A 141,967-nucleotide genomic window follows, 5' to 3' on the forward strand; every position below is an offset into this window, starting at 1 on the left:
ATAGTGAGAAGGCACATAATATTTGGCATGCTGTTAAAAATGGGGTCTAACTAACAATAAAAAGAAAGGAACATCAATAAACAGAGCGGTTTATTTTTTAAGGACCGAGAACCGTCAAATGATATACAACCAAAATTGTCTGAGGTGCGCTCGTGCCCCTGTAAGTCGTCAGAAAGAGTCAAGGGCTCCAGGGAGAGAGAACTGAGGCAAGAAAGTTATATGCATTATGGCTGCAGGAACTTTAAACGCTTCCTAGGAGGATAAACTGGATAAATTGGAAATAGGAGGGAAAGCCTAACCGGTAAGGCACAAAAAAGGAGCGAGGAGGCCAGGCTAACGCAACCATAGGCATGAAAATTGGTGAGATAAAAGGGCTGCTGTTTCCATGATTAAACGTATTTCTGAAATGATCAGGCGTACACAGACTTTCACCACGGTTATGGCTTTATTATTGGTGAGGAAAGACGTGCTGCAGGCTCCCTCCCCGAATAATCCCCGTGACCAAGCAGCCTGAGTGTAACTTTATTGGAACGGGGAGTAACGGCAGGCACCACCGCCTGCTTCCGAGTCACACTTTTTTTTTTTTTTTTTTAACGTGAAAACAGAGAAGGGCCAAAAGATGACGAAAAAGGACAAAAACAAGGCGTTAGGCGCCGCTTGAGGTGAGGCGAGACCGTGTGGGACGGAGCGCGTCGCCGCGGGGCTGCCCGGCGGCCATTTCCTCACGCCCCGCTGCCGGGCGGGGGGCGGCCCCTGAGGCGGAGCGGGAGGCGGGGGCGCGGCCGCGTGACGTCACTCGGCGGCCGGCCCGGCGGGTCACAATGGAGCCCGCGCGGGCCCAACCGGCGTGAAACGGCGGCGCGCGTGACACGCCCCCAACAACCCTCCCCCCAAAATAAAAAAATAAAAAAATAATAAATAAAAATCACAAAAAAAAAAAAAAAAAAAAAAAACACAAAATCGGTGTCTCTCCCTCGCGTGTGCGTGTGTAAAAGTGTGTGAGGAGCGTGTGTGAGGGCCGCCGCCACCGGGGCCGCCATCTTGTGCAGGGCCCCGCGAGACTGAGGAGCCGCCGCCGCCTCCCTCCCTCCCTCCTTCCCCCCCCTGCCCCCGTCCCTCCCTCCCCATCTCCTCCTCGGAGCCGTCAGCGCCCGGCGCTCCCCTCCGCCGCCGCCGCCGCCTTCCTTCCTGCCCGCCCCCGCCCAGCCCAGCCGAGCCCCGGGCCCCCGAGGCGAGCGGCGCGGCGCGGCTGCCGCCTCCTCCTCCTCCTCCTCCTCCTCCTAGTCCTCCTCCTCCATCCCCCCCCGTGGCCGCGGTGCCCGGACGGGGCGGAGCGGAGCGCGCAGGCCCCGGCCGAGCCCCGTCGGCAGCCGGAGCGCAGCGCAGGGCGGCCGGGCAGCAGCTGGTGACGCAGGAAAAACGCCCGAGCCCAGCCGAGCCGCGGGGACGGAGCGCAGCCGGGAGCCGCAGCGGCTTGGCCCCCTTCCTCCTCCTCCGCCTCCTCCTTCCTTCTCTTTCTCCTCGCCTTTCTCTCCCGGCGGAGCGGAGCCGCCCCCCTCGTCGCCCGAGCCGGCAGCGCGGGGCCTGCCATGAGCCCCGGCGGCCGCCGGGGATGAGGCAGGCGCCGGCCGCGCTCCGCCAGCAGCAGCAGCAGCAGCAGCAGCGGGCGGCGGGGCTCCGGGCTGTGGCAGCGGCAGCCGCGGGACGAGCAGGGGACGACGCCGTGCGGGGGTGAGTGGCGGCGGCCAGACCGGGGCCGGGACCGGGGCCGGGTGGGGCCGGGAGGGCGACGCGTGTGGGGAGCTCCCCGGGGACGGGGTGCAGCGAGGAGGAGGAGGAGGAAGGAGGGAGGAAGGAGGAGGAGGAGGAGGAGGAGGGGGCGATGCCGGGCGGCAGGCCCCGCGCCGCCGGTGTTTTGGAGGGCAAGGGAAAATGGCTGACGGCTGCTCAGCCTCGGCCTCAGCCTCCAACGGCGGCGCCCCCCGCCCCGTTCCTCCTCCTCCTCCTCCTCCTCCTCCTTTTTTCCCCCCCCTCCTCCCTCTCTCTCCTCCTCACCGGCCGAGCCCCCCAGAGGCAGCCGCTGGAGGGCCGGGGGCTGCCCGGCCGCCCCGCTGGGCAGCCCCCGGGTCTGGCTGGGCTCCGCAGCGAACGCCATTACTGAGGTGGAGTGATTGGAGCCGCCTAGGCCCGGGCGACGCCTGGAGAGCAGGCCCTGCCGAGCCGCCCGGGCTCTGCCCTCAATGAAAAACCCCACCAGCAGCACCAGCTCCTCGCTCACACCCGCTGTAAACATTATTAACGCGGAGGCCACTCCTCTAGCCTCGGCTTCCAGCTTAGCCCGGTGTCGATGCACGACAAAAAAAATACCCCCTCCGTGGCTGTCCAAAATAAAGCGGCTCCCTCGGGTTATTCTGGGGGACGCCAGCCTCTCCCCACCAAGTCCGAGGGGCCACAGCCGTTCGCTGTTATTGTCCTCGAGAAAAGCGAGGGTTTTGCCGGTAGGATGGATCGCCGGTGTCTGCCTGTGTTCGTAATCGCCCCGCTAACGTGTGCCGACCCGCTTGGTGCACCGTTGTTTGGCTGCCGAGGGAATACTCTCCCAAAATCGTTCGTTTCAGTCTGGTTTTCTTTGTAAAAGAGTCGAGGTGGACTTCAAGATGCCATATTTGATTTCCAGCTTGCTCCTTCAGAAGTTCGCTAGAGTGTTTTGGAGACGTGCGGTGATACGCAACGTGCACAACCGTGCAGGAGGAAAAAAAAATCTTTTGAAAAATAATTCTTCTAAATAAATATTCAAGGGACTCCCAGGCTCAGCTGCCCTCGTGTTGTCTGTACAACCTGCTTTACATTCACAGCTCTGCAGTTGTATTCGTATTGGACGTTTGTATCGGCCCAAAGACCTCTCTGAAGTCACAGGATCAAAGCTAGCACAAGGCCCACTTTTGCTGACCTAGTTACAGAACTGGGGCCTGTTTTTTTGTTGTTATTTTTTTGTTGTTTTTTTTTTTTGAAAAGCTTTTGAATTTAGATATTAAGATGGTTTCTTCAGTATACAAGTAGCAATACTTGTTATGACAGCTGGACCAGGTAATCTGCATTTTCCAGCAGGCTTCTCAAATGCCCAACAAATGGATGTTGAAGTCGTTATGTTTAGGAAGGGCCCAGTGATGGATTTTTGGACATTTGACCTGTATCAATTGTGGAATTCAAGTGACAGTAAGGAGTATTAGGGGTGACTGAAATCTGTAGCCAGCTAACTTTTTCTTGATCTTTTAAGGTTCTACTTTGAGAAATTGCCTGGACTTGCCAACATAAATGCTCCTGTTCAAGTAACACACTTATTTCAGCAAAATCTAAGTCGTGTATGAGTGGGGGTTCGTTTGTTTTTCTTTTTTTCAAAAAGAAAATCAAAATGCCTTTGATTCTGAGTCGAAGTAACGTTGTTTTCTGGAACCAACAGAGTACAATAGCTAATATCAAGAATTTTGGAGAAGCACGTCGAGTACATGCATTGATTGTTCTGTTGCAATACCCTGGACCACAGGGATGCCTAATGATAGATTTGAACAAAAACGTAAACATAATCATAAAGCTGCAGTGGAAGAAACTCACAGATCAGCATGATTGTTTTGGAGGGGGGAAATACAGCTAAAAATAAACATGTAAGATTGTAGCATAGTCACTTTCCTCTTTTCAGTATCTTCCGTACCTTTCTTCTTGCCCTTCGTGTAGATTATCTTCACGGTATTTCTTTTGGGTAGTCTCTGTTTGAATCTTTCCAGGCTGCTGTTTCATGTCTTGCAGAATTTGCCCTTGTGGTGATACTTCTGCCCATTGAATTGACAGGAAGACTACATCTGGAGGTGGTAATCAATGAGGATAGCGGTCCCAAAGCTGTTTACTGTTTCTATATCTGTAGAACACCATCACCCTTATGTAAACATTTTCTTTCCCACATTGTGGTGCATTTGTATTCAGAAGTAGGCCAGTGCAACTTCTCTCTGTTCAAATGCACACTTTAAGGTTTATCTGTTTTGTGTAGCGTGCTGGAATTCTTACGAGTGAGACTCGGGACAAATGAAAACATTGGATTGGTGCACAGACATTTAAGAAAGTAAAGGTACCTTTCTTCCAAGACATCTTTCAATTTAAAATTGAAATTGGGACTTTGCAGCATGAATACAACTTTGAATAAAAATAAGGAGTTCAGTTACTTGTTAGTTGGAACAATTTATTTTTAAATGGCTGTAAAGTTACATTTCTGTCAGGTATGTAATGGTATTTTTATTTTTTTAAGTTCCTTTGGGAAATATTTCTGGTCTTCCCTCTCCAGTTTAGAAGTAAGTTTTGAACTTGTTTCAGGTATTTGACTAGTGAGTGCTATTGTGTTTGGTAGGATGTTGTAGGTTTCGTTTTGTTTCAGAGACACTCTTTTATATATCCTAATAGATCTAAAGACTCTGGATATATTTTGAAAACATCCTGAGCAGGTTAGCCCTATCTGTAAGGTAATTGAATCAAAGTTGTCCCTTACTGTTTTTCGTTAAAGCAAGGTTAAAACAGCACAGAAACCCAAACCCCCACCCCCAGCACAAACTATTACATTTACCTTAATTCATTTCCTTGTCAGCACAAACATTGCTTAATCAAACCAGTAGTCTTGCTTACCCAGCACTTGCGGAGACCAGTGTTAGGTGGTCATCTGAAGATACAGGAAACCTCACCGGGCTTCTGATCACTTGGGAAGTTGTACGTGTGAAGGCTTTTGTGCCCTTTAGAAAATTATTTCCTGGACGTTAGTGTTTGTATTCATTTGAACATGTGGGCATGGTTTCTCTTGGTCAGGAATCCATATTTTTCTTACACTATTGGTGCATCTCTGCTTGAAGCTCTGTGTAGGTGCATCCGTTTTTATTATCCACATTATCTTCATTTAAAAATGGAGTTCAGCATCTTATTCAGAACACTTGAGGGTATGTTACGGAAACGTAACTTGATGATATCCCCTTTTTGCTGTAGTACCTTGCCTTTTGCAAAACTGGCAGTGCTGTGTGCATTGCTGTGGACTTCCCTTATTTCATACATAACATTTGTGGTATATACATACGCAACATCATCTCTTTTTTTTTTTTTCTTTCTAACTAAACTTTCTTATGCGTGCTTTCACCCTGACACAAACTAATGAGAAAAAAGATAAAAATTAAGCTACAGTGTTGTACCTGCCCTGTCCCGTCAGTGTAGAACATTCATCACGGTTGTTATTCTGCTCTCTTTTGAACACTTCAGTGGTTGCTTTTCTGCAATATCCAGTAGTGGCAAATGTCCATTGGTTAGCAGGCTGGTTGGGTAGTTAGTTATGTTTAGGAAGGGGAATTTGGTAAACCTTTGCATTGCAGAATGGTAGTTACAAGAAGTGCTTTTTTTCATAGAGCAGCAGGGGATGGGAAGAGGGTCTTTTCATAAACCTATGCTTGCATGCAACAAGACTCAAGTTTTTGTACAAATGACCTGGGAAGTTTGAGCTACTTTGAGTTATAAAAATGCAGTAACATCTTTCATATATTAAATCTCGTTTTTGTTCTCTTATTCCTGGAGGGCCATCTTGAAGTTCTTACGCTGTTATAAGGAATTACAGTTTGATAATGAGTCGAGCTGTCATTTTAAAACTCTTCTTTTATATTGGATGTCTCTTAAAGTTCTGCTGTGTTCAAGGCTGGAGCTTGACTTGGGAATAGGCTTAACAAAGATTCCCTCTGCACCTCCTGACAAGACTGTTTTGACTGAGGTCCTCTTGTTTAGAGTCGTGGAGAGATAGTGGCAGAAAGCCCTTCCATTGTGACTTTACTCCTGCAGAGTGTCAAATGTTGCGTTTCCTAGACATGCCAGTGTCCCTTGGGCCACACTCTGCGTGTCCAGCACTTTCTGTGCAGTAGGTCTTGTTTGGTATAAATCGTTAAAAACATAATTATCGGTGAGTTGACAGCAGAGCTGTTAGTAGCTTTCCCCACAACAGAAGAGGGGAGGAAGGTAAATAAGATGTTAAAGTAGACAGTTGTGACTTAGTGTAATTTTTTTTTGATAGAGAGAGAGCTTAACAGCACAGACAGTTCCTTTTGCATTTTCTGTTGTGAACTTTCTGGTATTTTCTCTTTATATGAGCCCATTAGTCTCGTTTTATTTGAGAGTTGAAGTCAGTCAGCTTGGTATCAAAGCTTTTTGGCTACCAGCTGTCTTCGATGTGTTTTCAAATAAAAATTGGAATGCTGGGAATTAAATATACGTGTGTGTGTTTGTGCCTTGCTCGCTGCAGGAAACATCACCGCGCCGTGGTTTGCTTTAAGGATAAGTTATTGTTAATTGTGAGACTGATTAATTGCTTTGTTTTACTTCTTCGTTATTACACCTCTAAAAGAGATCTGTGAGATATCTTTCATTTTAAAATCTAGTCATGTTTTCAATGCTAGTATTTCTAGCTTTTTTCATGCAGTTAAAATGTAAACTGCTTACCAGTAATGCATAGCTATCAGGAATGTTGCAGTGGAATACTTTTGTTTGTGGCATCCTTGGTCTGTTTACAAAACAGTCAGTAAGCCTGTTTTGTGATTTCGTTTTCCTAACACGTGTAACTGCCAAGAGAAAAATACGGGTTTCTTGCATGTAAAAAAAGAAAAAATAATAAATTAAATTTAACCTTACTTGACATCTTAGCAAATAATATTGTCTGGTAGCTAGCATTTAGCCATGAATTTACTCATAGGAGGGGAATTCCACATTACATCACTTCTTAAAGATGTACGTCTATGAATGGAGAGCTCTCAACTTTTTTTTTCTAAAATTTTTTTAAGCTGATACTCAAAAATATGTTGAAGGCAAGACACAAACATATGACTCCTTAATATTTGCTCGACTTCTCTTACTCTCTGCTGTATCCTCTAAAATACTTCCTGGATAAAAACTCTGCTATAAACTAACAAGTTTTTGTTGTTTGTTTTGTTTGTTTTTAAAGATGGACACTTCAAGATAATGAAAAGTCCATGGTGGCAATTTCATGGACAACTTTTCATTAGGCTTCGATGTAAATATCCCAAACTTAAATACTAGAAAATATTCCCTAGAAGAGGCTTTCTTTTACGGAAGTAACACTTTGTAACAGCTGAATGCCAACACGGAAAGGCGTGGAAATGTACATTATTAATTCTGTAGGCCTCAATCCTTAAGACACTTAGATGCTGCTCAATTTTTTGCCTAACTTCAATGGGATTAGACATGGGATGAGGTAAAGGTCTTATTTTGTGGAAGAGTGGTCTTAGCTATAGCACTCTGAAATGACAAAGGAGTGTTAATATGTGTTCCCTAAAGAGCAAAGTCGTGGTGTGTGCCAGGTAGGATCCCTCAGATCAGGAGGAGGGGTAGGATCCCAACCAGCCGGGCTTCTTTGGTTGGAGGGGAACACCTTTGCCAGCACTGTGGTGTAGGACAGTAGTGACAGATGCGTGTTGGTTGTGGGTGGAAGTTTGCTTTTTGCCCACTTTTGCTAGAAATGAACATTTATGGTGAAGGGGGGAAGTCTGTCATTTTTCTAACTCAATACGAGAGGGAACGCTATTGTCAAAATGTTCTGGCATCTCAGCAGATGAGCCTTTTGTCTTTTGGTGTTTAATTTTTCTGCTGTTGTAGCAATGAAATACTTCAATTTTTAATACATTTCAGCAGAACAAGACCGTGAATTTGAATCTTAAATAAGGAGCGTGGATCTGCTTGGCCTATTATTAGGTGACTAAAGCGATGAGAGACCACAATTCCAATCAGCTAAAAGAGCTTAAACTACAGTTTTATTTGCTAGAAGGCTTCGTATATTTCTAATTTAGAAATAGAATATTCATTGGTTGCTGATTGCTGACCTTTCTGTTTTGTGCATGTTCCTGAATCCCCTGACTGTGACGATCTCCACAATATTTCTGTTTATTTATTTTACAAATTATGACACAAACTCCCTGCAGCTTGAAGGTGAAAACTCCGGTGATTTATTCGATAGTTTCAGGCTCCACTTTTGCACAGCCCTCCATATGCCCGCACCCGTCTTCCAGACAGTGCTTTATTAATCACAGTGGGACCTTAAACTCCCAGGTGTTTTCCCTTGCTGCGTGTAGCTGTTTATACAGACGTACACACGTATACCATCAGATATTTCTGAGGTGATGCACAGGCTTCTTTCTCCAGGTAAGGTGGGAGCGTCAGATTTCTTCAGTGCTTTAGAGCTCTCTTTGAGTTTCTTCATGATAGTTCTGGTACTTAGAGAGGAAGATAACCTCCAGATTGTCTGAAAGCGCTCTCTGTTTTTATTCCTACTGCAGTTTAGCCAGATTGCTGTGGTTGACAGTTTGTAACGTGTCTAGTGAAGATGTAACTCGAAACATGGATTCCCCTTATGGCATTTGAGAAGCCGTTAATTCCTTTACCTTTCCTCCCTAGTCTTAGGATTGGGAAAACACCTAGATTTCATACAATTAAAAGGTCAGAAGTAAAAATGAAAAGCTTCGTTTTCCTCAGTGGCAGTAGATGCGGGAAGGCCAGCAAAGTGGGAAGGAAACCTTGCTGTGGTAAGGAAAGTTACTATGACTCGTGTTTTCAGCCATGGGGAAAAATGTGCTCGGTATCAGCCTCTGCTTAGCAGGTATGCCACTGAAGTTTTTTAGTTATCTGCCCATCCCAAGATTTTTGACTGGATGAAGTAGATTTGGTAATGCACCCTGTCATGATTTTTCCTTTTTCATCATATTTTCCCGATAATGCAACATTTAGAGAACTGGTAGCAGCTTCTGGATACAGTGCCTGGAGGCAGCTGAATAGCACTAGCGGATGGCCAACCTGTTAGTTTGGTTTTGTTGCTGGCAAGCAGTAGCCAAAATCAGTTTGATTTGCAGATTTGTTTGTACTTCTGAAAGTTGTCTTTGAAACTGTGCTGCTGTAGAAAATTCAGTGTAAATAAAGCTGATGTCTTCAGGTTTCTGAAGACTTTTTGCGGTAGTTGGGCACAAAGGAAGGAGATAGAAGATGAGGTAAAACATATCTAAAATTGAAATTGTATTCAGTACCTGTTGTGCTGTTTGTGTAAATGCTAGGTGTTTGCTTACGTGTGTGTATCACTGGGGAAGACTGAGATGTTGCAAAAGTTGTGTACATTATTGAGTCCAGCAGCAAGTAACTAACAGCTGGGAGCAGAGAAGCAAAGTCTCTGCTATGAGAGTTGCTTCAAACTTCTAAGTATGTTCTTACACTGTCCTACACGTAAAACAATTTGAGGGTTTTAATGTTGATAAGCCCGTGTGGTTCCTCATGAGTCTGAAAATACAATACAAAGTAGTCATTCACACAATGAAAACTGTCTCTTTACTTCTATTTTCTGTTGTTCTAAGTTTAATTTTTTGCTTTAAGTGTGACTATCATATATTTTTTAATTTCTAAATGACAGTTGTACAGTAGGATTCTTTATTGTCTCTTATCTACTTAAGCTTCTCTAGTGTATTTGCTACATGTAATTTTTCTTCTCAGAACTTCTGCACTTGAAGTAGGAAAGAAAGCCTTACCAACCACCTTAAACAGTTCAGTTGCAAGTTTTTCCATCCATCTGTAGGAATTATGAAGAACTTATTTTGGGGGCACATTTCTGTAGACTGGTACAGTAGATATAAAAAAGACTTAAGTGTTTGTTTCACAACCTCTGAAAATTTTTCTTTTAAGGTATCTTAAGCATCATGAAAAAGAGTTTTAATAAGAAATGGACTTTCTTAACTTTGTTTACATTTTTGGAGTTTGGTCTTATTCACCTGCATGGTCTAGTGTTGCTTAACTGCTCCGTGGTGAGATTTTATTTATCTTGTAAAACTCCTAGCTATGCCTTTACCTTTTTCTTCTCCTTCCTGAATATCTTCTGTTTAGCCCATTGTATGCTTCTCATGCCATTTTTTTCCTTGGCAATGTTACTTGTGAATTTGGAGTGCCTAACTATTTAAATGCCCATCTTCCTTTGGAGTTTTTTATCTTTCTCCCTGTCATGCCTGCATACTGCTAGGTAGCTAATACTTTATTTTCCTCAGATTGGTAGGGCTGGGTGCATACTTTGGGCAGACTTCGTTGCTTGGAAGTAAGTGTCTTATTTACAGACAACAACTTGTCACAGGTATATATAGTTGGTGGCTGCTTTGTCACTGCTAAGCTTGTAAGTATGAGGTACTGTATTTTTGGCCAGATACTTGATAAATGCAAGTGAAAAGTTTAATTTCTCCCACGGCCTACTCCCATATTAAGACTTAAATAGAATTCAGATAGGAGTATTACTCTTTTTTTGACCCATCTATTGTGTGTATTGTTTCATCAGGGCTTGTGGTTTGTAGTACTTCGGTAAAACCCAAAGCTTGATTTTTAAAATGCTTCCATCGTGCCTTTTCGGTTGAGTTATCAGGTGGCTCAGGGAAGTCTCTTGAAAATCGTGTGCTATGTAAAGCAAATGAAGCAGAGAGCCTTGCAAAAGTGCAAAGGTCATGAATGATGTAAGCATTTTATGATTTAAGGGTGAAATTTTGACTTAGCTGCAGGTGAACTAAGAAGATTTCTCTAAGTGAAGGTGGAAAATTCAGCAACCCAAGAATTACATTTTTCATTAACTGCTGTTTCCCCCGCTTAATTATGAACTCTTCTTCCCATTGAATCCCCGACTCCATCGGTTTGGAAGATTGATTGAATGGTATTGTCATTCAGTACTTTATCTTTTGACTTAATTCTGCAAATGCATGTCTTACATCGGTCTAACTCCCATACTGATTAGATTTATTAATCTATTAATAACCTTTAGAGGAGCTTTTCATTCTCAACCTTTAAATTTCCCAAACATTACTGTATTACTTCTCACCTCACCCTGTAAATTAAAAGGCTTGTGTTGTCTTCTGTTTTATTGATGAGGAATTATAACAGTGCTTCAAAAGTGCCTCCTATTGTAATGTTTCTGCAGATTTTTCTTAGACGTTCTTTCGTTACAGACACAGCTTATGTTGGCTTAAGTTGCTGTTCTGCTTCTTCACTCTTCGTCAGTTTTGCCCATGTGGCTCAATACCCAGAAAAATGGGAAGAAGATGAAGAGATTAATCTGAAAAAAGTAGTTCCTCCAGCAAGGTGTATGAACAAGACAGGCAGAATTCGGTTCTCAGGAGTTCTGCATAGCTGCCTTAAAACTTTGAGGCTTTTCTTTGGCTCTGAAGTTCTGTTTCTTTTCTTGTGAACACCATTTCTGCAAAAAAATAAGGTATGGGCAATTGTTCTTCCTTGTCCCTCAGTTGATAACCGTCTGTGCAGGGGACTTGCTGATGGAAGCAAACTCTATTTTGGTGAAAATTAAATTACGATGGAAACTAGTGCACTCTGAAAATCCCGAATTGTGGAGGAGAAAAATGGCACGTTGAGCCTTTGACCAGTTTAGAGAGCGTTTGTCTGTCTGTCTGTATCTCGCACACAGGGTTGTTAGATGGAAATTCCTTTCGCTGAAAGGTGCTGAGACTTTGACTGTCATGGTGGGTACAGCTGCTGTGCTCAGTTACTCACACTCTCAACTCCAATTCCAGTTTTTTTGACCTGTCTGCAGACAATAATTAGATTATGCAGTCTTGTTTACAGGTTTGCAACTGGCCATTTTCGTTGTCAACAGAAATAAAACTTTTGCCTGCTTCTGAGTGATACATCTTGTACCTTCCCTCCTGTTTTGTCACAGTTTTATGAGGTAGTGGTGAGGCTATTCAAAGTGTTGCTGCTAAATCAATTTTCCTGACTGCGTGTCGTTTGCTATTGTTCATTCCAGTGGTGTTTCCATAATGTTCAGGGCAAAGAGGATTTTTTGCCTTTACCTTCGTAATCTTCTCACCCTTTGCCCTATTTGCTCCGGCTAGTTAATGTGACTTTCATGACTGAACTTGTGCTATTTATGAATTGACATTCCTGGCATTTGTTGTGTACTAATCAGCTTTCTCTCTGCGCTTTTTCCTGTGTACTCATTATGCTTGAGAAGAGTATCGGTCTTCGTGATGCTTCTGCATTGTCAAGACCCAGCTCTTGCCCTGGTGTATGTGAGCTTTGGTCGCTATCATCACTAAATAGTTACCCATGTAGGGTTTCCTTTCTCCTCCTCTCTCAGATGTATTTCATGATGGATTTGCACCCATGCTAAAAGAATCGGTTCTATCTGTGGATATATATATATATTCTGCCTGCTTCTTGTGCCATTGTTAGTGTTCACATGGCGTGTGATCCAGACGAAATCTAAAATAATTTTCATTCCTTTCCCCCAGTTACCTTTCAGCCAGAAGGGTTTCTTGATGTGGCTGACTATGCGATGATGCAAGGGCTAATGCTAGCAGTGAGGAGGTGGCTGGGATGCAAGCAAACAACATGGCTCTCCTGCTCTTCTCCTGACAGTTGAGACTTACCTGATTTCAAGCAGACTGTGAGACCATACCTGCAGCTAAGGCTTGTCCACGTGCCGAAATACAGTGAAATTCCTGTTGGAAAATCTACCAGGGTATAACACTGTTATTGGGGAATAAGCTGGCCTTTTCTCACTGAGAGTCCAACAATACACGCTGAGGAGTTTCACTTATGCACTGTGACGGTACAGCTCTGTCACTGTCACGTTGTGCCACTGCAGGCACTGTGTGGGAAATGAACAGTTGGATGCTCTTGTTCTCTCCTGGCCCGTTCATGGATCCAGCTGAAAACTGGTGTCTTTATTAGTCTGGTTTGTGTGCTGGAGGGAGGTGGTCCTCGTTAGCAAAGGGGCTTATGTGACTTAGTGTTTGACCATTTTCTGTGCAGGGAGAGGAGTAGTCGTGTGGGTTTGTTTTGGTTTTGTGTGTTTGGGAGGGGGGTTGGTTTGTGTTTTGTTTGGGTTTTGGTGTGTTGTTTTTTTTAGTAGAATAAGTTTTTGGGTTTTAGTCTTAACTGCAATGGAATTTAAAAAAAAAAAAAAAAAAAAACAGCTCAGTCCTTGGGATATAGTAGTACTAGTAGATGGTTATCTTCTGCATTTCCCAAGAAGGGAGGTTATGGCATGCTTTCTGATAGGTTTTACAGCTACAGGAATATTAAGTTTCTGGGACAGAGGAGCCACTGGGCTGTGGGTATGAAAATAACTCTCCTGTTTTCAGCCCTATGCTATCTTCATATGCTTTCGGGGGGCTTCCTTACTTGTCTGTATCCAGCTTTCTCTGCTGCTACCTTTTGGCATTTAAATCCAACAACCACCTTCGTTGTACTGGCAGAAGGAGCACGAAGACAAAACTGTTGCTCCTGCTGCCACTTCTTATTTCCCTTCAGAGAGGCCAGGATTTTAAAGGGGATTTGTTATACAAGTCCTCTGGAGCAGATAGATCATTTTCAGTGTTTCTTGGAGCATTCAGCCTGCTTGGGCAGATGGCTTGTATGAGTTTAATTGGAATAGAGCATGTTTCAGGCAGGCAGGCTTCAAAAAAAATTCTCTCTGCAAAATCTCCAGGCTGAGGTAGGCAGTTGGCACGTTGAAAACTAGTTGGAAGTTTGGCTAAGCTTGTTGAGCAATTAGCAGCAAGCAGCATATAACCAAAAGATCAATTTTAATGCTGGTAACACTTTCATCTGAATCTGAGGTATTTTAATTTATTCTTGATGATGCTGATGGTAATGTCCGAGTGCCTGTGCTTAGTTTGTGCTTTCTAATTCAGTATTACGTGAAAAGCAGAGTTAGAAAATGCAGCGAAATGAAGGCTGGTACAATACTGGGAATACTCAAAGTATTTGAACACAGGGATTTTTAAATGTCTACGTATTTCATAAAGTTAAATTTGTCATGATTCAAGAGTATAAAATGCTTCCAGCTTAACATCTGGCTTAGGTGCTGTACCATGCTTTAACTCTTTGCATTAAACCAAGCAGTAGGTTTTCTGAATTCTGTTGTTTAAGGGAGAGCTTGTATAAGGTATTGATAATGGCACGGGACGTTATGAATATAGACTTTGAATAATTCTCTTTAATGCACTGTTTAAAGTAGTTTGGCGAAGCCCTTGAGTTCTGCATAGAACATGAAACACGAAGGGAGTCAGAAGGGTCTAGTCTGATTTGGCAGGCTAACTTCAAACTTCACTTTTCTAACAGAATCCTTACCGTGTAATTTATGCTGTGGAGTTGCTTGGGAGTCTTAAGTGCGCTATACTATAAATACTTTCATGTTCTAAAGCCGTAGTTGAAATGAACCTGAAAGATGCCATTAAGCTTCCCTTCCACTGCTTGAGGAAGAATGAAGGTCGGAGAGGCCGTGCAGCATCTACCCATAGCCTGGCAGGACACAGAAACCACAGCAGAAATAAGAGCAGCCATGATGTATTAATGTCCTTCTGGCAGAAACCAAGCACAGGGATGGCAGAGAGCATGGGGAATCGTAACGTGAACATTTGTACAGCTCTGCGTTGAGCAGGATCTCCCAAGGGTGGAATGCTGGAGTGCTGCTACCTTTTTCATTCTATCCCGCAGCAAGAAGTTGTGAAATGTATGAAACTGCTCTGGTATAGCAGATCAAAGGGAGTACTTTCGATTTAAACTCTTTTTTTTTTTTTTTTTTTTTCCATCAGCTTTTCTTCTATTTTTGTCTGCAGTTGCAGATGTGTGAATTACCTCTCTTTCCTTGGAGGAGGAGCTTCTTGGTTTCAGCTTCATTCCCCTTGCTTACAAAAAGCCGCTAAAAACCCTAGGATTTCTTTGTGGGCCCTGCAGCAAAGGAAGAACACAGTTTTCAAGGAAGTTCTGAAGGTCACTGGAGCTGGAGGGTAAAGGGCCTTAACAGTCATTAAGGGCTTGAGCCCAGTTCCATAATAATTTTATATTATTTTGTGGACACTTCTTGGAATTCACAAAACTCGTGCTGTTCTCTGGTTAACAGTAGGACCTGACTTAGAAGGAAACTACAGAACTTAATGCAACCTGAAATAACAAGAAAAGCTGCCTCCAGAAGTTGCAGAACTGAACTTATGGATAATGATATAATGTTCAAAGAAAACAAGATCAAGTTAGGCTTAAGCTACTCAAGTTAGGCTTAAGCTACTGAAAAATGTAGTGCTGACATTCATCTCTCAAAGGCAAAACAAAAGTGAGACTGGCAGTTCTTTTGCAAACAGAAATTTTGGCCGCCTGTTTCTTGAGCACTTGCTTTAATGCTTTAAGAATGGAAATTCCTCCACGCAGAAGAATGCAAAGGCAACAAACCGTTTTCTTTTTAGTTGAGTTGCTTAGGAGGTTACATGTTAACAAAAGCAATTTTTCTTTGTTTTAACATTACCTTGTAGTTTATTGCTGAGTACTTGCTTAAGAAAAAACACCACCTCCCCCAATAAAACCAACCAGCCATCTAGATTTTGGGGGTAAAATTTTAAAAAAATAAGGCTTTACCGCACCTTTTCTTGCGTGATTTGACTCCTTTTAAGAGCTTTGTTCTGAGGTGCTTTTTTGGTTTTGTTTTTCAACAATGAAGGCTTACCGATATTCTTTCCTGTTTATAGCTGGTAGTAATTTTTTTACACCCTGTTATTACTCATTTTGTTTCAAGCATACTAAGCCTGGCCATTCATCCCTGTTTAACTGGTATTTTGCTAAAATTTCCAATGTAAAATCATGAGTGTCACAGTACTTAGTTCCTCCTGTGTCAGAAGCTACAATTCCTAACCCCTTCCAGTGTGTTATCCCTGGGAGAGTGGCACTGGATGGAGTTACCCAGTGCTCTGGGCAGGCATTCAGTATCCTCCTTTCTCACCTGGTATGAAGAACAGCGTTACTGAATTTATTATTCTTCATCATTTACAGTTTCAGAGTTATGTTTAAAGATGGTTTCTGCATCTGGGCATTAGTTTTTAATTGAAAATGTATCTTAAAGCTGGGAGGGGTATCAGCTGGTCTTCTTAGCTTTGTGTACTTTTTCAAACATCCAAGAAATGTTTGAGTGCATAACTAGCCAAACTTTTGCAAAACACCCATTTCAGGTGTTGTTTCTGTTCTTGCAGTCTGCTGCTTGAAATCTCTTAGCATGAAATAATACCTGACTGTATTTGTAGCTTGGGGTTTCCACACTGTAAAGGACTTATGTTGTGTGGAAAGCTACGCCTCTCCTCCAAAGTTGTAGGGTGGCAGCAGGTCCTCTCTGTTCTTTATGACTTTGTTTACGTGCCTGATTGGCAATGAGTTTTTTCTTTGAAAAGAAAACGTCAGTAATAAATGCAGCTCATATAGGACTTGCCTGCTGAATTCTCAGTTCTTTTTCTCCTCTGATAGGTTCAAAAGTTGAGCGAGAGAGTAGAAATGACAGCCTGAAAAGGACATCTTTATTCCCTTACTGTAAGGGGGTGAGATAAACAGCGGTTCAAAACCCCAGAACAAGTAGGCTGTCTCAGAAGTGGCTGCTGTGTCCTGTGGCCAGTCTTGTAATCGCTTCAGATATTTAATTCAGCATGTGACGCTTTCTTCTCACTGGGCAACTAATTCATGTGGAGGGTATCTGTGTTGTTACTTGTTTTTTTTTCTAGATGTAAAAGGCTGCAATTCACAAGTTTCTTACCAGTTCTGCAACCAAAATGATACGCTTCTTTTAAAAAGATAACGATCCAGAGATTTATACTTGCTAAAAACATGCAATTGTGGTGTTCATATTTGGTTGCTTTTCTAGAATAAGTATTCTTCCAGTCATGTTTCCCAATGTACACAAAAATTTTTATATCCTTTCTTTTTTTTCCTAGTCAAATGACCTGTCACTTGGCTATGTTAGTGCACATTTTATTGTGCCAGGCTTATCAGATGATAATGAGAACTCATCACAGAGTAATCTGTGTATATCACCCTGTTAGTTTGTATACCATGTGTAGAATTTATGACAGATTTTATAGCTTTTTTTCCAAGTTATCAGTAATAATGAGTAATACAGGATTGAGAATTGATAACCTGTAAGGTTTGGCTACAAGCGTTGGTCCATGTTTGTTAAAGCCCTGTTAGTAGCTTCACATTTAATCACTGGATATAGGTTTTTCATTTTATTTAGGAAAACCTGTTTTGTTTACTGTAAACATATCCAAAAAAGCATATAAAAATGCAGGTAACTTTTAACACCTTTCACGTTCATGATAAAATATTAGCCTGATCTTTCTTACTAGACTGTAGGAAGTTGCATTAGTGGCAACTAACAGGTTTATGTCCAGAGATGGTAATTTGATTTCCTCTCTCTATTCCCCCCACTTCTCCCCCTCTTCCGTTCTGTGCTATTTTGGACGATATCCTGTTTTCAAAGATCTAGTAGAAGTCACATCTATAGATTTCTTAGGGTTCTTGATTATCTCATACTAAACGTATAAGTACTAAATACTCAGATCAGCTTCACACAAGAGTTTTTGTAAGATGTTTTAATGTATTACATGAAAAATATTGGAAACAGTTTTTTGTCTTGTGTTCAATCTCATAACAAAATGCAGCAGATTCAGAGCAGAAATATTACTTAATATGGCAGAAAAGCTTGAATTGTTTAATGATTTCTATAATGATTGCCAGAACATTTTAAATATATTTCTTAATTATGTATGATGATAATATGCTGGGAAATCCATAAGTGCGGATAAGGATTAAAAATTAAAATAAACTTGTGGACTGTACATTACATGAATTGGTTGGGGAGGGGGAGTGGTTTAGGAACACCTCATTCTATTTTGATAGTATTTTGTAATATATTTACCTAAAAACTAATTGTATTTAGAAGTGCAGCAAAAATGAGGTGTTATTTACTGCCTGCATTGGTATACAAAGCTTTGTATTCCACTGAAAGTTTTAAAGACTCAATATGCCAAAAAATTACCTCTGTTACCATTGCTGTCCAGGTATTGTTTCCTGATCCGCTGCTAGATGTTGTCCCAATGAAGAACAAGAACAAAACTTTCAGTGCCATTACAGACTTACATAGTTTGTGTTTGCTCTTAAAAAAGTGTATTAATTGGCAAGAATTGGAGGCTGTGTCGTGCGCATGCTCATGCAGGGAAGACACGAAGATGAGTACTGCTGTGTAAACATACGTGTCTGGTCTGCTGTCTCTTTCAGACTCCGTAATGCATCCCATTCCCCAGACCTTTCATTCTCCTTTTGTAGTGTGCTTGGGCAGCTCATAGGAGGTCACTGATACCTCAGTGTTAGGAATTTTTAAAATTTCCTCTGTTCCCTAGTGCATTGCTGTAGGAATTCATGCCTTGCTGAGAAAAGCTTTCATTTTTAAGTGGAATTAAGTCTTTATTTTTTGCTACCCATAATAATGAGAATGTATTTTGATGTTTCACGTTGACTATTGAGCATCCAGTAATAATGCTCTTTGTAGCAAAAAGGCAGAGCAGTCAAGTAGAATGTGAAATAACGTTAGAAGTTAATTACACCTTTTCAAAATCAAGCAAAATGAAATCTTTTCAAAAAGTCTAGTAGCGTAGCATCTTGTAATTATTAACATTTGGATTAATTTTTTAAGGAGCAAACGGGGTTCTTAAGGTATTAGGGACTATAAACTTCACTATATCACTTTGAGAGTTGTAACTACCACATCCATTTTAAAACTGGATAAACAAGGTGAAGTACTTAATATGGCCATGACTGAGCAACAAATATAATAAGGAACTGAGAGCATTTTATCCATCCTTGTTGCAAACATTAGACACATTCTTTACTTCCTTGCTCCAGCAGTAAGTAGACATAATATAGTGTCTCTGTAGATGGGAGAGTATCAATTGCAAATGTGTATATTCCTTTTAATAAATCCAGAGCACTGTCTAAATATAAACATGAAACCACGATTTGTCCTTGCTTACAGTGTTCCACTGCGGCCTGTAAGGGACTAAGATTGCAGTTGGATCCACGATATCAACTCGATCCTAATTGGCTCTATTGCCAGGAATACATTTTTGGAATGCAGAAGGGCAGCTTCCTAAGTAAATAAACTGTAGCATAATTGGAAAAAAAGAGTACAGCATTGTGTTGCTCAGCTGGGAAAGATTGAATCTGACTCTGAAGCAAACGTATGTAATAGAATTCTTAGAACTGGTTTTTAATTATTTTTTTAGTTTTGAGGTTGTTTCCTGTTGAAGCTTGTTCTTTTAATATAAAGGTGGAAGGAAATCTTACCCACTTCTTTTGCATATTCATTGTGAATTCAAGGTCTGTATAGTAAATGGAAGTCATAGCTCAAAACATTTAAACAGTTTTTAAAACAGATGGTAGCATTTTCCAGATAGAAATGACTCCGGGTTACTAAGTGTGGTATTCTTAGGCTGTAGTGCATGCATTTACTGGTGTTTTGTTTTATTTACTTGACTTCTTGATGTGCTTGCAAAGTCTGGTTTGTTTTTACTATTGTGACCAAAATCATCCTCTCCCAGCGTAAAACACACGTCATCTCACTACTTACCAGTGGCTTGAATGTAGTTTCTTGATCACCTGGAAGCATTTAAGTACTTAAGAAACAGAATTGCAGGGTCTGTAAATTGTACATCCCTCCTTCATCCGTCATTCAGCTGCAGTAAGTGTCGCTGAGGACACAGTCTGATAGCAGTTGAGCCAGGGGAGCTTGCACAGAGAGCTCCTGTGAACAAAGGAACAGTCTGCTCAGTGAGAGGCCGTCCCACTCCAGGCTCTGTCTAGGGCAGAGTCCTGACCATGTACATGCAGAAGAGCACAGCAAGGCCGTGGCTGAAGGGAGCCTGGTTAGTTGCCATAAAATTTGCTGGGTTTGTGTGTACGGCATTGACTGTGTTATTTCTTGATGCTGTGTCTTTGGCATTCTACTTGATCTACCATCACATGAGCAAAAGACTTTTTCTTCTTCAGAATGGGAACTAAAATTGACTTTTCTGTTCAGTAGCCAGAGGAATGATGTGCATGATCTGAACACTTGACCTCTTGCTGATACGCTCTCTGGGGAAAAAGCATCCTGTACCTTAAGTACCCACTGGTATACTGGGACTGAACCTCATTGATTCTTGCCTTTAAGTTAGACAATCCTTCTGATGTTCTAAAGGATATCCTTGTTTGTCTGTGCGTGTGGTGGTTTTTGTTGTTGTTTTTTCTTTCTTCAAGTCCTTTGGGAAGTTACTCCATGTGGAGACAAGATGTCAGTTTTACTGTCCTGATGTGCAGGGCCAAACTGAGTTCTCAGCCTTCACTTGAACACAGTTTGCTTTGATTAAAATTTCTTGGGCTTTAACCTTGGCATTTAAATGAGATCAAGACTCATGGGGCAAATTCAGCCATGGGAATGTGAGAAGAGGCTTTACTTCTGATCACCTGATGAGCCTGTCCATGTGAACCACAAGCTGAGGCTTCTTGTTGTAGCTGGAAGAGTGAAACGTAGCTGGATTCTGCTCTTCATCACTATGTCTCGAGTCCATTTACAGGGGAAACCCAAACAGCAAATGGGATGGAAAACTTCTCAAAAGGTGAAATAATCCACATTGTTTTTGCAGTAACAGAGCTATCAAAAATTTTTGCTCTTCGCATCATCAGTACTACTAGGCCCAGTTGTGTTTAAGTGACTGAAAAATCCTGATTTCTATATCCCTGTTCTTGAATTACACAACACAATCAATATCACAGTTTTCATAACACGTGAATTAGATGCTTTCATTTCTCTCACATTATTGAACTTCGTTTTCTCCAGATCTTGGTTCACATTAAGGCTTCAGTCTTTGAATGTCCCTAGAACTTTACATTTTCCACGAGACTCCTGCATGAAGTCCAGAATTACCTAAAGCACAGGTGGAAGACAGTAGGATCAAGCTGTCACATCTCTATTTGTGTAATGCAAATTGTATTTGTTGATCAAGCAGCATGACGCATCATTGCTTAAAACCAGCATTTTCTGCAGCATTCCTGTGCAGTCTCTTCAGCACAGAATGCTGCATAGCTGGTACTGGACAAGCTGAATGCATTGAGGCAACTCCTCCTCTGAGAATACGTTTAGGCAACTCCTTTTTTGAGACTATACTTAACGCGGTTGAGAGCTGTGGTCCCTTTGCTTTCCCCTTGACCTGGCAGCAGAAGGTGATGCTTTGTTACGGAAGCTCGTTCTCTGTGCTTTTACAGTTTGCTCGATTCATCTGAATGGTAGATGTAGGAGCTCATGGCAAGCGAAGCTGCATACCAAGAAGTAGATGTAGGTTAGTTTTCACCTGTCTCAACGGTATTTTATTATTATTTTGACATAATGTATTGTTACCTGCTATAGTTGTCTAAGTTCCATAATGCACTTCTTTACTGGGAGAATGAATGAATTGTCTTTGTAATATAAATTATTTAAAATAAATAACAGTTTCTCCGATCGCTGCTAATGGGGTATATTTTAAACACCATTGTGTGTTAGGCACCTCTTGCTCTACAGAATAGTAGCTTACTGATGACTTTGTATGAATCATGAATACGTTTCAATTTTAGTGCCTGTCAGTGTTAATGAGCAAGTTGCTGGGACCACCGGTTTTATTTGCCGATGATATAAATCATTTCCTCCTTCCTGAAAGATACGAGGCACGGAGAAGGAGGATAATGATAAGTCTGTGGGGGTGTGTATAGAATGTAACTGCTGAATTAGGTCAGTGTTACACTGCTGGGAACGTGTTTCTAGACGAGAAGGTGTTCTGATAGAAACGGAGGAATAGGGCAGAAGGTCAGGTTCCAAAGTCTAGAATTTTTAACCCAGAAGCACGTCACGACCCGTGTGATGAGTCAGTATTTATGAGGACTTGAAGAAGGCAGTTCCCAGAACCCTCTGTGAAGTGAGGCTGCGATACCTTTCAATCGAACATTTGTACTGCAGCAGTTACAGTTTTTGTACCTACGATTCAAAAGCTCGTCTTCTGTGAGATCCTGGTAAGACAGGAATATAGCTGTAAATGCTGGGAAAAACTCGTTGTATTCATTGTAAATTCTTAGCACGGTTGTATGATTTTTAGAAAGCTCTGGTCTTACCTGTCAGGTAGGTTAGTATCCTGGGGTACATTGTTACCACACATCCAATGGGTTTAGTACTGGGGCACATATCCTTGCTCATATATCTACTCAGATCCATTTAAATAAAAGGTAGGGCTTCGGTAACGCACACGAATGATGAGCTGTCTTTTGAGGTCTGCTGCTATCATCTGTCCCCGTGTACTTCCTTTTTTCTGGGATTTGAGAGTACATGTAGCTCACCTGGGAGGAAGGCTGTGTGTTTTGGGGTATTTTGGTGACATCTGAGGGAGTGAGCAGCTGAGGCATAGGTGTGCAACCACACTGAGCTATTTCTCGTTCCTCAGCACAGAGACCCTGACACGGGCAGAGCACTGCCTGCAATGGCCACGTGGGCAACATGTGGAGTCGAAGCTGCGGTCGTCTTTTCCCAGTGTGACTGATGTGGCAGGGCCCCAGCAGAAGCAGGACTTTACCTGGAATTTAATGGCAGATCAGCATGATGTAAAGAAATGGGAAGAAGCACGGCGAATCAGGATTTGCTCAGCTGTCAGCCAAAACTGAATGTCAGCGGGATTTATTTGTCTTCATAGCCTCGTGCATTGCTTGATTAACAATGGAATAGTTAGTGGGGCAGGTAATAGGGGTTTGTCTCCATCCTGCCACTGTATCAAGACATCCATTCAAAGCCTTTGGATGAGGATGGTAATTTCTTTAAACCACTGCTTGGTAGGTTGAATCCTAAATCAACTCTAGTAGAAATGCGACAAAAATTAGCGCAAAGTCTCCGCAGGGTTCAGCTGAATACAGGCAGTTAGAATTGTTTCTGTTGGGCTACCTGTGTGCTCAAAATGGGATGGCACTGCATCAGTTCCCGTGTGAATATGGACAGGTTAATTATAACTAGGTGGAAAGGTTAATCTCGGGCTGAGCCAAACTATATCACAGAATCACAGATTCACAGAATTTCTAGGTTGGAAGAGACCTCAAGATCATCGAGTCCAACCTCTGACCTAACGCTAACAGTCCCCACTAAACCATTTCCCTAAGCTCTACATCTAAACGTCTTTTGAAGACTTCCAGGGATGGTGACTCCACCACTTCCCTGGGCAGCCTGTTCCAGTGCCTCACAACCCTTTCAGAGAAGAAGTTCTTCCTAACATCTAACCTAAAACTCCCCTGGCTCAACTTAAGCCCATTCCCCCTCGTCCTGTCACCAGGCACGTGGGAGAACAGGCCAACCCCCACCTCGCTACAGCCTCCCTTGAGGTACCTATAGAGAGCGATAAGGTCGCCCCTGAGCCTCCTCTTCTCCAGGCTGAACAAGCCCAGCTCCCTCAGCCGCTCCTCGTAGGACTATGCGTTAGTGAGTTTTAATTCTTAACATTTGAAAGTGAATAATCTGAATTAAAGAAATGATGGGAATTCAGAATTTCATGGTTAATTGGTTCGACGGAATTATAATTAATAAAACATAATGCCGAGATGAAAGCAGTACTGTGTTCTGTGAGGGTGTGCAGTTCGATGCCTTCTCTATATCATAAATGGCTAAATTGGTGCCTGAAGTGGTAAATGACTCCCTTTTACATGTACTACTGCTTAAAATACCTAAATCGATAATGATTTGTGCTTACAAAAGCATGTTTTCTTTTGTAATTAGAAGGAAAAATTAAAATACGTGGATACTGTAAGAAGCAATCAGACTGCTTATTGGAGGTGCAGTGGTTTCAGTTAGCTGCCGCAGAGCTTGAAGTTACTTCTGTATCTCTGAGTATATCCCAAAGATATTGGGGAGAAGAGGAGAGGGAAGTGAACAGTCCTCGCAGTTGTCCTTATCTTAAGTATTCTGACATGGCCAAACCAGGTGAACTTCTCCCAAAATAAGCTTCTGTGGAGAATGGGAATATAATATGAGTAGTATACATAGACTGTCATGATTAGTGTCTTCAGCAAAAAGTCACTATGTAGAAGGAAGAAGACGCACCAGAAAGTCATTTCTGTAAATGTTCTGTATTTGCTGGTGTCTACAGAATTCTGGGTGTTTTTACTACACAGATCTTGTTTTAACCTGTGAATTTGCAAGATTGTGAATAAGTTGGTCAATGCAATTACTCGTTTTCTTCTGTCTCCTGGTTAAATTACATCACATGCCTTGGGCAGAAATGAATTTACACGAACGCTTTGCCCAGACTTTTCAACAAAGCACAGAGGCAAAATCTGAGTGTAAGTCCGTGCTAGTTGCAAGGTCAGTGTAACGGGAGAGCTGCAGTTTTGTCCTGGCTTAGCACTCGGATGAGCATTCTGTGGTTTTGCAGTGTTTCCAGTTCAGGTAATTACAGAAGCTGAAAAATAATCAGTGTTTGTTTTTTTTTCCCATACTCTGCAGTGGTTCACTTGAGGATGAGTTGAGCAAAAGAATTCGAATCAGAAGGAGATGAGACGGAAGCAGCTCGCATGGCACACAAGGCGTAGGGGAATCCCAGGTGTCAGAGGTCGCTTCCTTCTGCATTTTAGGGGCAGCCTAGACCAGGATTTCCACCCTTTCCTCCCGGCCTCTTCGCTGCCTCAGTCAATGTGCCAGCACAAGTTTTTGTGCGGCCAAATTGCAGACCAGACCTGTTGAGGAAGGAGAGAGGTGTTTATTGTGGTCATAGAGTTGGCTTAGGGCTGTTGAAAAACACAATGTAAGTTGGCAGAAGTTTGATTTCATTGGCTTATGCAGGCACTTAAAAGCCTCAGTCAGGTAATGCAGAGGAACTGAGTGCATTGAACTGTGGTACAGCCTGTATTCACATGGTCGGAAACTTAGTCATGCTGGTATTTTCTACCTAGCAAGCTTTCTGAACTTCATCGGAAGAAAAATACTCGGATGAGGGCACTTAAAAAAAAAAAAAAAAAAAAAAAAAAAAGAACACCAATTAAAACAAGTTAGTTTTTTAAAGTTGCGTTTTAAAAGTCAGATTCATTCTGAAGAAAACTTGAGTTGGTGATGCCTTTTGCTCTAGATTTAGCAGGCTTAGTAAACGCTACGAATGTAAGCCCTGAAGGGTGGGGATGGATTACAATTGACTGTATTCCAAGGACACAGTTTTGTTCAGATGCAAGCATTAGTTTAGTGGCAATATTAGAGTTCTCTAAATTTGTTGGTGATAATAAGATCAGGGGCCGGGTAGAGGAGGAGGAGTATATTTGGTCAAAATTTGCACTGTATTTGTAACCGGCCTTGCAAATTTGCACAATTTAGGAAAGGATTTTGAAGTGTCTTAGAGAAAGACAGTGACAGCATGGAAAGGGAACTGGCATGAGATGTTGTAATGAAACAATTAGTAATATGCGTAGTGTTTCAGCAGAAACTTTAACTTGTTAACCTGAGTAGAATAAAATAGTTGAGTTGGAAGAGGCCTTCTAAGATCTTCAAGTCCAACTGGCTGACTGCTTCAGGGCTGACCCAAAGTTAAAACGTACCATCAAGGGCCTTACCCAAATGCCTCAAATGTGGGCGGGCATGGGGCATCAACCGCCTCACCAGGCAGCCTGTTGCAACGTTTGATCACCCTAACAGGAAAGAAATCTTTACTGATGTCCACTCTGAACGTCCCCTGGGGTGGATTTGTGCTGTTCTTGCATGTCCTCTTGTTGGTTACCAGTGAGAAGAGACCGGTGCCTCTCTCTTCACTTTCCCTCCTCAGGAGGCTGCAGGGAGCAATGAGGTCTCTCTTGGCCTCCTCTTCTCCAGACTGGACAACCCAGGTGTTCTCAGCCTCTCCTCACAGGACGTGCCTTCCAGCCTTTAACAACTTTGTTGCCCTCCTTTGGATGCTATCAAGGACCTTAACATCCTTTTTGTCACAGTGGAGTCCAGAACTGCTCATGATATCCAAAGTGAGGCTGCACCAGCACTAGAGATGGAGAATCTCTATTCCTGGCCTCTTTTGACCAGCTGCCTATGCTGTGTTTAGTGCACCCCAAAACCTGGTTTGCCCTCTTGACTTGCCAGGGCACACTGCTGGCTCATGTTGAAGCTCTTTTCTGAATATCTGCAGCCAAGCTTCAATACCTGACAGAAGGGTGCAAAGAGGACGGAGCCAGGCCCTTTTCAGTGGTGCCCAGCGCCAGGACAAGAGGCAGCGGGCACAACGTGGAGCCCAGGAGGCTCCCCCTGAGCAGCAGGAAGCACTTCTGTGCTGTGCGGGTGAGGAGCCCTGGCACAGGCTGCCCAGAGAGCTGTGGGGGCTCCTCCTTGGGGATCTCCAAAGCCCACCTGGGCACGGCCCTGGGCAGCCTGCTCTGGGTGGCCCTGCTTGGGCAGGGCTTGGAGCAGGGGGCCTCCAGAGCTCCCTGCAAGCCTCAGCCATGCTGTGATGCTGTGAATCAGGAGCTTAGCAGCGCCAAATCACTCTTCCTGAAAGCTTAGAGAATTCTTTCTACCACCCTATATTTTTTTTATTTTTTTTTCCAAACGTTGAGTACTCTTGTTGGTTTATGTAGCACTTGGAAGTCTGAGTTGGTCTGGAACATAACATGGTTATGTAGTGCCCTGTGATAGAGTGCGTAATTGTTTGTGTAACTTAATACTGCTATTTTTGATAAATTACTATAGAGTAAAATAAATAAAAAATAAAACTTTTTTACTTAAATGATAAATAGTGAAGTTTAAATATGTAACAATTATTGAACTGTTGGTATATTGTTATTACAACATCAGTAACTAAATCTGATATCCCCACTTCCATCTAATCACCTAAAATACTTGGTGGGGGTGAGATGAGCTTTGTAGTGGGCTTGAGAAGTCGACAGATCCAGGTTTCCATAGGCACGTGCTGGAGCTGGAACAAGGGAATACAGGTCAGATGCCCAGAATGAATACTGGTGTGCTTACAGAAGGTTGGCTGCAGACTGTGTTAGTCTGAACTGAAGTAGAAACAACCTCCCTTAGCTCCCCTCGGACAGCTGCAGTTGGACACTGTCGGGAAGAGAATATTGGAAAAGCTAACAGATGTGCCGGTTTACGCTTAGTCAGGTCATGAGGTATGCTTCTTTGTGGGCCTAGATCAGCGCCTTGAATCCCATTTGAAAATCTACTGTAGCAGTTTAAGCACCATTGTGTCAGAGTAAACAGCTGCATGTGTTTGGCTGTGTGTCAGTTTCTCGGTGGTGTAACGGTAATTACCAGGATAATTTTTGCTTAGAGTGTTAAAATCATGTTAAATATTTCAACTGTTACCTTTTGATGTCAGTTGCACTCAGTAAAAAGAAATACTAAGTCTAAAATAAAAGATCCTTTATAGCAGTATATACTTTTTTTGCTGTGCTCTTTTCCAGGTGTAGATTACTTTTCTTTTATGTATGTGGCAATGTAGCATATTGTCTTTTCTTTTTTTCAGGTTATGCAATGGTCTCTGCAAGATGGCATGTTCTTGAGTTGGAGCTTTTTAAGGCAAGCATATGCTGGTACTTCAACTTTACTAAGTGGACTATAATTTCTTCTCTCACAACAACTACTTAAGCAGACAAAATTGCAAAGATCTGCCCTGTGTCGAGTATGACAGCCACGACTCGTGGCTCTCCGGTAGGAGGCAATGATAGCCAGGGCCAGGCTCCTGATGGACAGTCCCAGCCTCCCCTCCAGCAGAATCAGGTATGTTACTGACTATCAAGTTATCTAGCAATAAAGGAGTCGTTTCTTTACAGATGGCATTTATGACTTATTTGAACTGTGAGTTTGTATAGTCCTCGAGATGTCTAGTGAAGTTAGCTATTCTTTTTTTCTTTCTGGAAGTACAAAAGGAATTTCAGGGATGGAGGCAGTGCCATTGGCAAATTAGGTACTGTTAGGGAGCATGCAAAAAATGCTGCCTTTTCAGGCAGTGGCGTAGCTTTTTCAAGCATATTTATTTTGAAAAATAAGTGTTCTTGGAATTATATTGGAAGATTGCTCAGAACTGCATTGTTGTTGTGTCTGTCACAGACTGGTAAAGCTACTCTGTGACTTCAGTTCTGCAAAAGCACTTTTGGGGTAAAAGAGCTTATGGGCATAGCTATCTCTTTATTATCAGCTTCATCTAAGTCTGTGTTCATTGCTCTTGACTACCTGAACCCCATAGTGTGTTGTTTGTTTTTTTTTTAACGTGATATCCTGCTTTCAAAAGAAAATTAAAAACTTTCAGATACACTACATGATAATGTGATGATGCTTTTCTGTCAGGCAAAAAAAAAAAAAAAAGGAAAAGATGCATTTAAACATTGTGACCAAGCCTGGTTAAAAGAAAAGCCACACTTTTTCATTTAATGCAGTATGAAGGTGATGGTTTTTTAATATCGTAGGATTTAATGTTTGTTATTTCTTGAGAATGAATTGTTCCTTGGTATGTATGTGGTGGGCCGACAGGTAAGCTCCCACCCAGTTACTTGCTCTCTCCATCTATGTGGAATGGGAGAGAGGATTGGAAGGAGAAAGTGAAGAAATTTGCAGGTTGTGATGAAGACAGTTTTAATAAGTGAAGGGGCGGAGGAGTAGGAAGTGATGCAAAAGCCATCACACACCACCAGTCAATGGATGCCCAGCTAGTCCCCAGCCTGGTGCTCCCCTGGGGAAAAAACTGCCCTCAGTCTTATTGCCAAACATGACACTAGGGTATGGAATATCTCTTTGGTCAGCTGTCCCAGCTGTGTCCCCTCCCAGCCTCTTGTTCAGCCATAAGCTACCCACTGTGGGGACAGAGTGAGAAATGGAGAAGGCCTTGACACTCTAAGCAGTGTTCAGCAGCATCTAAAACATTGGCGTGTTATCAGTACTGTTGTGGTCACACATCCAAAACCCAGCACCATACGGTCTGCTGTGAAGAAAATTAACTCCATGCCAGCCAAATCCAGGATAATGTGTTTAAAAAAAAAAAAATCTTGAGGTTTTGGTCTTTTTGGTCCTCGTTTGTCTTGGTTTTGGTCTTTTTGGTCCTCGTTTGTCTTCTGATCTTGCTCTTCTGATCTGAACCTTTATTTTCAATTTCAAATTTCAAACAATCCATACTGTTTCTGTGCACAAATAAATGTGCATCTACAAAACACACTGTAGTTCGCACAGCCCATCAAAATGGGCTTAACTAATTGTGTGCTTGGAGGTTGGTTAGTAGTCAGCTGCAGTAGTATTCATTTTAAACGTTTTCAGAAAATATTTTCATGATCCTTCTGTGCTGTTGCTGAAGGTTTTCTACCTAAATTATTCATATTTTCTTCAGAAGATATGTAAAAACAGGGCATCCAGGTAGTTTGTTTTCATCTTCTCGATAGGTGACTGAAAGTGAGTCTCAAAAAAAATTCCTCTCTGGGAAAGTACATAAATTCTTAAACCGTTAAGATAAAACAATAAACATGCTGTATGCTTTCTATTATTTTTTGTTAATCGATCTAAAATTATTTTATTACACTGTGTGATAATAGGCATATAGTTCAAGTGATTCTTTGAAATATAATGTGAAGGAAGAAGGCAAAATAAGCGGCACAGGAGTACACGCAGTTCTTAAAAGTATTTTCTACATCAATTTTAGACATCTTCACCTGATTCTTCCAATGAGAACTCCCCAGCTACCCCGCCTGATGAGCAGGGACAAGGAGATGCTCCACCCCAGCTTGAAGATGAGGAGCCTGCATTTCCACACACAGACCTGGCAAAGTTGGATGACATGATCAACAGGTACTTTCACACTCCATGCTTTTTTTTTTTTTTTCCAGTGTGTGCAGATTACTTGTGCAACTGTCTTGACAGCAGAAGTAGGATTTGTGCACTTTTGTTTCACTGGATTTCTTGAATTTCCTTATTGTATTGGATTAGAGTTGTAAAGAGAGGCTCAAATTATTATCTTTTTGAAAAGTGGAGTCTTTATCAGGGCTTTTAAAAATGCTTATTTTTACTCTATATTAAAAGCTTTACAAAGGATTGAGGATTCCTGATTTTTAAGAAGAACAATTGAGTTATGTGGATTTGTTTTATTTTGCTTTTGAATATAGGCCTCGATGGGTTGTTCCTGTATTGCCGAAAGGGGAATTAGAAGTTCTTCTAGAAGCTGCTATTGACCTGAGTAAAAAAGGTAAGCTGAAAAAACAATGATTATTGGACCACTCCAAATCTTTGCTTGTATGAATTCATTTGAGTTCCTGGTGGAGGCTTGAAAGTTCTTAATTACCATTACAGCCCTGATGTGAGTGGTATGCAGAACCCTCATAAAGCAGAAACTTTAATATAAAAAAAAAAAAAAAAGACATCAATGTAGGTAGAAATTAGGTACTCTATGCAGTATGATTAGCGAGGTTGAAGAAGCTCACAGCAATAAAAATCTTGTCATTCCTGTCCTACCTGTTCTCTGTATTCAGTTAGATATCAGACCTACTGGGTTTGGTCTTCATAACAGATACTAACACTTATAGAATTTTTTTTTTTTTGTTTCCAAAACCAAGTTGCTCATCTAGCTTTCCAAATATCTTGCTATGCATTTTTGTTCAACTTCGGCATATAGATGCTTTTGAGACGATTAGAGGAAAAGTTAGAACATCAAACAGCATGACTTAGTGGTAGTTCTGCCATACTGCTTGCTGTAGCTAACTTACTTGGAACTAGGATGGTTCCCTATCAGGATTGAGTATATGTTTGCTAAATTGACAAATTTGACCCATGTTGTGGAAAGTTGTGTTTCTGGAAGGTTGTTTTGGACAGTATTTGTAGCTCCAGTATTTATGTAATACCTCAAGTCAGATAAAAATACTGTTCTCGGCTATCTATACTTAACCAGCCAGTCGTGTTTTATATATAGTGACATACAAAGTGCCTGTTCCTTACTGTGACATAGCTAGACCAGGATGACTTCATTTCTATGATGATAAAGGTTATTCTTAGGCAGTTTCAAGAATAAAAAGCCGGCTGTGGTCATTAAATTCTTGGTTATCCTAATGTATTTTCTATGTATTTTTTTGCTTTGGAGCTCTCTCTAGAGAAACAAAAGATAGGCTGCACCCAGGTGATCCAAAATAGGTTAATTATACGCTGTTGCTAACACTGATTTATCAGCTGGAGTTGCATTTGGAATTGGCTTTCATTGCATGTAGTGAGATCTGGCAGGAATTTTAAGGAGAGTGTAGATTTTTTTTTTTTTTTTTTTTTTTTTTTAGAGATCACACCTGTTCAGGAACAAAAGAAATGGCAACTTACAGAAAGAAAATGCAGCCTTTACCAGTGCCTTAATTTTTTTTCTGCTTGTTATTTATGAGCGATGTATGTACTGCCAGCTGTTAGGTCATGAAAACAAAACAACAACAAAACAAAAAAACATGTCAGCGCAATGCAATGAAGTAATATGAGCAGAATGAGATTCTTGGCTACTCTTAACATCATTGTACTTCACAAAAGCATCATACATGGCTGAAAGTTCCCAGTCATCTGTTTCTTTCCTCTTGAAGCTCTGAAAAACAGTGAAAGTCTAAGCATGTACTTGCTACAGTATGATTTTATTAAATCAGTGTCTAGTTCTGAAAAGTGCTGCTGCATTGCTATTTAATTAATGTTCCTCTTGCCCTCTAAATTCCTTTGTGTGGTCATTCCATGAAAGCTGTTAGAAATAGTTGCTCTTTAACTGTTATAGTGTTAGTTACATTATAGATTTAATTTTTTCCCCTGATACTTGAAGTTGTGCAGTGGCTAAGATGGCACTTCTTTCTTTTTAAAACAAGTTTCAGTTCTCAAGGCATATGGTAGGTTGCTCACTTGCTGTAACAGACCCTGCTTTTCTAATTCAGAACTTGGCTGACGCAGTCTGTTTCAAGAAGTAATAAAAACGATTATTATGTAAATTTCTTAACTGGAAAATGTGTTCTGCTACCTCAGTAAGATCAGGAACTGGACATCTTGCTACCTATCTATGGACGTGTTTTTTTTAACCTGAGATGTTGTATTTCAAGACAAGAACTGAAAGCAGAAATTGAAAATTAACCAACTGTTAAACTGCATACATTTTTATTATGATCTGTAACTCATTAGAGCCCATTGATTTTATTTTTTTAATCAAGCACCTTTTTGTAGTGGTTAGAGTTCCTAAGTAGCTTTTCTTCCTGATGTTGCCAGTGGCCATGGGCATTGGCTTTCTGGAGTGACTCTGGAGTAATTTCTTTCATTGTGACCCTGTCTTTATGGTGATGTTTGCATCCTCTTGAAATTGCTTCAGGAACTAAAATTGAAAGGAACTTATCAGAATTGAAAGTACTTATTAAGAACAAAATTGCATCATTGTTCTGTTCAAGTGCAAGGAGCAAATTTGACAGAGTAGTATGAATCCTGTCTAGACTGTGACTTGCATTATTCCTGGCAAATGCGTGCTTTTATGGAAGATTATCTCTTTATGTGTAGACATCAATGAATTATTCTTCATTAAGCAAGCCATAAGACTATCAAGTGATAGTCTGGAGTTTCTATTTGAAAAACAGCATTGAACAGCCATACTGATGTTTATTTTCACATAATTCTGGAATGCTTACAAAGTGTTTTGAATAATGGGCCTTGCTCCAGAAATAAATGTCATAATGATTTGGATGCTATAAATTTATAAGGGAAAAAATGGTTCTTGTTAGTTTTTTTTATAGGCTAGAATATTCTTCATTCTTTCTTTTAAAATCTCATCGGCTCTCTACTGCTGTCTTTGTTGTGGATTTTGTCATTTGTAATATTTACATTCTGTTTTAACATGCTGCCAAAACATCTCTGCACAACACACACAAGCAAGGTGCAATGCAATTTAACAATTTGTAGCTTATTGAAACTGAAACGAGATTTCACCACATAACTTAAGACTTCAATTTCTATCCCAAATCTTTGGCTTTGTTGAATTGCAAAGACTTACAGAGGGTGAAAAAGTAGAGGGGCAGGCCCTAGAACCTATGAAGGGGAAAAAAAAAAAAAAAAAGGCTTTTTCTAAAGATCATCTTTCTGGATGTCCACTTGCAATTCTGTTGGACCACCCTTGAGTGAACTTAACTAAATACTTAAATACTTCAGAACATAAATACTTGTGATAATTAAGAGTTCTTCAAGGTGCTAGAATCCGAGGGCCATGTGTAGCCACTGCCTCCATGGGCAAGTGCGTGTTCCTCAGGGCTTATCAGCTCCAGGTCATCTTCTGTTCTGCAGGGCCTGAGCCAGCCCTTGCCAAGCCACTGAAAAGATCCTTTGCTGTACTGCCCAAGGCTTCAGGTTTAGGGGGGACTTTGCAGGCCTAGTGCCATAACAAGGCATGGAGCCAGCTCAGGTTTTGGGGGTTTCCAGCTGTGAAGTTATGAAATCCGGAGTCCTAGAGAGGAGCTGTTTGATTCTGCTTGGGGCTTTGGTGCTCCACCTTTTCCTTTTCCAATCCCCCTAATTGCAGCTTGCATTTACTGTATGTTGCACATCGCCTTTTTAATTCATGTTTACTTTTTTTCTCATTGCACAACCCTTCTCTGAATACACAGCTCAGAGCTGCATGCATGCAATTCTGTCTTGTTTTCTTCCTCATCGTTCTCTGCCTTCAGAATTTGGAAAATGAGCGAGAAAGGGCTGCTTGTGGTCTTACCTAAGAGTTAATGATATTGAATCTGATTCAAGCAGTAGATACCAGGTGACTAATAGAACTGCTGCTTCTCTTCTCACTGCCCTTGGATTGCTGCTCCTTCCTCTCCCACCCTGCTGTCTTCCTGTACCTTGCTTTTGTTGATTCTCCTGTCCTTGTAGATACCCGGTCTTGGTTCCTTCCATGAGTAGCATATGTTATTTCAGCAGCACAGAGCATTGTAGAAGAAGGTAGAAGGTCATTTTATATCCAGGAGTTAGTTACGCAGGTACCTTTCAAGGTTCTCCAGCTTTCCTTTCTTCCCAAGTTCAGTGAAACATAGAAAGGACAATGCATTTTGAAACATAATCTGTTTTGGTGTTCCTAAACTTCATTTGAAAAGTCTTGCTGACTGAAGCTGTCCCACCATTGTGGGAGGAGGTGGTGCTGGAAGTACTTGAAAGTTTTAGAGATTTTAGTGCAATGTACTGGTATTCAGAGGAACATTAAAATCACTTGAGGGCATGCTTTAATTTATATTTGAGAACTAAGTTCATTGTTAAATTTGAAAGGAGCATTTCCTCTAGGTCAAGTTGAGTGGGTTTGGATGCCTTCTCTTGTCCTCTTCTTTGTATGTAGGCTGAAGTTGTCATCTTTACACTCTTGGGAAGTTAACTTAAAGTCCTTTGTTTACTACCAATGTAGAAGTTTGAGGCAGAGTCCATGTTATAATGTGCAGGTGTCAGACTGAGCTAGATGGGAAGCTAATGTGGAATTTTTGATAGTTGGCTACACAGTGTATATCGTGCACCTCTAGTAGTGGTAGAAGAGAGAATGCTGGTGTAGTTCTCAAGGTGTAACAGTGACTTTCCAAAGATTCTTGCGTTACTAGAGCTGCACCCACTGTAAACATATAGACTGCCAAGCCTTGTTGTGAGAGTTTGGAAAGTCTTTATGGCGTGTAATAATACCATGGAGGACAGATGTTATGTGATCACTTTTGAAAGGAACCTCTATTGTACTGTTGTTTGCGAGTATGAGGAACTTCAATTTGATAAAAATAAAGAAAATACTGTACTGATTTTTGCTACTATACCTTTAGTTTCACAAGCATGGCAAAAAACTATCATGTTTTTCAAAATAATTGAAAAATAAGCTAGAGGAGTGCAGTTGTTCAGGTGTCTTTACTAGAACATTAATTCACCATTTATTTTGTCCATTCAATCTTACCTAAGTTTGGCTTCATACAAAGTATCTCTTAAAAAATAACTCTGAAACATTGGACACCAAACCTTTGATGTCTAAGTCACTACTTTCAGTATTTAAAAGTTTGTGTAACAACTAATGAAATTACATATGTAATAGTTGTGGCTGGTTTTCTTTTTTTTTCTTTCTTTTAAAATAGGCCTTGATGTCAAAAGTGAAGCATGCCAGCGATTTTTTCGAGATGGGTTAACAATATCTTTCACAAAAATCCTTACTGATGAGGCAGTGAGCGGCTGGAAGTTTGAAATCCATGTAAGTGGTTTTGTTTGTTCTGTTTCTGAAAAACATAATAATTTAAGTGAGAATGGAGACTGCATTTGTGACTGAGGAGACTGAATGTCAGAAATCATCAGAACTGGGAAATGGAAATGTTCTCATATACGTGGCTCTTGGGAGGAAAAATCACCCTTGTTGCATCATTATTTCACCTTTATTGCCTCTGGTGTTTTTGGAAGGGAATAAAACACAAGATGATATGGACAGGAACTGAACTTTGAATGTTCAGTATGGCAGTTCTTGTTCACAAGACTGTCTTTGGTCAGATGTATAGAGAAGAGACCTGCTTATTTTTATGTGCATAGTATGAAAACTTCATTTTATTTTTTTTTTAGTAAAAGCTTTCATCAGTCTTTAAATTCTGAACGTTTGTAGCAGCTACTTGAATGTGAAAAGCTGCCTCTTGGACAGTTGGTCATGTGCCAAATGAGAAACTGTAAAGATCTTGATAAGCAAATTGAAATCTGTGAGAGGGATGGGTGAAAGAAGGAAAAGTCAGTAGTTCAGTGTTGATTTGTGAGTGTTTCAAATAACCAAAAATATTTGGGTCTTTTTCCCAAATTATCTTCTTAGCTGAAAACAGATATAAGTTTTTTTTTTTAAACCCTTTATTGGAGGAAGTACAAAGTTGTAAGTACAGCATTGTAAAACTCTTATGCAACTCTGCATGCTAGGTGCAAGTGGTTCAGAGTTTATAGTTCGTGTTGGAGTAGTCACCTGCCATATTGTTTGTTTTTTCTTAATAGAGATGTATTATTAACAACACCCATCGACTAGTTGAACTCTGTGTGGCCAAGCTGTCCCAGGATTGGTTTCCCCTTCTTGAACTTCTTGCCATGGCCTTAAATCCTCACTGCAAATTCCATCTATACAATGGTACACGTCCCTCTGAAACAGTTCCTGCAGGAGTACAGCTTGCTGAAGATGAACTTTATGCCCGTCCTCCTGACCCACGATCACCAAAGGTATCAGCTTTTTCAGCCCTGAATATTGAAATGCTTATTTTATTACCTACTGTTACCTAGCTACCCAGTAGCCATAGAGAAGTGTTTGGGAGTAGGGGGGTGTACTTGATTTTTGTATATCAGTAAAATGTTGTGCTGCTTTTCACTCTTCGATCAATCATGATTTAATACATGCTTGCTCTTCTGACTCTTTCAGTCTTTGGTCCACAATGAAACCGAGTTGTGTTTCTGTGGTAAACTGGCACAAGTCTATTGGAATGCTATTCCTACTGTGTTAATGTGATTGCTTGTATTTGCCAGGTGATGGATTTAACTTCTCATTCAATGAGATTTTGTTGGTGACACATCTTAAGGAGGGGATTATGTGATAACATAGGAATTTTCCCTCCCTTTTCTTAGAGTTCCAGAAGATGAGAGCTAGGGATTTTTTTTTTCAACTGGCAGTTCAGATCAGTAATTTATTTCAGTTCTCGGGTCTGAATTTTTCAGCATTGTTTGCCCACTGGTATTGGTATAAATTCAGGAGATGCATGAATTAAATTTTTGTTGCTTTCTTTTTTTTTTTTTTTTCTTTTTAGTAGAACTGGTAGCTATTGATATGTGAGAACAGAAGATAAAGAACTCTGTGTCCTTGGACTTCCTTGCATTGCTAGCCTTGTTTGTAAGAATGTTATTTTGTGTTCTTGCTGCATTTTTATGCAGCATTATCACATCCAGGACCAGAAAAGAGTATCAGAATCATCCTGTTTTCTGTAGAAATTTAGCAGCCAAGCCTGAAGTACAGGCATTTAAATTCTTATGTATTTGTTAAATTTCCTTGAATATATAACATACAGTATGTTTGCCATGATAATGGGAAAAATAGAGTTGTCTATTTCTAAGCAGTTCCATAAAACTGAATATTTAAACAATATAGGCGAATTCCCTGATAATTGTTACCTTCTAACAGTTTATTCTATAAATAGTTTTTTAAAGTAATTTTGTTACCGATAGGTACTTAAAAGTACTTCTAGATGGTTATTTGTAAAAGTCAGATAATAACTGATTATTATATTTCAGGGTTGGCTAGTAGATCTTATCAACAAGTTTGGCACATTAAATGGATTTCAGATCTTGCATGATCGCTTCATGAGTGGATCAGCATTGAATGTTCAGATAATTGCAGCTCTCATTAAGTAAGTTTTTAAAGAATATGTTACATAGTTCAAGTTTTCCAAATATGTTTAATAGAATATTGAATTAGTACGAAACTGAGTCTTTTGAAGCACTCCCATTGCCACACGTCTTAACTAGTTGCCTTTAACTTTGATGTTTCGCGTGCTTGTAAAGAGACTTAAGTTTCTAGAATAAATTGCTTCTTAGTGTTATAAATTTATAACAATAGTATCTTAATATTATACAACTATTGATTATGGCATTTGATCACTTTTTTCTTTGTTTTTAGGCCATTTGGACAATGTTATGAATTTCTAACATTACATACAGTGAAGAAATACTTCCTTCCAATTATAGAAATGGTTCCACAATTTTTAGAAAATTTAACAGATGATGAACTGAAAAAAGAAGCAAAGAATGAAGCCAAAAATGATGCTCTGTCAATGATAATCAAATCTCTAAAGAACTTAGCTTCAAGAGTTCCAGGACAAGAAGAAACTGTAAAAAACTTAGAAATATTTAGGTTAAAAATGATACTTAGGTAAGATGCTACTCCTAATATGATACGATCCCATTACTATTTATTTCACACTTCTTACATTTAATTTCTCTTACAGGTTGTTACAAATTTCTTCTTTCAATGGTAAAATGAACGCACTAAATGAAGTTAACAAAGTAATAACCAGTGTGTCATATTATACCCATCGGCATGGTAATCCTGAAGAGGAAGAATGGCTCACAGCTGAAAGAATGGCAGTAAGTTCTCCTCTTCATCATAATTCACTGAATAGGTTCTCTTCCTTCTTATCACTTAAACTGTAGAAGGATCCTTATACGATGGATCTTGTACAGTACTTGTTTTCATCTGTCATGTTGTAAACAGTAGGTATTGCATCATAGTAATAAGTCATTTTAATTGTTATCTTTCTGTGAAAAATGCTGTATTTGTTTCAAAGCTTCTGTTAAGAAATATTTTCAGTGCTGCTAAAAACGTGCTCTAAAAAGGGATCCTCGAATAGCATGTTTTTTATATAGGGTTTAAAAAGGAAAAAAAAATAGATGAAACAGGTGTTATTTATTTGAAACTTCAGTGACACTGTACCTAAAAATTGAACGTTCATTTAAATAAGAGTGTAGTCCACTTTTTATGCTTCAAATTATTTTCTTCTACTCAGAATTCTGAATGATTACACTCCTTTCCACCTTTCAGAAGCTGAAGTGTGTGGAAAAGTAAAATGTTCATCTGTATTCTTTTGTACAGAAAGTTCTAGACATGACATTTTGTGATTTTATTTAACATTCACAAACTTCGGATACTGTTCTATGCTTGAAAGCATATGTGACTAACAAATAACATGAGCATGTATAAAGTTAGAACAGTTTTGCTCTTTTCATCTTTGCAGAAGAACTTATTTTTGTTATTTTTGCACTATTCTGCCTCAGCATTGTAAATAGCTAATGGTTTATAATCTGCAGAAGGACTGCTGGCAGAATGGAATCATTGCTAAATTTGACCTTTTCAAGCAATAGGGAGAAATAGCTCTTTTCTTATGCACTCTTTATAGTTTGGCATCTCAGACAAGACCTCTGTTTTTAAATGAAAATGTCTAGGTTTATATATTTTGCAAGACTAGATCGAACATTTTAAATCTGTAATGAAGGACACTGCATTGGACAGTTTGCTATGTATGTTTTTCTTTTTTGATGCTCAAAGTGCACACAGCTTTGTTTCAGTTGGAACAAAAAAATAAGTGTATGAAGCTATTTTCAGTCAATGACACCACTGAAAAAAATTGTATCTACTCAAATAGTTTGAATATTTGCCTCTAATTCAATTAGAAGCATTAAAAAAATGCAAGTGGAAATACATAAATAATCTAAGCTTTTTACACATCAGTCTTCGATTATGCCCTTCTTGTGTGCTATACTATAGGGCATAGTAAAGCTAGAAGTGTCTTAAAATGGTTTTGATATTTAATGATTTTGAATCGGAAAAGTTTTGTTCCTTGAATAGAAGACATAACTGTTCTTCCCATTGGCTTTTTGAGTTTGTCTGAACTTTTGTTTATGCTTAGGGTTCATGATTTTAATATGCCAGGAAAAAATATCTTCCTTAAGGTATCACAGTGTTGGGCACGTTGGATTACTTAAAGCACTGATATTTTTAAAAGAGGAAATTAGAGATAAATACCTTCCTCTTGTTCTTAATCTTTCTAGTTTCTCACAATTAGAATATTGTGTATAAAAACAATCCTTAACAGTCTGATTTATTATTTTTTTTAATTTGCTTAAATATTGATAGCACTTCAGTAATTTGAGATGGCATTACTTTCTTTTTATATTCAGGAATGGATCCAGCAGAATAATATTTTATCAATTGTGTTGAGAGATAGTCTTCATCAACCTCAGTATGTAGAGAAGTTAGAGAAGATTCTTCGTTTTGTCATCAAAGAGAAAGCCCTCACTTTGCAGGATCTTGACAACATTTGGGCTGCACAGGTAAAGAATTAAGCTGCTAGTCTGCTTCTGAGCAAGAAGGAGCTTATTCTATGTCATGTACTGAGAAGAGGAAGACTTGTGCTTCTTATGATTGGTACCAGACAAAGCTGAAGAAAAATCTGAAATCAAGTGGTGGTCTTCTTCAGGATTCTGTATCTGAGAATTGTCTTCTCAAATGTGGTCAGTAAAAGAGATCAAGTATCTGTGTATGCAAAGTCTTAAAGAACAGCATCCCCTGGCAATCTGCTTTTAAGGGCTTAAGGGTCCACAAGAGCTGGTTACTTCTCAAGAACCACCTTATAAAATCACAGGAGCAAGCAATTCTGGTGTATCATAAGTCAAGTAAGCCGGGTGGGAGACCAGCTTGGCTGAGTAGGGAACTCCTTTTGGAACTCAAGCAGTGAAAGAAAGCATATGGTCTCTCTAAGGTCACACAGGAAGATTACAGAGCTGCAGTTTGCATTTACAGAAGAAAACACAAAGGCCAAAGCTCAACTAGAGTTAAAACTGTCCGGTGATGTTTCAGATAACACCAAAGCTTTTTAAAAGTATGTTAATAGCAGGAGGAGGTCTAAAGAAAATAGTGGAACATTACTGGATAATGCTGGTCACTCTCCAGGTGGGGCTGCACCTACACAGTGTTCTATGTAGTTCTGGGCTCAACAACTGTGTTGGGTCTGTCTGAGCTGGAGTCACCTTTTCCCTGCAGCAGCCCACACAGTGCTGTACTCTGCACTCGTAGCTGGAACAGCACTGATATCACTCCAGTGTTGTGTCTATCGCTGCATAGTGCTGGCACAGCATCAGGACTCCTTCCAAGCCCCCAAAAGCCAGCAGACTGGGGGTGGGCAAGTGATGGGGAGGGGACATTGCTGGGGCAGCTGACCTAAACCAACCAAAGGGATATTCCATAACACCTGATGTCACACTCAGCAATAAAAGGGGGGGGCTCTCGTGGGGGAGGGGGCTGTTCCTCCTGAACAACCACTACGCGTTTGGGGCCCTGCTTCCCAGGACGTGGCCGAACACCGCTCGCTGATGGGAAGTAGAGAATAATTTTTCCTCTCTCTGTGCTTCCGCGCGGACTGATTGCTTCTTTTGTCTCTGTTTGTTTTTTTTTCTCCCATTCCCTTTCCCTTTAATTAGACCTTTCTTATCTCAAACCTCGAGTTCTCTGTGTTGTATTTTCTCCCCCTTCCTCTTTGAGGAGAGGGGGAGTGAGAGAGCGGTTGTGGTGGAGCTCGGCTGCCCACCTGAGTAAAACCACCACAACAACTTAAAAACTTAAGTGTTAAGATACTTGACTGTGTCCAGGGGAGGACAACAAAACTGGTAAAAGGGCTGGAGGGCGTGTCCTGTGAGGAGAGGCTGAGGACACTGGGTTTGATAAGCTTGGAGAAGAGGAGGTTTTGGGGTAACCTCATTGCTCTCCACAACATTGTGATGAGAGGAAATGAAGAGGGAGGTGCTCATCTTTTCTCTTTGGTATCTAAGTGACAGTTTGCATGGGTATGGGGCAAAGGTACATCAGGGGAGGTTCAGACTAGACATTAGGAAAACCTTTCTTACAGTGAGAGTGGTCAAACATTGGAACCTGCTACCTAGTGAGGTGGTTGATGCCCCATGCCTGTCCGTGTTTGAGGCATTTGGATAAGGCCCTTAATGATATGTTTTAACTTTGGGTCAGCCCTGAAATACTCTGACAGTAGGACTCAGTCTTTGTAGGTCTGCTTCAGCTAAAACTAATTTATTCTATGATTCAACTTTATTCTGTGATCGTTATTGTTGGTAAGTCTTCAGGAAACACCAAAGTTGAGCAAAGTCTGAATTATGAAAAAAAAAAAAAATGTAATGTTTTAAAATACAGTAAAAATATAGATTGTTATTCTCTAAATTTGCTACAGTTGTTTCACGTGTTTGTTTTTGTTGTTGTTTTTTTTTTACTCACTTTTTTTTTTTTCCTGAGCAGGGAGCTATTAATGAGGCTTACAATAATGACTGTTCTGGAAATTGTTTAACAGCAAATGCTTTCATTTGTCATTTTTTGAATATTCACTTGATTACTTAAATGATCAGTGAAAATTGGCTTTCTAGTTTTGGGCTGCATGAGTTAGATCCCATAAAGGGCAGTTGAAGAGACATAATGATTATTAAATATTGAGTATACAGAAAATATACAGAAAATGAAGGGTAGTTTTAGGATAGAAATAAGCGTGAGAGCACATATCCTTGTTCATAAATAATTGGTAGTAAAATTGTTAACGTAATTGTACAAGCCCTTTAGTCAGGTCAAGTGTGGGAAGGCTAAATCCTGTTTTCAAGATAGAGGGCTAACACAGCAATTGGGTACTACTATACCCCCTGTTAATACGTGTTTACAGTCTTCTGAACTTTAACAGTTTGACTTAAACAGATTATAGGTGTCCATATTCAGGCACCCCCTGTCCAGGTTTGTTTAAAGCACTTGGGACTGCAGGCAGTGTAGTGGCAGCTTGACTTGACATCTCTGATGTTTCAACTTCATAATCTCTAGACTTCAGTTCCAGCACGATAGTAACTACATAGGATGAAACTTGAGACTTTTTTTTTTTCCTACTTATCCTCAAATATCATGTAAAAAAAAATACATCTTGTAACTCAAAGCAATCACGGATCACTTGAATTAAGGTGATCATATTGTTTGGTTTCCAGATTGTCTGTGTAAGAAATCTGGGCAGTGGGGAAAGATTTAGAGAAGTAATTATGCTACTTGTAGGCTTGTGTTAGCTATATTAGAGCCTCACCTTCTATAGGAAAAAGTAACCAAAATTTGGGCAGAGGGAATCTTAGTCAGTTAAGTATATTACTCAGAGGCCCTGAAAACAGGAACTTGTGGATAAGTTAAAGCCATACTTCTGCTGTTCCAGAAATGTATGAACAAGTGGTGCAACCCTTAAAAGACAGGGATAGCCCACCGCAACAGTTAGAAAATAAGTATAGGAATAAATCTTCCATGCTTTCAAATCTGCTTTACTCTGCTCACTTTTTTTCTTGCTTTCAGTTAGATTGTTGCCACGGTGCACTTGCAGGTTTGTTCTGTGTTTTTGCATTTCTTTTTTTTTCCATTGAAAATAGGATTCAGTAGGCCTTACTCGGGTAGATGTTTTCACTGCGCCTTTAGCCATGAAATTAAAACAGACTTAAAAAAAAAAAAAAAAAAAAAAAAAAAAGGGGGGGGGGGGAGGGTCGGGGTTAAGAATAGCCAAGTCTGCTAATATAGATTTTTTTTTTTTCCATGTTCACTACTTCGCATGTTTAGTTGTTTTTAGCATTTCTTATTAAATGATTGCCTCTAAGAGCAGCTGGAGCATGAAATTCGGTAGCGGGAGTTGATTTACTGTGTAGCTTTATATAACAGGCAGGCTATTTTAGCTCTGACTCAGTGCAGTACTGATGTGGTTTTGCTTTCAGACTGGAGCCATTATGTTTTTGCCTGGGTTTAGAGGGTGAGCATGCACAAATTTACGGTTAATGATACAGTAGTGCCCTGAGAATCTCAATATACAACTGGAATAAAAATAAGTAGTCCATGAGAAGTAATAAAAATATGCTACTTTTGGCCTTAGAAGGCAACATAAGCTTTAAGTTTTACCGATCTTATGAAGACAGTGTTTACAAAATACAAATATGTTTGATTCAAGGAATAATGTTGAAGTCTCTAAAGGCAAGAATTAAGTTGCAACCTGTTGAGTTACAGGAGTTCATCCAGATGGACAAGAAACAAAATCGCAAAGATTAGTGTTGAGATTTTATTACTTACATTCTAGAGCATTTAACTGGAACTCTAAATAGGCTTCCCTGTTTCCATACAGTAAGCTCACAGTTCACACACCAGGTTTTGTATCTCCTCTTGCTGTGTTGTGCAGCTCAGTACGTGCTTCTCCTTTCATATGTTACACTAGAGATGTTTTTTCTGTCCTGTACGCTCTCAGTTTTTCTTTCTATCCAGAAAATGGACTGCTAAGACAATAAAAATAGGAGATGTTTTGCAAAATTGAGTGGTATAATTGGTTTAGTAATTCTTTCTCTCATAATCTGACTGATAACATGAAAATGAATGTTGCTACTTGTTTTTTTGTTTTGTTTTGTTTTTTAGTAAATTTAGGGCCCACAAGAATTCTACAGTACATAAGCGGCTGTTTTTGTTGTTTTTAAGTGAACTACTGATGCGAGCTTTTAGAAGGAAATTATTTCCAAAACTGCTCAAGCATGTATTTTTAATACTGTAAAAGATTAATTACATCAGAGATTTTTTTTTCTGTCTTGCATATTTTATTCTGCACTTGGAGGAAATTTTTCTATGGTAGAGCAGCTACTGATACATATAGTCCAAAACTGTTGTTTTTCATGATTGTGGATTTAAGATGTGCTATCCTGCTGGGAATTATAGGAAGGAAATGTTCTTCTCACCCAGAGTCAAAATTCAGCTAGCTGTTTTTTCTGTATTGTCTTGCTTCTTAAATGTCAAAATTGTGATATAGGCCAACCTAATATAAAATATTATCTAGTATATAACTCGACTTTGCCATTAGTTGTTCGGTTGATAGATTTTATAAGGTTATAAGCTGCTGTTGGCTAACAAGTTGTTCATGAATCTGCTAGCACAAAAGAAATATTTTAGCCTAAGAAATCATGTGGAAATACTGAAAATGCAGCTTAAACGAAATTCAGTGAAATTTCATCGAAAGTAGATTTTGAGTCCTTTCCTTTTTTAAAAAAAAAAAAAAAAAAGGAGAAAATACCGATTTGTAAATTTAAATGCTGGTGTAGACTTCATTTTACCATCCCAGATTTAAAAAATAAATATTGTGACTGCAGTAGTCATAATTCTAAATAAATACTTGTGTACATGCACAATGCACACACTTCTTAAATAGTTACACATACAAGGCAAACTTTAATAATATGATTTCCTAGTGAAATAGATACCAGTTTGACGCTGCTCCCACAACATCAGCTATTATTGCTGAGCACTTCAGACAGCCTTCTTGTAAAACCAATAGAGGATGTCGTACTACTTGAGTTAATATTGATTGTTACAAACGTTGGTCAATTCTTTTTGTCTTCTTGACAGGCAGGAAAACATGAAGCCATTGTAAAGAATGTACATGACCTCCTGGCAAAATTAGCTTGGGATTTCTCTCCTGAACAGCTTGATCATCTGTTCGATTGTTTTAAGGTAATTATGCATGTTTTGACTATACTCAGGAAATGGATTGTGAAGTTGGCTGCAGATTTGTGACTCGTTCAACATGTTCTTTATGTGGGCAGTTTTCTTGTGTTAAAAGGCTTTTCTGTATATAGCAACAATTTGTAATGTCTACTGTTGAAACTGCTAGATTGTGTTACACTTTATTGAGCATCCACTGTGAGATTTTGTTTACTTCTTGTCTAAAGCAAAGGTTCATTATGCTGGTTTAATTGATGACCACTTCTGGATAATGCACATACATGCTGAGGACTGTAGGATTGCTAAATGTCACTTCAATGCTATGCATATTGACCTTTTCAAATAAATTACTTACATTTAATACCGTATTGTGTTCATTCTAAATTATTAATTGTTGGTGGTTTGATAAATAATGTTTTTATCTTAGTGTTAGAGTACCTTTCATGAAATTTATCAGTTATTGCTACTTACCGTCTTCAAGTAGAGGAGGAAGTGAGGGACTCCTTTCCCCACTTCATCTTTATCATGTAATAATTTTGCCCTGGTTAACATACACATGGGAGGAAACAGTCTCAGGAAGATAAAGTAAAATGTTTATAAACATAGAATGACTCGATTGTAGCCATTACACAAAACAACTTGTTTCTGAAAGATTGTGTTATTCACTGGCTTTTTGTGTATGCTAACATTTACATTTTTAGTTTCTAGTAGTAGTCATATGGACTGTTCTCCTGTTGCACTTTCAGGAGGTGAGAAAATGCAAGCGAGCTTTGTAGACTCAGTTTTCTGTTTTTAGATAAATGCCTGACAGTAACATTTTGGCTTTCATGCAATTTGTGCTCCAATTAATGGGTGACTTCTGATTTAGTAAATACGAGCGGAATGCTCCATAATTTAGATATTGACATAAATGCTCAGAAGTTTTATGGGTAAGCCATCATGTCTGACTCAGAGATGGATATGAAGCAATGTTATATTGATAACTCACTCAGAAAAAAGGTTAACTTGATAGAGAGAGCATTTGTTTCTGTCAGATTCAGAGGCACCAGTAATACTGCATTTTTACTCATTTAGTGATTGTAAGTTAATTAGGAGTGTTTTAAGTATAAGCACAGGAGATTTGAGAAAGCATTTGTAAGAAACAGCTGAGTCCAGTATGTTTTGACTACTTGTGAACTGGTCAGTGTTGTTGTTAACTTTTACAAGCATATCTGTGGTGTTTATATAAAGATTCTTAATTTCTAAGTCTCAAAGTTAAATACATTTTAACTGTAAATGCTAGAACTGTTCAGTTTTGACTTAGGTATTTCTGTAACGTGGTATTTTTAATGAAAAAATGTGAATACTATTTATATTTTTACATCATTTTTAATTGTTCATGTTACAGCATGTGAGATTAAAAAAGCGTAACTTTGATATTGAATAAAATCTTTCTTTAGGCAAGTTGGACAAATGCAAGCAAGAAGCAGCGTGAGAAGCTACTTGAGTTAATCCGTCGTCTTGCAGAGGATGACAAGGATGGTGTGATGGCGCACAAAGTGCTGAACCTTTTATGGAATTTGGCTCATAGTGACGATGTACCAGTTGATATCATGGACCAGGCTCTTAGTGCCCATATTAAAATCTTAGATTACAGCTGTTCACAGGTGTGTAATCCGGTATGATTCTGTTCTGAAATCAAGCACTAAAAGTCCTCCCCATTCCCCCTCCGTCCCTCTGTCCCCCACCCCCAAAAAAAAAAATGTAAGGGTGTTGGTAATACAGCAAAAGTCATCCAGAATATTTAATTCATCATGCTTAAAAATGAATCTATTATACAACTTTACAGCCATTGGCAGGTTTTGTTTTGTAGTTGAGAAACTGCTCCTCGTGGTTTCTTGATATTTTATAGCAGTTTAGTCTAACCAATTAGTAGAAGTATTTGAAAGGAGAAAAGGCAAATTAATTTAAGATGGATGATCCTATCTAACTGCAGTTTCTCTTGAATATGTACTGAATTCTTGAGTGGTTGTTGCAGGAATAGTTTGTATCACACTGATGGCTTCTGCTAGGATGCAGTGCTGTTCAGATAATCTTAAGAATGAATGCTTGAGAACTAAGCTGGTCTAGTAGTTGTGTGGCTTTGTATGTTCTGTTCTGTTGTGGAAGCAAATAAAGTAGGGGAATGATTATTGTTTCTGAAATATACTTGATTGTGAACACTTGTTCTTTAAGGATCGAGATACACAAAAGATCCAGTGGATAGATCGTTTTATAGAAGAGCTTCGCACAAATGACAAATGGGTCATTCCTGCACTGAAACAAATTAGAGAAATTTGCAGTTTGTTTGGTGAAGCACCACAGAATATGAGGTAAGAATGGAATGCAAATACAGTGTTGTCTCTTATAAGTTGAGAGAATTGGAACAAAGCATTTTTTTGCTTTTTTCTTTTTTTAATTTTAAGTGAGAGGCAGGGAGACCTTAGTTAAATCATTACATGTGTTTGAAGATGTTCTTTTGTGTTTTAATGTGTATAGACCACATCTAAAAATTAAAATACATAGTGTTTTGTAAGAGAGCATTGACATGAACTCTTCTTCTGAAACATGCTTTTACTTGTTTTTAGAAGAACAGTAGTCTGATTTGCAGATATTTGCAGAGAATCTGGATTTGTTTTCTGTTACCTATGGGCTTCAGTGCTTAACAGTGAAATTAGATTACGAAGTATAAATAAAATATATTGTGTATAATTAAAAATATATATATGAAAAGCCAAAAAAGGACTTGTTCAATGAAACCAAGTTTCTAGATTTTAAGTATTTTCTCACTACAGAAATTGTTTGCCAAAAAAATTTTGTATCTGCATGAGAAATTTTACAAACTTTAGGAAACTGTTGTTTATTTATCAGTGCTATATAATTGCTTTGTTTTCATTCCTGTAAGCAAGTAAACTATTCAAATCGACATTGCTGTTAAAGTCTGCTTACAAGATCTATGCAGGGAAAGTTGAAGAAAACAAACCTTCAGTTTGCCCAACACTACCTTCTTACTGATACTGGTTGAAGTAGCTGTGATGTTGCATTTCTGGCTCTTGGAGGCTTCTTTATTAATTTAGTTTGCAACATATTTCTCAGTTTTCATGACACTTTAATCCATTACAATTTTTCATTAATGATTGCTTGTGGTTTTTGCAGCAAGGTCACAAAGATACTAATTTTATTAGCACACGTGTCTGTTTTCTGTGTATTAGTTCTTAACTTTTACAGGCTCTAAGATCTAGGGGAATGTAGCTACCTGGTTACTTGTGGTACTTGTTCCAGTTGGACACTTATTAGCATAGTGCCTGAACAAAAAAGTTTTGCTTTCAATTCTTGAAGCAGAGCTCATTCAAGACACTGATTGGGTTTCTGCTCTGAACTAATCTTGGAAGGAACCTAGTTTTTTGCTTGTTTGGTTGGTTGTTTTTTTTTTGTTGTTGTTTGTTTGTTTTTTGTTTTTTTTTTTTTTTTTTTTTTTTGTTTTTTTAGACTACAGAAATTTAATTTTGTTATAAGGTAAGCATATGTACAGTTGGATGGCTTGAATCTCTCCCTACTTTTGGTCAGATCGTCTCTTCCATTTGTCAAACTTCATTGATATCTGCATTGCAGTATGTGGTAATACGTCAGTTTTATGCAGAATTTGAAAACACATGAAGTAGGAAAGAAAACTTTGGATTAAAGGTTTTAAACAGGGAACTCTCATATGAAGAAGCATTTATTAGGAAGATGCATTTGAGGGAGTTCTTTAATCAGAAATTATTGTACAGGTGACGGGGACACCATAGTGAGTTAAAATGTGATTTTGAAGTAATTAGTGACTTTCCAGTCCTCCAAGTTCCAGATAATTTGTAATATTGATGCAGTTGGGAAACTGTAATGCATGCATCTCACACACATCAACTTAAAACCTAAATCTCTAATGTCCTTCTAGAATTTGGGTTGAAGATAGGTTGAAACAGTTGGTCATTGTGACAGTTGTCTTAAAATATCTCACAGAGCTTTCTGTGTGTGACCATTAGTTCCATAATCCATATACTACTCTTTTGGGTGTTTAAATTCATTTGCAATTAAAAGTTTAGTCCAGAAGGAGTAAGGCTGTTGATGGTTGGCAAACATAAGTATAAATTACCTTCTGTCATTGGCACTGTAGAGATTCTTTTGGGGAGGAGGATCTAATTGTTGACAGGTATTTCTGAAGTTGAGCAAAGTGACGAATAGGTTATAAACATTGCCAAAGCAACTATAACTTCCTGACCACAGGGAAACACTGTATGTTTTGGGAGTTTAGCTTAACTAGAATTGCAGTAGCATTAGAAAGTAGTTCTTGGATAGGTGCAAGGATACCAGTTAATGTTAAGAAATAGTCAGCTTCGTTACTCAGTGATTCTTAGGGTACAGAAAATTACCCATTTTTCTGTGTTGAAAAGGAGAATGTCTCCAGTAGACCACTCTCAAGTGCTTAGGCTTGACCTGTGTCTACCCTAGCAGTACAAGGTTGGTCTCCAAAATTACTTGCCTAGAAGAATTAACTGAACATTGATAGGACCTTCTGTAGCAGTTTGAATTTTGTAACTGCTTTAAGACAATGATGAACTTAGTCTCAAGTAACTTTTTTTTTTTTTTTTTTTTTTTTTTTTAACCTAAAAGAAGAATTTGCTGGTTTATGTCTCTGGACCTTTAATGTCTGTTTTTAGTGGTAGATAGCATTTACTGGCTTAATAGAAAATCTCTCGACTTTGAAAGCTGAGTCATATGCAGTATTATGCGAGGCAAGTTATATGGGATAAATCTTACTTTAAAAAAAAAAAAATCCATTTAAATTAAGTTGGTTGGGACTTTGGCTTTGTCACTGTGAATATTTTTTGTAGAAAATAAAGACAGTCTAATTACTGTATGTTCTTCTTAGCATTTCCAAAGTACTTTGGCATTCATTTCAAAATGATACCTTTTCTTCCTATACGTTGGCTTTTGCTATCCATTTAGCAGAAGAGTAATGGAAAGACAGCAGTTTTGCCCTTAACATCCATTTTTCATGTTTCTCAGTTTATTAGTAAAGCAGTATATTATAATGGAAACATCATCAATTAGCCCAACCTTAGAGGCTTATGGAATGATTTTGTAGTTTTCTGTGGAATTCGCTTTAACTGTAGAAAGCAAACTTGAAAAGTCTTGTCAAATTAGCTTTTTTTTCTGTGCATTTGTACAGTCATCTTGCCTTTGACTCCATCCTAGCAGATGATTAAAATAACAGCTCACATGTTGCTCACACATACGATGCAACAACTCCTAGCTCATAAGTCGAGTTCTTACAAGTACCGACTTTTTGAACTGGTTGCTAACCCAGGTGAATCCAGATGTCCAAATTTTCTGTTTGTGCATGTGATTGAGGGGTGTGAGGGGCAAAATGTGAAGTGTATCTTGGAAGATCTACTTAGTCTTCTGCAGATGAAGCTTTCCCTTGGCTATATTTGGAGAGATGGATACAAATAGCTAATATTATGAGCGTATGAACCAAGCTATCGGCATCTAAATTCAACAAAATACACCTTGCTTATGCTCATTCCCTTAAGTGTTTCACCACCTGTCTTTCCGAAATTGTCAAAGTTCTTAGTTAATGTTACCTTTTGTCAATACATCTTTCTCTCTAGAGCTAGTGTCTCAGGTAGCCACTAAAACAGACATACAATCTTTTGCTGCTTTTACTGCTAGTTTATACTTAGATGGGGGGGCTGACAGAGTTGGAATGAAGTGTACTTGGAAAGTTGCTTATGGTGAAAACAAAAGACATTCTTTCTGTATATATGAAGTCCTGTATGTTTTCTGCCTTCATGCTTCTATGTATTTTGTTTTCTGTACTGCAGACTTCTGCTTTTTTTAACACAATTTGTGCTTTAAATGCCTCTTCCAAGCTGTTCTGGAAAACTCTGCATATTATGAAACGATCTTTTGAAGATGTCTCTGCTTAGCAGGCCATATTCTGTTGGTAGCAGATAACAAAATTACTGGATATCTGGGAAGAAAGTTGATGGCTTCTGTCTTTTAAACCCAACTTGACAGTGATCTTTGTTCTGATGAAGCAATTGAGCTGTTGTCATTACATCTACAGTGCAGCCTGGTTATCAGCTGCAAGATCATTAGCAGCTGATTATGGAACTAGGATTTCTTGCCTCCCCTACTGTTCTCATACTGCGTGGTGATATTGTCAAGTGTTGTAGCTCATGTGGTACCGAGACCAGGTTCCCCAGGAAGGATGAGAGTTCCTACCAGCAATCTAGTCAGCTAGCTCTGGAGTGTACTCTGAGAGTTGGAGGAAAGGAGAACAGTTCTGAAATCTCAAATATTTCTTCTGGGCAGGCTATTGGGAACAGCAGTACAACAAATAGCTCCTTTTTCCCCCCTTTCTCTTAGAAGAGCCATGCAAATTTGCATTGGCTACGCAGCCAAGATGTGAGTGCCGTGATATAGAGGAGTTGAAGCATTTTAAGGTTACTCTGCAGGGGCGATGAGTAGTCCCACGTTCTAGAATTTGATAGTGCTCATGGCACGTGGGTGTTGTACTCAAGCTGTGTATTTGCTCTTGCAGTTTACTTTTGCAAACTAAATACAACTAATATCCTTGAAGAGTAGCATTTTGGTCAGATTTTTTATAGTAGACATAAATTATTATTTATTTGTGGTGTTTCTTTTGAACTTTCTTTTTTTGTTGTTGTTTTTTTTTTTTTTCTTACACTATATGTTGCATGTAACTGACTTTTTGTCTGTACCAACTTTTTTAGATATTGTCAGGGAAGGAAAAAAGCAACGTAGAGTTGTGCAGCATTTTGAAGTACTGACAAATATAAGACTGTGAGCTTTCATTCTGAAAATGAACAGTTTTAGTTTGTTTAAATATTAAATTAAGAAAATAATATCGGATGTGGAGGAAACTGTGGTTATGCATATTGTAGCTGTACTACAGCTGAGAGTCTCCGTCTTTACTGTGCGGTTTGCAGGAAGGTATTTCTATTCCTGACTTGCTGCAGATATTCTGCCTCCGGTCTATTTAACTGCTCAGATTGCTTCGATACCTTTCATATGTACTACAACTGTATAATCCTCATTATGTAACTGCTTTTAATAACTGGTAAAAACCATTGATGCATCAGAAGAAAAAATAAAAGCATTGTCAGAGACCTAGTATGCTTTTTATTTTAGATATTGTAGCAAAGTTTAGAACTTGCATTGAAGACATTAGTTTCTTGAATTAGCTTATGGACTGTTAGGTGCAAGACTTCTCTGTTTTTTCTTACAACACTTATATTTTAATTTCAGTCAAACTCAACGAAGTCCCCATGTGTTTTACCGACATGACTTAATCAATCAACTTCAGCACAATCATGCCCTAGTTACATTGGTTGCAGAAAATCTCTCTGCCTATATGGAAAGCATGAGGCAGTATGCTAAAGGTAAGTTATTAAATAAAAATTGGCCTCATAAATACTGTGTAAAAACTCCAGTTGAAAATAGAGTTGAAAGCCAATTCTCCTAATGAAATAACTGTTATTGTTTGTTCACTCAATTTTAGAGCATTTGTGGGTTTGATAGCATTTGTGGTGTCATACTGGTCAAGAAAAGCTTAAAATGCAAATGGTGTGTTGGTTCATGATTGAAAACCTGGTGGTCTACAGCACAACATGGGGAAGTGACTGCACAGGTTTATCTGTGAGTTGATAAGCATCATCTTGCCCTACTTAGATTAGGGTGGTGGTTTTTGTGGAAAGCCATAATAATAATCTTGAATATACTCCCACTCCTAGTTTTGAATTTTTGTAGGGTCCTTTGAGAAGTTTAATAAATTCTGTTTGAAGCCATTGTTTGGAAGTTGTCACAGAGAAGGACTTAAGACCACAGTGGTACCATTTTATTTTATTTTTTACCATGCAATTCTGTTTCTGTTTATCTGCTTTCTTACTGTGTTTGGTACCAACAATACTTGGGCAGCATATTGTGTTAGTATTTATATACTTCGGTTTAAACTCAGCCCTGCACTGATGAGTTTGCATTCTTATTCTTGAAGGAAGCTAGCTTTCTAGCTACTGAAGTAGGAGTAGGGAAATGAAGGAGAATGTTGGACAATAACTGTCCCTGTAACGCTGGACCAACAGTACTCTTATGTATTGAACTAAGCCAGCAAAACTGAGAGGAGGAAATTTACCCCCACATGTGTACCTTGTTGACTGCAACCAAGGACCATTCTACCCTATTCATACACGTGCATACCCTACATAGCAGCCTACCAACCTGTTAGTTGCATCTCAAAAATGGCACTATAACATGTAGGAATTCAGTTCTGACTGTTTGGAGAGAACAGGATATGTGCATTTTGGAAAGTCTGTCTGTGTGGGGTTGTGTCTTCCTATGCATAGGTAAGTTGCCTACAAACCTTTAATTCTGTAATTCTTTTAATTTTGGAGTGCTTGATACAGATACCTAAAATTTTCTTTGAAATCTTGTTTTAAGAGTGGTGCAATGTGAAAATGATAGTTTCATCCTGGTGTAGGTTAATGAGTACTACATTTAAGCTTAATCTGCATACCATAGCTATATTTTTTTGTATTCAGAGGTACATGGGAGGGTTTACCCTAATCTAAGTGTTTTCATTAATGATAACACTGTACTAATTAATATTTAAATGGTACTAAATGGTTTGTTGTGTTCTCAAGCAGTAGTGTCTTAAGTTTAGTTTTGTCTGGGAAGGTACAAGAGTGCGTGTGCCTTACTTCATGTAACTTCTATAAGCTATCGGAGTGCTGTTTAACTTTGCAAAAGTGATGCAAAAACACAATTCCATTTATAGTGAGCTTTGCATCTTAACTCTTTGGATAGCTCTCTTTTTCTTGGACTTCGGCCAGTGATGAAAATCTGGGGTTTGGCCTCAGGGTTTTAAAGGAAACACAATCAGCAACTTTCTAATGCATTTGTGTTTGTCCAAAAATACCCTACACATGCTATTCATATATAAACTGTTATTCATTGATTTCAATTAATTTTTAACTCAGAAGCCAAAAAGTCATTTTTGACAATATTTACCTATCAAATTGTCAATGACTTTAGCACAAAAATTAGGCTAATGTCTTGAATATTTTTTTTTCTTAAGCAAAAAATTTCATCCCATTCCCATATTACTCCCAGCTCCCCCCTCCCCCCCCCCCAAACATGCACAATGACTCAATAAAGCAGTAATATAAACATTTTTGGCACAGTAGAAATTAAAAATTTGCAAAGAGGATAACTTCAATCTACTCAGAAATCAATTAAATTGTGCTTTCTTGAAATGAAGCTGCTGCAAATTTTCTTCCCATTTATATCAGAGTGCAAAAACAAAGGAGCAATAGTGCAGCTTTTTTTTTTCTTCCTTGGTACTTTGTTTGCTCTTTATTATGTATTACACCATCTACTAATCTTCTAGTTACTATACTAAGACAGTAATACATAATTCCTACCTATACAACTTAGTTCAGGTTTTGTAGAATAAGTAGAGCAGAATACAGAGAAAACAGCATCAAATTTGCACTCGTCCCAATATTTCCACCCCTTCCTGGAGGAGGGGAGAAGATAACGGGAGGGATGGGAATGAATGAAAGGAGAAGGAAGTTTGTCGTGATTGTACAGACAGATGGTAAGAACTGGACAGCTGTAGAATCAAACTGAGGTGGTGAAAGTGAATGGGACAGAGGAAGAAGATTGAAGGCTAAAACCCAAACAGCCCAGGACAGAGAAATGCCATAGGAAAAAAAAAAAGTCCTGTTGCCAACTCCAAAATCACTGTGTATTTTGTGAAATTTTTGTATTAGTTTTGAACTTGCAGTATTTTTATTTTATGAAGGAAAAGGCTTCTATAACTATATTGTGTGAAGAAGACAACAGATGTTTCTATTCTGTTATTCATCACATGTCATGGGATAGTGGAATTGAGTACACCCTCAGAAAGTTCTTGGATAACACCAAGCTGAGTGGTGCAGTTGGTAAGACAGAAGAAGGGATGCCATCCAGAGGGACATGGATAGGCTTTAGAAGTGGGCTTATGTGAACCTCATGGACTTCAACAAGGCCAAGTGCAAGGACCTGCACCTGGGACAGGGCAACCCCCTGCTCTCCATACAGACTGGGGGATGAATGGTTTGAGAGCAGCCCTGCAGAGGATACCTGGGGATACTCAGAGATGAAAAATTAGATGTGAGCCAGCAGTGCCCGCTTGCAACCCAGAAATACAACCATATCCTGGGTTGCATTAAAAGAAGCGTGGTCAGCAGGCCGAGGGAGGTGATTCTTCGATTGAGGGAGGAGTGTAGGTAGCAATCAGACCAGGTGTAATGGTTTTAAACTGAAAGAGATTTAGATTAGATATAAGGAAGAAATTCTTCACTGTGAGGGTGGTGAGGTTCTGGAACACATTGTCCAGAGCAGCTCTGGATGCCCCATCCCTGGAAGTGTTCAAGGCCAGGTTGGATGGGGCTTTGGGCAGCCTGCTCTAGTAAGAGGTGGTCTTGCCTGTGGTGTGGGGTTGGACTAGGGCATCTTTAAAGGTCCCTTTCAACCCAAAACCATTCTGTGTTTCAGTGATTCTATGGTTTTCTATCATATCCCCTTCTATATTTATTTTGTTTGCCTTTTTAAGGTTAAAGAAGAATCTAATCCATGTATCAGAATTCTCCTGATTATTGGCACTCTACTTTCTATTGAACTCACTTCCACCCTATTCTTCAGAGTCCTCTGTGAGATTAGGTGACTGTTATTGCATCATTTATCTTGAAAGAAGGTGTTCTTTTCAAAGTAACTATATTTTTTTATGCGTCTGTCCTTACTCCATCTCCTTTTAATGTAGGTGTTTTCAGTTCTTCCTTTGCACTGGTTAATAATGTCTTTGTGTGTATTTTAACAATACTGTTCAGATCTTGAGTTGATATAAATGGTAGAGTATCCTGAATTGTAAGTACTTTTAATTTTTTTTTCCTTAACTTTGCAAACACCAGAATTGACATATAGTGTGATGTATTGAGTACAGTAGGTTAGATGTTCTTAATTTTACTGTTCTCTTAGGTTCTTGATTGTTTCTTGATTTCTTTTGCTGTTCAGCTCTTACCATCTTTGCAAATCATCTTTCAGTCCATTAAGTTCTAGACATAGTGTAGAAGCCTCAGGTGTAAAGCTTGCCACTTGTATTTTTTTTCCTCCTTTCTGCTGCTTTTTTGTTCAGTGATAAGTTGTATCTTAGCTCATAGTTCCATCTTTTTGCCTATTGATCAAAGATCTTTTCAAATCTTGAGTGGATTGATAGCCAGTTCTCCTTCATCTTCTGTTTCCTAATGAAATTTAAAAGTCCAAATCTCTTAATGTAATTATTTTGAGAAATTTTGCCATATAATCTCTTATATGTGTTTATCACTAATTATACATAAACTTTCAATCATTTTTTGATCTGTAGTTTCTCTGGTCATTCAGTTGTTCTTCTGCATAGAAAAAAAAACCTTGAAGATCACGGTTGGGCTTGCTGTGAGATGCACCATTAGAAAGTGAATAGGAGAGATACAGAAACAAGCTGAGACATCGAATAGATTGAATTTTTGTAGTTCAGCGTTTTTCAGAAATCTTAAGTACACTCAGATTGGCTTCGGACAACTGACTGATATTTAATACTTGAATCTTTCTATCACTGCCATTCTTGATACTTGTGTCTGTGAATTAACATATATTCCCCCCCCAAAAAAAAAAAAAAAAAAAAAAAAAACAGACAGTTGGCCTCCACCCCCAAGTAAAAATAAAATAACCACCAAAAAGCTACCCGACATTTGAAGGTGACTAGTTATATTTTCTCTGCAATTTACTGATCTGCCTTCATTGTTTCCTCTGTTGGTCCCACAGCATATTCTTCAAGTTCCCTACATCTAATACTTAAGTACTGTTTGGTTTGCTAGTTTTATATACTTTCTTTAGGAATCTCTTTGTAATTGCCCCTTTATGCTGACTTCATTAAGATTAAGATTTAAATTTCTGAAGGATTTCTGGTGGCTATGTCTCCACTTTCCTAGACATTATCAATTAACTGCTAGTCTTCTGATTTGCCTTTTATAAAATATTTTAAACTAACATCCTTTTTGTACGTAGAGTGCAGTATTTACAACAATTTTTTCCCCTTAATTTTGAAACACTTGGTGCACTTCAGTTGTTAGGCTTGTATCAAGAAAGGAAATAAATACAATAGGAAATACTGATTTATTTTTCAGTTCTGAAGATCAATTTTATCATGAGTGGATGCTATCATGATACAGTCTCCCACAAGTGGGTCATCTTAGCTAAACGTAATCTGTATAACTCTTGCAAATAAGTAATACAGTAATAATTAGTTTATAACGGAGCTGTAATGCAACATGTCACGATGAAATACTTCCTACTAGTACATGTCAAGTACCAGAGTCCTGCTTATAATAGGAATACATAACAAAGAAGTGTTTCCTGTTGTGAAGAATTCCAAAACACACAAAGGTGCAATGATGGCTAATTTATTGCTAGCAATTATTATCTTAATTGCTGAACAAATGGAATATTTTTCTGAATTTGAATTAATTTAATGGTTTTGAAAATCATTCCTCTGAAGAGGGGGGTTACTTTTGTATACAGTCATGTTTTAACAAATCCAGATGAGGATCCTCAAGCTCTGGAAATAAAACTAGTTCTCGATGTAGCTGTTCTCTTCTGTTTTCACGAGGAATTAAAGATCATTACATTAACAAGTTATTTGAGAGACACCTAGATTGTATCTCTTGGGGGGGTTAGAAATCACAATGTGTTTGTGTGAAACAAACAACTGTTTGCTAAACAGTATTATGCATAGATTTGACAAATTGCAGATAAGAGTTTGATTGATTGCCTTATTTTTATATTGCACAACATTTTCTGTTTCAAGCTTGTCAGTATTACAGGAATTTGTTTTTGTACTTGCAAGCTTGCAGTAAGTAAGCTTGTCATATACTTTATTCCTCTGTGTGTTATCATGTGTATAGCTACTTAGAAAGGTGTTGAGGACCTGGAGCTGTGGGTTCCTCTGGGGAGAAGAAACCCTAGAAATGTAAAAACAAGTTACAGAGAAAGATGTTCTGTAATGAAATTAGAGCATCCTTAGGGGGAAAAAAAAAAAAAAAAAAAAAACATAGGATAATCTGAATGATACGCTTGATATGCTTTTATTTTAACTGACTTACTTCCCAAAGAAAATGTGTTTAACTAAGGAAGAAGTAATTTGAATAAGTAGAATGAAGTTTCTTCATTATTCTGTAATAGTTTCATTATACTGAATGATGAGCGCATGTATCTGTACATAAGTATTTGTGGATGTGATAAGAGCCCTCAGCAATCTTTGCCTATACCCATTTTAATTTAGAATGTAGTATTAACTGTTAGGAGGCTGCTGAAAATGATTTTCATAATCCTTCCTGAAAATTTATTGTCCCTTGGTATTAATTATGTTTTGGCTATCAAGTTTTCAAATCCATCCTGTCCTTTAGAGTCAGCATGTCTTCTCAGTGTGTATTGTCTAATAAAACTTTTTATATTTGCAGAGCATGGTGAATATGATCCACAAACTGTAAGACCAGGAAGCAGATACAGTCATGTGCAAGAAGTACAAGAACGACTTAATTTCTTACGGTTAGTTTTGACTTGATCATTTTTTTTGACTTCTGTAGGAATAGCTTAAATACTTGAAAGAAAAAAAAGTCACACTAGATGTTTTTCTTAACTTTAAGCTGTTGTATTAACTTCTTTCAAAACTCGGATGCAAAAATGCACCAATTGAGTGGGTTTTGTTTTGCTTTTGTTTTTCCAGAAAGTTTCTGTGCTAGTATAGGAATAATCAGTTGAAGTTCATTAGCATCTGTGTAATCCGTAACTCTGATTCTGCCCTAAGATATCTACGGGCATTTTCTGTCTGTGTGCAGAACCCTACTGACTTGAATACAATGTGCACGAGGTTACAGCTACATGCATATTAGGATAACGTAGCTGAAATTGTGGAATGCTCCAAGTGAAGATATGCCCACATGTACTTACTTGAAGTACCATGTCAAATCTCAGTCCACGTTCATAAATAGATATGTACTGGTGTCATACACTGATACTAGGTTGTCAGCCTTAGAACGCATTGGAAAAGATTCACATGCAAAAAAAAAAAAAAGGATGACTTTTTAATACTAGCTGTTTGAATAAAATAAAAAAGCAAAGGATCTCTGCTCACAACAGAGCTTCAGTATATTGATGCTATTCAGGTGCAGACTCAAAGCTTTTTCTTGCTTGGTTTTAACTTCATTAAGACTAGTAAAATATTTTTAAGAACTTTCATTATCCTTTGTTTTTCTTGAAACACTCTTAGTGTTAACCTTCATAATGGAAGTTTTTAATAGTTCTTTAATAATAATTTACCACAAATCAAAAACTTACAACTAGATTTTTTTTTCTTTTTAGTTTTGACTTATGCTTCTAGTTCTATTCTATAGAATTGATCCCTTATTTTGTGGTTTTGCTAAAGTGTAATTGTGAATGACTGCAGAAGTGATTTAATCTCTTACGTTGTGACCTGACTTCAAAATGAATTGTTTGCCTTAGGAGGTGTGCATTTATATGTATTATTTATACAGTGCTTGGTATTTTAGTGTAAAACATTTTTTGCCTAATTTTATTCCTTTCTTGTTTGAAATACAATGTTCTGATGGCTACAAACTTTTACCAGGAAATCATGGGGCTAACTATGAGAGGACTGATGATGTAAATATAGTTTTCAGGACTGTACTTAGATGATTGTGTGTGTTTGTGGGTGTGTGTATATATACGTATCTAAAATGCATATTCAACTTTTTGCTTGTATTTCTTGCTGAATTGTAACTGTGGATGTCAACTAGACAGTGTTGTTAATTGTCTCTTTGTTTTGCTCAAGATTTTTATTGAAGGATGGTCAGCTGTGGCTCTGTGCCCCTCAGGCGAAGCAAATATGGAAGTGTTTAGCTGAAAATGCGGTTTATCTTTGTGATCGCGAAGCCTGTTTTAAATGGTATTCCAAACTAATGGGGGATGAACCAGACTTAGACCCTGACATTAATAAGGACTTCTTTGAAAATAATGTGCTTCAGCTGGATCCTTCCCTATTAACAGAAAATGGAATGAAATGTTTTGAACGTTTCTTCAAAGCTGTGAACTGTCGAGAAGGGAAGCTAGTAGCAAAGAGACGAGCCTATATGATGGATGATCTGGAATTAATAGGATTAGACTACCTTTGGAGGGTAAGTTAATGGGAGGAAATAGCTGAAAAGTTAACCATTAATTCCTTCTCAATCTTTTTTTTTTTTTTTTTTTTTTAATATTTTAAGAATATGTAATTTTTTACTTATAGACTAGAATTACAAAAAGCATCCTTTTCCATTTAAGTACATAGGTATTGACTCTGCTGTCTTTCCAGCAGGTAAGTTAGTAGCTTCGCAGAGTATTCTGTGGATTTGAGAATTTAATGGGAATTTATTTGAAACATCAAGTATATTTATGTGTGCATATGAGATCAAAAATTTGTCTGTATTGTTTAGGAAGAATCATTCATGGTCTGTAGGTCTCTCTCCCTGTGTACACACACAATTCATTTTATGGACTCCATAAGACTTCATAAGCTTACTCATGTTATTCCTTCCAGTACGGTAAACTGGAGTGATTCCAGATGAGACCAAGTGATGACTGGTTTGATTCCTCTTGTATCCACAGCCTTTTGCCTAAACATGGTTATAGCTTTTGGATGGAAGCATTATAACTTTTTTATAAAAGTGCTCTGAAGCTTGCCAAATCCAGTAGTGAAAAACATCAGTATCCAATTTAATATTTAGTTTTTCAGTCTTTCTAGTTTTGAAGAGCCGCGTAGAATCCACAGTAGTATGCTGTGGGATGGTTGTTGTGACTGTGTTTTAGACAACACGCTGTGTGTAAAGCAGGAGTCTTCAGTAGTTTTGGTTGTGGCTTGTTGAAGGGTTAGGTGTTTTAACCATCATGGTTAACAGTTAAAACTAAAGTAGATTGGGATTTTTATACAAGTAAATTTTCACACAGTGGTTGAGTACAAAGTGCCCACGTAATGCTAGACACAATGCTAGCGTATGTTAGTTGTGGGAATCAACTTAATTGGATCTGCCCTGCCGTTTGGCAGCATGACAACTCATGACACATCAGCCCAGTATCCTGCAGAGGTTGCCTGTAGGGGCTGCTTTCAGTGTCCATGAAGATGTGGTAGATATTAATGGAAATCTGGATTATCAGAAAACTAACTCATTCCCCTATACCTCTCCCACCCAGCCCTGGTCATTTGAAATACTTGAAAATTCTGGTTTTAGATCTTTAATACGGATTGTTTAAGCATCTCAAGGTACATGTTTTATAATGCTGTTCTTAATTCCATAGTTCAAATGCCCAGATATCCTAAAGGAATACTAATACAGAGTTTGCAAGTTTGGTATGTCTGGCTCATTTAAGAATAGTGTTCAAGAATACAGTCAAGAATGCGTTCAAGAATACAGTCAAATATATGTTACTTGAAGACAGACTAGAATGCTAATATTTTAACAAGTTGTCTTATTCTCTTACATAAAAATGGAAGTGTAATGTGAAGGTGAATATATAAACACTACTTCCATTGCGTTTATGAAACATCAGCTATTTTTTCTAGCTATAAACTCCCTTTAAATACTTAATTTTTAATTTTGACTCTTACACAATTAACTAGTATAATTTGTATCAGTTGTATGTAACTAAGCATTTTTGCTACTTCCACCTTATAAATTAGACTTAATATTGTGCCAAGATATTTGTACTTAGTTGTTTATAAATTTTATGCCATAAAGTTATAACATGCTCTAATACATTTTTTTGTTTGTTTTTTAATTACACAAGGTTGTGATTCAGGGAAATGATGACATCGCAAACAGAGCAATAGATCTTCTTAAAGAGATCTATACTAATCTTGGTCCAAGGTTACAAGTTAATCAGGTAAAAATAACAAATTATAATGGGATAGAAAAACAGTAGTAAAATTCAGTTCAGTGTTACTATAATCCTTGAAAGCATTGAAATTGGGGGTGGTTTCCTTGTTTTAAAGAGTATACTTTTGAGTCCAGCTGTCAGATGTGGAATTAAGAGAATTTTCTGATATGCATGGGCTGAGCTGTGATAATTTTTTTTGCATTAAATTGATCTGTTGTATTTGTGCTTTCTACTTGCAGAACAGCTCATATCATATACTTAAGAAAACTGTCTATTGAACTTCCAGTTGTAGTACTTGCACCACTGTGGCTGGCTCTGTTGAGTGTTGTCACAAGCTAATGTAATAGTTTTTGTCCTGTCCCTTAAAAAGGATCACAGTGTTCTGCATAATCGTCAGGCTGAACTCTAGCAAATCAGATATTTTCTCCCTACATTAATTTTTGCAGGGAGATGCATTTCAGTGAACAGAGAGAGAACATGAGTTTCTGAAAGGTCAGGGGAAGTAAACTGTTGGGATTTCTCAAATCTGGGGGCGGAATATTGTCCTCCAGACAATCTCCAGTTGATATCTTGCCAGTTTTATTTTTTAAGATTCTCGTTTTCTTAGTTATTCAAAAAAAAAAAAAATTATAGACTTCCAAACTGCCAGTTTGGTAGCTAGATCACAGCTGCAGTAGGGGGTACACTTACAGCCATGCAAGCTACATCTTACTGTAGTGGCTGGACTTAGTAAGCATGCATAGATCTGTTTTGCAAGTGGTTACATCTGACACTTCCAGGAAGCGTTAGATTTGCTTAACATACGTGCAAGTATTGGGCTTCAGTGTGCTGGTAGTTCCTCTGATTCTGAGTTACTATCAAGAAAAGTGGCTAATGGATTGGGTTTCTTGCCACAGAATCATAGAACAGCTCAGGTTGGAAGGAACCTTAAAAGAGCACCTGGTTCCACCCCCTGCCATGGGCAGGGACACCTCCCACCAGCCCAGGCTGCCCAAAGCCCCATCCAGCCTGGCCTTGAGCCCCTCCAGGGATGGGGCACCCACAGCTCCTCTGGGCAGCCTGTGCCAGGGCCTCACCACCCTCACCATGAACAATTTCTTCCTTCTATCTAATCTAAATCTACCCTCTTTCAGTTTAAAGCCATTACCCCTTGTCCTATCACTACACCCCTGTCAAAGAGTCCCTCCCCAGCTTTCCTGTAGCCCCCCTTTAGGTACTGGAAGGATACTGTAAGTCTACTCAGGGGCTTCTCTTCTCTGGACTGAACAACCTCAGCTTCCTCAGCCTGTCTTCATAGGAGAGGTGCTCCAGACTTTTTGTCATCCTCGTGGTCCTCCTGTAGCTATGACTGAATATAGTCTGTAGTGGAAGCATTTTCTTATACGTGGAGACTTCAGACCTTTTACGATGATACTATAGGTTGTATGTAAGCCTAGGTCAGGCGCAAGGTGATGCTAAGAATCTGGCAGAAGGAAAAGATGTGCTGCAGCTGCCACTATACTTACTGTAGCTTAAAGTCCATTTATACAGAAAAATAGGCTATTTGGAACTAGGCTGTGAGATATATTAAAAAAAAATAAATAAAAATTTGGTTTTCTCTAGCTCTGTGTTCACTCTTAGTGTAAAGAAAGTTAGCCTGTCCTAGACTCTCATCTCAGGATTCTTCAGTGAAGTCTGAGTTACTGAATAAGAGGAAGTCCAATTTAGTATTCCCTGTGCAAACTTCCATTTTTCCTATTGAAGTGCAGGTTTGCTCTTTACAGTTACAGCTACTGATGACCTGTGCAAGGTTTTTGAAGTACACACTAAATTAGAGCTCATTTGCTATGCGAGCTTATTCTAACACGGAATAAAACTGCTTTATGGAGCAACTTAGCGGGTTTTTTTTCTACCATTTGATTATCCAGCTGAATGATGTTATTTAGCATTTGTTGTAAATACGCCATTTTTTTAATGTAAATAGGTAGTGATTCATGAAGACTTCATTCAGTCCTGTTTCGATCGTCTCAAAGCCTCCTATGATACATTATGTGTGTTGGATGGAGATAAAGACAGTATTAATTGTGCAAGACAAGAAGCAATACGAATGGTCAGAGTGTTGACTGTTTTAAGAGAGTATATAAATGAATGTGACAGTGATTACCATGAAGAGAGAACTATCCTACCTATGTCAAGGTATGTGGGAAAATACACTATTATGATTTTGATAGTTCTGTTAACTAAAGTATTACTAACATCCTTGATTTTCTATTGTGAAAGATTTCTGTACATAGGTTGTATTTATGGAATTTCAAAATTCTATTTCCTCTTTATCTCTCTTATCCCTGTATTCTCTATCTGTAGTTTTAATTTATTTTTTTTTTTTTTGAAGGAACAGGTATTCTGCTGTACATGAAAGGTACAAGAGACCTGAGAATAATAAATAGTTACTTAAAAGTAATAACATTTCTTTACTTTAGCATGGGCAAACCCTCTTTGTTTTTCATAGTCCTTCCTTACTAAAAACCAGTTGCCAGTGTGTGTCTTATTCCTCAGGACTTGTTTAGAGATGCTGATCTTACTTGGCAAGCTTAAATGTAGTACTATCTCTAAATGAAATATTCTTTACGTTCCCCATAGAAAAGGAAAGAGGAGAAACGATACTTCAAAGTGCATTTATTTTCTGTATACCTTCACTCTTCTGTTTGCAATGTTAAGCCTTGGGTAAAAACTTGAACTCTAGCTGCTCCTTCTCTTCAGTACAAAGAAAAGGGAAGCACTTAAATCCAATGTTGTGTAGATTTTTTCATAAAGAAAATAATTATCAGAGAGGAAATCAGACTAATCAGACAGGAAGGCAGAAAAGAAGAAAACTAACTGTTGCAGTGTTAGTAGGTGCTGCACATGGGAAGAAATTCTCAAAAAGAAATAAGGAATATACTGAGTATGGATTTATGATAGCGTATCATAATATATAAATAAGGAATATACTGAATATATGGATTTATGATGCAGTTAATGTATTTTTTAGTAATGACGGGGGTTACTGTCCCCCTTTTTATATTAAATGCCCTCTTTGTCAAGAAATCTGAAGAAATTCTGTTTCTTCATGGTGTGGTAGTAATTGTAGTGCTCCTACAGGATTTTTATTGTATATATTGATTGCAAGTGCATCTTGTTTACATGGGCACTCTAGTTTTTTAGACTTTTTCACAGGTCTTGTTAGCAAGAAGCTTTTATGAAGGATTTTTACCTTCTTTCGTTTTATGGGATTAGTTTGTTGGGATTATCTAGATGCATCTTTTGTAGGAGGTGCCCTGCCAGTGGGCAAAGTGTAGTCGCTGTTAGTGTGAAAGTGTTTCATCCTTTTTTTTTTTTTTTTTTTTTTAACTTCTGTTCTAATTTTCAATTTTAAAAGTGGAATTCTAATATAAAACTTTTAACAGCCTTTGACAGAAGGCATTGGTGACCTGATGGCTTTTTCTCATCATAGTATATTTTAAAACTGTTATGTTACTAAAAGAGCAAAGCATAGTTGCCTGTTTGATTGAGCTTTATTTCCTTTTGATCAGAAAATTACAAGCAAGAGAAATGATCTAAAACTTTATAAAAGACTTCTTACAGTTCTGTTAGTGTTTATAACCTGACTGTAAAGTTGACTGTTTTAAGGCAGTTGTGCAGCTCTTGAAACTTACTGTATATGTTAAGTTTGCATGATTGCTGGTGCCTTCACAAAATAATGTTATGCTGGAGTATATCACCATATATAAAGACTTGATGAAATACAAAATAACAGCAGGAAAAAATAATGTATTTCATGAGGGCAAAAAAAAACTTTATCTGGTTTGTTTATTTTCAGAGCTTTCCGTGGTAAACATATCACACTGGTAGTTCGCTTTCCAAATCAAGGCCGACAGGTGGAAGATTTGGATATTTGGTCTCACACAAATGACACAATTGGCCAAGTACGACGTTGTATTCTCAATCGTATTAAAGCCAACAGTGCACACACAAAAGTAGAACTGTTCATTGGTGGTGAGCTGGTGGATCCTGCAGATGATAGAAAATTAATTGGCCAATTGAATCTCAAAGATAAAACGGTAAGTGTTGCACGTTGATTATTTATTTTGCTGGTCTTTTGTGAATGCTTAAAAATGCCATGTATGGAGATCACTTACTCTTTTGAAGCAGATCCATTCCTCCTGGTAGTATGCCACTAACATTCTGTCAGATGTTTATTTAGTAAAGAGCCTTCATTTTTGTGTAATCTTAATAAAGCTGTGATTGTGTTTTGCAGCTAATTACAGCTAAGCTCACACAGATAAATTCTAATATGCCTTCAAGTCCTGATAGTTCTTCTGACTCGTCAACTGGTTCTCCGGGCAACCATGGCAATCACTACAGTGATGGTCCAAACCCAGAAGTTGAAAGCTGTTTGCCTGGAGTGGTAAGCATGTACTGAAGTGATAGTTTAAAAACATTTCTTCCCCTATACTTTGTCCTTAACTAATTATTTTTTGTGTTTTTCTGTTTAATTTGCTTGTTTCAAGATCATGTCACTGCATCCTCGATACATTTCTTTCCTTTGGCAAGTTGCAGACTTGGGCAGTAGCCTAAATATGCCACCTCTTAGAGATGGAGCACGTGTTCTTATGAAGCTCATGCCACCAGGTAAAACTGCATTTCACCCTGTTTTGTCTTGGTGACTATATTTCTCACTTGTTACATAAAAAATGTAATCAGGGAAATGTTTTCTGCTTCCTGCTAATTTATTGGTATTGTAATTCATGGCTGTTACGCTAATTAGGGTTGTAAGTGTACTTGCCAAATCAGTTACTTCTTGCCTGTCATGTAAATGTACATAGTTTGTAATTGAAGCTGGGATTCAGTCCCACAGTGCCATGAAAATAAAGAGAAGCATTCTATTTTAAAATGAGTTTGTGGCACTACTTTAGTAGGATAGCGTTTGTACTGACAGAAATCAACAATGCACAACACTTTATAGTCTGATGTCTGTCAGTCACATTGGTAACTGTGAATGGTATTTGGTTGTTCTAAAGTAGCAGTATTACAAAATGTTTATAAATTGTGTTTTTATTGCAGATAACACTACGGTTGAGAAACTAAGAGCTATTTGTTTAGATCATGCAAAACTTGGGGAAAGCAGCCTTAGTCCATCCCTTGACTCTCTATTCTTTGGTCCTTCTGCCTCACAAGTGCTATATCTAACAGAGGTTTGTGGTGCTTTGCCTTTTCTTTGAAAAATAAAAATCTTCAACTTTTTTTTTTTTTTTGACAATCTTTCCTGTAACATTATGGAAACCTAAGATCATACACTGTTTAGTAATGAACAATACCTAATAGTTTACTGGAGTAAACTGGTGCATGGCCAGTACTGTAAAAGCATTGCTTAATAAGTATATCAGGATAGTCTCATGTTTAATCATCCACATTTGAGCTAGTGCACCCCTGTTAACTCTTTGTGTTTTGTTCTGTAGGTAGTTTATGCCTTGTTAATGCCTGCCAGTGCACCTCTGGGAGAAGATGCCAGTGACTTCCAATACAACTTCTTGAAAAGTGGTGGTTTGCCTCTTGTACTGAGCATGCTGACTAGAAATAACTTCCTGCCAAATGCAGATATGGAAACTCGGAGGGGTGCTTACCTTAATGCTCTAAAAATAGCCAAGTTACTGCTAACAGCAATTGGATATGGCCACGTTCGAGCTGTGGCAGAAGCTTGTCAGCCAGTTGTGGAAGGCACAAGTACAATTTCACCGGTAATATGAATCTTCCTTGATGCAAATAGCAACATATTGTGAATTTATATTGTCTGACATGACATCTGTCTATACTCCCTGTTGACAATCTCTTAAAGCAAGTTGCATGTCAAGAACTCACAGTACTGTCAGATAAAGTTGTGTGAGAAATCTTTAAAAAAAAAAAAAAAAAAAAAAAAAAAGAGAGAGGGAGAGAACAAATCCTGTTTCTTTCTGACTGTAGAAAGTCAGGTGTGAGTTCTACCAGGCTTTATATGTGCTTTTCAAAAGTTAGCATGATTGTCAGTGCAGCTAACTTCCAGTTTTGAGGTACATCTATCCCATAGCTGTGACCTCGGATTCTTTTGGTCTGCTGAGTCTTTTGAAGGGCTCGTGGCTTCCTTTTCAGATCACCTCCGTTACCGGTCTAAAGTAATAAATTTTGTGCTTGTTCAACATGTTAGTTTTTCTACATCTGAATAAATATGGTGTAGGTCAATATTTATTTCTGTTCTCTTATAGTAGGCCTCTGGCATAGAGCCCAAAGCTTAAAATTTGCTGCAATCCTTCTTGGACAGTTGCTTTCATGTATTCCACCTTTTTATTTCTTTAAAGTTCTTTCCTGAGTAGTTGCTTCCAAGCAACTTTTCCTTCCAAGATCTTAGCTACTATTAGTAAACCCTCCCAAGTAACTTCATACTTTCATATCTTCTTTCTTTTTTTTTTTCCCCATGTAACAATAAAATACTTTCTTACAGGTAAACCAGGCTACGCATGACCAGGCAGTGGTGCTACAAAATGCCCTACAAAACATTCCTAACCCAACTTCAGAATGCATGCTAAGAAATGTAGCAATACGTCTTGCACAGCAAATATCTGATGAGGTCAGTTAATTCCTTTGCGTATCTTTACTTTTTTTTTTTCCAGAAGTACCATTTTTTTTATTAAGTATATAGCTTTGTAATAAATGAAATTTCCTCCTTCAATGTCATAAAATGTTTTAGGTAATGTTTTTATACGGTTAATAAGCTGTTAACTAATTAAAAGTATTTCATGAATTATTTCCATATTGAATTATGAAATTCAGAATCTAATAGCATGAAGAGGCTTAAGTGAGTTAGGTCTCACACAAGCTCTTTAATGGGATGATAAATTAGGACTTTAGAAACTCAATGCAGTAGATTTAAAGAAGCTAGTGGCACTGAGGTTTGTTTTCAAAAATATTTTTGTGATGTTTTCTTCTATGTTTTGGGTTCTAATATTCTCTTCTTGAAACACAAAAATCAGGAGGAAATTTTAAATATTAAGCATGGTTTTAAATACTAGAAGATAAGTCTAAAAATCCTTACCAGTGTAGCTTTATATATTGAAACCACTTTAATAATGGAAGTGGAAAAACAAGTTGTGGAGATGGGTAAGGTTAAACAGTGTGCTTTGCAAATATAGTACTCTATTTGTATGGTACTTCATGGTGTGACCAACCATACTTGGATTTCATGTTGAGTAATATTAGTGAAAATATTAGTTAATTCTGCAGAGTTCTGAAGGTGAAGCTATAATCAGATCTTTTGCAGCTTACTCTGTCAACTTGAATTGAGATTTCTCTGTTTCCAGTGTGGAAGCAGTGAATGTAATTGTTAGATACGGTACAGAATCTGCAAACCTATCTCCAGAGCATTTCTGAGATATCTAAATAAAAGCAGTCTTATTAGCGCAGTCATCTTAATGCTGAAAAGTAGACAGTAACTCTTTTATGAACAAAGAGAATTGTCTGAAAAAGCACAATGTACTAGACTGCAAGACTGAACCATCTGTCTTCCATTAGTGGTGGTATTGCATATATAGGTGATTTTATATGTAAAATCAGCCAGTTGAACTCTGATTTAATTAACTTTCTTCCACAGAAGAAGATCTTTTTGAGATGAGGTATGAATAAGGGCCTTTTAAATGGTCCTCCATTTAAAATGGTCTATATTGGAGGACTTCTAATTAAAACATAATTGCATTTTTTTCTTTCAACAGGCACATCAAAGCAACAAAATCTGAATATCTTTTACAAGTGGCTAATCAGTGTTGCTGTTTTTGTCTCTAATTTTCCGAAATTATTAGAACCACTGTAGATCTAGATCTCACATATGTTCTAATTTGCCTTTTCTTTTGCTTTTTTGATGGTCAAAGACTCTTCCCTCCTGACATCACAATTAATAAAATAGAAAATAAAATCTGCCATGGTTTCTGTAGGCCAGGCAGAATACTACAGCAGAGAGAGAAATCTCTCACCTTTTTTTTTTAAAAAAAAAAAAGGTTTTGGCGGTTCATGATTTTTTAAACTATGATGATGTTAAATTAGAAAATGTTCTTTGTCAAATTTTTCTTGTATTGCCGCTACTGTAGTTTCTTTGCTTGTGACAGGTGAAATACCTATTTTCTTCTAGCTACTGTTAATGTTTAAAAGCAAGAATTCACACTGCTCAGGTCTTCTGATGAGGGTGGCTTATTTGTTAAGCTTCTAGAGTCTCATTATTAAATCTGACCGTTAGAAAAATGAAATTTTTGAAAACTGCCTACCATTTGTTTTTAAAAATTTCCCAATCTTTTGACAGTTCTACTTTCAATATGGACTTGAGTTGATGCAAACTATAAATAATGGCAGTAGTATTTTGGGATTAATTGTGTTGAAATGTGCTGTGACTTAAGTACATCAGTAGAAACTACTGGATGTTAACTCAGACCACATCTAAAATACCAGAGTAATTTTACATTTATAAAATGTGTGATCTGTGTTCTTATTCATTTTAAACCCTGTATAATTTGAATTCAGAAGAATCGCTTTATATATTAATGAGGTACTTGGTAGGCTTTAGTTTGTCTACCTGTCAGCTAGTGTGGTAATTAATATCACAGCAAGGGACGAATTCTGAAGTAACTTGAACTTGTTACATTACGTTACAGGCCTATTGCCTTCCAGATGCATGCTTGTTTTTGTTTTCAACTCAAGGAATTTTTAGCATTGAAGTAAAAAAGCAAAAAATGAAATGTTCCACTCATCGCTGAAGTATCCAATAGCCTGTTCTCAAAATTTAGACTTAAATTGGTAGCTTCTGCTAGTTAGTTATTTATCAAAAATATTCATTTTTGTAGCATTATGATTTAAGATTGTGATACATTTAAAATACATGCTACATTATATCAACAAAAAATAAAATATTAACTAAATCAAGTACAAATGTTCTTCATATTTAAGGAAGAAATCAGAATGTTATAGAAAGTTTAAAAACAAAAAAAATTATAAAGTTCATTATTTAGAGAAAGTAGAATCCATGGTAACATTATCTGCAACTGCTTTTTTATGTTACTTATGTTTTTGTTTACTTTGGGTTATTTCTGTTTGTTGCTTATTTTTGGTGTGTTTTTTTTCAGGCTTCAAAATACATACCTGATATCTGTGTTATTAGAGCAGTACAAAAAATTGTCTGGGCATCAGGTTGTGGGTCAGTTCAGCTGGTGTTCAGCTCTAATGAGGAAATCAGTAAAATTTATGAAAAGGTAAGACTGTTTTCATTGTGGCTTGATTCTGGTGATGGTTCAAAAATGCATCTGCTGTGTAAATTGCTGTGACATGTTTCCAGTACACTTATGTTCTATACCTAAATAAGCAATACTCATTTTTCTAGACTTCAAATTAGAAAGGTCTGTTGTACAAAAGTTGATTTAAAGAATATATGCAGTCTGTAACAAGAAACAAGAACTAATTCATCTGAAATTGACACTGGAGCACTGGTAAAACTATGTAAATACTAATTACATCTTTTTTTCATTTCATTATGTAGATAGGTAAACCATGGTTTCACACCTGGTTTACATAAATAGTTTGGAGTTGGGATATTTCATGATGTTATCACATGCTGTGTTTAACCAACGTTGCTTATAGTTATGAGAAATAGTAAACTATTTTGAGAGTCATTTAATTTTTTGTTCCTGTTCCCTCAACATCTTGTTTGTCTTATAATATCAATTTTACTGCTCATTAATAGTTTCCTGAGAGTAAAAGGGAAAGAAATGTATAAGGAGATCTAATTTTTGGTGTTACTAGTGGTTGTGTTTAGATGATCTGTTAGAGTACGTGAGCAAAATGCAACACCTTTCAATTTAGCTTATGTAGTGGTATGATAGCATCTGCTTCTGTTGTTACTAGAATGACCATGAAACTAGTTGCCCTCCACACACACTTTTTATTTTGAGGTGATAACTTGCATTTAAAAAGTGGTATGATTAATATGACAGTCCAGATGTGCTCTTCTGTCTGAACATTTGATGTGTATACTAAGAGCAGTAGAGTAGCAGAGAAAATGTACCTGACCAAAAGTAAATAAAATTACTTAAACACTTATTATCCTCCCAACATGCTGACTTACATTACAACTCTTGGTACAGTTGCGAGTATACCTTAAAGTGTAGATTTAAATATTGTAAAGTTTATTTCCTACTTGGGTCAGTGATCAAGTTGCTCGAGGGTAATGCAGAAGGATATTGTCTTATTAAGGCTTAATAATACTCTGGTAAGCCATGACTGCTCCTCCTTCACTAACAGTGTTGTAGCAGTTGCTTCTGTTAACATTTTGGACATTCTTGTGTCAGATGTGCCTTATTTACTGTGTGATCTTAGAATCAGGTGATGAGGCATTAGAGAAATAGATTAGGTTTCCCTTGATTTCAGTATCTTGCTTTTTTTATTATTGTTTTTTTCCTGTGAAAAATTTCCAGTTAAATTTTGTAAAAATATTTTCCAGCAATTGAAGTCTTAAATGAAATTTAACTGTGCATAGATCTCAGGAAAGGCTTTTCAGAGTTTCATAATACCATTGTTATTGGTCATACTTCAGAGTTGTTTGGTTTTTTTTTTTGTTATTGGTTTGTGTTGTTTTTTTTATCAATTCTTGATGCTTATATGGAAATAAAAAAGAAAAAAAAAAAGAAAAATGCTTTCTGTTTCTTAAGTCAACCACTAAACTAGATTTATTTATTTTTTTTAACCCTTAAATCGTAAGAGCACTTTAAGTCTAGGGGGGAGAGATTTATAATTAAATGCTAGTTCACAAGAAAAAGCGGGCTGAACTTTGAGGAATCATGAATAAGCAGCGCGTCAGTCTGGTTATGTCAACTGTAACTTCTGAAGAATGTTCTCGAGCAATTTAAGAGCATTCTGAACTTCACTGGTGAATTCAGTTCAGCTCTAAAGTCAAGATAATTTATTTTGAGAGCATAGATTTTACAGAATTTCTTCTGACTACTGCCTCAGAAAATACGTAATGGCAGTCCTCTTATTAGTGAATTGAGAAGGACTGCATGCAACTTTCTGTCTGTCAGACTGCCATTTCATTATTAGCTTAGAGAAGGCCCATAACTTTCTGAAGTACTACTCCAAGTATGCTGTTTCTACAGACAGTCAGCTCCTGTTGTCAGAATATAGAGAAGTACTTTGAGTACAAAATTCACTGTACCTTGCTACTCGATTCCTGCACCCATACAGAAATAATTCCTTTTCTAAACAAGGCATCGGTGCTAAGCAGGCACAGTTCCGAACCTGTTGAAGCATTCTGCTTTTACCTTTGTGTCTTGAGACATCTCAGAATTGCGACATCCTCCCACTGTAGTGGTAGGGACCTTGCCGATATTCTGATTGCACAACTAAAACCAGTGTTTCTGGCTGGTCTGAGACATGCTTGTCTTCTGCTGCTACTGCTTATGTTTAGTCCTGTCTTTTGTATTGTTATCCTTTCTTTCTGCCTACTTAATCCTTCAACGTATAAAACATACATTTACTTTGTTCCTCTGGTTAACGTTGCTAACCTGTAGCCATGTTTGCCGATGAATTAGGATGGAAACCTACTCACATTTATTTTCTTCAGAACTTCTTCAAGCTAATTAATTTTGACTTAAGTGGAGAAGGGGGCTTTCTTCTATTCATAAAGCAACTAGCCCACAAATCAACTCATTGAAAGATTAATCTATGCACAGAAGCTTTGTTATGAAACAGCTGAACCAGGTTTCAGTTTCTTCAAAATAGTGAAGTGCTGAATTAATTCTAGCAATGCTAAGAAGCTGTTGGTAAAGTTAATTGCGAGATTCAGAGCTTTGTAAAACTGAACTTCTTGATGACTTACACAGCAGTACAGCTTTTATCTGTTTTAATAGTAACTACATTCAAAGCTTTCAACTCCAGATTCTAAGTAGTGCAGAAAAGCATCTTATTTAAAAATTAAATAAACAATGAATTGCTGCAACTTCTGCCTACAAACTTCCTATTTAACTTCTGAGTTAAAGGAGGATTCAAACACAAACTTGAGAATCTAAGTACTGGAAGTTCAGGACATCCTGAATAGTGCTTTGAATCACATCTGAGTAAAGTGCATAAAATACATGGCATTAATAATCCCTTAGTAAACAAGTTCATGGTTTGGGTTTGTATTTAGTATGTCCACCTGGAAGCTAGTTGGATTTCTCCAGATTTTTTGCCATCTTACATTGTGCTCTCTTGTTTATTTTCACAGACAAATGCAGGAAATGAACCAGACATGGAAGATGAACAAGTTTGCTGTGAAGCATTGGAGGTGATGACCCTATGTTTTGCTTTGATTCCAACAGCACTGGATGCACTCAGTAAAGAAAAAGCATGGCAGACGTTCATCATTGATTTGCTATTGCACTGCCACAGCAAGTAAGTTTTGATGGTCATCTTTGATCACAAGTATCATTTTCCAATTCAAAATGAATAGGTAGCCTAAACACAGAGAAGTGACTTCAATAATTTTTCCTAAGTTACTGTTTAGCAATATAAATCTGTAAGTTGGGTACCTATCATAAAGTGATAATGTACAAACGAGGGCAACAAAGAGCTGGAAAGCATGGCCTATGAGGAGAGGCTGAGGACGTTTGGTTTTTCTAGTCTGGAGAAAAGGAGGCTGAGAGGTGACCTTGTTGCTCTCTGCAACTTCCTGAGGAGGGGAAAAGAGGAGGGAGGTGCTGGTCTCTTCTCGCTGGTAGCCGATGACAGGATGCTCAGGAACAGCACAAAGCTGCATCAAGGGAGGATCAAAGTGGACGTTGGGATAAAATTCTTTACTGTGAGGGTGGTCAAACACTGGAACAGGCTTCCTAGAGAGGTGGTTGATGCCCCAAACCTGTAGGTGTTCAAGAGACATTTAGATAAGGACCAAAGTTTTAACTTTGGGTTAGCCCTGAAGTGGTCAGGCAGTTGGACTCCATGATTTTTGTAGGTCCGTTCAAACTGAACTGCTCTCTTTTATAAGTCCTATCTTCCATGTACTCTTACGGAGAATATTGTCAAGCCTGACAATGTTCTGCTTGTAGCTTTTGAATAATTCATTTTTATTTTGAATAAAATATTAGGTGCTTTATAGTTTTTCAGAAATTGTGAACACTCACTACATCAGAACACAGAAGTGGCTTAGATGCAGTAGAACTTTCCAATAATTACTTTCTTTCCATTATGTACAGTCCTGGCAGTTTGAGGAGGTGGAGGAAGTTTAAATTTAATCCTTTGGTTTTCTCGCATCAGAGCGGTAACACTTGTGACTCATCACATGACTTGCAAACATTTATATAAAGCTGTCACATCGGAGCTGTCATGTGGCACGGTGGCAGCATCGTTGTGGAACCAGTCAAGTTGTAGGTCCCTCAATACATTTTTCATGGAGTCAGGTTGTGGTACTCACAGGTGACTGGCGTCAGAATTTCAGCACATGTAGGTGAAACTGTGGAGTGTTATAAAGCCTGTGGGATTTTCACTATCAGCACATTTTATTACAACCTGTGATGCAGGATGTTGTATTTTTGTCTGTGAGAAACTTTATGAAAACATCAGCTCAGCAATCAGATCCCATAAAGAGTTACCAATCATGAAGAACAAAACTGACCCCCACCATCCCATGGTCCTTCTGCAACTCAGAGCAATGCAGTAGAACTTGCAAAGATCAGAGAATGGTGACAAGGAAGATCAAAGCTCTGAAATGACTTCCATCTGAGGAACAGCTGAATAGCTTGGGGCACTTTGTATTGGAGAAAAGATAAATGGTGGGAGGAGAATACCACAGAGACCTTTAAAATCAGAAGTAGCAAAGAGAATAAATAGGGAACAGTGTTTCTTTCCCTTTCATAGTTGTAAAAACTTGAGTGTAACATTTAAGCAATGTAAACCTTCAGAAATGGTTTGAGGGGTTCTTTCATGAATTTGTCCAGTGGGGGCTATAAAATCCTACTTCTGGTATTTTTGCTGAATCACAAGCTGCTAGAAGCTGAGAGAACATTCTGGGGAAGTATTACTGCTTGCTTTCCGAAGTGTGTACCAGAGACACTGTCTTAGCCTAGGTACTACTTCGCTCTGACCTCATGGTCATTCTTGCATGTCTTTGAAGCACAATTAACCATACGTAGAAAAGCTCTGGAAGAAATAGGATTCTTCTGTGCGCTTTCCACAGTGACCCGAAGGGCAGAAAACAGTGACAGGCACACCAAAAAGACACTAAAATTTAGTTTCTTACACGTTGTGACACTTTCATAGAGCATAATATTGATTATTTTTTTCTCTTCCCATGCAAGCAGTTACGTTTATAGGTTTTACAAGACATGATACTAAGGCAATCTTAAAATTTTGAATTCTTAAAACTTATAATAGGTTTTATCTTTTTTTTAATCCCTTCCCCACTGCAATATAACTGGTTAGAATAAGTTAGAACGAAAGTTTATTTTAATGCTAGCCATTTGAATTTTCAGGGGTCTTCTTTTCTTTAATCTTCTGATGATAAATTTTGATCTCATTATAGATGCTTAGCAAACTACTGTAGTGAAAGGTTAAAAGTACTTTTAGGAGGATTGTTTTGTTTTGTCTTTTAGGCACATCTTAGGCTTGATTAGATAGAAACGTAAGTCAACACTTATTTAGGGTTGCAAACTGCTTTTTAAGCTATCCAATATTTGTTGGTAGATGTGCAGGTTTAGTGGTTAGTTGATGATAGTTTCTTTTACTTTGAAACATTTGATTTGTGGAACAGATTTTGTAATAGTAACTCATGTCTAAAATATTACTTGGAGAAACAAAATGAATAGCCAATGAATAATTAAAGTATTCTTTTTTTTTCTTCTTTTCTAACACGCAGTTTTAGGAAAATGGCATTAAGCAGTGTGACAGATGAGCACGCTTTTTTTTTGACTGTTCTTTTTAGATAGATTGTATTCAATGTTTTTTTATTAAATGATTTTCAGAACTGTTCGTCAGATGGCACAGGAGCAATTCTTTTTAATGGCTACGAGGTGTTGCATGGGACAGAGACCTCTCCTTTTCTTCATTACCCTGCTGTTTACTGTTCTAGGGGTAAGTTGCCAGAGGTAAAGGCTTAAGTACAATGTAATTCTCTGTAAAAGTAGTAAGACAAAATACGTGCAAAAGAATGTAAATTGCTATTAACAAGTCATTAAAATACAAACTCCTTTTGACCTGTAGATAAGCAGCAAAATCAGTTTCAGTTTGATGGAGGGGGGTGTTCATTTTCTGATAAGAGTTTCAACAATAAACTTCATATATTCAGTCTTCAGTGAATGTTAACCTTCAAGCAAAAATCATTAGCAGATTAGATACGTACAGATACTGCCTTATTTTACTGGGCCTGCTAGGGATTTTAAATTCTGCATGCTTGTGGCACTCTTCAGTGTTTGCTCATTTCCCTGTTTCTTCCCAGTGAAGTATAGAAGGAGGTGCTAAACGATCCAGAAACAAATAAATTATTAGCAGCTAAACACAATTGTAAACTCCTAAAAGGTTAAAAATTGTCTTTTTTTTTTTCTTTCATATTTACTGTCAGTTTTACAGAAAATGTTAGTGTTGCACTATAAACAGAAGCATGTATGAATTACAAATAATTCATTTTTGGTTTACATAGAGTACTGCAAGAGAAAGAGCTAAGCATTCTGGAGACTACTTCACGCTCTTAAGGCATCTTCTGAACTATGCTTACAACAGTAATATTAATGTACCTAATGCTGAAGTTCTTCTCAATAATGAAATTGACTGGCTGAAAAGGATTAGGGTAAGTTTTAGGATCAATTTATGTCTAATAATCAGCTTTTTTATGCTTTGCTGTGAAGTATAGTTTTAAGCTTTACTTAGATGTATTTTACAGTATCCTAACTTTCTCTTAAATGGCAGGATGAAGTAAAAAGAACAGGGGAAACAGGTGTTGAAGAAACTATCTTAGAGGGTCACCTTGGAGTAACAAAAGAGTTGCTAGCATTCCAGACACCTGAGAAGAAATACCATATTGGTTGTGAAAAAGGAGGTGCTAATCTCATTAAAGTAAGCTTTTTGACCTGTGTCGTTTCTTGATTGTTACTTCTAAATCAGTAAGAGAAGCTTTGTTTCTTGTGATCTATAAACACAGAAGGTCCCAATTTAACTGTTTGATGAGGGTTTCTTGTTGGAGTTCAGTGTTTTCTTATGAATGAAATATATATTTCATTCTTAAGAGTACTTGAGATTCTCTTTTTTCAGTATCATTGTGTGAGACATTGTAAACTTCTTCCAAGACTCAGCAAACATCACAAAAGGATAGCGAGATAGATGCAGGATAGACCTGTATAGGACTACTCTCTTTCATTACCTCTGTATTTTTTTTTCCACATGTTCTTAACTAGTGCTGTTAATGTTTTGGCAGATTTGAACAAATGCACGACATCTGACCATCTCTTCTATCAGATGTTTTCTTTATATATCTGACATAATACAGCAGCAATGTTTTTTCCAGCAGTAATGGATAAAGAGCTTTATATAATACTGATTTGGGAAAAAAAAAATGACCAATCAAGAATAATACAGGTTTATTCTTAACTTGGGGAAGGAGGTTCCAGTGAACCACTTCAGAGTAGAGTTATTCTGTTCTAAATGTAAAAGCTCACTAGGTTATCGGTCTCAATTTTAACTCTTATTTTTAAGTACTTTTAAGTACTCCAGTTCTCAGTCATTTATATAACAACTTCTGATCTGTTACAAAGTAGTGTGTATTTTTATGTTAATAAGTGATTTATTTTCTTCTGTCTTTTTCAGGAGTTGATAGATGATTTCATCTTTCCAGCATCCAATGTTTATTTACAATACATGAGAAATGGAGAATTGCCTGCTGAGCAGGCCATACCAGTCTGTAGTTCACCAGCTACTATTAATGCTGGCTTTGAGCTACTAGTTGCACTAGCAGTTGGATGTGTCCGAAATCTCAAACAGATAGTAGACACCTTGACTGAAATGTATTACATAGGTACAGCAATCACTAGTATGTAATATTTTAAACTATTTTCTATTTTTTATATATATAAAATGTATAAGTTTTATTTGTATTATCGACTGAACTAGATTTTTTTTTTATGTTGTGGTTTGTAGCTGCTTTTAATGTTGCAAAATCAGACCATCAAAAGTTAGAAAAGTTTGTTAGTGTAACCTATATTTACTCTTCTTTATTCATTAATGTACTGATTGCATTACATGATTGTGTATCTGTTACAGCCCCTGTCTCTTAGGAAGAGACTCTTCCTACTCTGATCTCTGCCTTTGTTCCTACCAGTTCCCAAGAACCTCGTTCTGTCCATCTGCTACATACGTCTAATTGTTTCAGGCTCTGCCTAACCAACCCCAGCACCTCATCAGATACTTTCTGCCTCGTTTTAATGCCAGTGTCTTGGTTGCTCACCTAATTTGTCATCTTTGTACACAGATATAGCTTCACTGTTCTGTTCTGCTTTTTAGTACCATGCTAATTCCCTGCTTGTCATAGTCCTTTCTCTAAAATTTTTGTCTCATTTTTGGCTTTGCCTCAGCACAGCTGTACACTTAAAGAACTTTTTCCTTCTTAGTGGAGAAAGATTATAGCAAAAGTAGTATGTACAAAAATCTAGGCAAGTTAGTGTTTTAGAAGCTTACAGTCATGAAAAATGGGTGAATTTTCACAGGGATGGCAAAAAGTTTGTGGTTAACACATTATTTTTTATCAGTAAAAAGTATATGAAAGATTTTCTTAAACAAACAAACAAGACAATATTTTGTGCAACCCTGTACAGGATAACTAAACTATTTTGGCTGTAATATTAACAGGAGAAAAACAGGCTGATATTTCACAGAATTTTAAAACTTGTAGAGTTTAGCAAAACTATAAGCAACGAGAAATAGCATCCCGTAGTGGGAATTGTCCGCTGCCTCTCACAGTAGCATTGCTGCTTGCGAAGTTGGTGGTATCAGTGAGTCTCTTGAACAGTTAGTTGCCTGTGAAGTTTTTCAGTCTCTTGTTGTTTGGTTCCATTTCAAATGAACGAATGAAAAGGGCGGCTATATGTTTTTCCCCCCTTACCCTATCCATTTTTACTCACCTTTTTCTATTGGGAAACAGTGTATTCCTTATCACAGAACAGTTAGACAAAGAAATCTCTTACAAGTCATATAGATAACATTATTTAAAACTGTTTTCCATCCAAAAGCAAGGCATAAGTGAAATATTGTAACATTTAACAATATTATAGATACATGAAAGACCTGTAAGTTGGTTATATATTCTAGATTAATTTCTTTCTTCTAACAAATCTGTAATGCTTCAACTAAGAAATTTGCTAATGTAGAGGGGAAGACTTATGTTTGGTACGTAGACTGTTTTTTTGTCTAGCCACTGTTTTAGTTGCAGAGCAGAAGAAAGTGGTGTAGCCTTAAGATTAAAGAGAGTTCTGTAATGTATGAAAAGTGCGTTAATTTTAGCAATTAATGTTCTAGTGAAATATTTGTTTTGTTAAATGGCAGCATGATACAGACTAACAGTGATTTTATGCAACTGTCCTCTGTACTGCAACTGATAGTCTAATATTTCTATAACAAAGTAATTTTTCTAATCGCGTTCTGCTATTTTTCCTTAGCTTGTGAAGCGCTTACGGAATGGGAATATCTACCACCTGTAGGGCCTCGACCACCAAAGGGATTTGTAGGATTAAAAAACGCTGGTGCCACTTGTTACATGAATTCTGTCATTCAGCAGCTGTACATGATTCCAGCCATCAGAAATGGGATTCTTGCAATTGAGGGCACAGGCAGTGATGTAGATGATGATATGTCTGGGGATGAAAAGCAGGACAATGAGGTAAATTTAATTACATACAACTTGCTAACATCTTTCATCAAAAATACTTTTTATTTTAAAAGCTTGTAATAAACCTAAGTGACTGCTTTCCTTTGCTAGCAGTGGGGACAATAGCATGATATTTCTTATTTGAATAGGCTTGCTGTCAGAGAGACAGTTGAAGAGATCCAAGTAGCAAGGTTTGCAGAATTCCTTCTCATAGATGAGTACTTGAAAGCACCATACACTCTTTCTGTCACTAGTGCTCCACTAATGCATACAAACACATTGTTTACTTATTCGTGTGGGTATGTGAAACACTTTAGATGGTTAAAAAATAAAAAATAAAAAAGGGATATAACCAGCTATAAAATAGCTACATATCAAAGTTAATTGCACAGACTTTTTTTTCTGCTTTTCAGAGCAACGTTGACCCACGAGATGATGTGTTTGGCTATCCACATCAATATGAAGACAAACCAGCACTGAGTAAAACAGAAGATAGAAAAGAGTATAATATTGGAGTTCTGAGGCATCTCCAAGTAATTTTTGGACACCTAGCAGCTTCCAGGCTACAGTACTATGTACCAAGAGGGTTTTGGAAACAATTTAGGTAAATAGAAAATTCATTATTGATGTCTGTTTGCTGGAACACTGAAAGAACACAAAACAAATTGTAGTAGAAGAAATGTTAACAGTGTAAATTAGTAGAATTTCTGCAACTTTGTATCTGTTACCCTACCTTTTCACTATTCTGTAGAAGTCTGTTAAAAAGCCAAAATTTACAGCAAGGTAATTTTAATTCTATCAGTTCTTGAGCTTGATATTTAATCTTTAAGTATGAAGTTTGTACACAAAAGCTGTTTTCTGCTTGGCAGTGAATGAGTGTCAGGAACAGAGTGACAGTTGATAATACTACCTCACAAACCAGTAGTTTTACTCAGTCAGGAGGAAGGATTAGTAGCTTAAGTGATTCTTTGTAAATAAATTGTTGAGGAACAGAATAAAAAATGACAAGAATATGCTTTTGCTTTCAGACTTTGGGGTGAACCTGTAAATCTGCGTGAACAACATGATGCTTTAGAATTTTTTAATTCCTTGGTGGACAGTTTAGATGAAGCTTTAAAAGCTTTGGGCCATCCAGCAATGTTAAGTAAAGTTTTAGGAGGGTCCTTCGCCGATCAGAAGATTTGTCAAGGATGCCCACATCGGTAAGTGTTTTCAGATTCCTTCTTATAGAAAAATAACTTATGTTTTTATATGAAAACTATAATGAAGATGCTGTAAAGCAGACAACCTTATAAAAGCGAGTGGAGAATCAAGATGCTTTTTTTTTTCTAAAGCTCCTAGAAATTACCTTGTTTTTCCACAGCCTTAAAATTGGTCTTGAAATGATTTGAAATACTGAATTATTACTGCTTCTACTTAACCAGTTTGTATGTCAAGCGTTGTGTATTGATTAGGGGAAGAAAAGATACAGCTTTTTCATATTAAAAGTGAAAACACCTCAGGGACCAAATGCAATGTATAAAATTCTGTGACATGGCCAGCAGCTGTTGCTCTTTTCTATCTTCTGTAGTGTGCAGATAGAGCTGACCCAAGTATGAATGTTTTTTTCCAATGAGTAAACTGCATTTGTACTGTGTGTAAGCTTTAGTTAAGCAGAGTGATGTTTCCCTTCTGATTGCTGTTGCATTTTTTTTAATAAGAGTTGAATGCAGAATACTGGAATTTCAGCTTCGTGTAGAGCATGTATTAAAAACACGGAGCAGACTGAATATCTCTAGCCTGCTGTCTTGTTGATGATGGTGATCAATGACAAACGATCAGGCGTTGTGGGTATTGTAATGTTTTACTCTAGACGTTTTCTTCTGTATCCTCCAGAGATAGATGATCAGAATCATATGCAAAATTCAAGACAGTCTGATGGATTTGTTGTTTCAACGGTTGGCTTCTTTATTATTGAGTTAAATTTGGCATTGCTAACAATTGGCCTTCTTACTGTTCAGTACCTTTGTCAGATCATTTGTGACTTTTACACAAGATAAATCTCTATATGCATTACTATTGCAAATTCTCTTCGTTGTGAAAATTGACCATTTAGCCTTGTCCTTCAATTAGCAAATAAAAAACAGGGAAGAACACTGATACAAACTGATTTTGTTGTGATAATCTTTCAACTTCAGTTGAGTTTGTGTGTGAATTGAAAGAACTTCTAAATGGAATTGTGAAAGTTTCATGGTTTAAAATATATGACTAGAAATAAGTTGAATATTGTGAGATAAAAATGAAAATGTGGATTTCATTTTATGTGTAATGACTAATAAATAGAAGATAAAGATGTGAAGCGGCCTGAGTTACCATTCGTTCCTGATGTGTACTATCTCTGTTATGTACTACCTTTCTTTTTGGAACTCTACTAAATTTGCACAAATGTACTTCTTAATAAAAAATGTAGCCTGATTGTAGTTTTGGAAGGAGAAAACTGATGATTAGTTTAACTAGTAGAGTATGGCAGATTAACAGGTTTTCTTTTTTTTATTGTGAGTTATTTAACAGTGAATGAATATTATTGTTTTGTTTGGTCGAAGTGTTTTTAAATATTAATTTGTTCACTGTTATAAAAACTTTTGTATGCTTGATTGTTTGTCAAAGAAACAGGCCCTGTGGAGTTATGTTTGAATAGACGTGACCTTTTTAATTTTTCATCGCTTGTTTCTCTGTTTAAAAAACAAACAAATCCATTCTTGTCCAAGATGCCTTAACTGGTTGTTTCTCAGGCATTTCTGGTTCATTGTTTTGAGTTTGTTAAAAGGTTGTATCAGAACACAGCAAAAAGTTAGACGTAAGTATTCAAAGTGGTGTTTATGAAGACAGCTATTTAGTTTTGTTCAGTTAGAAAAATTAAAAGGCATGTTTAAAATTTTTTTCAAACTGTTGTGTTCAGGTATGATACGATGTTTGTACTTATTAGTCTAATTCCTGACAGCAAAGTTCAGCAATTGAAACAAGTATTGCTAGATTTGTATTAATAGTACTCTACTTTGCTTTCTGTACTTCTCTTCTACTGGCTCAAGGATGCTGAGAGTCTGTCATGATACTTCAGCTGCTTTAAAAACAAGATGTGCTACAAGATTCAACTTCCACAATCTTTTCGTCAAACTTAGAGACGAGCAAGCAATTGCAGTCTTCATATAGTAGCTACTGTTAGTGCAGATGGAAAAATACAATGTGCAGATACAATAATGTAATTGTAGGAAGACTGCAATTAAAAAAGAGTTCGGGTCTTTTTTACTGTTTAACTCCTTTTGCCAGAGGTTGAGATCAAATGCTGAATAACCTATTTGCAGTAGGGTACTATGTAGCAGCATCAACGTAAGTTAAATATGTTTTCTCTTATTGAGAATATGCCTTATTAATAAGTTGAATATGGATCTGAATATGAATAAGTTGAATATGCCTTTCTCTTATATTTGCCTATTCATTGGTAGGTATGAATGTGAGGAATCCTTCACAACTCTGAATGTAGATATAAGGAATCACCAAAACCTTCTTGATTCTTTGGAACAGTATGTCAAAGGAGATTTACTGGAAGGTGCAAATGCATATCATTGTGAAAAATGCAACAAAAAGGTAATGATTCCTTATATATTAAACTTGTATACAAATGTATGGCTACAGCTGTTCTAGGTTCAGTCATGGTTTGTGTTTAGGAAAAAGTTACCAAATTTAGTTGTTGATAAAAGCATATGGATGGGAACTAAAGAGCTGGTAACTGCCAATGTTTTGTGTTTTTTTTTTTTTAGGTTGATACAGTCAAACGCTTGTTGATTAAGAAGTTGCCTCCTGTTCTTGCGATCCAGTTGAAACGATTTGATTATGACTGGGAAAGGGAATGTGCAATCAAGTTCAACGACTATTTTGAATTTCCAAGAGAGCTGGACATGGAGCCTTACACAGTGGCAGGTGTAGCTAAATTGGAAGGGGATGATGTAAATCCTGAAAATCAAATAATACAAAACGAACAGTCAGAAAATGAACACTGTGGGAGCACAAAATACAGGCTTGTTGGTGTACTTGTACACAGTGGCCAGGCCAGTGGTGGACATTATTATTCTTACATTATCCAGAGGAATGGTGGAGATGGTGAGAAAAATCGGTGGTACAAATTTGATGATGGAGATGTGACAGAGTGTAAAATGGATGATGATGAAGAAATGAAAAATCAGTGTTTTGGTGGAGAATACATGGGAGAAGTATTTGATCACATGATGAAGCGTATGTCCTACCGACGCCAGAAGAGGTGGTGGAATGCTTATATCCTTTTTTATGAACGTATGGACACGATAGACAAAGACAATGAACTAATAAAATACATTTCGGAACTTGCTATCACCACTAAACCCCATCAGATTAAAATGCCATCAGCCATTGAACGAAGTGTCCGGAAGCAGAACGTGCAGTTCATGCACAATCGTATGCAGTACAGCCTAGAATATTTCCAGTTCATAAAGAAGTTGCTCACGTGTAACAGTGTCTACTTAAATCCTCCTCCAGGTTAGTACTTGAGTGCCATATTTACGGGTTAATTTCTTGCAAGGAGAGCTTTGATTACGTTGTCAAGAATTTGTCTAGCCAATGAAAATTTTACACATTCTGCTTTGAATACCTTCTGGATTTCTGCAGTTAGACATCTGTTGCCGAGTTGGTCATCAGTGATAGCACGTGGGAATATTGAGCAAAAAATACTTCGATAACCTAGCAACCATTGGTCAGTTTATGTACTAAGTTACATTAAAATACTTAAGTTTTTGAGGGGTTCTGCTGAAGACAGTTCTTACAGGTGAGATGCTGAAAGATTTCTAAACATCAATAACATGTAACAGAAGGTTTACGTATGCCTGTCTTAAAGCTTACGTTTTCAAATGACACCTTATAGAAGCTAAGGCAGTTTTGATGTTTCCTATTAAAATTTGAACACCCGTGCCAGACAAAATGTTAATCTGGAATCTGTTAAATTATTAAAACTAAATCACTTTTACTTTGTCTACATGTGAGCATTTTGTTTTTTCTTTAGGACAAGATCATCTGTTGCCTGAAGCAGAAGAAATAACTATGATTAGTATTCAGCTTGCTGCTAGATTTCTCTTCACCACAGGATTTCATACAAAGAAAATAGTCCGTGGCCCTGCTAGTGATTGGTATCTTATCTTTTTAACAACAATTACAGTTTTGGAAGTTCAGCGTCTGTTAAAAGATCCTAGTTGTATACACATGACAACAGAAGGTGTTAGTGGTCCATCCTGTCTTCCACCCCTCCCCCAAATCTGTGGTCAAGCTGCACATGAAAAAGGGGGAAAGTACTGGGAAGAAAATGAGCCTTAAAATAAGCTGCTGGGCTGAACAGCATTTTTTTTAATAGAGCTTAAATCTGCTTTTTCGTCTGTGACAATAGAGTCTGCATTTTTAGAGCAAAATAATAGGTTGTGTATTTTGACTTCAACTCAGAATGGTTTGTTCATAGTTCAGTTAGTTTTAAACAAAGCTCTTTTCAACCCAAAGTTATGCAGCTAATATTTGTGTCCTGTTTCTGAAAGTCTGTTACTTTCATACTCTGCTAAAAGAGTCTAAAGTTTCAGAGTGCTTATAGGTACTGCTGAGGGGCCTGTGATTCAAATCTGTGTGGGTTATAACAAACTGCAATAGCCTTACAGCACCACAGCATTTTCACCACTGTCGTTCTTTAAACTGTTACTGGGTTCAGGAGAGAAGAGAGCAGGTTACTTCTGACAGAGCTAGGGAGAAAATCTAGTATTCATTATCAATAGTTTCCCAGAAACAAGTAAGTAGTTCTGTAATACATGGCAAATGTGTGCCTCGCTTTCTTCTCCAACAGCAACCTTCAGAGTAGTTGCTACCCCTGTTATTTTAAGAGATCAAGAGGTGTTCATATATTTCTGCAGAGGACAGAAGTCACACAAGACCTCTCCAAGACAGATATTTTACTCTTCTTTTTTTAATGATCTGTAAAAGAATATAAATTCCTGATAGGAATAATATGCTTGGTTGCAGGTCTTATACACAGCTTGTAAAGTCCACCTCAAGCATTCTCTGTCGTTTACTCCTCCCCCATTTCCAATACAGAGGGAATGAGGACTGCCTGTTTACAGCTGTGTTGAGTAGTGGTTTGGAGGTTAGGGAACATAATCCTTTGTTCATTCTTATGGATGGTAGAAGTGAAATGCTACACTTTAATACCTTTTTTATTGATTTTTTTTTTTGTATGTGTGTGACTGTAAAAAAATATATATATATTGCTATAAGAGCTACAGTTTATCTGATTGTAAACATTTTGTGAACAAAAATGTTTGGAGGTCACCTTTAATGTGTATTTTCAAGTTCTGCAAAAAGAATACATCTTTCAATTTATTAGTGTCACAATCATTAAGTTGTATCGTTTATTTTCAGGTATGATGCATTATGCATCCTTCTCCGTCACAGCAAGAATGTACGCTTTTGGTTTGCACACAATGTCCTTTTTAATGTTTCAAACCGCTTCTCTGAGTATCTCCTGGAATGCCCTAGTGCTGAAGTTAGGGGTGCGTTTGCAAAACTTATAGTATTTATTGCACATTTTTCGTTGCAAGATGGACCATGTCCTTCACCTTTTGCCTCTCCTGGACCTTCCAGTCAGGTATTTAATTTTCTAATGAAAAGCTTCTGAAACTTGTTCTTATTTCTTCATTATAAGTGTTTAATATAAGCTAATTCTGGAATAGATGCATTAGTGTTTACAGGAAAACTGTTCTACGTACCGTTAGGCAACTCGACCAGTTCATGAGAGGTGCTGTAAGGGGGGTTCAGTTTCACCTCGTTTGTAAATCTCTGTTAGGACTAAGTAGCAAGAACTTTGAGTTTAGTTGGAAGTATGAAACTACAAAATAAAAGGAATGGCATGTAGCTAGGTAATGAAAAGGAAAGTGAACCCTTGTTTTCCATTTAGAATTTTAAAAAGTAGGAGTTACCTAGAGTACTTTCCTTGCATTATGCAACACTGAAATAATCAAAAGTTTTAACTTTGCATAGGAGTAGAAAGTGAATCGCCTAGCTTTATATGCCCAGAACTGCCAAACAAAACACAAAAAAGCCAAAATCTTAATGTTGTAGTTGGCATAACAATGTTTTTGTTTGCACTGTATTGAAATCGAACTGTATTAAAATCTGAGGGAAAAAAACAACTTTTATGAACCTTTGCTATGTCAAATTTTTAAGGTTTTTAACGTCTACAGTAAGACAATTATTTCATTTGTATTACTCCATTTTTTTTTCAGAGTATATTCACTACTGAATCCAACAAAAGAGTTAGTTTTATGTTAAGGTTACATATATTTTGATAGTGGGTTGTTTGGGATTTTTTGTTGTGTTCTGCAGGAGGCATTTGAGATAAACCTGTAGGTGTGATTTGGTTGTTTATTTTATTCTGTGAAGTTCACAGTGGAACTGCATGTGCTTTTTACAGTTAAAAACTTATATACTTGTATAATTTCTCAGACTTGTAGGATACTTAGTGATGCAAGTCTTATTCCTTGTATCTCTACCTTACTAGTATATTAGAGTATTGCTGTGCTCAGGACTTTTTGTGTGAGGTTCAGAAGACAAGCTGCTAGTATTTTTAAGTCCCTTCTGTTTGGCAGCAGTCCATGCCTTTCTACTATGGCAGAAAGCAAGAATTAAAAGTATAAACTAAATAAAGATTTTACAGGTTCTGCTGCTAATAATCAAACTTTTTTTAATAGGCTTATGATAACTTAAGTTTAAGTGATCACTTACTGAGAGCGGTACTAAATCTTCTTAGAAGGGAAGTATCTGAACATGGACGTCACTTGCAGCAGTATTTCAATCTGTTTGTGATGTATGCCAATCTAGGTAAGCAAATCACACACACTTTTTCTGATGTGCTGTAGTAAACTGTTTTTTATTAACTTTTCGGTTTCCCAGGTAATTGCATGAGGATCCAGTTTCTCAGCTTCGGGTAGATTGTTATCATGAGGTGTCTCATAAATTCTCTCTAGAGAATCTGCGCTCTTCCAGTTTAGGATTTGGAGCTTTTGTCTTCCTGCCAGCTTTGGAAGACTAACACAAGAAGCTTGGGGCTATGTGAGCGTGCCCTTCTAAAGACTGTGGGGGTGAAAATATGTGGCAAGAAAGATTGTTTCATTCAGGTTTCTTCGCAGGGAGGTCACGAGATCCAAGAAGCATGTGGGACTGTCTTAACTTTTGAAACTGAAGAAGTTGAGAGAGGTGAAAGTTCAGGAAAGAGAGGGATGATTTTTCCATAAAGAAAATGGAGTAGTGCAGATAGTCATGCTTTATCTATGTGCTCCAGTTGTGCCCCTTTGATACTAATTTCTTCAGTTAACCAAGGAACTTGACAGCTACAAATGCAAAACTCTAGCTCTGCAACTGTCTTCCCTTTAAAACCTCTTCATGGGACTGAGGAAATAGCTTAATCTGTGCTTGTTCTTAGACATCGCTTGCCAGAATGCTTTCAACATAGACATCATATGAGGTAAAAGAATGCAAAAATCAGGAAATTCCACTCTGAGTTTATCAAGTATTGCAGTTCATCCAAAATAAACAGAAGCAAGAAAAGCCAGTGTTTTTGCAACATAGGAAGGCTTAAGTAAAGTTTTCCCAGGCTTGGGAAAGTGTTTCTGTTCTTAAATGCTAGTATCCTACATTTTCTAATGAAAGCTTAAATTAGAAATTGAGTATGATTGCATATTAATATATGTTTGATAAGCATATTTGAATGCAAGGCTAGTAGGATGACCTGTATTTGCAGATGCTACATTGAAGACCCATTACAAACAAGGTGAAATGCAACTGACATGAGATGATTATCAATTTTGTAGTGATGAATGTGAAATACTGGCTGTGACCCTTACAGCATCAATCATTTCTGCTGTGGGTCTTAATTATATCCAGCACTACAGAAAAAGTAGTAGGCATGGATTTAGAAGTACAAAAAACTTGTAATAAATTCTGGATTGTGTAGGTTCTTTGTGTAGAAAGTCACTATCCCATATGCTAAGAATAGGATGAAATAATATCCAAAGTAATTATTCAAAACAAAGATAATGTTTGCTTTTAAACTGAGATCGGTGTTACTCACATTCAAATGAATGGCTGTATCATTTTCATATAGCATTACCAGCACACTGAAAAATAATGCTAACCTGTTTCTCAGGTGAGTTAAAACATTGCTGCTTTATGTATTTGTTCTCAGGAAGAGCAATTAAGAGGATTAAAATGTTAGTCAAATGAATTAAGGATTGTTTCTGCACTCCAAGATGGATGAGGGTAGCCACAGGTTCAGACCTAGTGAATTGTCACCAACCTCTACATTTTACTCTTCCAAGTTATGAGGGTCTTCTATCAAGGGCTGTTCTTCTTTCTCATGTGATAAGTCACAAAGTGTCTTTTTCTACAGCAAGTCCTACCCAAGATATGGTATTATTTATAGTGATAGTCTATTAGACCCTCTCTCTTACTCTAACACAAGATACTCTCATCCTTTTGTGTCAAGTAGCATGAAGTGAGAAAATCTGTTCCCCTGGAAAGCCTACAAAATTTCGTAATACGTATTGAACAGCTCTGCCATTGCTGGTTATCACCTCATGCAGGCTATAAATCTGAGGTTCTGTTGGATTCCTTTGTGACTAAAGTGTTAAGTAAGTGTATCAATCCAAATGGTTATTTCAGCATTCCCACATAGGATTGCCACAAACATACGCACAGAGTTTTGGAAGGTCTTTAAAATTGTCTACCCGCACAAAAGGAATTTAATATTTTAAGATAACCCTAGGTAATCGTGTTAATTTAATTTCATCTATAATGTACAATATTTTGATGTAGTTTGTCTATCAAAGCATTCTCAGTCAAGCAGTGTTCCATCATTACCCCCAGAATGGACTTACTGTCACTATAGAAAAGAGATGCCATTCTGCTGTAACTTTTTTCTGAGTTTTCCGTGTCATTCAGCGCATTTTGTGTTATTTGGTGTGTTTGAAGGCTCTGACTAGGAAAGCACTCAGAATGCAGATGAGAAAGCATAACCTGATTTTGTTTCTGGGGCTGGTTGTTATCCTAATCTACTCTGCAAAGACAAACAAAGAAATACTAAACAGTTGTGCTTGTCTTACTACTGTTAACTGAAAGCATCTGTGTGGATGTGGAGTGCTCATTCGGCAAAATATACAATCCATCCTGCCTGCAACACCCCAAGTTGTGTGAGAGAGTTCCATTCGTAACTACAAAACTATCTAATATAACCAAAAAATACTGTAAAACAGCTCTAATAACATGGTATCTGGATTCCTTCATCCTATTAGAACGATGGTAGGTAAGGCTCAGTTGTATTTCAGATTAAGAAAAAACTTTGCAAATGTATGAGAAAGCATGACTTTTAACCAAACTGAGAAATAGAATATAAGATCGAAAGGGGCATATCTTGTTTAATGGTAAGTATGTGCAAGGTACTTTTGCAGTGACACCAACTGATTGATTGAATTAGTTGAATTGTTGGTTGGCTTGGCAGGTTTTTTCATTTTGTTTTTTCTCTCCTTGAATTGATTTTTGTCGCTCTTATTTACACTTACCGCAAAGTATGCCACGGTTGGAAGTGTCTTAAATTTGTAACTGATGTATCTAGCTTGTGATGGACAAATCATGGAATATAATATGGAGGGTGTTCATCCTCTTCTGAGCCCCACTATAAGCACTTATTTTAAAAAATGACTATTTTTTGTCCCAAAAGACTTCTCTGAAACTTTGCTATTAACACAAATGCTAGTTACTGAAGCGTTAGTGAACGCTATTAAGAAATTGTAGTCATCTACTGCTCTTCTTCATTGTGATTTTTTTCATCTGAACATAATTTCTTGTGCGTCTTACGGATTTTCTTTTTTCAGAAAGCATAATGATGATAATAAAAAACAGCAACTGCGAAGTTATCAATTGTGTAGTTATTTTTCTGAAAAAATACATTGTCGGCGCTAAAAATAGGATTTTTTCTTAATTTTTTTTTTTTTTTCCCCTGTAAAGGTGTAGCAGAGAAGACACAACTTCTGAAACTAAATGTTCCTGCAACCTTCATGCTTGTGGCTCTGGATGAAGGTCCAGGCCCTCCAATTAAATACCAGTATGCTGAACTGGGGAAGCTATACACTGTTGTGTCACAACTGATCCGTTGTTGCAATGTGTCATCGCGGATGCAGTCTTCTATCAATGGTATGGTAAATTTTCCACTTTCCTGAACTATTAATTGACTATATCAATAAATGTCTTTTGTACATATTTTGTTAACCATGTATGAAATGGATCAGCTGGAAAAATATTTGACTTCTGTGTATAGCAATCCCTTTGTTTAAAGGCAGAAATGTTTGTTTTAGACAAAACTGATTTTATATGCTGACAAACTAAAAAACAGATGAAACAAACCTTGGCTTACTACTTCAAGATATGGGAAAACATCTAAATAGTGAAGTAGTTTTTTGCTGATGCAAGATATTAATGATTTAGTTTAATAGTTTAAACTCATTGCAAAGACTTGCAAAAGGTATTTTGATTCTGAGTAGAAAATAATAAATGACTTTCATGTTACCAGGAAAAAGTAATCTGTACAGGAAAAAATTGTACCATGTTCTGAAGTACCTAATAGCGGTTATTGGTAAAGAGATAATGCTTTGGATAGCTCTTGAAAATATCTACTTGGTGCTCATTTGCAGAAAGACAAACAGAAGCCACCACTTTCATTTATAATAGATGAAGAATCAGTTAGAAATTAATCTACCACAGTATAAATCATTAATATCCCCACTAGTTGAAGAGAATACACAGTTACTTTTGAGAAATGGTGACAGAATATTCGGCTATGTGAATTTTATAGCCTGTATATGTACGTGTTCTATATTAAGCATAGTTTAGAAAACCTAATTAGGAGCCTGTAGAGAAGCTATTTAACAGTAAAGTCATTACAGCTCAATGTGTCAGGCTGTAAAGTCAATAGGCTAGAATGCGCTACAGTAAGATTAATGAACTGAAAAATTTACTGTGCTATAATAAGCTGCAGAATCATTTGGTGACTTTGATTTGGTTTTGTTTCCAGTGTATTATTTGAGGATAAGACAAAAAGATACTCTACCTGTGAAAATGAGTCATATATTCACTGTATTCTTAATGTTCTACTTAAAAAATAAATAAAAAAAAAAGTTTTGTATGAACATTACTATGCTTATTATTACTGTTTTCAGAGTAAATTTATGCTTTAGCATTGTAAGATGGGAAAGTTCTTCCTTGGACTTCTAAGCATCCTCCTATAATAACTGTAAACGCAACACTATTAAATCAAGAAACATTAGGAGCAAATCAACAGTCTCTCTACACAAAATAAAGCTTACTAAATAAGCTATATTAATTTTGATTCTTTCATTAGTCCTCTTAATCTACACTACTCAAACTGGAGTGTTATATTATAGACATTCCCATTGCCTAGTGAAATAAGTAGATGTAATGTGTCTTAAATTTTGATAGGCTTGGGCTGTGTTACACAAGGTTAGAAGCAGATTCTGGAAATAAGAGGATTCTACCATTGAGGAAACTCCCAATAATTCCTCCTGTTGCATATGAATGTGTTTCCAGCTGTTCTGCACTGATTGTCACTGCATAATCTTTTCTGCGAGGGAGTAGTAGTTTTCTTGGGCAGCACAAGTTGAGCTGCACAATCAGAAAATTGAGTTATTTCATACCATAGTATTTTTCAAAGCAAACTGACTGCTAAGTGTATTTTTCCTGTATTATATTGATCAGTTACAATAACTTATATTTTGTTGTCTCTGCACACTGAAAGTGTTCTGGTACCTTTTCATCTGGAATAACTGCTTGTTCCAGGTAATCCTCCGCTTGCCAACCCTTACGGTGATCCTAATTTATCTCAACCTATAATGGCACTTCAGCAGAACGTAGCAGACATTTTGTTTGTGAGAACCAGTTATGTGAAGAAAATCATTGAAGACTGCAGCAATTCTGAAGAGACCATCAAGTTGCTTCGTTTCTGCTGTTGGGAGAATCCTCAGTTCTCTTCCACTGTCCTCAGTGAACTTCTCTGGCAGGTAAAAATAAATGTTAGAAGGAAGATGGGCATATGAATGTGTATGATGCAAGATCTGTATGTATAGGAATATAATACAATTAAATGTTATTTTCCATAGCTCCATAGGGTAGTATCTTCTGTCACTATTTTTTACTCTTGGGTATACATCATAATGGAATATTAAAATAAATCCTTTTATAAGTTTAGGAAAGCAATCAACCATTTTTGAGTTAGGAACACAGTGTTAAGTCCCTCAGGGCTGCGTATTTGTTCCTCAGGGATCTGCATTAGGACTGGTACTGTTTAATATTTTGGTACTGTTTAGTGTTTTCATTTTTGATGTGGACAGTGAGATTGAGTGCAACCCCAGCAAGTTTGTGGATGACACACCAAGCTGAGTGGTGCAGTTGGCACTTCAGAGGGGAAAGGATGTCAGAGGGATCTGGACAGGCTTGAGAGGTGGGCCTGTGTGAACCTCATGAAGTTCAGCAAAGCCATATTCAAGGTCCTGGGTCAGGACAATCCCAAACGTCAGTACAGGCTGGGAATGGATTGAGAGCAGCTCTGTGGAGAAGCACTTGCGAGTACTGGTGGATAAAAAGCTCACCATGAGCCAGCAGTGCATGCCTGCAGCCCAGAAGGCCAACTGCATCCTGGGCTGCATCAACAAGAACATGGCCAGCAGGTCAAGGGAAGGTGATGCTCCCCCTCTACTCCACTCGTGAAACCCCTGCTGGAGTGTTGAATCTGGGTCTGAGTCTCCCAGTGTAGGAGGGAGACATGGACCTGTTTGGAGCAGGTCCACAGAAATGATCAGAGGACTGGAGCACCTTTCTGTGAAGAGAAGCTGAGAGAGTTGGGGTTGTTCGGCTTAAGGAGAAGGCTCGGGGGAAGACCTTACAGAAGGCTTCCAGTACTTAAAGGGTACCTGCAAGAATGATGGGGGAGGGACTTATTATCAGGGCCTGTAGTGTGCGGACAAGGTGTAATGACTTTAAACTAGAAGAGGGGAGATTTGTGTTAGATACTAGAAAGAAATTTTTCACAGTAAGGATGGTGAGGTGCTGGAACAGGTCACCCAGAGCAGCTGTGGGTGCCCCATCCCTGGAAGTACTAAAGGCCAGGCTGAATGGGGCTTTGGGCAGCCTGGTCCGGTGGAAGGTGTCCCTGCCCATGGCAGGGGAGTTAGAACTAGATCATTTTAAAGATCCTTTCCAAATCAAACCATTCTGTGATTCTAAGTAAGTAGGCTGGGGTGGTCTCTGTATTGTAAGTACATTTAATTCGGCTTTTCTCTCGTTATCGATACAATGTCTTCTTTCAGTAGAATCAAAATTTAGCATCTTAAGATCTCCCTTGTATTTATTTTGAGTATGTATGTAAGAACCTTTTTTTTTTTTTTACAAGTCTGCAAAATATGCGTGGCTTCAGGCTCAGGAAAGAATCATTATTTGGGGCTGTTTTGTTTTTCCTTTGTAATCTCTGTAGGGTTAATCACACTCTTCCACTCCAAATAAGGTTTGTTTTTGACTTGTATCAGCTAGTCTTAAATCAGTGCATTTTTTCTATGTAAACAGAAAGTTTTCTGTGTCCTTCTGTTTGGCACTTGAAAAAAAATCATAATAAAATCACTACTAATATTTTACTTAGCCATATATTTTGTGTTTTAGTATGGACTTGAACGTAGTGTCTAGAAGTAACAATATTAGTGGAAAGTACTGTTTTGTAATTTTGTGTTTCTAAAAGTATTTTTCAAGGTAGCTTCTCTGGCATCTCATGATTGGTCCAGATGCTTCAGATCAATTCTGTTAAAAACTAATGATAAAACACCTGTCCTTTACGAAATCTGCTATGTATTAAAGACAAAAAAAAAAAAACACCTACCAGCATTTAAACTAATAACAAAGTATGCATTGTATCTTGAAATATTCCTTAAGTAACAGTAAAATTCACATGAATTGTTCTTGTATTGACCATGTAATCTACACGCTTCAAAGAATGCTTTCTTGTGTTCTCTGCATTTTTACTTTTTAAGGTTGCATATTCATACACATATGAGCTTCGACCTTACTTGGATCTGCTTCTGCAAATCCTATTAATTGAGGATTCTTGGCAAACTCACAGGTTTGTAGTTACCTGTCTTTTTATGATTCATTATTATGTTTGATACAGACTGTTTTCCCAGTGTTTCTGTTGCTAATCCTTTTAAGAGGTTTGTTTTAAATTTATATAAATCAAAGTAGAGGGATAAAGCATTTTTTTCCATTTTATCTCAAATATTGAGACAACTTGAATCTAGATTTTAACCTGTATCTTTCTTACTATTGAGAAATTTGCTACTCAGTCCTATAAGTGCAAGGTTGTTCACACTCAGAAGACGCTTACTAATGTGCCAGTTAAGCTAAACACATTGGTATTTACTGTTAGTTGTTTAGATTGTTCCTTGGAAACTTGTCGTCTAAGAGGGTTCAATGATGTTCTGGTCTTACTGCTAACAAGCACAACAATCACAGGAGTGATACTGAGACATGGATGAAGTGTGAACCTGGGAGAAAAGCAGATTTCATAGGCAAAGTATTTTCTACAGCCATATTTCAATAGAATTTTAACTAAAATATGAAGTATTCACCCAGTTTCAAACCTAGTTTTCGTATGTCTAGAGAATAAAGTTTTTGAAAACTTTGAAAAGTGGGATTACTACAAATAATGACTATCCAAGAGGATGCATGTAAGTCAGTTACTTAGAAGTTTTATACAGTAATAGTAGTAGTAGGTGAGGTAACACAAAGCAAAAGCTACTTGTCAATATTTTGAAATATCTCTGTTTCATAATTAGTGAACTTAGATAATACTGGAATTACTAAATTGTTTGCAACCATGTCCCCTATGGCATTTAAAATATTTTAAGTAAGAACACACTTCAAAAAACGACAGTAACAGCAAGGGTATTGGAGTGAACTCATATATGCTTGTAGAAGTAGACTACCCTCTTAGGACTATACTCAATTCATTAGTTGCCTAGCCTTGCTTCAAAAGATATTCAGAGAGAAGATGGGGATCTGGCTTAGCACACTCCAAAACCTCAAGACTAGGCTGGAGAGACTTTTTTAATTTTCTTTGTAGGAATTACTGCTTAGGTAAGGGATGAGAATACCTTTTATAAGAGGACTTTTCAAGCTTGCATATATATGTATAAGTAATGCATATGTACTATAGTTTATGTTTTCTTCCTGCTAAGCAAATACTTCCATGAGAAGTCCTAAGTCTTCTTATATTTTAAGAGGTGTGAAGTAAAAAAAATATATATTCTAGGGTAGAAATGCAGGTGAGAAGTGTTTGTTTAGGATAGTGCTGTGTTAGAAATAATGGAGTATGGAGGAGGTTGAATGTTGCAGTATGACTTGCCGTACTTGAAGATGTACGTCACTGTTATTCTTGAGACTGCAATCTTAAATATAGTGTTCATTGAAATTGTGCTAGGCCTCAGCAGAGGAGTATAAAGTTGCCAACTGCAGTCACCCTCTGATTTTTTGCTGCCACTTCTGGCAGTAGCTTGGAGCATTGGTCTCTGTCCTGTTCTTAGTTTTGCTCTGATAATCATAGTTTAATAAATAGTGTAATTACTCCATAGTTAAATAGTGTGACTGTCCATAGCAAATAGTAATCTCTTCCAACTTACAGAAAAATAAGAATCATCTGGTCTTAAACAGCGCACATCCTGTAGTTGCTCCATTACTGAGATGTCTGCTGCTGTTCTTTGGTATTAGAACCTCTCATAGATTTCTCTTGATTTGAGAAGTTAATGTTACAAGACACTCTCCTTGTCGCAACCTCTTTACAGGTAGTTGAAGAGAGCAATGAGGTCTCCCCTCGGTCTCTGTCAGACTAAACAACCCCAGTTTCCTCAACTGCTCCTCATGAGTCTTGTTTTCTAGTCCCATCACCAGCTTCATTGCTCTTCTCTGCACACACTCAAGCAATGCAATCTCTTTCTCGTAGTGAGGCCTAGGATGTCTGCTGCCTGGGGACTATTTGCTGATTATTGACAAAGATGAAACAAAAATAGGTCTGCTACTTTTCCTATAATGAATGCATCTCTTAGAGATGTTGACAGTGTAGGTTCTGTGTCTCCCTCCAATGGTTTTTCAAAGCCAAAAGCATGTGAATTTGGAAACCCTGCAAGAAGTGAGGATGGTAATTAATTCCCCTACCCGTTGTTCAAGAGCAGAAGGCACTTCTACCAGAGTCAGAACATTTAGAATGAGTGATTGATCCCTTTTATAATTGCATGGTAAGTGAAGGCTGAATTCTAACTCCTGCTTTTTGTGTTTTTGTTGTTGTTGTTTGTCTTTTTTTGTAGGATTCACAATGCACTTAAGGGTATCCCAGACGACAGGGATGGGCTGTTTGACACCATTCAGCGCTCTAAGAACCATTATCAGAAAAGAGCTTACCAGTGTATAAAATGCATGGTAGCCCTCTTCAGCAACTGTCCTGTGGCCTACCAGATTCTTCAGGTAAAAATTTGTTCTGTCTGTTGCTGCTTTTTCTCCAGTTCTGTGTAAGAATAAAATAAAATTAATTCAATTTTCATTGACTTGATGAAATTTTGACTTGCAAGTGAAACTCATGCAGACCTTCTAATATCGTAAGGTCAGTATTTTGTACTGAGCAGTTTGATTAAACTTGCATTCATGTGATGCAGCTGCAAACTGCTCAGACTTCATTTCAAATTTGAAGTTTCTTTGTGCAAAAAAGAGTATTTGAGGGAGTCTTATAAGCAGTATATTGGTGGTCTAGTGATGTTGGTGGTCTGTTCTCTTGAGCTGATATATAGAAAGAGAAATATTTTGAAATAAAATAATTCTGAAGTATTAACTTTTCATCTGCAGAGCAATGGGGATTTGAAGAGAAAGTGGACCTGGGCAGTAGAATGGCTTGGAGATGAGCTTGAGCGTAGACCATACACTGGCAATCCCCAATACACCTATAATAATTGGTCGCCACCAATACAAAGCAATGAAACATCAAACGGCTACTTCCTAGAGAGATCACACAGTGCTAGAATGACTCTTGCAAAAGCTTGTGAACTCTGCCCAGAGGAGGTAAAGACATCTGTTAAAAACTTTGAGTAAAATATTTCTGTAAATAAATGATCAAAAAGGAGTTACACTTTTGTTGGCTTTAGTTACATACTCCTGTGGTTTTTTTTACTTCTTGTACTGTTTTTATGCACATCTGTCATGTAAAGAATTAGCAATCTAAAATTTAAATTGACCATTTAAAGTAGATTATGAATGAATACAAAGTCTATTTTTTTCCAATAATATGTTAATAGTGGGAATTTTTATACAACTAAGTATTATATGTAATAAATACAGTTTTTATACAATACAGCAGGACTTGATGCTCTTAAAGGTCTTTTCCAACCTAAATGATTCTGTGATTCTGTAAGTTATTGGTGACACTGGGGACAGGGGGCATGTCTTTTCTTTGAGCGTACCTGGAATGATCATTTGCACATAGGATTAGTTCTGGATAGAATAATCATAGTGTGTTTTACCTAAGTAGATGATATGTTTCTTTCAAACTTTAGGAACCAGATGATCCTGATGCCCCAGATGAACATGAGTCTTCTCCACCTGAAGATGCCCCGTTGTATCCCCATTCACCTGGTTCCCAGTATCAACAGGTAAAAGCTGGAGAGTTTGACCCTTTATTTAGAGTCCCAGGATAGCTTTTTTAGTTGACATTCATGATAAGTCAAATTATAGGCATTTAGCCAGAAGCGTGGTACTATGAAATGCCACCTTTAGAGAAATAAAGATTCAGCTCCATTTTTCCAGGGATGGGTTTGTCATCAGTTTCATGTGAGAATTTTTGTGTTACCAGATCAGAGATTAATCATCCATAGAAACAGCAGGGGGACAGACATCATCCCAGGCTCATGCATACTAAATCTGATTCTGTCTTATTTTCATGTTGATATTTTGTGAGTTGTTTTCTTTTTATTTATTTATTTATTTAAAATCAGGTCCCAACACCTAATTTTCAGTTTGAGTAATTGGAAGTCTTTCATAAAAAAAAAAAAAAATAGTGTTTTTGTGATGTGCAACTTGATATAAACACTTATCTCCAAATACTTACCAAGTACATACAAAATCTAAATCTGTTTTAGGCTAAGTGGCTGCTTTGTCAATCTACCAGTGGAAAGCCAGATCTGAAAGAAATCTTAAAAAGATTTTTTTTTTAACTGATTTGACTCAATTAGTAAATCCCCTCCTTAGATGCCATTTTTTCTTTGTTCCAATTAATTTTATATATTCTGAATCTGCTAATTTAATTTCCTCTCCTGCCCAAACCTATCTTCCCTCCATCTTGCTTTCCTTACTTGGTGTTCTCAGCAGAGCAGTTGGTAAGTCATGCAGATTTTCCCACTCCTTTCTGAGCTCCTGAGTTCAGACACATACTGTAACCTCACCATTATCTGTGTGATGTGTTCACTTTCTTGCAATAGACAGCATTTCTCACTAACACGCACAATCCTCATGTTCCCAATTTCTCCACAGTTGTTTAAATTCTGTAAAGCTATAGGTATATATTTTCATTTGCCAGATGTGCGTATGACTTCTAAAATTGGGACAGAGCATCTGGAGAGAACAGCTGGTCTAGATTTCATGCAGTTCTGTAGCATTGAAGTTTGCCCTCTTAAAGATCCAAGTATGCTACACAGACACAGATATGTTTGTCTTAGGAAAAACATTCATGCAAGTTGAATGTGTGAGTCAGATGTGCACAGGTTAATGCCCAGACCACATAAGCAGCCTCTTCCAGCCTCCTCTTTTTCTGCTTTTGCTTTGCATGTAAATGTTTTTTACTCCAAAACTGAAATTACTATTTAACTAATCCTTGTATCTTTACAAGTTGAAAGTCTGTTTACGTTCTGTGTAAGTTGAAGGTAAGTGAAAGATGTGATTCAGAGGGATGAAGGAACTGATGTATGTCCGTACAGATACTACTACAGAAGTTCAGTGTGCTTGATAGTACGTCTCAGTAGTTTGAATATAGAGGTGAAAACCGAGTAACTGGTTAGGAAACAATCCGCAGGTTTAAAGTCTTTTTAAAATGTTTATGCTTTATTACAGAATAACCATGTGCATGGACAGCCATATACAGGCCCGGCAGCACATCATATGAACAACCCTCAGCGAACTGGCCAACGAGCACAAGAAAATTTTGAAGGCAGTGAAGAAGTTTCCCCGCCTCAGACAAAAGATTAGTGAAATGCACATAATCAATTAACTTGCTCCATCAAGACTGTGCACCCAGGCCTTACAGTCCAACCTTTCTCTGTGTCTGGCTAATATTTAAAACTAGAAAAACTATTCCTAATCAACATGGAGTGGAGAGTCTATTCACTGTCTTATCTGCAGAAAATTGCTGTCAATATATAACCCGCCTGCAGTGGAAAGTGTATAGTGTTTTGTAATAAATGGCCTGATGCTAATGTGTAAATGGCAAAGGTGTATATAGTATATTAATGTTTGACTGTTAATTCTTAAGCAAGAAACATTTTTTTTGTCTTGATGAGACTCACAGATCTACAAAAAAAAAAATCTTGATATATCTGCTGCGCTCTGCAACCAGTGTTGCCTGCCTCATGGCAGTTGGATCAACTCCTTTATGAAAAAGCCTATCCATGTCAACCACAAAAATAGTTTCATGTTAATTCTTTGCCACTGGAGTCGATTTTACTATGAGCAACGTAATGGCTGGTAACCTTTTAATTATTTGGTTGATGTGGAAAATTGGTGATGTAACATTGTTTCTAGATCTTTTTTCATTGCCTTTTTCATTCTGGTATTAGGTTAATCACTTTGAAGCTATAGTTATGCTGTAACATTTAGCATGGCTTCACACCAAGTTAGTGTAGCCAACGAGGGGGAAAAAAAAGTGACAGCAGTTGTCCCAATGTGACAACTGTATCGCTCAGAACTTTTTCTTCTTACACCTAGACTATAAAATGGGGAGGGAAGACGTGACAAACAAGTGGTTTTCAGTTTCACATGTGTTCCTCACATCTGATGTTTGACAGTTCTGTCTCTGGGTGGGATAAAGAACACTTAGTTTTCAGTAATAGGAATTTAAAAGATTTAAAAACAAATATGCAAAAATTTGCTATGCCAGGATGCCTGGAGCATAATAGACTGTATTTGGTGTGCTTGTTTTGTTTCTTTGGTAGAGCTTATTAGATAAACTTCTAACACTTTCCTTCTACTGCATCCCAGTGAAGTGGAAGTCAACAAAATCACACAGTACTTGTGAGTGCCACTGCACCAAGTTAACTTGCTGGTTTTCTGCTCGTTCACAGTTCTACTTGAAAGCAAGAATTGTCTTAGCTCTTTATCCATATACAGGAAATCTTAACATTAGAAGCAGGGTTTAATTATAAAAGAAACTACTGGTTAGTCAACTGCAATTCTGAGGTATCTCTATTCCAGAATAAACATTTGTTTAAAGACTTCAAGAAACGCATCAGTAAATACTGTATTTAAATGAAAATTGGTAACTTGAATGTGTGTAATTTTTTTTGGAACCTGTCTAAAAACCAAATACCCCTGCAAAACAGATACAGCCCACCCTATACTATTTAAATATTTTGCTGTTTTATTTTATAGAAATTATTTTGCTGAATTCACAAATAGAATTTGATTTAAGAAGAATGTTTTGTCCTGTGGTGTGTGTGTTTGTTTTTTTGTTTTTCTTTTTTGGTTGGTTCTTTTTTTTTTTTTTTTTGGTTTTTGTTTTTTAATGGACTGCACAGAAAGATGAATTCTGTGCAGTGGCACTATGCTGAATTCTGGAACAACAGTGACATTGAGATTTCTGTGCACAAAAAAAAAAAAAAAAAAGAAAGAAATTGGCCCTTAAGAATAAAAGTAATCAGGACAATTACACTGTAAAAGTTTCTTAATGTGATTTATCTTGTACTTTTTGTATGTTTTTATATATACATATATATATTTAATGAGCACAAGCTTGATGGTGTTTTTTACAAATGAGTTGATAGAAACAAAGCTGCTTATCAAATTAAAGATCTGTAGTTTTGAAACGAACAAAGGAAAATTCAGTCGCAAGTGCATCCTTATGCATTTAGTGTAAGGAAGGGCCACAGGTTTTAGAACATGCTATGTAGCGATGATCACTTTTATGCTTCCATGTTTTCTCTAGTGCTCGAGTTAATTCAGATTTTTTCATAGTTTTTTAGTAATACCATTTTACCTGGACTCAGTAAATCTGGGTAAAGTTTTCCCATTTATGTTTGGGAACGCTTGTTGAAGGTTTTAACTCAAACAATTGCTAGCCTGAGTACACGAGTTGAAATAGTTCATATTTCTTTGGACCAGTAATTGTTAAACAAGCTATCTCAGAGGTGGTGATGATGTATTTTTTACTCTCTAGGTAAAATATATAATGTGCTAGTTCAGCCTTGCCAAATGTGTTCACTTTTAATAGTGCAATGATTGTAGAGACATGTTAAAACCTGTGACATTTTAAGGCTGTGATTTTTTTTCAGTCATACACACCCCTGCCCCTGAATTGAGGGTGACTGCAGTGGCAATTACTTTTCAGGTGGAAAATTGAGAATATTGTGCTTTTTTTTTTGTGACTTTGAAGGAGGATAGTCTGTGTTGTTTGTTGCAGCTGCTACTTCTGAACAGCTACAGCTAAAGGTGCAATGTTTCTTTTCACTCTGCTCAGAATTTTAAATTGTGTTTAACAAATACTGTACAAACAAAAAGTTTCATGTACATGTTAAACTGTCGCAGCATTTTGGCAGTGGTCATTTTCAGGCGATACACAGTACCTCGTTGTTGATGGCACACTTTAAAACAGTAGTCCTCGAAGTGCCTACGGATTTAATTCCCCCATCGCTGATTTCAGTCCTGTTTTCTGTTTAGAACAATTATTAGGGAATCTTTGGTCTTCCATTAAAAAAAAAAAAAAAAGCCAATAAACAGTAGAGCAATTACTCATGTTCCTGACAATGTAAAATGCATAGAAACTGAACTTTCATAAGTGGTTTTATATGGTGGTTAATGTGTAGTTTGACCTAGGGGGAGATCCATAATCTTACCAAACAGAATTTCTCCCTCTGCACGTTTTGGATTGTGGTTGTGTAGTGATGAGGTTTTAACGCTCCCTCCTTTGAGTGTTTAAACAAAACCAGGACAGCCATATGCAAAAGGAGCTTTGTTACTGCTTGTGGATCAGTAAAGGTACAAATCTTCAGTCACGGAAGGGGTTGCCCACAACTCTGTTGCCCCGTTGACAAAAATGATATTGCCCAGGGCTCGGTGAAAGCTTATTTGACACGCACAGCTTCATCTGGTGGTGCGAGCAGGAAGAGGTGCAGCTTGACTTGGAATTTTTTTGGGTATTTTCCCCGCTATAACTACCAGCTCTGAAAATTCGAGTCAGCTCTTTTTAAAACCAGTATATCTTGCTGAAATTGAGCCGGAAAGAGATGAATTTCCACAATGCCATTTCATATTAATTTTCAGAACTCTGGGACATGAGAAAATTGTCTTGAGGTAATTGTTATTACTATGCCTTGCCAGCCACTTTGTTGTGCCTCGCTTGTGTGTTTTGGCTTGTATTTCATGAAAAAGCATTCGAGGTTCGAAAACTTTCTACATATTTCTTAAATTTTCCAGGAGAGAATAGGAAGAGCCATTCTGCCACAACTAAATGGGCAGAAATCGGCTGCTGTAGCAATTCACTTCATTCTTGGTTTCAATAAATTTTTGTCTACCTCCCGAGTCTTTTGCCAGAAATGAATAGATGACAGATAATAATGAATCATAGGTGATTAACTGTGTAAGGCAAAACGGCTCGTTGTGTTCGCTGGCATGTATTGCAGTTAGTATCCACTGCAGTGAGGCTTTCGGTGGTGGTTTACATTGAAACAAATGAAAGTTAGGGATAAGCTGTACAAATCACAGAAAGGAGTGATTTGATGAGAGGACAGCTGCAGAGTTAAGCATTTAAATGTATTTAGTTAAACTTCTAGTCCACACTTGCAAATCCACGATGAAAGCAAAGTCACTCCTGTGCTGAAAGACGCGTACCTTATTTTGGGGGAGGCTGAGACCCTGGCACTGACCTCGCTTTTCCTCAGACGCTGCGGGAGTTTCCTGCCACCCGTGGTCCTGCTCCAGCACGGTGCAGTGCCTTGAGTCAGGACAGCAGTAATTTTGGCTCCATCTTCTCACCTTCTGGGCTTTGCATCACGTTCATGCCATCGTTTTTCTCACAGCAGTGAGGTCTTGGGAATAAAGTTTAAACCTGCCGGCTACCTAGAGTGAAACAAAACAGGTTTTCTGGGGGACAAGCAGTAAATATTTTGTAAATACTGCGTGCTGCCAAATGGTACTGTAATAAACAACGCAAGGGGAAAGAAATCCAGCTGTATCCTCCTGCATGATTGCTGTTCCTCTTGCAAGTAGTCCCTCAAGCAAGATGACAGCAAGCAGAGCTCTTGAAAGATCAGTGCATCTCTGACATGCTGGAGTCGGGACGCTATTGCAGTAAAGATTGCTCTGCAGCAGCAGCACAAACAGCGTGTCCCATATATGTCCTTGACACTGTTTGGGGGTGTTCATTACGCCCTCCTTACCTTGTTCTTTGGGGATCATCATGTTAATGTGTTAATTTCTATTGAGACCAGCCCTCTGTTGCCGAGTAAGGTCCTGTGCTACTAGAAGGGCTTCGACCCAGTCTGAGCACTGTCACTTTTTACGCTATGTATCTTCTTAAGGTTCCTACTATAAATGTCCTTTTATTTCTAAGATATAGAAAGCGTTGTGGACTTACCATTTTAAAACGTCAAAGAGCCTTTTTACCCCTTTTTTTAAAAAAAAAAAAAAAAAAAAAAAAACAATAGGAAATGTTCAGTCCTGCCCTCCGAGCATCTGTTGCAGCCAGCAGTTCGGAGGAGTGTTGGCATGGATGCCAGCACGTAAATTCGGAGAACCTTGTCCTGTAATCAGATTTCCCAGTGCAAGTCGGGGTGACTCTTGGATCTAAGGGTTTCAGTGGGATTTGTATGAGTCCCATTAATGTTGGCATCATAGAGTTGATGTGCGGCAGGGGTCAACCCCCTTCGCATTGGTATGGGACAAAATCTTGCTCCTTTATTTACATTTACCTGCAGACGAGCACAGGAGAACCTGTTGCTGGAGGAGCAAGATGCTCCTGTCAGTAAGGGCTAACTTTTTGTTAGATTTTAGAGACCCAACTCCCTGTTTTTTAGCCTTGGAATTCCTTAAAGCCGCTTTTTGAGAATGAAGCTGACCTACAGGCCGTTTCCTTTGATTGATTTGATATAGCCTTAATTGCATCAGCACAACTCTAAAAGGACAAGTGTCATTCTTAAATGGTTGAAATAGTGGGCAAATGTCTTCTAGTTCTACTAATGAGGTAGTCATGAATAATGAAAACAAGATTTTAAAAAAAGATTTTACGAATGCATCCAAAATCTAACCATGGATAAATATTCAGTGCAGAAAGATAAGATCGTTCACTCCTTATCTGTGTACAATTTATAATGTCTGATAATGTTATTTTTTTTATTAACTTACCACTTGCTGTTCCAATAACTTTGTTTGAACAGCCCCCAGCTGTCACCTGCAGTTTGCAGCTTCCTGCTGCGTGTGCAGTTACACCCCTTCAGTCCTCAGCGGAGCAAAATCTTCAAATGTCTGTCCCCCCTACCCAACCCCATACAACCCAATTCTCTAAACCTCATTTCTGTTTCCTTTGTTACGATGTGCTGTTTGTTTTTATAAAAATCACCAAGACTGAATGAGTGCTTTACAAGTGTGGTTTCACCCGAGCCATTAAGAGCAGTTAGGTTCCTCTTCTGTAACGATACCTCTGTGGAGGCAGCTTTTAAAGGTGTTGGCCTTTTTTGTAGCTTTATTCATTAAAGTGCTGCTCAGTTCTTGTCCGTTGCTTCCAAATTCCTGTCCATCATTTCTTACAGCTCTTTGTAACCAAGTTTCTCACTCTGGCTTGCCAGGATCACTTCCCAGTTAATATTTTTCTACTAGAATCGAATCCCCTTCCTCACCGTGATGGTTTTCACTTCTATTTCTACCTCCATCTGCTGTCAGTTGCTACAGAAGAACAACATTCACCAGGCTGCCTGGCTCCCCGAATCGGAGCCTCTTGCAGTGCAGTAGCAGTCAGAGCCGGGTGGGCTTTGTCATCTCTTAAATCTCTCCTAAACTTACCTGGGATATAACAGTTTCATGCTACCGATGGTCATCTTGAATTCAAATAGCTCGTAGCTTGCTGTTCTGGGGAGGTTTTGCTTGCTTTGTTTTGTTCTGCTTCGTTTTCTGTCTTGAACAGTTGGTTTCTGCAGGCGGATAGAAACGTTAGGTAGGTCTAGCTAGGATCTGTAAAAAGACGGCTGATTGAAAACTTGGACACTTCTTAGTATCCCTGACTGTATTTAAATACCTGGTAAGTGCTTTAGAGTCCTCCGAGTCTTCTGTAAGTAAGCTGAAAAAGCTGAGAAACATCAGGACTGAGTCTTCAAACCGAGATAGAGTTTATGGCTCTCACATTGCACTTAACCTTCCTGCCGGGAGACCGAGGGCAGGTGGAAGAGCAGGAACACAATCTTTTCACGGGAGGCAGGGCACTCAGGCTATGTCAAATCCCTCGGGATCTGGAAGTGCTGGCTGCGCTTTGTCTGGCCTCACCCCGCTGGTGGCAGCAGAGGCTGAGCCCTCCTGGTGCCAGCTCCTGCGAGCCACGGGGTTCGCCAGGCTGTGAAATCAGTCCCTAGGCCCTTTACCCACAAGAAGATGGTAAGTAGCATACAAGGCCTTTCCTGTTACTTTTTTTTTTTTTTTTTTTTTCCTCTGAGACGACTTGAATCCTTTGAGTAAACACAGACCAGTGGTAGTGGACGGAGCGAGAGTCTCCGGGAGCTTTTTCTATTCATACTTTCTACCTCTTGACGTTTATCGCTGATAACGCCGCTGCGAGGGGCTCGAAGAGCGAGCACGGCAGCGGGGCCTTCGGTGCCAGGCCAGTACAGGTGCAGAAACACCCGCTCAGGCGGGGGCAGCGCCTGCCTCCTGCCAGCCAGGACAGCTAAAACCATCTGAAGCACGGTTGCAGCAGCAGGGAGGCAGGTTCGTGTTGAAATGAAGGCCTTGGCATCTTCCCAGTGGCACCACGGGGACTCGTGAATGCTTCCACCCAGTCTCGTGCTGCCTCCTCACCCACCTGAAGCAGCATAATGTGCTTGGCAACTAATATTGTTTAAACAGTGCAGTTATAGGGAGGTGTACCAGTTTCTAGCAATTTTGATGTGGTGTTGAATGCTAGAAGGGCAGGGTATTCGTAAGGCAAGCAGCCGCTACTCCACACATTGGCCTGAGTGCTCATTTAGCTACAGCCCTGTTGGTAACTGCTCCCCTGGTTGTGTGTAAGCCTGAAATGCTGCAAGAGAGCCGTGTAACCCTTCTGCAGCCAGTCTGTGAGGAGCCTGGCACCGGCTTCCCGAACACTTCTGCCATCTGAACCAAAAACCTGCTGTTGGAACGTAGCCTTACTGTAGAGCTGTGGAAGAAAACTCCGGTCGTGTCTCTTCTCTCGGTCTTCAGAGCAGTCAAAATTATTTTAATGTAGGTTTTAGATCATGTATATAAATCTGATTGGAGTACCAACAGCAAAGCGTGAATAAAATGTGGACTTAAGAATGGGCAAGATGAGAAGTTTTGTGTTGAATTTATTGAAATAGTACAAAATGATGAAGGTGGTGATGGAAGGGACTCGCTGCGATGAAGACGGGAAACAAAGCTTGGGTCTCCTCAACTCAGCAAAGGAGCCAGGTTCTCTGTTGCCTTTGAACCTATCGTGGCATCAAAAGACTGACGTGGTCGCTGCAGTCACCAGAGCATTTTGCTGCATGAAAACACTCCTGGGTGTTACCAGGTCCTCGTGGCTGCTGAGGAGCTGAGGTAGGCTGCTGAGAAGCTGGTGTGGTCATTGTGCTCCCTGATGTGCTGCAGGGGCTGTCACAAAAAATGAGCTTGCAGTGGGTGTAACGGAGAGCTGAGGGAAACTTCTGCTCTGCCCTGCTTGCTAGTGGCACTCGCTTTGAAGACGTGTGAACAAAAACACAAACCAGTGGCCAATTGCTGAGAATATGTAGTATTAATATTACATTAAAAAGAAAAAAATACATCTGTGTGGAAGCAGGTAAACCACCCAAGTTTATCACAGCTCTCCATGCCTTTGCTGCGACCCACTGCAGTGGATGTGCATGTGAATTACCCGTGTGTTGGCATGGCAGTGAAAAGAAGGATGCGAGAGTTTTGTGTGGATCCCAACAGATCGTTACCACCGGGGGGGGGGGTTTGTTCTCAACTGGGAAAAGAGCTTTTGATGCAAACAGCACAAAAAGTGGTGACTCCCATAAAGGTTTGTCTGTTCTCGTGTTTCTCTCTGAGAATTCATTAACGCCACAGGACAAAAAAGCCAGTTGTTAATTTGACCTATATAGAAACTGTAAAATATATAATGGTTTATTGATCACCTAGCTCCCTGAAACCTTCCAGAATTTGGGCTCCTGTGGTTTTTACATTAGCTGAAAATACAGCCCAAAGCATTTCTCTTGTTTCTGATACTCGCTTACCTAGTAATTTTAACACCACAAAGTCAGCATTATACTTTCTGTTGCTGAAGTTTGCTTTCCCAAAACTCTCTGGATGGAGTTTTTCTCAGCTTTTTTTTACCTTGTGCAGTTTTCTTGCATCTCCTCGGTGTTCTCTCTTTCCCCGGCAGCGGTGTGCTGTGGATCCTCCAGAAACGCACCGACCCCTGTGGTTTATCGAAGGCAGGCGGTTAATTCGCGGGCATCCTGGTGGCACAGGGGGGTAGATGCTGGTGTAGAAAGCCCTGGAGGGTTGAGCCTGCCGTGCGTGTATCAGCACAATGTGTGCTCTCTGCCGAGGTGTTGGTGAAGTGGTGCTTCAGAGAGGGGGCATAACGTTAACGAGGTGCTGTATCGTGGTACTTGATGCTTAGGGCTTAGAGTTTTACAGTAGAGCCTCAGAAAAACATTGAGGCAATGCTGTTTGGTCTTTCAGGAGGTGGAAATGAGAAGCACCTCGAAAAAAAAGATGGTTAGTGCTTCACTGCTGTGGTTTTTTGTTTGTTTGTTTGTTTTACAAAGCCATGTACTGGAAATAAGCATTGAAATTCTTGCAAGAACGCTTAAAAATCTTTTAACAGTGTTCACTTCAATTCAAGACTTCTTCCAAAATAAGATGTCTTTGTTGCCCTGCTGATCATTACTGGAGGTTATTTCCTTTTCCCCCATCCCCTTTTATTTATTATTATTTTTTTTAATTTTAATAATCAGGGCTGTAGTTTTTGATGTTTGACTATATGTATTGTAGTTCATGTTCTCTGTGCTGCGTTAGGGCTGGGAATTGAGACATTTGTCCACAAAGCAAGTATCCTGGATATAAGCTAAATGAGCTGATCAGATGTGTGATCTGTCGTGCCGATAGTAACGGCTGGTTTGAGCAAGAGGCTGCTGAATATACGTGTAATGTACGCTTAAAATATAATTACTAGGCGTGAATATAAAAGCACGTGGTGAGTTATGGGGATTGGAGAAGCACAAGAAAATGCAAGGATGCTGTGTGTTTTCTATTGAACAAGGTTGGTGTTTATTTTGCTAATTTACATTCCGAAGTGTGTTTTTTTTTTGTATTAAAGCTTCTTCAATAAAGCCAGGAGCAAAGGCGTCGTCCGTTTCGCCAGCAGGCTAGCGCTTCTCTCTCTGCTGCCCGTGGCCAGGAACTTCTCGGCACAGAGGGGGCTTTGGAGCTGGGGCGGGGTGGACCAAGCTGCTGGAGGCCAGCCAGGGCACACATGGAGGGGAAGGAGGGTAGGTGGGGATGCGTGAGGCTTCGCTGTGTCCCTGCGTTTTAGATGGTTTTAAACTAAAAGAGGGGAGATTTTAGGCTAGACGGAAGGAGGAAATTCTTCACTGATGGTGGTGAGGCCCTGGCACAGGCTGCCCAGAGAAGCTGTGGGTGCCCCATCCCTGGAGGTGCTCAAGGCCAGGCTGGATGGGGCTGTGGGCAGCCTGGGCTGGGGGGAGGTAAATTGCACATTTCTGGACCTAAATCTCTAGAGTGATTTCCTCTCTGAAAGAACTAAGGGCTGAGACTGCTCTTTCGTATTTTGGCCTGTCAGATCTCTGGCAGCCTGTGTGCAGGTACCCACTGCTTCCCCAAAAAGCTGCTCTGTTCGTGCCTCTCCGTTGTATGCCAAGGGGCTTGGCTCAAAGCCCTGGGAGCTGAGGGTTCCCAGTATGACCTCTGCACGATCAGCACCCCCATGGCACCGCCCTGCTGCTGTGGGGGCTTCCTGCAGCCTGGCACTTGTGCCTGTTACAAACTGTGTGTGCATGCACTCAGGCTTCCCACAGCTTTTTCCAACCACTCCCATCACGTAAAATTTCACCTGAGCTCCTCTGCTCTTCTAGGTCAGTTTGAGAACCCCTGTCCTATGCTTCTGAAATGTTTGCTGCCTCAAGAACCGCTTTATTACTTGTTTTTATGCTTTATTACTTGTTTATCCCGTTTAGCACAATTGGGGAATAAGTTCTGAAACAGCTTCCCGAGGACTTTTCCCAACCCTGACTTTTCTTTCCAGGCATCTCGCCAAAGCAGTCTGTGCGTACTCAGGCCCCTAAGATACAAACTGTAAAGAAGTTTGCTGCACATTGGAGGCTTATAAGTATTATTGAAGCCCAATTTTGCTATGTGCAGAGCAATTGTTCCTGTTTGGAGAGAGAATGGGCTCAACTTGAGGGTGCGGCTGGAAGCCGTGGCTGCTGAGGGTCCTTTAGGTGCTTGTAACACAGTTGGTGCTGGCAGTTTTTGCACCAACAGCCTTAATGAACTGCTCTCCTGCAAACAAACTCCTGCTGCATTTGAAGCACCGTGAAATCGCAACTTGGCAAGAGCCAAGTTGGCCATTTGATCACTAAATCCTGCTCTTTCAGGATCGCTGGAAATACAGCTACCTTATCGCCATCCATACCCTGCCCTGTCGCACATTACCCCTCTTTTATCAGCACTTTACCAGCAGATAACTTGGACTTCACACAAGCTCTGTTTTAAAAATTTATTCTTTGAACTCTGCGCTGGGTCTTTAGTTCTCCTTTTCCTGCACAGTCTTTGTTCCACGCAGCCTACCCGTGCGGCGGGCAGCAATGAGACCAACTTTGCGCCCAGCAGGAGCATCTCTCCTGATGGTTGAAGGCTTGCCGATGTGCTGATGGTTGCCACCACCGAAGGGATGTTCTACAGGCTGTGGAAAAGGAAATCCAGTCATTAATATAAGGAACAACGTGACATTTAGCAGAAATAAACTGAAGTGAACAAGAAATTTAACTGCTTTCGGTTTTTTATCTCATGCCCAACTCCCCCACACACTGAACAAATCCTTCCGAAGCAGTAAGGAGGTGAAGGGAAAACTGACTGGAAGTCGACTTACGTTCATGGCCACACCACGGACACGCGGCCAGCAGTTCCTCTTTGCCTTGTATTTATGGTAGGCACGGCCAGCCTTCAGGATAGGCTTGTCGATACGACCTCCACCAGCAACGATTCCTGGAATACACCGCAGAAATGGTAACACGCAAATACAAGCAGGATGTGGAAGAAATGCTTAAGAACAACTCTGAATTCCTAATAATATTCAGTTCTAAGAATAAGCTTCAGAAGAGCAGCCTCAAATAATCCCAACTGTATTTTCAGATGAATGCTTTCCAGCCAAGCCAGACAAAATCAATACATAACAGCAGCCGCACGTTCAGTGGTCTCCAATCTTTAATTACCGTGTTTCAATCCATACGCACAGCACCGAGTTTAACACTCTTTCTGAAGCATTTCCAGTTTTATTGCTCTAACTTCTTGGCTAACACCAACCACGGCTTTTCAACTAAAGGTGTGATCTGGAAGAGCTCAGTGGGCTCGCAAGTCCTTTGAGGTTTAACTGTCTGTTATTTCAGCATTTATTTAGTCGATTTTATTGGAGTAACAGACCACAGACGATGCATTTTGATGCCTTCTAGGTCCAGGAAACCTCTGCTTCCTAACAGTGGTATTTCTACTCACTGTCAGGCTTTGCAGGATACGGCACCTACAGCAGCTTAAGCACACTCAGCACTACCCCTGCAGGCCATCAGTGCACCAACAATACCACAGCTGTTGTGAACGTGGCCCCGTCTGGCAGCTCACAGAAAAGATGAGCTCCTAGTTGTCGCTGCTTACCAACAACAGCTCTGTTTGCAGAAGAAATCACTTTCTTGGAGCCGGAGGGCAGCTTCACCCTGGTTTTCTTCGTTTCGGGGTTGTGAGAGATAACAGTAGCGTAGTTGCCGGAAGCGCGGGCCAGCTTTCCGCGGTCGCCGGGCTTCTCCTCCAGGCAGCAGACGATGGTGCCCTCGGGCATGGTGCCGACGGGCAGGACGTTGCCGATGTTCAGCTGAGCTGCAGGGAGCAAACACAGAGCAGCCACAGCTTCACTCGGGCTGCCGGGCAGCACGCAGACCACAGCTCTGTTTCACGTGGGGCCCTGTGCCATAAACGCTTCCGCAGCAACAGGCAGCGGCACGTCCCAGTAGCTGAGTTAAAGCCCAAGTTTCAACATTCAGCATTTTAAGAGAAAAAAAAAAAAAAAAAAAGGAAAAAAGCTACATGAGGAGACTTCAATCTCCAAAGGAAGATGTTAGGTTAAAGCAACTGGAAACTACTGCTTTGTAAAGGCTCGCAGCTGCACTTAACCACCCTGAATTTTCTGTACAGAACTGACATCTGCTTTCTGCTTCTTGAAACCTCTCACACGACGCGATTTCAGCCTTAACTCACCCTTCTTGCCGCAGTACACGAACTGCCCGGTGTGAATCCCCTCGGCAGCAATGAACAGCTCGGTTCTTTTCTTAAACCTGTACGGGTCACGGAATGCGATCTTGGCAAGGGGAGCGCCTCGGCCGGGATCATGAATGATGTCCTGTTGGAACAGAGACGTACTTCGTGGGTAAGTTGAAAAGAAATTCACATTGTAAGAACGCCAAACCCAAATAAATCCTTATCGTGAAATAATGTCTCTGGCCAGGTGTGCTGCTTCGAAGTGACCAGATCCAAACCGTTTTTTTTCCTGACGTTCTGCAGTTATCAGACCTAGCCATGAAATGACGTTTAACCGCCCAACATCACCACAAAGTTGCCCAAACACTCACATTTGTCAGTGGAGACAAAGCTGGACAAAAGCGATGATTTCTGTAAGTCTTTTCTTAGCACAAAAACGTTTCTATGCTGCTAGCTGATATTAAGCATACTGAATTATCTAAGCCCCCAGAGGAGGAAGCAGAGATTTATTGTTTCTTCTTCACTCATCAACGTGTCAGATCTGTCCCTCTAGAACAGAACTTTGTTCATTCAGATCCCATCACACAACCATGCACAGGCCACAGAGAAGTGCTGAAACCCCTCAGATGTGTAGATTACCTAGGAAAGCCTCAGTTTCCATGAGTGGCAATTATTAACATGTGTCCTGCCCTTTTTAATCTTGTTGGGCAAAACCTTCACGTGTTTAAGCTTCAATCAAAGCTACCTACCTACTTCTTTCATCAAACTCAATTACTGTAAGTGTCAAATCCGCTCTTCCTGCACTCTTAAGATGAGCACGTTCTGAAAAGATGAAGAAATGATGAGGTTTTGGGGGCATCTAGCTAGGTACACACTGCTTGGGGCCTCAGTCACTGACAACCAGAAAACAGCGCCAGCGCCCTGCCTGACACACTGGGGCACTGCCCACATGGCAGCACGGCCTTGCTTCAATCGGTTGTGCTTATAATTATAACTTTTGTTAAGATGCAACCTACTATCAGAGCAACTCCCTTCCCTCTCAGGGTTTGTGCATTACAGAGAACTCAGAGTGATGCAGAAGGACGCTCAAATGTCTGCATCAGCAAAGCTCTAACAGAAAACCGTGCTGCTGCCTACATGTCATCCACTTTCCTACTGATTCGCCGCCACAAATTTTTCATTTAATGTTTTAAGGAACAGACTTAGCAGAACATCAGAAGGGTATACGACATGAAGCCAACTTTAAGCACGATCCCTCACACACGCGAAGTTTGGGGGGGGCCGCAGCCCCCTTTAGCCGCCCCCCGGCCGTACCTTGACGATGCCCTTGATGTAGCCGTGCCTCTCGGCGAAGTCGACGGCGCGGAGCTTGGCCGGGCCCTTCCTGTGCTTGACGTGGGCGCGGAACACGGACCCGGCTCCCTTCCTCTGGCCTCGGATGACGCGGCCCATGGCGCCCTGCGGGCACAGGCGGCGGCACGGGGCCGCCCGTTAGCGCCCGGCAGCTCCCCTCCCCATCCCCCTCCACTCCGTGTCCCCCCCTCAGCCCTCCCGCCGCCATCACCGCCCGGCTAGGCCGCAGCGCGCCCCGCCGCCCTCCGCGGCGCAGCCCGGCCCGGCCGCGCGGGGAGATGGACGCGGCAGGGCGCGGGCAGGGCCGGGGAGGGCGGCCGAGGGCCCGATGGCGCCGTCCGGGGCCGGATGGCGATGGATGGCGGCGGATGATGGCGGCCGCGCTCCTACCTGCGCTGCGGCCTCGCTGGGAAAGGAGGAGGCGCTAACGTCACCGCGGCGCCAAGGCTCTTCCGGCGCGCGGCGGTGACGTCACTGCCTGGCAACCGGGCGGGCCCGGCTGCGGGCGGGCGGGGGGGGGCTGATGTTATTTGTTTTGTTTTGTTTTATTATGTTTTATATTTTATTTTGTTTTATTATTTTTTATGTTTTATTTTATTTATTTTTATTTTTTTCCTTATTTTTTCTTTTTCTATTTTTTATTTTATTTTATTTCATCTTTATTTTATCTATTTTTTCTTTTTTTCTTTTTCATTTTATTTTTATGTTTTCTTTTTCTTTTATTTTTATTTTCTCTTTTTCTTTAACTATTTATTCTTTTTTTAAAAGATTTCTGTACTGTCCTGTTCACGCTAAGAAGCGACTTAAAATAAAAAAAAAAAAACTCCAGCCACTTCACGCTGCCTGTGTCCAATTTTTATCAGTACCGTTTAGAGTGTAACTGGGAGATAACGCAAAGCACGGCGATTGTCTTAGCGCTCCTAATCAGTTTGTGCCATGCCATGGAAGGTGCAATGGAAAGTGCCTTCATGCCTTTAACACCCCACTATGTCTTCAGCATCACAAGCCCTTCTCCTTCCCAAAGAGGTTGCTACAGCTGACCCAATTCACCTTTCCACTACTAATGGTCTATGCGTAGGCCCCACGTAAGCAATCACTTTAAACTGAACCTAAGCATCCAATTTCTTAACAGCTAACCTTCAAGGTGCCAGCTGCTCAGCCCAAGCCCCATTTGAGAGATTACAGCTTGAGATACTACCACAAACTGCTGCTGATTTTGGTTTACATTGATGCACAGAGTGACTAACTTGAGATTTTGATTTATGGCTCATGTTGGCCTTAGATGTGGGGGCAGCTTTTGCAATTAAATCCGACAAAAGTCCAAGCCTTAAGGAACTACCCACATTTCCAAATAATGCCCATAAATCCAGGAGATTGTATTGGTCACTCCCCTTTCACGTTCTGTGTAGCAAATTAATTAAGAACTCAGTAATCAATTACACAAGAAGAGACGTAGTTGTGTAATGATTTAGTACACTCATTAATTTTATTATCCTGCACCAACTATACCCTGTATTCATTTTATTATTATTTAATTCATGGTGCAGTCTTGCACTGCTATCACCAGAAGTTGCAATCTTTCAATTATACCATGGGCTTGGTCAGACACCTAGCAGCTAAGGCAGTGCTGCAACACAGACAGTGAGTCCGAAACCAGAACAGTCCCTTGTTCCTCCCCACCAGCTTTTTGAATACTCTGAATGTTTTTAGAGATGTCCATACCACAAGAGCTCTGAGCTCACCATCTCAAGGGATGCAGTTTTAGCCCTTCCTCCTGGTAATGCTGAACTGTTACTACTCATGTGTATCACTGCAGCACCTCAGGCTGTGTTGCCACGTGTTGTTTTTTTCTGGGTCAGAGCATGCTGCATGCCCAGAGATGGTTGCAGTCCCAGTATCACTCAAACCAGCTCTTAGCGTTTTTCTGTCAGAGAAAAACGAAAGGAGGCTGGGAACAGTATACATCTGGACCTCACCTCTGCATGAGCTCACGTTTTCCTTAGGGTGCACAGCTGGATGCAAAACTGAAAGCCTCCCCCAATTTCTAGCCTCAACAGAGTTTGGAGATTCCAGGGAAGGAATGTAAATAGATGTCAGAACTGCACCAGTGATGATGTAATTTCATAGTTGATTTCTCCTGCTGTAAGAGATATCTTTGACCAAACACTTTGATTATCAAGGAGTGAGAGGATTGTATTACCTGACCCAGCCAAGTATGGGCTGAACTCACAGTAAAGTTAAATATTTTAGTTAACTTGCATTACCTTCAAATACGCACAGATCTGAAGAAATGCAAGGAAGTAGTTTACACCTATTTGCAATCCAAAACACTGTCCAAACAGGGTTTGTCTCAACAGGGTCGCTATGCGTGATACCGTATGAATCTTGGTGCTGAAGGAAAAGAAGTCCTGGGCACTACCAATGATTACTGTGCTGCTCAATTTTTAGGACAAGGAGGCGGTGGAGATGCCATGGTTTGAAGCGAGGCTGTTTCCCTCCTCACAAAACCCCGTTCCCCGGGCTGACGTTGTCTCCCCATAACCCATCCATTGAGGATTTTGCTGCATGAGGAGGAGGTAACAGTGGCAGAGGCTCAGCGGGACAAGCCCACGCCAGACAGCACAGCATGAGACATGGGGCTTCTCAAAGTGTGGAGAAACATCACCTGCCCGTGTGTGTGCCACCTGGCTTTGTCCACCAGCAGCACTGCTGTGCTGTCACCGTTCCCTGCTGCAGCCTCGAGGCCGGAGATTTTGGGCTTTGGAACATCAGCCCTGGTGCATTGGCTGAAGATCTTACTGCCTTTACTGGAGTTACAGCTGTGTGGGAAGAGGAGCAGAGGCCAGGCCAGCATGCTGGATTTCCCTGGAGAAGGCCTCTTCTTCCACCAGAGTTCTCTGTTGGAATTTGAGGAACTTGAGAGCTCTCAGAGGCCTGGCAGCAAGCAGAAAGCTGTCCACATAACCTGAGCATGTCCAGCACATCTGCATAGATCAGCTCGGCTATGCAAAGGCCAGAGGTCTAAGGCTTTCCAGAAGCCTTGGCCTCTGTGTGCATGCATCATTCCCCCTAGACATGTGCATGGAAAGCTGGATCAAATCTGACAGTGCTAGGCAGCATAGGCTACATGTCCAGACCCCAGCTGCTGTGCATCACAGCCTGATATTTTGGCAGCAACTTCCTTCTTTGGCTGCTTAAGCTACAAGATCAAGTTGAGGTGGCTGAGGCATGGCCCCCCATCCTTGCTACCAGGGCAGCAGAGGTGAAGCACACACGCTGGGGAAGGCCAAGTTGTCTGTCTCCTCAGCTGCTTCCCCTGGCCTGTGTCTATCAGAGCCCCTCCTCACGCATCTCCCTGTAGCTGGCCAATTTGCCAGTATAACATAAAATGGAAAAAAAAAAAAAAAAAAAAAAAACTATGGGCTCCATTGTGGGAGGTTTTTGGCAGAGTCATGGGTATGCTGTTGCAAATTCAGCACACTACTTGCACGGTGGGAACAAGTCAAGGATGTGCTGTCTTAATTAATCCTTTCGTGACACTCACTGGCTAATTTGCTAAAGGTTAATCTCACTGTAAATAGCAAAAGGGGTGGTGTTCTGTTTGTTACGGATGACAACCAGGGAGAAATTTTGATGAGACTGCTGTTTGGAGAGGGGGAATAAGAAGCAAGGATTCTGCAGGACCCCACTGGGAGAAGGGAACTGAGAAGAAGGGAAGCCCCTAACTCTATCCACGCATCTCTCTCAAGTGACAGGCAAAAACATAAAGCATAGCCGTAAGACTCTCAGGAGCATTTCCTCTTTGGGAGTGGAATGCCACGATGAAAATAATCCTGATCTCCTTCAGGTGGGCACATTCCTCTGTTTATGGTCTGGCTGACCTCTGCAGGGCTTTGCATGGGATTAGGAACCGACACGCAGAGTCCAGCCAGGCTGCAGCGTCACAGTTCCAGTCTGCAAAAATAACGTCTGTGCTGATCTTGGCGAGCACGCTCAGGGCAATCCTGTTACTGCCAGCTGCTGCTCCCAGAGCAGGACACAAGGGGTGCAAACCACCTGCTGCCACTGAGGCAAAGGGAAAACCACAGACAGAAAGGTGGAAGTAATTGCAGACAGTTAAAGGGGCACCTCCTCACTTCCTGCTGCTTATCCCGAAAAATTTCCCAGCCCTGGGCCGGCAGTATCCTGTATTCAACAGTGAAGAAGCTCTGTGTGAGGATCCCCTCCCAGCAGCCTTCCACACCACCCGTAGTGACCCTGTGAGACACGGGTCACTTGGCTGTGTTCAACTTGCCTGGCTTTTTAGAGACAAAAATGCCTCTGGAGAGACACCACAGGCCTCTGTTCCAGTGACTGCTCCCAAAACAAATACCTTTGCTCTTTTCAGAGGAACTTCTCCTGAAAGGACCAGCTTCTGTTTGCTGTCTTGTAATAAATATTTCTCCTCAGCTGTACCCAGCTCCCTTCTCCCCAGCCTGCCTCATTCCTAAACCCTGAAAAGAGCTCCAAGAAAATTACTTGAGCTTTTCCTTCTGTGCTTACACAAAGCAGATGAGGTCTCTGGCCTCATGGCCACCACTTAATCATAATTAAATTGCAGCTCCTCTATAAACCTCAGTAGAAATACCACTGGGTGATCTGGAAGGCAACTTTACCCTTCACAGGGATTCCTGCCTTTTCAGATCATAACTCACAGGGTAAAAACATACGTAGAAAAGTCTTTACCAACTACCTAATATGTACACACAGCCAGTGCTCTCTTTTGAGTCATCGCTTTTGTGTGTTAGCACTAGGGAGCGAACTGGCATCCCTCACAGTTTGGTGACACTTCAGGCATTTGCTGGGCTTACGAATGTGTGGCGTCAGCTGTGGGAGGCCAGGGAGCCCAGACTCCAGCTGTGCGGGGCAGGTTGTGTCACAGAAGTGCGCAGGTGAGATTCTGATGAGAGATGCTAAGCTGGGGACCCTGCTTCCTTACACAAAAGGGACCTGGCTTCTCTGTAGTGGAACCTCTCCAGGAGGTTACGGCTTTGCCGGCATTTGATGTTATTCGCAATCTAATGATGGCTGGATTCCTTGCAAGAGGGGAGACCCAAAGGTGTGGAGTCTCAATCAAAACAAAGCCATTTACGCTTCCCATTTGAGGCTTAGCTCTGCCTTATTAATTAGGTTCTGGTGACCTCTAGAGGCCTTCACACAAAAGCACCTGATTTCTGAGGAGCAGAAATCTTCAGAATTTGTTGTTCTGGAACAGCAGGCACGACAAGACTTCCGCATTATTTTAGTTTCAAACAGAGATTAATTTTATTTTTAACTCTGAAGGTATTGGGGAATAATAACTTATGGTTATTCTTTTCACAGAGCATCCCGAGCATTTCATAGAATACCCCGAGTTCGAAGGAACCCACAAGGATCATCAAGTCCAACTCCTGGCTCCACAGAGGACCACCCAAAAATCAGACCATATGTCTGAGAGCCTTGTCCAAACACTTCCTGAACTCCAGCAGCCTTGGTTTTGGTTTCACATCTGGGTAAGCTTTCTTCTTAATGAGGTTAAATAATAGGGGCAGCTGATGGAGAAGAGGAGAAATCCGCTAAGCTAATTTTCTTTCCTCTTGAGCAGCTGAGATATGGGATTGAAGCGGTACCGAGGAACTAAGAGAATTGGAAGGAGAGGCAGAGGAGCACCGAGGCACTGCCCAGAGAGACATTGGGGAGTTAATTGACAGAGGCTTACAGCCATCGAGAAGCTTAGCAAGAAACGAATAGAAAAGCTGGAGGATGTGAAGCATATCTGGAGCACTGCACAGCTCAAAAAATTCTTCAGCAAGCTTGCAATCTTACAGTGATGTGTGGGAGACCTCCTAAAGATTTCTAATTTAAGTACCCGAGCTGTACTTCCAGGTTTATGTTAGCTACTTTTCCTACCCGTCTCCCCACCCCCCTCCCCAAATTGTTTTTCTCCTTTCATTTCCTAATGGACCTCCTACCAACACTTTAATGGCAGCATTTGTTTGGTGACAACATCCCTGGAGGCTACAGCCAGGGTAGTTTGTTCATCCAGCTCAGAAACCAAATACAATAGCGCAGGATTTTCTCTTGCTTGATAGATGTGACCCATAAGAGGGGGAAAATACATGTCCTGGAATTTTTTGTTTTCTCGTGGCATAGTGCTGTATGATGGATTTATCTTAATTCCACCCCCCACCCCCAATCTTTTGCCTTGTTCATGCTCTTTCTGCTGTGTAGGTAATAACGCTGCAGAGATTTCACACCTCAAACCAGAAAGGAATGCTGAGCTACTGAGGAGAATTTTAAAAATGGAGTAAAGGGGAAAGATTTAAATAAACGATTTTAGAAAAAAAAATTATTCAGACTGTGTGAAAGCTCTTCTGAGATTGAGCCCAAACTCCTGAGCAATATAGGGGTGAAAAGCTCAATTTGTTAAAGATTTGTGTTCTCCTGTATCTTCTGACTACAAAACTCATGTCACTTCTTTGGTCCCCAGCGAAGTCCTCTAGCAAATGAAGGGTGGGGGAAACCTTCATTTTTGATATTTGTGAGATAAAAAAAGAAAAAGAAGCTCTAAAGCACCTAACATAACCTTTGTAAAGCACTAAGAATTAAAAATATGTATATTTGTAGTCACTCATAAATGCCAGATACAGTGCACATGCATTTTTATTTTACACAGATTTGTTGGTTGGATATTGTTGATCAACAGCACAACAGTGCTAACCTGGAAATGACAGGTACTTTTTGTGGTGGACATTTTCTGTGTTAAACCTTTTGATTTTTTCCAATTTCTTAATGAAAGAATGAGATAAAAAATATGGTTCCTGCCTTTTCTCCAGATACCGCTTTTCCTTCCATTTTCAGAGATAACGTAGGAGAAAGGGTAAAAGGAAAGATGGGAGAGAAAAAAGAAAAAAGAAATAGGAAAACAGAGAAGTGAAACTCCTCCTTCCTCCAAGTATTTTTTTTTTTTTTTTTCATTCAATATGCCATTAGATTTAAGATTTCCAAATGGGAAAGAAAAAAAAATGTGATCAGCTCCAAACATAAAAACAATGCTTGAGGGCAGGTCTAAAGAGAGCAATAAATCAGAGCAGAAAATATTTCGCTCAGGGAACACATAATGATTAGAACATAAATAATCTTATTTTCTTCTATATACAACATAAAACAAACACAGCTGTGTGCACAGAGGCGCACGCACATGCTCGCACACAGACGTCTCGGCCCCCGTGTCCCCAGGGCAGTTCTCTGATGGCACAAGAGACGAAAGTCATGACAGAGGGGTCTGCCACATGGTGTCTGCTGAAAATCTCCGTAAAGAGGAGTGGCAGCGCAGAGAGAGCTCAGGGATGTTTGTTACCTGGAGGAAGCAAGCTCCTGGCTGCTGGCCAGCAGGAAACTGTGCACCGGTCCCTGCAATAAAACCCTGCTTCTGTGTTAGCAGTCACGACAGGGGCGAGATGCTTGCTTCTCAGTGTCTTCAGGGATGCTTTCAAAATGCAGGTCAGGTAGATGTGCAGTGGGCCATGCAGGTGCAACGCTGGGGCAACTGCAGTCCAAGGTGAAAACAACTTAATTCAAAGCGAGCCTGAGGCATCCAGGTGGATCCTGGGTGAGATAAGGCTCTTTTACAGAGAGAAAAACAATTTCGTATACCTTCCAGCAGAACTTCCTGGCATTTGTGTGACAATTTCCTCCCTCTTCCCTGTCCCAGTGTATTTTTCCATGACAGGGATAAGCCAACGTAATCACTTCCATTTAACCCAGTTTAATCATCCATCACCTTCCTGCAACGGAGTTAATAGGTGCTTAATGATAATCAACAAGCAAAGAAGATGGCTTTATAAATGATCCTGGAAAATCTCTCCATAGTTCCTAACACACTCCATTCTTTTTCTTTTAATTTACTAATTAGAGTTGGTAGCTTCTGGGGCCTAAACCAAAATACATCTTGGGCTTGCTGAGATAAAAATACTGTCCAGCCAAGGACATGATACTAATCACAGGAAAACTAATCTGGCACTTCTCTCCCCACAGAAACACACACAAGTGGTTAAACATTTAGAGATTTCATACAGCTTCTCTCCCTGGAGCACTGCATGCTGAGATATTGATCCAGATACCGTAGGCATTTATTTGCCTTCCTTCGAGATTTGTTTTTGGCTTATTATTCGGCATCTGTCAGCCGGCAATAGAATTAATTTAATTCTGCTTTGAGGATATTGGTGTATTGGTGTTCATAAACAGAGTCTATGTTTTTGAGGGAGCAGCAGGAGCGAGGCTGCTCAGAGCATGAAGGCAAGCTCACTTGACCTGCTGCTGCTGAGCAGAGGGCCTTGGCATTGTCTGTGGGTAGGGTGCATTTGCTCAGCTCAGCATTGTTGTGACCATCAGGGGTGAGCTGGATTTGATGTTCACACAGATATTCTGTCAGGGGGACTTCCTCTCATGCCCCAGCCAGAGGTGAGTGTCAGGGAGCTGGCAGTCTTCCTATCTGGTACAGTTCCCAACTCCTTATTATCAGAAACTTATTTGTGGCAATGTTGTTGTTTTAGGCAGAGGCTCAAAGAGCAGATGCTTCTCTCACCACCCTAAGATCCCCAGACCTGTGAGACTGAAGGTGAGGAGAGGCATCAGGGGCAGCTGGAAGTCTTGTGCTGCCTGTGCATTCTTGCTGGGGGAACAGTTGCCAAGGAATGGGAGGCAGTGGAGGTGAACGGCTGGGCTCTGATAGGTGTCGATCCTGGAAAATTACTATTTATAAATAACCAGACAAGACATTACTTCTCCAGAAGCACTGTTGGCAGAGAATGAGGTTGCTTGTGGTGCTTGACTGCCAGCTAGAATACGAGGAGAGTCTGCATTTAATCTTTTGAAACTTTCCGAATAAGAATTCTTTCAGTATGAACTGAAACCTCTGACCACCAGAAAACACATGGTAAGGTTATATGTCCCCGCTTCCTCCCTGTTGCCGCAATATGGCCTTCATACTTCTGTGACTGAATCATCAGGTTTCCAGTGCTAACACCCAGCCTCCAGCAGCGCTACTACACAGCAGGGAAACAGAACACACGTCGGACAAAACCTGACAAAGCAAAACTTGGATTTAGGTCAGGCACAGCAAACAGGAGTTACTTGTACACTATACCTGGCTCCTGTTCAAACACGGAGCCTGATGAATTCACACTAGCCCAGACATGTGGAATGGTATCTCCCTTTATGCTCTCCGTAGAGATTTCTTTCGAGACAGTACCTTCAGCTCCTCATTGCTGTGCCCCCACAACTACCATTTTTGCAGGCTGCCTAGCTGCTGCCCACCCCCATGGCAAGCAGACAACTCGCATGCTCCTCTGATTAACACAAACTGCAGAATTCACGGCTGACACAGGGCATGCCTGAACCATCTAGATACACGTGTACCTCTCTTCTTACTGCAGCCAGGGCTCTGCCAGCATGCTGCTACTCACTCACCCGTTTACCATTCAATACTGCTACAACTGCTGCCACAGAACGAGCAGCGGAGTGCTGAAACTCAAGCTACTCGTTGTGAACCATCCAGATTGTCTGGCTTGGCCTCCTACAGAACTCAGACCAAGAAACCCCCTGCTGAATCTAGTAGCTTATGTTGAACTATAAAGGCTCATAGGGCATGCAGCCTTCATTTCATGATGCCTAAGGTGGCAAATTCACCTCTCCTCCTGATGGTCTTTTAGCTTTTGTCTCCCACCCTGCTGTTTCTTGATCCTTTCCTGTTCCCCCCTGGCTGCTATTGCTTCTGGAAGAGCAGACTTCAGTTTGTGTACCAGAGTTGGCAGAGGCTTTCAACTCTGTATCTTAGTCTGGTTTTGCAGAGACCTCAGTCTGTAGTACCTTAACTCCCTTTTCAGTGATTTCTGGAGTTTTGAATGTTGTCCTTTCCTATCTTCTGGACCAGCTCAGGACCCCTCAGCATAACTCAATCTGCAGTAATGAAGTTCTGGACATATGCTACAAATCTTTTGATTCCTGCAAGTATTAGTATTCCATAATAAAACCATATTGAGTTTACACATTTATAGGGATTATTCCTCACTCATACATTCAAAACAGAAAAGTACAAAAGTCACAGACATTTAAATATGCTGACTTTAGTCATAAAGTATTTCTCAGCTTTGCCAATTCCTGATGGAACAGTGATTGAATCAGACTGAGAATTTAGCAACCTCACCTAGAAATTTAAGATTGATTTGGTGGTTTGATTTGATTTGATTTGATTTGATTTGATCTGGAGATTGCATGGATGCTGTTTTTTTATGGGTGCACTTGGAATTAGGTTGCATCTTGAGTATTTTGTCAGGCTGTACCAGAACCCAATTTAGTACGGTTCTGTGTGTTCTTCAGCTTATACTCAAAGTTTAACATGTACACGCCTCAGTCTTGAAACAATTTTTGATGTTTCTATTGAAAACACATGCAAGCTAGGCACATTCAACTGCAGCATGATTTTTCTGAGGCATATTTTAAGCGCTGGGATTCCTGAGAAGCTTTCAGGCTGTTCTGAAAGGAAACCCACGGCTTCTCTCTACAGCACATACTCTCCCTCAGCTTCTGCACCGGCAGGTGGGCCTGGAAGGCCAACTTTGTAGAATGCAATAACACTTGTCCTCCCAATTTCCCTCTGCTTGGTACTTTAACATAGTTAACTAACATGGGTTTTCTTCACATCACTAATTCTGCGTTGGCTTTCACATGCTTGGGCACCCCCTCCACGGCAGGCAAAGTAACTGTATTTTCAGAGCACATCTAGAAGCCTGGAACAGGGCAATGAAATTGGACCCTAATGGTTCCTGTGTGCTGTAATTGTTGCTTTGGATGTATTCACCACTTTCCGTTTCTACCGTGATTGTGTACTTGTATAAAATTTAAGAATTCTTGTGGATATTTTTAATGAAGGCTCCAGAGACTTTGAATTTTTATTAAAGTTGTTTTTTTTTTTTTTTGTTTTTTTTTGTTTTTTTTTTTTGTGGTGGGTTAATCTTGGCTGTTCGCTAGGTTCTCACCAAGAGGCTCTCTCACTCCCCCTCCTCAACAAGATGGGGGAGAACATGTGATGGAATAGCTCATGGGTTGAGATTGCTCACCAATTACCGTCATGGGCAAAACAGAAAACTTGGGGAAGGTTAATTTAATTTGTGTCAAGTTAACACAGAGTAAGGCAGTGAGAAATGAAAAAACTAGAAACACCTCCCCTCCACTCCCTTTTATTTCAGGCTTAGCTTCCCTCCTGACTTTTCTATATCCTTCTCCCCGAACAGTGCAGGGAAATGTGGGAATGGTGGCTGCGGTCAGTCCCTGAGGCTTGGTCTCCGCTGCTCCCTCAGGGTCCCTCCCTGCCCCTGCTCCCCGTGGGGTCCCTCCCACGGGATGCTGTCCTTCCCCAGCTGATCCCGCATGGGCTGCCCACAGACAGCAGCTCCTCAAGCTTCATCCCCCAGGAGCAAACTGCCCACGGGCTGCAGCTCCGGCCTGGGGCCTGCTCCTGCGGGGGCTCTCCATGGGCCGCAGCCTCCTGAGGCCACATCTACCTGCTCCACGGGGGCTCCTCCACCCATGGGGGGCTGCAGCGTGGAGATCTGCTCCATGTGGGACCCATGGGCTGCAGGGGGACAGCCTGCTCCACCAGGGGCCTCTCCCTGCACAGGCCGCAGGGGAGCTGCTGCTGCCTGCCTGGAGCACCTCCTGCCCTCCTGCTGCACTCACCTGGGGGGCTGCAGGGCTGGTTCCCTCACATGTTCTCACCCCTCTCCCCCAGCTGCTGTACGCTATTTTTTAGCCTTTCTTAAATATGTTTTCACAGACACCCACCTTGGCTGGTGGGATCAACTCTGGCCACCTGCAAGTCCCCTTCAGAGTTGACTGGAACCAACTGTGTCTGACATGGGGGCAGCTCTTGGACTCTTCTCCCAGAGGCCACCCCTGCAGCCCCCAGCTGCCAAAACCTTGCCGTGGAAACCCAGTGGGAGATTATGAGTTCTTTGTCAGCCAATGCTGTCTGTACTGGTGCCATACATTAAAGGAGCTAGGATAAAATTGGCACAATATCCAGTTTCGCCCGACTGATGTTGTTGAGCAGGATCCAGAAGATTTCTATCCTCAGAGGGCAAACATAGTATTTAACAGAAACAAAGCCTGTGATTTATTTCATTATTTACTAAGTGCCGTCATGGTGCTCAGTGCTATATAAACATTGGCTGCCCCAGGTTATTAACACTACTAGACACAAGCAGGTTCAAGAGTCAAATATCTTACAAGAACTGTTCCCAAAACAAAACCTTTAAGAACAAGTTAAAAGTTTCTGCATGGCAGAAATCTATCCATAGAAGAATCAGGCAAAAACAAACAAACAAATGAAACAAAACAAACAAACAAAACAAACAAACAAAAAAACCTTTATACATCAAAAGTGTTCCAGTACGAAGAAATTCCCGTTTGAGGAGCTAACTTTCTCCTTATCCCCTATAATTACACCTCAATGACTATTGCTAAAATGCATGGTCTGCCCTGATGAATGTATGAGTGAAAGCATATACATACATATATACATATATATACATACAAAGCATCTGGTCTTTTTGTTGCATGATGAGGAACATCCATCCTTCCAACAAAATACGGAGAACAAGCAAGAGAACAGATTTTAGGGGTTACACTACAGAATGATCCCATATTTAAGAGGAACATTAAGTTTTGGTCTGTAGTCTGCCCAGCTCTGGAAATGCTGGGGAGTCACTACAGGGTCCCCAGTTCGTGTCGTAAGTGGGTGGAGAGCAGAATGGAAAATGCTGAGGTGGAGGAAAGACAGTGTGAAAGGACTGTAAAAAGGCAATGTCTTTAATTCTTACAGGACAAAAAGAGACAAGCTATCTGTAGACATACTGACCAAAGAAAAATAAACTGTTTTACTTAGAGATAACTTGAACACATTTTAAAATCTTAAGAAAGACTGAGAAAGTTGTAGTTTTATCTCAAGGTATCAGGTTGAAATAACCCTAAAGGTGTATGATTCCTTGATGAAGACATCAGTGAGTGTAAAAAATGTGCCTACATGCTTAGGTCAGTGAAGATTGTATCTTAGGTAAGGCCACTTAAAAGACAGAGCTCTCCCAAGAATTACAAATTATTCTAGACCCATGAAAATTATCCTGTTTTTAATTATAGCATTAAAGACCAAGCCACAAAGTTTTAAGTTCTGCTGGCACGGCAAGTAATCATTATAAATCTAGACAAGGGATCACATAGAAATTGTAAATAATGACTGAGGGATATTTCAGTACTAGCTATTTTTGTCTTTAGAAATGTTTTTCATTTCAAAAAAGTCATTAGCACTTGTGCTCAGCCAAAACTTGGTCATGGGATCTCTCAATATAAACTATTCTTAAAAGGACACTGTCAACTCACAACTAGACTGTTTTTCAGAAGAATTTTAAAGAACTTTCAGTTTATGAATCCCTGGGGCAATGCCTGTCCTTTTGTCACAATACTTTATTTATTTTTATTTTTTATTTTTATTTTTTTTAGTATTTTACCTTGCCTTGTTGTAGCATCAGAGGCTCCATACCAGCTCAGGGAACCAGGAAATGGGGAAGAAACAGCTGACATCCTGAATAGCACTGTCAAAAGCTGAAAATAAACCAAGGGAAGTACACAAAGAGCTGAAAAGGTGTATTTTCTTCTTTTATTAATTCTCAGGGCAAGGAACTGTTCAGAAAAAGAAAGAACAATGTCAGGTAATGATGTCCCTGTCATTTAACATGTCATTATAGCAAATACTGTAATAAGGAGAGGAAAGACAGACAGAATAAAAACTCTCTTCTGAAGATTTTTTTTTTTTAATTAAAAAGATGAATATTCAGCCAAAACAAGAGCGCAGCATGTTGTGGAACAGTTGTACACTGTGGTTTCTTTGTCTTCTTGGCACTTAGAAACCTAAGTTTGTTATGACTATTGTGATCCTATGCCAGGATAAGTTGTTGGAGATAGTTATGCTGAGTTCAGTGGGTACTGCAGGCCAAACGGGGAATGGCTTCCCTCAGGCCACCAGACAAGAGTCATACAACTTTGTCGTGCATTTTATTATGTTACATTTGTTTCAGCAAGCCTATCTTGCCAGTAGGTTTTGTGTAGCTGTGCCCTGCTTTTTGCAGGGTCCCTAAATGATAATCTCAAATCTTCCAGTAAAAGTGATGCTACAAGGCTGTGGCCTGAGATGACGGAACAGGATGGAAAGCCCTCCAAACCTCAACCTCCTAGAATTTAGACTACATTGCTTCTGCCAGGTTTATCTCAACACTAGTCACATAGTCAGTATCACGTCAGGAAAAAAAAAAAAAAAAAAAAAGTCTCTTACTGATCCTAGCTGTGCTGTCACTTTGCCTGGAGTTTGACAAAGATAACTCTGTGTTTATCCAACTGTTGCTGATGACTTTCTTCTAAAGTCATTTGCAAATTTGCAAAGGTAGAAAAAAAAAAACAACTAACTCTCCCTGTTTATTGAAGTAGAGTCTAGATGCTTAGAAATTTGTGACTGACAGGACAAAACTTGTACAGCAAGACCTGTGTAAACAAGGAGCCTGAACAATTACTGTGTTCTGGTAAGTGGGAATTCACTCCAATAAAATACCAGCCAGGAATCAGTCTCTATGCGAGTGAAAGGCAGAGGTGGGCAATGAGGTAGAATTGCTGACAGAGGGGTGGATACATCTGCTGTGCGATCCTTTCCCTTGTCCCAGCTCCATTTTTGCACCTTCCTTGACAGAATTCAGACTCTGCTGTCTTGTTTCTAGCACTAGATTTGCATGAACACAAATCCTACTGGGACTTCCATTTGACTTTTTCCCACCTTCTGCACTTGCTTGAGAAAGGCTGCAAGGAGAGCTGTAAAACATTGCTGCAGACCCCTGCCCGGCCCCTCACAGAGCTTACTCCAGATGAAAAGAGTTTGATCCAGATCACCCATGCAAGATGAATTTCATGCATAAATGAGCATTGCGCACGAGCCTATCATTATAACTTTAGCTGTCTAACTTTAGACGACAAGTGGGCAGAGGCACCCTTCGGAGGTGCTTGTGTCTCCTGTTGACTCAGCAGGATGACTAACCCCCACGCTGGTGCCTACAGGCAGGCTGGGCGTGTTCCCCCTCCCACAGTGCCAGACCCTCACTGTGCAGTTCTCCGTGCACAGCAGGCAACTCACAAGCTACGCGTACATCACACACAGTCTCTGCTGAGATCTTAAGACACAATTATAAAACAGTTGTTTGGAAACGGCTCCGTTTCTTAAAATGACAGACGAAGTAAAAGCTTGGGACGCAGCTCTTTTCCTCTGCCTTCTTCTTTCCATTTGTCTTCCCAGCTGCTCTTGTCTAGTATTTGGCAGTGCAGTAAAAGTTGATGTTGCCAGAGTATTTGAAAAAAAAAAATAAGATAACTTTCTGGTGTGTTTTATACTGTGTCCATTCACCAAGACCAGAACTTTCTGTCCTGCAATGGCAATGAGTTAATCTTCCTGAGATGCTCTGCTATTCCACAGCCATGAAAAAGAAGACAAATCAAACCTAAAAGCACTTTTTGTGGAAAACATATTCCAGCTTTAACGGCAGACTAGGATTTTGTTTTGGTTTCTTTATTACAATGATTTATATTACGTAAGCTTCACATGTGGTTACTGAAGTCATGTGTCTGCCTTATTTTAGCTTTGGAAATAGCCGTAATGTCAATATCCTTTGCTGCCTTACTGGGCAACTTGAGAAGTCCTGAAAGGTGACAACCTTATGGTACCCTACAAAGCAATGTGTTGCTTTTCCACCCTTTGGCTGGGGAATAAAGTGGTAGGTTCTCCAGAAGGATCCTCTACACGTTAAGTCATCCTATAAACACCTTGGTATTGCTAATGCTGGCACAGCTCCACAGTCGTCAGCAAATGCTGGATTCCTATTTGGGATGATCTGACAATAGGATGTCTCATTCTGTATCTGTCTGGCCTGCCTTAAGCAGAAGTGAGCCATACACAGGTAAGAACACCAGAGCTCTCTTAGTGTTGGTAGCTCCACTGCTACTTTCATTATTGGAGCTGTGCTGATAAGGAACTCCTTCAAAACAAACATAAATGGAATCCAGAAACAAAATCCCCACCCTCCTCCTCACCTTTCAGCTAGGCCCTGCAGGAGACTTAAACTAAGCACTCTTCCACTGTTTGCATTTGAGTTTCCTGCAATGCTCCTCTGCAGTCCTGCAAAGAGTCAGAGGGAGAGGGAGGGATGGAAAGGCAGGCAGAAGACTTCCCTGGTTCAGTAAATGCGATGCCTATTCACTCTTGCAGGTATAAAAGGGCAGCATGCAGTCATCTATATAAAGAATGTTCTTCAGATGGGTTATGTATAACTCCCTGATGGCAAGGGTATCAAATGAAGGTCGAACATCAGAGACCTTTAGGCTATTACGAAATGTGACTCATGGATTAGTTAACTGCCTGTCAGATTTTCCATTATGAAACTTTAACCATGTTCCGTATCTGCACAGGACCAACACCTGTAAAAGTACAAACAAACAAGTGGTTATATACGTATTTGCACTGAAGTGGGTCAGGAGATGTGCTGTGCTATCACAACAATCTTTTTTTTTTCTTAATTACAAACCAATAACTAAGTAATAAAAATGAAGGGAAGAAAATGAAGACAATTCTACAGTAGTAAAAAAAAAAAAAAAAAAAAAGATTATTTTGAAGCACACATTTTCAAAAGATTCTGCAAGATAAATCTTTGCAATTCAACTGTATCAGATGAATCCTGCCTAAAAATCCTTCTCTGCAGAATACCATTATTTTAGCCATGGTGAACATCAGTGCTTCCTCCACATGCTGGCAAGAACATAAGTGTAAAAGCAACTACTTCTGTTCTGAAAAAATAGATTATTATTAAAAATGAAGGGGTTTATTATTTTTATTTTGAAAATCGGCAAGAAGATTCAGCCATTCAGCGGAAGACTCTGCTATGTCTCTCAACAGTCACTGCATCTCACCGTTTTGAGGTGGCTGTGAATTCAAGAAGGCAAAAGGTGCGCTCTGAAAATTCACCACAGGAAGCGCTGCTTTTGACCTGTGTGTCACCAGTTTAATAGGTGAGGTTCAGCTCCCCTAATTTTAGATGTCTGCAGTGTCTATCTCTACATCTGTTACCCCATAGGCACTTTAAAGGTATGTCTTATCTGATCTGGGTTAGATATCTACCTGAGGATGAGATGATTCATCACCTCAGAGTGCCTTTTTCTCCCAAGGGGCTTCAGGAGTGGCGTGAGGTGACTAGCTTGGCTGGACAGCCTTCCCTATAGGCATCTTCAGCTGATTAGAGGAGCCCTACCTGAGTGCTCTGCCCCCACAGTGCTGGCAATTTGTGTGAAATGAGTTGGTTAGCACTGCTCCTTGCTCTTGGGATGTTTTGTCTGTATCACAGAAACACTACCACACCTGGCACAAACAGATCCTAGTAGGCTGAAACAGCCTAGAGGCTATTGATTAAAGAGGAAATCTGAACCACTTAGGTAAGCTTCAGCAATACTTTATCTTCTTGCCTCTAGAGATGTTCCACATCAGGAGTTACGTATGGAGCTCTCATACGCCCACACTGTAGCATCTAATCTGCGAAGACAGGAGTCTCAGTTTCCATGCCTGCTAGTCCAGGTCGTTTCTGCTCTGCCAGAAGTTCAGAAAACGTGAACTGTGAGGACCTATGAAGATCAATTTAGTCTCGAGAAGAAAAATCTGAGGAGAGGAAAGATAGCAGTGTGCAAATATATAAAAAAGAAGCTGCAAAGAGGAAGGAAAAAACCTACTCTTCCTGTTTACTGTGAGTAGTCTAAAAAGTGACAAGCCTGTAGTAGAAGGAGAATTAAGTTAGTCTAAAGCAGAGTGCCACAGAGCAACAAGCCATGCAGCCACTTCTTTGAGCTGAACAGCACCACCATGCCATCTTTTAGGCAAAGGGCTGTGTAGATGGGAAGTCAACAGGTGCTGTTGTCCAACAAGAGCTGGGAGCCCTCGGCTTGCAACCCAGCTTTGCAGTCCTGGCGTGATGCAGGGGTTCCTGGCTTCTGCAACTCTCCCTCAGTTTGGGAATGGGGTTGTTCTGGACATCCAGTTCAATGAGCATCCATCCAGAGTGGTTGGATATATCAAAGGCAGTGTGATGGACTAGGTGTCTCAAAATGCCTTTGCCTGATATGATTTGTTAACTGCAAAGGGTGCAACGTGCAAACTGAAGCCTGAGCTAACCTCTAACCAGGGAGGGGGCCAGAAGTCCAGTTACGTGAGCAGCACAGCTGGCCAAAGTGAGCAAAGGGGACATGGTGGCCTTTGAAGAACCCATCTAGAAAAAAAAAATGTTTTGTCCTGACATAAAAAAACATTATGATTATTTTTTTTCTCTGCTGCCATCACAAGAGAGATGACTGAAATAAAGATTATGCAGCTGAATGCTCCTATTTAATGCTCCTTTTTCCTCTGTATATTTTCCTCTAAATACTGTTGCAACATGGTACCTACAATGTAGAAAATATGCAGGGTGGAAGGGATCTTAAGGAAGACAAAGTGATTTTATTTAAAACAAAAACTGAAACAGGACAGGTTTCGCTCACCCACATTCACAGCTTAATGCTCGTAAGTGTGTGGCCCCCAAGAACTCCAGCCAGCCACTATGCCAGCGTATTCAACCCCAAATCCATCCGGATGTGTCCAGATGATAGGTCCAGGATCTGTTGTGATGGAGAACAAAGGATGCCACCTGTCAAGTTGTCCTCAGGTCTCCTGAGTTAATTCTTAGATCGGTGGCCTTGCACAGGGTTTGGATGTCCTTTTGTATCCTTTTAGAGCTGACAGTGGTGCCATCCTGCCCCAGCTCGGGGAGTCATCAGGACTAATCGCTGTTCTTTGTCTCCAGATCTGAGTGTCTTGTGAAACAGCAAGCAGATGCCCTGGGGTCTTGATGACCTGCTAATCCGGTGTCATTGACACAGCCTTCCCCTCCTGAGTGCTCCTCCTGCTGCCTCCACCCCTGGGCTTCCCCACTCCTCCCTTCACACCGATCTGAACCTTTCAATTTATTACTATGAGCCTCTGCACCACTTCTATTCCCTTGTGGTTGCTGGGAATCCTTCACTGTCCGAGGGATAGGCCTCGTATACAACAGTAGCAGTGAGGAACTAGGAAGACGGCTTTCTTCACCCCTTCTCATGCAAACCAGGGTTGGGTTTGGCTCCTGTGCCCTCGAGGTTGGGCCCATGGTGAGGCAAAGCCCATGGTGGGGCAGGGCAGGGCCTGGCCCTGCTGTGGCCTGGCTGGGGAAGGGGCTGGCAGCCCTGGGCTGATCTGAGGACCTGGGCAGGTGGGGGAGCCTCAGGGGGCTGCCGAGGTACTGTCAGGGCTCGTGGTGCCCTCAGGGCCCTGATAATCCCATGGGCGTTTTTGAGCTGCCATCACCCTGGTGTTTGGTCATGACCCTCTAGAGGGGCTGTGTTTTTCAAAGAAGACACTTAAAGTGACATGAAAGTTGCATTTGGTGTTTAGAAGTTGTAATTGGAAGACAAAGAAGTTTACAGGAACCATACAGAGAGGCATTAGTGCTTTCTTCAAAGTATAATATTAATGCTGCTGAATATAGGAGCCATCCTGACTAGGTGCCTATTTGGATTTAGGTAATTGCTAGCTTACCAGTTCAAACCAGTTCAAAATGAGAATGCACAGCATCCAAGACTTACTGATGCACCTCCATATTTTTTTTTCTACTGCTATAAGTCTCTATTATTTTATCTTCATCTTCTGTCACTTTGAGCTTGCCTACAAGAGGACGACACAATTGTAAACTTGCAATCTGCTTGCAGACCACTACAGTTAAGTCCATGACATGGAGTATCCAAAGAGCAATATCTACTGCCAGTAGACAGATATTCAATACTTTTTTTTTCTTTCTATATTGGGCAAGCCCATACTCTCTCTCTCTCTCTCTCTCTCTATATATATATATATATATATATATCTGGCAAAGAGCTATATTTTTAAGTATTCTACTCTGTTCAGCAGATTCTGCCTCCTGCCGATTACAAGACCATGCCCTACCCTTTCTTTCCATCTGGAGGACAGAATCCACAGAAGAAGCTGCTGGACCCTCCTCGTTCTGGTGTAGGAAAATGTATTGCTTTGCGAGTTCTTCCTGTTCCCGATTGACCTGAACTAACCTGAAATAAGCCATTTGTATTCCTGCAAAGGAATACCAGGTTATCCACATGGCCTTTTGCCCAGGTTTAATATAATTCCTTTAAAGCACACAGCAAATTAATAGTAGTGCGGCTTTCCTGTGCAGGCAAGCCCTTAATCTAATTGGAACATGGAAAGCATTATTTGGGAAGGCAAAGCAGCATGCAGGCTTGGGGAATAAGAGAGGGAGGCAATATAATGTAGAGTCCATTGGGGATGATGCCGAGATCTGAATGCAGAAAGCTAGAAGTGGTTAAGGTTTTGAAAATCCAAGCTAGCAAGGATTCCAGGGACGTGAAAAACAGACCCCAGGTCAGAACTTCGCAATGTTCAGAGAGCTTCCAGCTTTCTTCCATTTGTTCTTCCACTCAGGACGACAACCCTTGATATTTAAGTCAGAAACCACCCCTTCCATCCCTATGACCCCAAGCCACAGAAAAACAAACAAACAACAACAAAAACCACCACCGCCACCAAAAAAACAAACCCCAAGATGGTTTCGACAGGGCTAACTCTACAGCATATAGTTAGTGCTGCCTTTCAGTAAAAATATTCACTCCTTCCAAACGCAGCTCTCACTTAATGAGGAATAGTATCAACCCTGGGCATTCCTGAGATAGTTGAGGCCATGGCTGCTTAACCTGAACACCTCTGGCAGCCGCACCGTATTGCACAACCACCACCTGCAAAGGTCAAAGCTTGTCAGGCGTTCACACCTGGCAGCAGGAGTCAAACCTGTTCACACCAGAGGGGAGAGCAGCAGCGAGGCGCCTCCTCAAAATGCCAGGAAATATCTGCCTCAGCCCCAGCATAGCCGGGGCAAATCCCCCACAGACACATGAGGTGCACGGCAGAGTAAGAGATTCACATTTAGCTGGGACTTGGGCCTGAGGCTGTGAGCAAGGGACTGGACGTCTCATCAAGCTCTGGTCTGGGTACTAGCCAGCAGCAGCAATCCCTGCTAGGCTGGGCTGAGCACAGCCTTCTTCAGACCACCCAGCAGACACATCAGAAGCCTGCAGAGCTAAAACTAGCTAATTATTTTTTTCTTCCCACTCCATTTGCCCATACTCTTTTTCCCCTCTTCTGCCATTTCAGTGGCAGCCTCCTGCAGCACTCAGGTCACCAGTTCCTGGGCCCTGACCCCAGCTGAAGAAGTATCTGCTGTCAGCCTGAGCTGCAAGGAGCTCTTCTCAGAGCAATGCCCTAGGGAGGCACTCAGCATGGGGATGGAAGTAAAAGCTGTGTGAAATTCATGGATTATTCTTCCCCATGTCTGATCTAACGGAGGAAGTAAGGACAAAACTGTGCTTGTACTTCCCCAGTTCCCACAGGGGCCAGTGACTACTTGATCTTGTCTTTAAACTACTGAAGAAAAGAAAAAGAGTACTCCAACAAAGAAAGCATCGAGTGATGCTCGAGTACATTTGTTTTCTTCAGATGCGGACTAGCATATGGTTGGACTGGTGAAATCCTCTTTGTAGGGTCATAGTTTACAGAACTTTTCTGATTCTGTGTCTTCTTTCTGTAAAGAGTTTCTGCTTTCTGTAAACAGCCTGTTGTGGCTTTTCAGGACAAGATGCGAAACTCTTTGAAGTTTTCAAACATGCTCCAGGCATCTTTTCAGAGGATCACCCTGAATCTGCTCTTGATCAAGGCTTCCCCAGGCCATTATGTATATTCCATCAGCCTCTGCTGGTCTGGGACTGAAGGGAGACGAGGTAAGAGGAGACAGCAAGGCCTGGGTGGCAATACGCTAACAAAAGAACAGAGGAGCTCTTAATCAGATTGTAAATTAAACACATAATGTTCATCCTAGGAACTAGGGTTGAGGTGTGCTCAGCATAGGCAGCAACAAACAAAGCACAATGTGGAGGATTTTGTAAATGTGCTGTCAAAGCCTGTCCAGTTTAATAATCACGTTTTTATTTCTAGCAAGCTTGTTTTATTCCTTAGAGTAAGATTTTGTATCAAAACAGAGAGGAAAGACTCAAACCAGAAAACCAACTGTGCATATTTTGGCTAAAACACAAGATGCAGTTCTACAGGCAGCAGCAAACGTTGCCCAGATGTTCCTGCAATTCCCTGCTGACTCCCCTAGGTTTGTGTAACTTGCACTCCCGTGCATTCCTTCCCCGAGAAAATGTGGATGAGCATCCTTCACTCTCCTGTCCGTCCCTGCCTACCCAGAGAACAGGGCTGTGGCTACACACAGGCTCCACGTCCCTGTGCTACTTGCCTGGGGCTAGTTACCCCTGCTCATGTTGGATTGGCATGGGTGTTTGTGTAGCCTCCCCAGCCAGGTGGAAGGACTACTCCCGGTGTAAAGTAAAACCCCCTTCCTGATGGTCTGTTTGAGAGGCTGAAATGAGCTGGGGGTGCCGAGTGAGGCAGGGACAAAGTGGGTAATGCCAGTGACAGAAACGCTTGGATTAGGCACACCAGCTTTGCCCTGTGCACTGGGTTAAGACAGGCATGGCAGGAAATATGCACTAATCTGAGGAAAGCCATTGACTACAGAACAGTATCCCACAGGCATTTCTCTGGGCAGCAGAGTTGACAGTTGTTGTTTTTTATTTTTTTATTTTTTTTTTCCTCTAGCCCTACAAACAGTTATTTTAAGTTCAGATCAGCTCCTCCATTCACTGCACTGCCTAGCATCACTGAGAGCTACAGTGGGGCAGCCACAGGGACACCTCGAGGGCAGGAACAAATGGCAAGTGCTGGCAACTTGCTGGAAGTGCTGGAAGAAATGTCTGAAGAACAACAGCCTCCCAAATGAAAGGAACTGGGGGAGGCCATCTAATCCAATAGGCCTGGCTTTGTTTTGAAGTCAGAGGAGTGGTGCCAGCTTTAAAAATGCTTGTTATCCTTATTCTGCCATGAAAATTGCCTTTACATACATTATTTAAAGCTTCTCCATTCATCAGAAGTTGTGCATGCCGCTGTAGGGAAATGCAGGCTTTGTAGTGAAGGCTTCACTAACAGCATATCAGCGGCTGCATGTGCTTCTTCTTTTCCTGGTCCTCCTCCAAATCGGTATGGCTCTGCTCTTTGATGCCTAAAAACGTCCCTAGAAATCTGGGAACTGATCAGATGCAGCATTCAAAAGTTATGCTGTTAAAGACAGATCTCTGATATTACCGAGAGAGATACAGAATAGACTAAGGACTGTTTCTCGGTTGTTCCATTAATTTGTGGCTGGACAACATTGGCTTTGCATTCTTTATTGCCCTACGTGCTTTTGAAAGTCACTCTATCTGGCCAAAGTTGTTCAAAACCTTTTGAAGAAAAAAGAAATAAAAAAAAAAAAAGGCAGAATTGATGCTAGATCAGATAGTCAAAGTCAGAGTATTCAGCCTATTCTCTATTTAAGGGATCTCATTGCTAGCCCTTCTCCCTTGTCTTGAAGAGCACTGCTGAGAATGTGTCTGCGTGCTTCAGGCTGGGGATGTCTCCGGCCAAAGGCTGGTCCTGAAGACTAGGAAAAAATATGGTAGAAGAGAAAGGCAATGGGGGTGGTCTGCTGTGGATGGGATGGACATGCACTTAACACATGTGGGTGGGAGACAGGAGCCTACAGAGATCAGAGGAGACTTGGCAAGATGAATGTGACAGCTATGGTGTGAGCAGAGCAAGCCAAAACAAGCTTGAAGCATGGCCAGATGTCAATGGGCTGCCCAGTGGGACAGATAAACATGTTTATGCTGTCCAGTGAGGGGACAGATGGAAGTTCACGGAGATGACAGCTGTGGTAAATAAGTCAATAGAGATCAATAGCACCTATCTGGAGCATCATGTGTCTTTGATTAGGAAAAGGATGGGTGAAATACTTCGTGCATCCTGCCGGACTAGCTGACAACAACAAAAACTAGACATTTGTGATGGTACACAATGCACAACAGATACTCCTAGTTGACTGAGAAGTAGGAGAAGCTGAAGGGGGGTGGAGGGCAGAGAATGTCTGCCTGTTGACAGTTTCAAAACAGATACAGAAACCCATGCGCAAGGCCGGTGCCCATTAGCTTAGGGGAAGAATATTCTAAAAGGCAGCTACAGCTTCATAAGCAGGGCTGACGTTACAACCCCAACTGATTGGTGGTGACCAGGGATACCACTCCTCTAGCGCACAGCAACTATCTCCTCAGTCCTCAGAAAGAGGCAGCCCTAGCTGTTCTGAGGCTAACAGCACAGCCTTTGAGAACAGACAGCAGATGAGGATCTGCAGGTGGGGGCACAGAAAATCTGTGGATTTTCTAGGATTTAAGAACTGAATGTCCAAGCAGCTGGTAGCATCATGTTTTAAGCATTTTTGTTTGTGTGCACCATCAAAAACTTGCTGAGTTTAACAGACACGGAAGAGAACTCAAGAGGACTCCGGTGCTAGCTAAGTGCTTGGCTCAGGTACTGGTTAGCTGCTCAACTTCCTCTAACAAATTGCCTCTGACTCAGCTGCAGGAGAATAAAAAGTGAAACCGAGAATACATAGTTCTGTCCAAAGGGGATGGTAAAACTTACTGACAAATAAAGGGAAAACTGACTTTCCTAAGCAATAGGAGCACTTGTGTGCCGGCAGAACAGGACTCCAACTCTGTAATTTGCTCTGCCTTGGGTAGACTACATCGAAGCACATCCAGCACGACACAGCATGACAAATGCACACAGGCCCCTCTACCAACCTACTGCTCTATCACTTTTTGTGGATGACAGACGCACGTGGGTGCACCTGCTTTCCTGACCTCAGGCCTGGGACCTGAATTACCCTGACACTTCTAAAACTTGCACAGTGACAAAGGATTAATTAATGCCGTTTTCTAGGGTGTATGAATTATATCAAACAACGCTATTGTTTACAAAAGCTTTGCAAACATTGTAGGGATGTAGGCATTGCAGGCTTGTTGAGACTTTAGAATTGACCATAAAGCTGTAAGAAGAAAAGGAATTAAAAGTTTTATTTGAAATTTGCTTTTAAACAACCAGACAAACCAACAAACAAATTTGGGTCTAAACCCAATAGCAGCTTTGTTTACAATATAGATTTTTTTCTTTTTTTCCTTTTAACTGATCTTAGGCAACCTTGGTGACCACACCTACAAGCATTTAAATAATATAAATAGGTGCACCTGGGGCAGAGCTACAGCTATAACCCTTTAACTCAGGAGTTGTAGCTAGCTAAGGAAGCACGATGGAAGACCTAAGCAGAAGAATGGTAAATGATCTGTTTAAAGATGCCACTTGTCTTGTACAGTATTTGTCTTCCCCTTTTCCATAATGTGTGTGAGTGCTCATTTCAGGAGTTGTTCATTGGTGTATACATTTTGTAGGATTTAATTTTTGGAATGGAAAGACTTTGACTCTGAAGGGCAGCTAGTTAGAGGATCTATATATGCAGGAAAAACTAAGTGAAGAAATATAAATGTATATATTATGTGTAAGTGCTGTGAAAATGTTTTGTCTTGCTTTTAAATTCCGTAGTGAATTTAGCTGTGCCTCTGGAGTAGGTGTCTTCCTTATAAGCTCTTGTTGAAAGAGGCAGAAACCCAAGGAGGAGAGAAATGGAGGAGTAATTGCTACGTGTGCATCAAGGACAAACACAGCCCGTTTCCTTTTCCTGATGACCTAATAGCCTCTGAAGTATCTTGATCCTGTCAGTGTGTTTGTCAGTACTTTTACTGACCCAAGTGCAACAGCTCTAGTACTTTCAGTGTCATTAGGCTGTGATGCAGTGGGAATAGAGGTGTATATATATATTTTAACAGTGAAAAGTATCTTGATGCTTATTATTTTGCTGGCGTTTTACGGACTAGCAGTAGACGCAAGTCTTGATGAGTTCAAGGTGGGGCCTTTTGCGTCTGCAATGGAATAGCTTGATAAAACAGTCACTACCTGGTCACAGGGGACCTTTGGCATCTCAGTGGATTTGATGGCCGAACAAGGCTTTGGAGTGGTAAAAAGATGAGACTTTTAATAACTATTGTTGACTGCTAACCCCAGCATATTGGGGCAAGTGGCTCACTTATGTGCCAGTGGTCAGATATGTAACAGAGGTGTATGTAAATACAGGCACACGAGTGATTTGTGCTGAGGGCAGCTGAGCTGTGTCAGTACCCCTCACGAACCATACACAACGAGGTCTACAGCAGAGCTCAGCCTCCTGCCGTGCCCCACACGGGCTGCACGAGCACCCTGTGGAGGCCTCATGGCAGGAGGCCACGAGGCTGGGCGAAGCAGCCCTTCCCCCGCCGACTGATGCTCCGGGTCTAGGTAGCGCTG

At 39.8% G+C, this 141,967-nt stretch overlaps 2 protein-coding genes across 3 annotated transcripts; one reads left to right on the forward strand and one right to left on the reverse strand.

Annotated features, from left to right (window-relative positions):
* The first annotated feature begins 1,264 nt into the window (after positions 1 to 1,264).
* USP9X (ubiquitin specific peptidase 9 X-linked) lies at positions 1,265 to 103,091 on the forward strand. 2 transcript variants are annotated; one of them, XM_084304235.1, is made up of 45 exons: positions 1,265 to 1,731; positions 27,402 to 27,655; positions 29,562 to 29,707; positions 30,022 to 30,101; positions 34,987 to 35,099; positions 35,870 to 36,088; positions 37,148 to 37,263; positions 37,533 to 37,784; positions 37,861 to 37,999; positions 39,590 to 39,742; positions 44,856 to 44,960; positions 46,391 to 46,597; positions 47,166 to 47,302; positions 52,284 to 52,417; positions 58,568 to 58,655; positions 59,938 to 60,280; positions 61,926 to 62,021; positions 63,979 to 64,190; positions 65,854 to 66,094; positions 66,292 to 66,441; positions 66,545 to 66,665; positions 67,098 to 67,228; positions 67,493 to 67,771; positions 68,509 to 68,634; positions 71,171 to 71,296; positions 74,302 to 74,468; positions 77,033 to 77,141; positions 77,707 to 77,853; positions 77,973 to 78,119; positions 78,867 to 79,074; positions 80,711 to 80,931; positions 81,333 to 81,523; positions 81,948 to 82,121; positions 84,402 to 84,543; positions 84,717 to 85,467; positions 85,988 to 86,111; positions 87,379 to 87,604; positions 88,707 to 88,836; positions 92,017 to 92,202; positions 93,862 to 94,082; positions 96,099 to 96,187; positions 98,424 to 98,580; positions 98,956 to 99,168; positions 99,660 to 99,755; positions 101,209 to 103,091. In XM_084304235.1, the coding sequence occupies exons 2-45, from the start codon at positions 27,560 to 27,562 to the stop codon at positions 101,341 to 101,343; spliced, it is 7,644 nt and encodes a 2,547-aa protein (XP_084160361.1). In that variant the 5' UTR covers positions 1,265 to 1,731; positions 27,402 to 27,559; the 3' UTR covers positions 101,344 to 103,091. The 2 variants fall into 2 exon arrangements, with proteins under 2 accessions (XP_084160361.1, XP_084160360.1); XM_084304234.1 differs by having other exon boundaries at positions 1,269 to 1,731; positions 78,867 to 79,089.
* Positions 103,092 to 112,280: 9,189 nt separating this feature from the next.
* Positions 112,281 to 115,843, reverse strand: RPL8 (ribosomal protein L8). Its single transcript, XM_084286735.1, has 6 exons — positions 115,786 to 115,843; positions 115,357 to 115,500; positions 114,043 to 114,184; positions 113,446 to 113,664; positions 112,667 to 112,782; positions 112,281 to 112,480 (listed from the first exon to the last, which is right to left on the reverse strand). The coding sequence occupies exons 2-6, from the start codon at positions 115,492 to 115,494 to the stop codon at positions 112,322 to 112,324; spliced, it is 774 nt and encodes a 257-aa protein (XP_084142861.1). The 5' UTR covers positions 115,495 to 115,500; positions 115,786 to 115,843; the 3' UTR covers positions 112,281 to 112,321.
* Positions 115,844 to 141,967: the final 26,124 nt, after the last annotated feature.

This window comes from Netta rufina, assembly GCF_964035555.1.
Source record: "Netta rufina genome assembly, chromosome: 1".
Taxonomy (NCBI): Eukaryota; Metazoa; Chordata; class Aves; order Anseriformes; family Anatidae; genus Netta; species Netta rufina.

What these genes read in the sequence shown, in the direction of transcription:
- RPL8 (XM_084286735.1), bottom strand. Translation starts at nt 115,494, where the DNA reads ATGGGCCGCGTCATCCGAGGCCAGAGGAAGGGAGCCGGGTCCGTGTTC. An exon ending in TGCAAACAGAGCTGTTGTTG is followed by an intron (nt 112,783 to 113,445) that starts GTAAGCAGCGAC and finishes GGTGTATTCCAG; the next exon opens with GAATCGTTGCTGGTGGAGGT. An exon ending in TCCGTGGTGTGGCCATGAAC is followed by an intron (nt 112,481 to 112,666) that starts GTAAGTCGACTT and finishes CCTTTTCCACAG; the next exon opens with CCTGTAGAACATCCCTTCGG.
- USP9X (XM_084304234.1), top strand. Translation starts at nt 27,560, where the DNA reads ATGACAGCCACGACTCGTGGCTCTCCGGTAGGAGGCAATGATAGCCAG. An exon ending in TTGGATGACATGATCAACAG is followed by an intron (nt 29,708 to 30,021) that starts GTACTTTCACAC and finishes TTTTGAATATAG; the next exon opens with GCCTCGATGGGTTGTTCCTG. An exon ending in ATGAAAAGCAGGACAATGAG is followed by an intron (nt 80,932 to 81,332) that starts GTAAATTTAATT and finishes TCTGCTTTTCAG; the next exon opens with AGCAACGTTGACCCACGAGA.